The 113,456-nt window shown below is 36.5% G+C and overlaps 3 protein-coding genes across 4 annotated transcripts; 2 read left to right on the top strand and 1 right to left on the bottom strand.

Moving 5' to 3' along the window:
• The first annotated feature begins 11,292 nt into the window (after positions 1–11,292).
• hpxb (hemopexin b) lies at positions 11,293–18,224 on the top strand. Of its 2 annotated transcripts, XM_042716320.1 has the most exons (11): positions 11,293–11,440; positions 12,272–12,294; positions 12,550–12,675; positions 12,799–12,956; positions 13,176–13,329; positions 13,520–13,732; positions 13,843–13,935; positions 14,032–14,162; positions 14,332–14,479; positions 17,772–18,018; positions 18,049–18,224. In XM_042716320.1, the coding sequence occupies exons 1-10, from the start codon at positions 11,376–11,378 to the stop codon at positions 17,996–17,998; spliced, it is 1,338 nt and encodes a 445-aa protein (XP_042572254.1). In that variant the 5' UTR covers positions 11,293–11,375; the 3' UTR covers positions 17,999–18,018; positions 18,049–18,224. The 2 variants fall into 2 exon arrangements, with proteins under 2 accessions (XP_042572254.1, XP_018924890.1); XM_019069345.2 differs by having other exon boundaries at positions 17,772–18,224.
• Positions 18,225–20,981: 2,757 nt separating this feature from the next.
• LOC109051864 (radixin) lies at positions 20,982–93,769 on the top strand. The gene is made up of 15 exons (XM_042716319.1): positions 20,982–21,185; positions 28,028–28,115; positions 61,739–61,822; positions 65,993–66,088; positions 68,047–68,169; positions 71,775–71,926; positions 73,264–73,347; positions 73,479–73,625; positions 76,059–76,155; positions 78,348–78,511; positions 80,152–80,282; positions 83,141–83,301; positions 85,639–85,731; positions 90,112–90,333; positions 91,127–93,769. The coding sequence occupies exons 2-15, from the start codon at positions 28,104–28,106 to the stop codon at positions 91,289–91,291; spliced, it is 1,731 nt and encodes a 576-aa protein (XP_042572253.1). The 5' UTR covers positions 20,982–21,185; positions 28,028–28,103; the 3' UTR covers positions 91,292–93,769.
• A 4,032-nt stretch (positions 93,770–97,801) lies between these two features.
• Positions 97,802–108,516, bottom strand: LOC109076336 (probable ribonuclease ZC3H12C). The gene is given in 7 exon segments (XM_042716317.1): positions 97,802–101,609; positions 101,759–101,865; positions 102,022–102,256; positions 102,471–102,610; positions 104,340–105,000; positions 105,003–105,141; positions 108,035–108,516. Coding segments are annotated over 6 exon segments (2,547 nt in total). The 5' UTR covers positions 105,046–105,141; positions 108,035–108,516; the 3' UTR covers positions 97,802–100,248.
• Between the last annotated feature and the right edge of the window lie 4,940 nt (positions 108,517–113,456).

Here is a 113,456-nt window from a genome sequence, read left to right as displayed (position 1 = left end):
TAAATATTTTGTAATAACATTATACACCACTGGTCAGTAATTTGGGGTCAGTATTTTTTTTCTTTCTATTTTTTAATAAAATCAATACTTTTATTCAGCAAGGATGTGTTAAATTGATAAAAAGTGATAGTAAAGAAAATATATTATTAGAATATATATTATTAGAATTTTTTTTTATTTTGAATAAATGCAGTTCTTTTTAACCTTTTATTCATCAAATATATTAGACAGCAGAACTGTTTCCAACACTCATAATAAATCAGAATATTAGAATGATTTCTAAATGATCATGTGATAGACTGGATGTTACATGTGACACTGAAGGCTGGATTAATGATGCTGAAAATTCAGCTTTGCATCACAGGAATATTTTTTTTTTTTTTAAAGTATATTCAAATAGAAAACTATTATTTTAAGTTGTAATAATATTTCATAATATTACTGTTTTTTCTGTATTTTTGATCAAATAAATGCAGGCTTGATGAGCAGAAGAGACTTCTTTCAAAAACATATTAAAAATAGTAATGTTTCCAAACTTTTGACCTGTACTGTATATATATATATATATATATATTATATATTTTATGTATATGTATATATGTATGTGTGTATATGTGTGTATATGTATATACACACACACACTATATATATATATTTATATATATATATATATATATATATATATATATATATACACACACACACACACACACACACATATATACACACACACACTACATGATCACTTTATTAGGTATATATTGATAGTAACGGGTTGGACCCCCTTTTGCCTTCAGAACTACCTTAATTCTTTGTGGCATAGATTCAACAAGGTGTTGGAAACATTCCTCAGAGATTTTGGTCCATATTGACATGATAGCATCACGCAGTTCCTGCAGATTTGTCGGCTGCACATCCATGATGCAAATCTCCCGTTTAACCACATCCCAAAGATGCTCTATTAGATTAAGATCTGGTGACTGTGGAGGCCATTTGAGTAAAGTGAACTCATTGTCATGTTCAAGAAACCAGTCTGAGATGATTTGAGCTTTGTGGCATGGTGCATTATCCTGCTGGAAGTAGCCATCAGGAGATGGATACACTGTAGTCATAAAGGGATGGACATGGTCAGCAACAATAGTGAGGTAGGCTGTGGTGTTTAAACAATGATCAATTGGTACTAAGGGCCCCAAAGTGTGCCAAGAAAATATCCCCCAAGGAATTTATATTTCAGCCTGAACCATTGAGACAAGGCAGGATGGATCCATGCTTTCATGTTTTTTACGCCAAATTCTTACCCTACCATCTGAATGTCGCAGCAGTAATCGAGACTCATCAGACCAGGCAACGTTTTTCCAATCTTCTATTGTCCAATTTTGGTGAGCCTGTGTGAACTGAAGCCTCCATTTTCTGTTCTTAGCTGACAGGAGCGGCACCCTGTGTGGTCTTCTGCTGCTGTAGCCCATCTGCTTCAGAGTGCAACATGTTGTGCAGAGATGGTATTACCTTGGTTGTAATGAGTGGTTATTTGAGTTACTGTTGCCTTTTTATCATCTCTAACCAGTCTGCCCATTCTCACTTGACCTCTGACATCAACAAGGCATTTTCGTCCACACAACTGCCGCTCACTGGATATTTTCTCTTTTTCGGACCATTCTCTGTAAACCCTAGAGATGGTTGTGCATGAAAATCCCTGTAGATCATTAGTTTTTGAAATACTCAGACCAGCCCGTCTGGCACCAACAACCATTCCACATTCAAAGTCACTTAAATCCCTTTTCTACCCCATTCTGATGCTCGGTTTAACATCAGCAAGTCATCTTCACCACATCTAGATGCCTAACTTCATTAAGTTGCTGACATGTGATGATTAGCAATTTGTGTTACCAAGCAATTTAACAGGTGTACCTAATAAAGGGGCCAGTGAGTGATATACTGTATATATCAGTGTGTATATACACACACACACACCACTTTATTGGTATTTTAATATATGTTAAACTTTGTACTTTGTTCTTTTATATACAGGGGCTATATTAAGAAGTAAATTACTGAACAGAAAGTGTTTCTGGAACTCATTATTGATTTCTTTCATTTGACTTTCCCCTATTCATTCTCAATTATTAGATTGTGTCATCGGGTCAATTAGATTGGGTCTGTGTTAAAACTTAGTGGGTTTAGATTAGCAAGAGTTACTTTGGTGTCGCTTTTGTACAGTGTCACTCACTGTAGAAAATTATTTATACACTTTTTTTAAATGTCAAGTTTTCTAATATGTGTGTTATTTTTGTACTGTGGATTATTACATTTTTTGTGTAGGTGTTGGACATTTTCATTGTCTATGTTCATAATATGTGTATTATTTTTATTGTTTGTTTTTGGAGAGTGCATGAGCCAATGGAAAAAGGGAGATTGGAAAAAATGAAGGAGGGGCTCTCTGTGTAAACACAGAACATGAGACACCTGTACTCAGGTAGGATGTTGATCTCTCTTTCTTACTGCTTCTTTCAAAAAAAATAAAAAAAAAAAATAAATGAAGATGCTTTTGATAAAAACCATTGCATGTATTATTATATTATTGCCCAATTATTAATGAATTTATGTATTGAAAAATTAATTTATTTCTCTTTTTGGATTAAGAATGTTAAAACATACATGGTGTCTATGTACAATGATGTAAAGCCTTTTTCAATATAACAAAAAAAAATGTATAATACACAGCAGTTAGCATCTTGCCAACATAACCTATATTGTTTTCTCTAAACATTTATTCCTTTTAAATCCACTAGTCTCTTTTAAAAAACAGATTTTTAATTATAATTATACAAATAAATGTTTATTTCACATTTCTGATCACAATGCTCTGCAACAGCTTTAGTAGGTTAGCAACCTGAGCCCTCATTCATCTTTAATGTGAATGAACATGATAGAGCCCAAGTGACCACACACACAAAGGATTTGGATTTTTAGATCACTTTTGTCCTTTATTGCACTGGTCAATAACCAAGCAATTTTGTTCCTATGTGTTTTTGTTGTTGTTGATTGTTGTGACCTGTTGCAGAGTATGCCACTTTGATCGTTTCACTTGGTTATGTAATACATCTAATCTGTTTTAGATTACACATACATAAAACATAAAACAGTATTTAGTTCAGTTTATGAACTGCGGGATAGTCTTTCATTCATTTACTGGGGTCAGAAATTTCCAAAAAGGTTTTTTTTTTTTTTTTTACTAAAATGCCACTGTCAATTTGATACTTTTCACCTTTCATTGCTGTTTTACTCCTGTTTTTGCCAGACAGGGTAAATGCACCAGGCTGATAATGTGTGAGATTCCATTAACATAAATTATATCTGGAAGTCCTGCATTCAAATTTCATAGACATTGCAGAGACAATAAAAGCACAAAATGTTACCATGTCAGTCAATGCCCGTAGTATCAGTTGTCAAACTCAGGAGGCTAAAGGCTTTTGTGAGACTGTCCTAGTTCTCAGTTGCCCCCAGTGGTTATCAGTAAAATGTGTGTGACTCAACAGAAGACTAGTGTTCTGCTTAAAAAAAGACACTACAAAGGACTGTATTACAAAGTGATGACCTCTCCAGCAAGGAACGAAGCAACCAAGGCATACAATAACTTATTTGTATTGCTATGAGAGGATTACAAAATTGCAAAATGTGCCTATAGAAAAATTTCAGTACAGTTTCCAGTTGAAATAAACACCAGTGGCAGTAAAAAAAAAAAAAAAAAAAAAAAAAAACGTTTTCTTTTTATTCTTTTATTTCTGTTTCCACAAATCGTGATTATGGGGCACATTATCAAAAAATAAAGTTATATTTTTGGACATTTCCTGGCACAGTACTACTACTTTTATGGGTTCAAAACACTCTTTACCATAGTGCATGATTTGTAAGCACATTTTGATTTCTGCATCACATTACACATTCCATATGCATAGCTTTTCTGATATAGTAAATTTGCATGTAAAAGATTACAAGCAATGCAGCATCATTTTGCAACAATTTTGTACTAACAGCCACATATTTTTTATGATGCTGTGCTGTATAATAAACCCACATCTGCAAAGGAGAATAAATTATATACAGTTGTGGTCAAAATTTTATATAGACTTTGCAGAATCTGCAAAATGTTAAGTAGTTCACAAAAATAAAAGGGATCCTACAAAATGCATTTTATTGTTTTATTTAGTACTGAACTGAATAACATTTCACATAAAATACATTTTGTAATAGTCCACAAGAGAAAATAATAGTTGCATTTTTAAAAAATTACTTTATTCAAAAGTTTAGATATGCTCAATTCTTAATGTTGTTACCTGGATCATCCACAATTTTTTTTTTTTTTTTTTTTTTGTTGTTGGTTTTTTTCTTCATGAGTCCCTTGTTTGTACTGAACAATTAAACTACCCTCTATTACTCAGAAAAATACTTCAGGTCCCACAAATTATTTGGTTTTCCATCATCTTTTGCGTATTTAGATCCTTTTCAACAATGACTGTAAGATTTTGAGATCCATCTTTTCAGGACAACTGAGGGACTCATAGGCAACTATTACAAAATAATCAAATGGTCACTGATGTTCTATAAGAAAAAATAATGCATTAAGAGCCAGGGGTGTAAACTTTCAAACAGAATTGTCATTGTTGGAAAATGTTTAAGTACAGGTTCAAAAGATGCTGGAAAACCAAAGAATTTCTTGGACCTGAAGGATTTTTCTGAAGAACAGCGGCCAGTTTAACAGTTCAGAACAAACAAGGGACTCATGAACAACTATCACAAAACAAAGCCAAAAACAGAAATCATCCAGGTAACAACACAGTTTTAACAATACACATTTGAACGGATCGTATTATAAATTCAACTATTGTTTTCTCTTGTGGACTATGTGTAAATGACTTTTATGTGAAATTTATTTAGGTCAGTACTAAATAAAAAACACCATGCATTTTGTATGATCCCTCTTATTTTGGTAAAATAATTAACATTTTGCAGATATGCGCTTAGACCAAAACTGTAGCTTATAGTGCCTCTTGTGGACATATCATGAAAACTGCAGTGAAATGTACCCAGAACAATATAATTCAGGTTTTGCAGACATATAAGCAGAGCCACATATTTCCAATAAATCTTGGTTGTATGTATTAACTGTAAACAGTATGTGTGTGGTATTTTGTAAAAATAATTGTACAATTTTCCTAACAGGTATCATCAGTGAAACTGAAGTTCAGGTTGCCCCCTGCTTTAGAATGATGCTGCTTGGGTCACACTTCCACAGGAGGCCCTTTCCAGCAACTATGTCCAGCAGCCCTGTGCGTCTTTCCAGTTCAGTCTTTGAGAAACCTGAGGTCTCCTCCCAGTCTCTCAGCTCCTTTCCTGCCTGGATGACACAAGCACTAGGTGACCTATCACAGAGTGAGCAGGAACTCCAGCAGCTAAGGGAATGGCAAACTGCAGAAGTAGACAAAGTAAACCAGGGTTTGGATTCTGCTATTCTTGGAGCTCAGAAAGAGGAACGCTACCTGCTGGAGAGAGTGGAACAAATACATAGGGATACCCAGCAACAGATGCAACAAATAAAAAGAGAGAATGCAGCTGCAATTCGGGTAGGACAGTCTCTGGTAGACAGGCAGCTGAGAAAGGTGAGCCAACTGAGAGAACAGATCCACATGTGGGGTAGATATCCTAGTGGGCCCAATAAAAGTCAGCTACTGAGAGGTGTTCGGGAGCTGATACAACCTTGGGAAATCTCTCTCTCTCTAAAAAACGTGCATTTCCAGCCTTGCCAACAGCCAAGTACCATACCTTTTGGGGAGGTTATTGTGCAAGAGAACAACCTGAGTTTTCCAGTTGGTGTGTGTGGACCACAGGGCCACAAGTGTGCTATCCATTCTGGAGATTTGCCACATGAGAACCATGTGGCTGTATCTGAACAAGTGCATACTCCATGTAAGCTGGGAGCTGTAGGTGGAATGGACAAAGAATCATCCAGGACAAATACTGGAACCTCACGTGTTGTCAGGAAGATTCGTATATCAACAGCTGAAGAGAATGCATTGGGGGAAGATGCAAAACTCCCAAGCCCAAAACCACAAAATTTTTTCGGTTGCAAACGGGATATTTCTGAGTCATCCCAGGATGAAGAGCTGGAATCACCCAGTTCTGACATCCGTGGAGATGACCTGTTTTTGGCTATCCATCCAGTGTCAAGCCAAGGAGAGTCAGAAGACAAGTGGCCAGTAACTGGACAAAATGGAGTCAGAAAACACTCCAAAGACTACAGAAATCAAAGGACCCTACTCCCAGTCTCTAGCAAAGAACCTTCCTTTCCCCCTGAGGATAATGGACTCAAACACTATAAAGGAAGTCAAGGATTCAGAGGAGGAATGTTACATTATGTTAATGATAATATGCCACCTACTAAGTCTGATTACAGGGGTGCTAAATCAAGCTACCACAGCTATTTAGATCTTTCATCTAAGGAAGCAGCACAGTTAAGTCAGTGCTCTGGTGAACTGAGACGACCTTCCTCTCCAGCAGATAGCATCGATTCAAACTACACATTCATTGTCAGGTCAGGAAGCAGTCGTAGTGAGTCTATGAAAGGAGAAAAAAAACGGTCTATCTCTACAGCCGACCTTTCTACCAGGGGCCGTCCTTTGATTAACGGAAAAGGAGAGGATGTAAAGAGAAAGATGAACCGCTGCCTGTCAGAGAGTCCTCCCTGTACTAATTCAGAGCAAGGCCCTAAAGTTTCTGAAAACTGGGAATCAAAAGACCATTCAATAGCAGGCTTCTCTGAGGCTTCCAGTAGAATTTGCAGATCTTTGTCTTTGTCTGCTATAGAGGGAAAAGCTACAAAGCAAAACAGATGTGAGCAGAAAAGATAAAAGAAGTGGAGAGAGACCAAACGTGGGGCTATTTATGGTTGAGGAGGAGAAGAGTACTTTAAAAGTTGGACATCTGGTCAAAAAAATTGGCAAGCAAGGATCAGGACGCACTGATTTCACCTTACCCAGTGGAGTTCATGTCACTCCTCAAGGGCAGCTGTTTGTGGTGGACTGTGGAAATGTCCGTGTGCAGATTACTGATCTACAAAGAAATGTTGTGCAACAAATCTCTCCTCCAACATGTGAGGGCACTTCCAGACATTGCCGTAACTTCTTTGATGTCGCTGGTAATAGTAAGGGCTTAATAGCCCTTACTTGTGTTGCTGAACGTGTACTCCTGGTGTTTAGCCGCCATGGCCGTCTTCTGCAGGCCTTCGGAGGATCAGGGTCAGCAGGTGCTCAGCAAGATCTGGAAGCTCCCAGAGGAGTCACTGTGACACAGCAAGATGAGTTTTTGGTGGCAGATATCCGCCGTGGAACCTTAACAGCCTTGAAGTTGGATCCTAAGACAGGAGCTAAAATGGAGCGCACAGTTGTTACAGGATTCCATAGGCCTTACCTGGTGGCAACTTGCTTGAAATCTGGTTTGATAGCTGTCTCTGAGAGGGGCAATGAAAATGGACGGGCACCTTGTATAAAGGTGCTAGAACCTGGGTGGAACACCATTCGTATCTTGGGAATCTGCTCTGGCATGGGTCCTGTCCTTTCAAATCCTTGGGGCATTTGTATTGATGCAGATGGAGATGTGCTGGTTGCAGACTGGGGAAAGCAGCACTGTATTGTGCTTTATCCTCCTGTAGGTGTTGGTCGGTCTATTGTGAGTCAAGGTCTAAGCAGCCCTAGAGGCCTTGCTGTGCTGCCTGATGGCCACCTTGTAGTATCAGACAGCATGAATCACTGCATTAAGATTATCACTACAAGTGAAATATACATGCTGTCAGTAACCTTCAAATATCAGTTCTTTACAGAAATGGGTGGATTGGGTTTGCTTGACCTCTACTTGATTAAAGGGATAGTTCACCCAAAAATCAAAATTATGTCATTAATGATTCACTCTCATGTCGTTCCAAACCCGTGAGACCTCCGTTCATCTTCGGAACACAGTATAAGATATTTTAGATTTAGTCCGAGAGCTTTCTGTCCCTCCATTGAGAATGTATGTACGGTATACTGTCCACGTCCAGAAAGGTAACAAAAACATCTTCAAAGTAGTCCATGTGACATCAGAGGGTCCGTTAGAATTTTTTGAAGCATCGAAAATACATTTTGGTCCAAAAATATCAAAAACTACGACTTTATTCAGCATTGACTTCTCTCCCGGGTCTGTTAGGAGCGCGTTCACAACACTGCAGTTTAGTTATATCCGGTTCGCGAACGAATCACTCGATGTAACCGGATCTTCTTGAACCAGTTCACCAAATCGAACTGAATCGTTTGAAACGGTTCGCGTCAACAATAAGCATTAATCCACAAATGACTTAAGCTGTTAACTTTTTTTTAACATGGCTGACACTCCCTCTGAGTTCAAATAAACCAATATCCCGGAGTAATTCATTTACTCAAACAGTACACTGACTGAACCGAGCCAGATAACGAACGAAACATTGACTCGTTCTCGAGTCAACAACCGGTTGCATCGGTTTTCGGATCACCGGTAGTGATGGGAAGTTCTGTTCTTCTCCGCGAACCGGTTCTTTCGGACAGTTTGATTCAATAAACCGGTTGCCGAAAACGGTTCACCAGTTCTTTTGCGCTCGACGTAATGACTTCATTGGCGATGATTGCCCTTGATTCAAGCCTTCGGTTTACCCGCGCTCATAACATTAGCACAGAATCGGTTCAGAATCAATCAACAAAAGAACCAGTTCGGTTCAGACGTGCTGTGTGTCAGTCTGAATCACGCATGCGCAGTATCATCAGCTCCTCGGTTCTCGAACCGGACGTGTCCGACAGAAACGGTTCTTGACTCGAGAACGAGTCAATGTTTCGTTCGTTATCTGGCTCGGTTCAGTCAGTGTACTGTTTGAGTAAATGAATTACTCCGGGATATTGGTTTATTTGAACTCAGAGGGAGTGTCAGCCATGTTAAAAAAGTTAACAGCTTAAGTCATTTGTGGATTAATGCTTATTGTTGACGCGAACCGTTTCAAACGATTCAGCTCGATTTGGTGAACTGGTTCAAGAAGATCCGGTTACATCGAGTGATTCGTTCGCGAACCGGATATCACTAAACTGCAGTGTTGTGAACGCGCTCCTAACAGACCCGGGAGAGAAGTCAATGCTGAATAAAGTCGTAGTTTTTGATATTTTTGGACCAAAATGTATTTTCGATGCTTCAAAAAATTCTAACGGACCCTCTGATGTCACATGGACTACCTTTGAAGATGTTTTTGTTACCTTTCTGGACGTGGACAGTATACCGTACATACATTCTCAATGGAGGGACAGAAAGCTCTCGGACTAAATCTAAAATATCTTATACTGTGTTCCGAAGATGAACGGAGGTCTCACGGGTTTGGAACGACATGAGGGTGAGTCATTAATGACATAATTTTGATTTTTGGGTGAACTATCCCTTTAATCTATTCTATTAAATACCTTATATGACGTAAGTAGTAGTATTAAGCAATGTTAAATCTTAGTTAGAAATTCACTCATTCATTGCGGAGATGTCAAAGTAATATATTATAATATATTATTTAGTTTGGAAAAAGGTATGGCTTTCTAGATTTCTAGATCTATCTGTTTGACTTTTAGATGTAGTAAAAGCATATTTTATATATAAAAAAACTATATGTTTGATCATTTTAATTACTACAGATGCGTCCCATTTTGCGTATTTACTGTATGCACTATTCTATGGCATTTTTTAAGTATAAATAGTGTGATTAGTGTGTTCACAATTCAAATTCCAAAGAGAAAAATGTGCACTTTAAATACCCAGAAGATGCACTTTATTTACCGAAAATCGAAGTGTGGAAATGTTGGACACTTCATGCATTCAGCTGTGGCTGCTTTATTTACGTAGCGGAGGGGATATCAGACTCTGATGTTGAATGGTAAAATAAAAAAAATAAAAAAAGTATACAAAATAATCTAAAAGTGCATAGGTAGAGTGCGTCATTTGGGACACAACTTGAATGTTTAAGAATAATCACCAGTTATTATTCAGAATGTTGTGCATTACCTTTAAGATCTCTATTTAGTCATGTGTTGGAAGATTTTGTTTTTGTTTTTATCTTGATTTGTTTGTGCTTAGCAGTAAAAATATTTTAGCTTAAAATAAAATAAACACCATGCTCAAAACCATTGTCTTCATATTATGTAAGACACTGAGTCAAACCTCTTCCTCATGCAGAACAACAAACAACAAACTGAACAACCGTACAGTGTTTCTCAATACTTATCTTTAGTAGTTGATAGTGGCGTGATAGTGGAATGAAGGATGAAAGATTTGATTCCAAACTGTTGCAATCAAAATTTTTGCTGACAAGAACATAATTTTATAAAAAGAGTTCAACAAAATCAGTAAAGTGTAATAGAAAGTTTACACGTTCAAGTATTTCTGAGAACATAAAGTTGATGAAAAAACAATTTGACTCTAAACATTCATGTACAAAATTATTTAACAACCAAAAGTCAAATTTTGTGCAGAATCTTTATAACCTCCAAATGTATGTGTAAGAGCTCAAGCTAATTCAGTTTTCTTATAGAGTTTCCAAAGGCTTCATTATGTTCTAGCAAATAAATGACTTAAAAACAGGAGTGTTGAATAGAGGTTGAATGATTGACAGCTATATTAAACATTATATATTGACATTATCACTTTTATTTTGCCACTAAACTGGTGTAGTAAGATGGATCTTACAGAAAAGCTTACATTTGTAAATTACTTTAGTCTCCAGGGGACTGAGCAGTTTTGATTGCAGTTGTATGTGTGTGAGAGGGAATTATAAAGAAATACAAAAACCAAAGACATGAAAATTTTTATGGGACCATTTGCGACAGAAATACTCAAAGGATTTTTATTGGCAGACAAGGGGTCAAGTTTCTTATTCAAAAGCTTTATATATTTTAGGATTATATTACATAATAATTTGGGCTGCTAGTGCAAAGACTAAAGGTTTAGTTGTAGGGTTGTTGCAAAAACAAAAAGTTACTTGGAAAATTTTACCATTAATGGTATAAAATTCTTGGTTCTGGGTTGCATGCATGTTTGTATTTTTTTATTTATTACTTAATACGGTTAATGATTAATTATCTAAAGTAAGGATTTTGTAATAATGGAATCTTCTCCCTTTTCTGGACAGCTCTGTCAGTAAATTGTGTAATGTTTACAGAAAGATTGCTACACACTCAAACATTTATTGCATTCACCCACCAAGAGCACCAGTATAAAGGGCCGCTGCAGTCCCTGCTTCAGTGACTTTGGCTTAGTTCAGCTAACCTGGATCAAGTGAACAGATCATTATGACTGCGGTGTTACTTTCCCTGTATGCATGCTTGGCTCTAGCTCTGAGCAATGCGGCTCAAATGTGAGTATCTGATACAATATCATTTTCCATCTAGAAAGAACTGCAAAGTGTTCCAAAACAGCTTTCCTTCATAGCTTTTTCAAGATCCTTAAATGCAATGATGCAAATATAGCAAGCAGTAATTTAATCACAGCACTCTTGTACTGTAGCCTAAGGGGTTTATATTTTTATGCATGGTTTACATGTAGTGTTTTATCCATGATGTAGTACATGTAGTACAACATTTGCATATACTTTGCTTTCTGTGGAATAAATGTGATTATGAAAAATACTTAAATTCTTATTTGACCAGTGTGTTTGCATAATCCTCTGTTTACTTGTGCTTAAATTTGGTCTATCAATGTTTGTGATGTTGCCGAACACTACAGAGAACAATCAATAATATAGATACTGACTGGTTAAAGTCCACATCAGCATTTTTTTTTAAATTCATGTTGCTGCCTTCAGTTCACAGCCTATGCACAAAAATTTAAATAATGTTTGATCAGTAGGCAGCAATTTACTAAAGCATGTAATTAAGTTACATGTTGTATGGGTTAGTTTTTTTGTGTAATGCAGTCATTTAACCGAAAATTTATCTTTAAAGGGGTCACCAGACTTGGTCCTGGAGGGCCAGTGTCCTGCAGAATTTAGCTCCAACGGTAATCAAACACACATGAACCAGCTAAACAAGGTCTTACTAGGTATACTTGAAACTTCCAAGCAGGTGTGTTGAGGCAAGTTGGTGCTAAACTCTACAGGACACTAGCCCCCCAAAACCAAGTTTGGTGACCCCAGGTCACCAAAGCATTGAAATTTACATTTACATTTTAATTGTTTTCTTTATTTCAGTCAACATGATGTCATGACAAAAGGTAGGTTTGAAAATCTATCATTGTAGTTTTTTAGAGATTCTGGCATTCTTGGTGTGTTAAAAACTCGTCAAATTCTTCTTGCCACAATTCTTAAGGCTTTTACTAATACCATATTGTTATGTTGATGGTATTTTAAGCGTTAAATTTGTTTTGTTTGACTATCAACTGGATGTTAAGTGGCACTATATTCACTCTTGATCTACTGCATGCTCTAGATTTCATGAATGATAAATTCAAGTAATGATATCATCATAGATGCCGCTGAGGGCCATTCACATCCTAATGGAGAGGACCACCATGATGCCAAACCTGATCGGTGTAAAGACATTGAGTTTGATGCTATAACTCCAGATGAAAAAGGAAACACTTTCTTTTTCAAAGGTCTACTATAATAATTCTTTCTTTTGATTTTTTCTCAGTAAATTTTACATGGCAATGCCTGGTCAAGTGGAGATTCAAAGTTAAGCTATAGCTATTTCTGCATTCTGTATTCATTTTTTTCAGGTGACCATTTATGGAAAGGTTTCTCTGGACCAGCTGAGCTCTCAAACAACATATTCAAAGAACTGGATGACTATCATCTCCTGGGTCATGTTGATGCAGCCTTCCGCATGCACCATCAAGATGATCCCAGTGTTCATGACCACATCTACTTTTTTCTGGTGCTTTTTTACAAGATACATCTAGTCTGCTTCTGTACAGAGAGTATCAAAATAATTTCAGCAAATCAACAATTTTTCTTTGCTTAAAACCAAGAACCTATCAAATATTTGTTTATATTTTGCAAACCCAAGCCTACAGTCTATAATATTACAACCACAGACATGCAATTCAGTGCTGATGAGTAGTTTTGATTTTTTTTTTGTTTTTTTTTTATTAAGGATGACAAAGTCTTTAGCTATTACAATTACACCCTTGAGAAAGGCTACCCTGTGGAAATCCAGCAGGAGTTTCCTGACGTCCCCAGCCATCTAGACGCAGCTGTTGAGTGTCCCAAAGGAGAATGCATCACAGATTCAGTGTTGTTCTTCAAAGGTTATTGAATCATATTTACTCCACATTCACATCACTAATGAAAATTAAAATCTTTAGAGATTGGGCAGCTTTATACAGCTATTATACACATATCATGGATATTCCTTGGCATTATGTGCTCGGAATTTGTTACTTTGTATAGTATGTAGTGTGATTTGCATATTAATATATCACAATAAACCTTTTTTAGGAAATGAAATTTATAGCTTTGACATCAAGACAAAGTCGGTTAAGAAGAAGGTGTGGGCACACTTGCCTAACTGCACATCTGCCTTCCGCTGGCTAGAGCATTATTACTGTTTCCATGGTTACAGCTTCACTAGATTCCATCCTGTTTCTGGGGATGTGACAGGAGCATACCCAAAAGCTGCTCGAAACTACTTTATGAGGTGTGAAGGATTTGGTGAGTCACTTAATGTTACTCACAAAGTACACCTATCTCCAGCTTTTAAAAAATTTAATTTTATCTTGAATTTATTTTCTACCTAATGTCTAGTTTAAATTATTCCTTAGGTCATGGAGGTGGTGAAAAAAGACAACGCTGCAGTGAGGTCAAGCTGAATGCTATCACCACAGATGATACAGGGAGATCATATGCATTCCAGGGTAATTTAACATTTATTAATTAATTGTTATTAGTATGTAAAACTTAACTGACAAAACTTACATTATTATACAACTTAAATTTTACTATACTTACAGATGAAATGTACATACGTTTGGACACACACCGTGATGGCAGCCACCATTTCCCTATTTCGAGGTTATGGAGGGAAATTTCTGGTGTGGTGGATGCTGTTTTTAATTATGGAGATAATATGTACATTATCCAGGTAAAATCAATTGATAGATAGATAGATAGATAGATAGATAGATAGATAGATAGATAGATAGATAGATAGATAGATAGATAGATTGATTGATTCACGGTTGATGTCTGTAATTTCTAAAGAATCTCTTCTCTCATTTCTAATTTATTTATTTATTTTATTGCATGAATAGGGTGATCAAGTCTATATCTACAAGTCAGCAGTACATTATACGCTCATAGAGGGCTATCCTAAACCTCTGAAGGAAGAGCTGGGCATCGATGGTCCTGTGGATGCAGCATTTTTGTGTCCAAATCAGCACATAGTAAACGTTATTCAAGGTAGGAACAATATGTGAGATATATATATGTGTGTGTGTATGTGTTTTCATTGATGACATTCCAGGGCATTAATTAAGAACTGCTGCTCTAGAGCAGTGGTTCCCAACCAACCAAAAATTCAAATCATCAGCTCATTAGTAGAGACTCCAAGACCTAAAACTGGTGTGTCAGACAAAGGAGAGATGCGAAATGTGCAATGTTGGGGGGTCTTCCAGGAACGTGGTTGGGAACCACTGCTCTAGAGGATTAAAGGGAGTTTTACCCTAAATTAAGTCACAGAAGGAGTAGCAAATGTGTGTTAGCAAAAGCAGGGTGCTAGCTTTAGTTCTTCTTTGCCATGTCTGCAAATGGACTAATTCACAGAATACTGAACGATACACTCAATAGGGTTCAAGGGTTCATGAGACATCTTGATTGGAATGGGATTTACTGTATAATTTGACTTTGTTTGGACTGCCCTTACTTCTGGGATCTATGGTCTTTATGGACTACTGCGGATTATAATAGAGGATTTGTGGCTGTTCAAATTTAACTGGACCACAAAGATATGGCAGGGACTGTTAACTCTGGCCTTAATGGTCCACTTTTCAGCAGAGTTTACCTCCAACCCTGATCAAACTCACCTGCCAGTAACTATTAATTAATGAAGACCTTGATTAGCTTGTTCAGGTGAGATTGATTAGGTTTGAAGCTTACCTGTGCAGGTAAGGCTGGCCGCACACTAGACGATTTTAAGCCCGATTTGCATCCTTGAACAATTTGACCCGATTCGCGGCTTGATGCAAACATTTTTTTTGTTCAAAAAATCCTTTATTGTGTGGTGCCATTACAATTATTTATCTGCTCTCGGTCGAGATGGAGCGTCGTGTTTGATATTTACGACTCTTGATTGGGCTGCCTCTGTTGTGATCACCGCGATAGCCAAGGAGAGCGAGTAAGCGTCACCTACTGGATGTTGCATGCTTCTATAGCTAAGCCTTGGCAGCCACAAACATGCCACGAAAGCAGAGAACATCACCCATATTCTTTTATATACTTTGTTTTTTACTGTGAAACAGAACGTGTGCCAGGAGAGTCAGCTGACAATGTTGATTGTCCTCTTTGTTTTTCCTCTCTAGTCACGTTTGATCTCGCGAGTGTCCATGAGATCAAGTGTCACTGTGAAATCGTTCCTACAGTCATCAAGTGTGTGGTCTGGTCGAATCATCTAGTGTGTGTCCTCAGAGGATTATAAGGCTAAAAATCGGTTGAACTGTCTTATTGTCTGTGGTTTTAAAATCGGTTAAGATTTGAAAATCGTCTAGTGTGCAGCCACCTTAAGTGGACCTTGAGGGCCAGAGTTAAGAACCCCCATTTTAAGGTCAGTGGTTCCCAAGCACATTCTTTAAGCTCCCCCACATTGCACATTTTGCATCTCTCCTTTGTCGGACACACTTATTTCAGGTCTTGGAGTCTCTACTAATGAGCTGATGATCTGAATCAGGTGTGTTTGATTTAAGGAGACATGGAAAACATGCAGTGTTGAAGGGGCTCCAGTAATGTGGTTGGGAACCCCTGTTTTAAGATCTGGTGTACTGATCTGTCAAAAGAAGAGTGACCGTTGTTGGGTACATGTGATAAAAGTATCCAGTATGTATGCTGTTCATAGTATGCAGTATGCAAATTTTCCATATGACTGGAATACTTGAATGACCTACTATACTTGCCAGAATATTTGGGATACTGTTTCCCAGAACGCAACGTGCTCCATGTGACGTTTTGTCTTCAAACATGTGAGTGAACTGGAGTCAGGGAATAGCAATTATAAATGTAACGCTTGTATATGTACGTATGTACATATACATGTAAACTACAAAATATTGCTGTTTATCTAAAAACAATATCGATAGTAGAACATAAATTGTACTTTAATCTCTGCAGATCATCTCCAATCAAGTCAAATTACGTCACCTTTATCTCTATAGAGACAGAGCGCATTTAGGCCACGCTCACACCGGGGGAAACAATCCAATGCTCTCCGTTGATTTTTGTTTTGCTGGAAGCTGCCTCCTTGTCATTTCTGACTTATAACAAAAAAACAAAACCAATGCCTAAAAGCTGCTGTGTGACAAACAAGGTGTGCAGCAAACAAGCTAAAAAAAAAAAAAATACAGAACTACAGAACTCCTCTCAGGTTCACACAGGGTGGTGAAATCTTTTTTTTTTTTTTTTTTTTTAATAATGAATGTTTCCTGTCGCCGATTACATTTACCTCCAGTGGGCGCAGTTCTACATTTGAGTTCCTAAACACTCATTTCTTGGGGTAGACCGCATATAAAAATATAGTTCAGGGTTTTTAACTTGTTTGCTGTACACCTTGTCACATAACAGCTTTTAGGCAATGTTCTGTTTTTTCGTCGTGTCTTGTGGGAGTTGTCAGGAAGACATAAGTCAACACCCACTCATATGCAGGTTTATGAGAGGTGCGCGGCATTTAAACAGAGTTTCCTAGCCTCTGATTCTGCCATGGGATCTGTCCATGGTCCTTAATACGCTATCTCAAGCTCCTTTTAAACCTGTAGATGGTACTGATTTGAAGCTCCTTTCATCACAGGCGGCTTTATTATTGGCTGTTTTAGTGAGCTTCACGCTCTGTCAGTTAATAGCTCCTGTATGCAGTTCACTGTGGATTACTCAAGGGTAACTCTCAGAACTAATCTGCCGTTTGTGCCTAAAGTGAGCGAATCAGCCTGGCTACAGCCATGTGAGTAAAAAATATATAATTGTTCAGTTAAAGACAGCCCAGTGTTGATTCAGTTCTGTCTAATATGTAGAGTTAATCAATTATAAAATTAGTTAAATTGGGCAACATAGCATTTTTCACTACTATGAAGCCTTATTAACAAGCATTTGTAAAAAGTACGGTTAGCACATTTGTTTGTAAGGTAACAACCTTGACAGCTGTGTGGAATTAATGTTCAGTGTTTGTCATGTGACAACACTTAAGCATATTACTCTGACACATCTGTGGCTTATTTTATACTCAGTTCTGTCTACCCTGTTTACTTGCACCTGATATTTTTGTAATTAACAAATGAAGAGTCCTATTTGCAAAAACATAACTATTTTTTTTATTGTGTTACATATATACTTTTTTTTTTACCTAATCAAAATAACCCAACTGCAGTTTGATTGAAATAATTGGAATACACAATGAAAAAACATGGTTTTTGAAAATTGTTAAAAATTGAGTTATCTGTTATCCTGTGTCTCTCAGTTCCTGACATGACGATTGCCTCTTTCTCCTCCTCAGGTCAAAAGATGTATGACATTGATCTTGCAGCCACCCCTCGAGCTGTTAACATGACAAGACCTATTCCCTATTCCCAAATTGACGCTGGCTTCTGTGATGGTGATGGTGTAAAGGTGTTTATTGGTCCAGAATACTATTCATATCAAAGCCCACTGATTTTAGCTGTGGGCAAGATCAAACCTCCACCTCAAAAGATCTCTCCAAAAAAATTTGGCTGTGAAGAATAAAATCAAGGCAAGGAAAGAGCTTCAATTCAATTCAATTCAATTCAATTCAATTCAATTCAATTCAATTCAATTCAATTCAATTCAACTCAATTCAAGTCAACACTTTATTTATCCATTAGGGGCAATACAAGGTCATCTGGAGTAACATAAGCAATATATAAAAAATAAAAAATGAATGAATGTATGTGTAAAGAACCATTTGCAAATAAAATAAAGAAAAAAGTCACTGTGTAGTAAACGGGGATCCAAGATGGTTGGAGTTTTAAAAGCTGCACCATTTAGGGGACAAAGGTTGCCTTCCTCCTTAGGATTTTGATATAAGCCAAGAGGAGACTGGCTTTCCATTGCTAAAGTAAGGAAACTTTGCTTCCTTAAACAAACCTGTGAGACTAGCATATCTCAGTGGTGCGTGACACATATGTCTTACGCCATCCGAGGGAACACTTTCTGCATACGGATGAATATATGAATTTAAATTTAAAATGTAGAAATTTAAATTTAGAATTTAAAATTCATATAAAAATTTTGAACCAAACTTTGCAGGTTTAATTAAAAACAGGTTATTTGCAGGTCAAGCAGATGTCAGATGTTACATGATCAAACATACAGTAAATAAGATCTTAGTAAGAGACACATCTAAAAGAAATGGATTTAGAGCAAATAAATAACAATAAAACTAATAAACAAACAAATAAATAAACTAAAAAAAGCATACATACTAACAAAACAACCTTTAAACCAGAGCTGAAGTGAAGAACCCAATTTATTATAAGGAATATAAAATGTACAGTAAACATCATGTTGACTTGACTAATTAAATTTGCACTTGACTAGAAAGTAAACACACATGAACACAGAAGATTCACCAAAAGTGGTGCAGAAACTAAATACACAACAAGGAACCATGGCAAACTTGAGGGCTTAAAATACACAGAGACTGGATAATCACTGGAATTGCTAGAGAATCACAAGACACACCAGGAGCTATACTGTGAACATGACATTTATGCATTTAGCAGATACTTTTATCCAAAGCTACTTAGTGCATTCAGGCTAACATTTTTTTTTACCTAACATGTGTTCCCCTGGGAATTGACCCCACAAACTTTGCTCTACCACTGAACCACAGGAACACCTGAATACAAAATAAAAGACAAACACATGAACAAAACCTACACCAACATTAAAAGTTCTTGAAAAGTTAGAGAATTTTAGATATGCTATTTTCACAATGCAGCAATATTACATTTGCAGCATAACAGTATATCCCTTTAATAATGCACTTAGAGTGGTGTAGACTTCTGGTGTAGGCAAACTGAAGAAAAGTAATGAAAATAAAAAAGAGAATTCCAACTGGACATTTTAACAAAGATATATCAGGGTTAATCTAAAAATATCTATGCATGGTGTGTATTTAATTCAGTTCTGTGATTTTGTGTCATTCCTGCTTTACTGTTGTGTATTCATAGATCTTGTGAATAGATACTCAGTTAAGAATTGTACCGTTTTCTTTGAAATGTGCACAAAACATAAAGGTGTTCTGCATTAAAAGCTTCCTCAGTTTGGAACCAGTGAATATAACAGACAAAGGTACATATTCTGACATTTTTTTTGTGTTATACAGAAGATAAATAATGAAGATGTCTCCCAGCTGTCCAACCTTAAAATTCTATGTACAGTAATATACAAGTGTAGAATTGGCCGTCAGTGGTTTGGTGGCTTTGCAGAAGTTAAATCTGGCCTACAACAAACTGACAAATATTTTTAGGAGGCATCTTTCATTTTTAAGAACCTAGTAAACCTCACTGAGGTGCAATGTGTAAATAAAACTTTCCCCAGAGGTTTTTCATGGATTACAGGATGACAGTGCTACATATTTAAACATATATAAACAGAAACATATATGAAACAAAACAATATAAACATATAGACATACAGTATAAACGTACACTAGCTAACCTATTGAAAGAATAGACTGAGATTGATCTCTCTATTATCAGGCTATACAATGTCCCTGTTGCCATAATCAACCTACCGGAAAAAAAATTAGAACAGTATCTCAGGAAACCTTAGTATAAACTTAGTTAAGCAGTTCCAGCATCACAGTGACACTTTAGGACAAATTGACACTAAATAGACAAAAGACAAAGATGTGGAAACATTCAACAGATGTTACAAACAAATATACACAAACAGGCCTATATACAGAATATATACTACATGACTACATGATACTACAAAAATTTAAAGTGTCTTAAATTAATCTTATCATGAGTAGCCTACTTATCGCTGTATAAAATTCGCTTCAATGTACATTTTAGTGATATGTATGTGCATACTTAAGGATAGCATTCCAGTTAAGGGTAATCATACTTCATTCAGTAAAACGTTTAGCTTACCAAAAGTAAATAACACAGAAGAGAAACGACCCTCAGCTGACTTCTTTAGTGCACAATAATTATTTTTCACTAGATGGCATCACATAGGAACTTTTGTAATAGACTACTGTTTTAGTAAGGTCACATTTTACTCGCTTTTCAAACATAAGATATATCAACAAGGTCACTAGTCTGTGTATAGAGAGAGAGAGAGAGAGAGAGAGAGAGAGAGAGAGAGAGCTATTAACCACAGCTAATAATGTCAATTAAAATAAAGCACGTTTCCAGTGAACTGTGAATTGGACATGGCTTAGACTGTTGTTTCCTAAGCACTCAAACTTTACAGCAATCAACTCTTCGTGCATTTACCCCGATATGCTAATACGTTGAAAATTTTAAAACAAGTTTTTATGTGTAAATTTGACTAGGAATTTAACAGAGTGGATATTTGGAGGTTAAATAAAATAATAGAATAGTCACAGAGCGTTACGTGTGTTGTAAATGTTTCTGGGTTTCCGCTTGTGACCCCTCCAAACTAACACTAACCTAACATGGAGGGGCGCACGTCTCCCCTTCTCCTCTTTCAGCGAACCACGCCCCATGCTGCCTTCTGACGCCGGCCATATTGACTATTTTAGCTAATCTCCTTGCGGTAGCTTGTAGAGCTTCTGTAATCGTCACCGTTATAACAGCGTGCCATTGGATATACGGTGATCGCGACTTGGAAATAACAGTTCGCATTTATCTGGAGAGTGACTACATCTTGGGGGACATTTTCATTATTTTAGAAAACGCAGTGCATTCCTGAGGTGAGTTTTTGGGTTATTTTTGAATGACTTGTCTTGAGCACCTTCTGCGTAATGTTACGCTTTCTTTTAAGGGGTCTCTTGTCTTTAAAGCCTCCTGCTGTCACCACCTCCGCAGAAAGCAAAACAGCATTTGCTGGTTTGTATGGACCACTAATAAGCCATTTTAAAAAGCAAAGCTTGTGTGCACAAGTCCAATAGATACTAATAACATTTCAAATGATAGTGTAAATCAAGCCTTTAATACGAATGGCATAGTCAGCGCTTGACAAGTTTGGAGTGAAAGGAAAACCAGTTATTATGAAATTGTCGGTGACCCCTATTTAAATCTTAATGCGACAAGTGTCATGGACACACATTTTCGCAACGTAATTTTAATGTATTAAAAACATTATTGACAACAGTCAGGCTGCCTTGAATATAACTGGCAGTTTGTTGGGTATCAGGCTATGTCTCAACGGAATTTTCCCCTTCACAGCCGTGTCTGATAAAGGTTAATATCTCAAGCTTACTATATGCTTTTGATGTGCTATTTTAGAGGCCTCAGAACGTTAAGAAAAGCGCTGGCATTCCTTCAAAGTAGGCGAAATACTACCAGCTAATTTACATAGAGCCTAATCTCGTAATAGTGTTACTAGATTGCCTTTGGAAATGTCAATAATTAAGGTTAAGTAAAAGGCCTGAGACAATGCTTCTGACTTGTTTTACATGACTCACGATGCCTTAATTAATTATAATAGGGACACATAGCCCACTATTTATGAGACATTCTAAAACGCCTTATTAAAACCTGTCGTTGTCAGCAGGGACTGCAATTGGTATAAATTTAGCAAGGAAGAGCGTTCATGTATCAGTCTCAGACGTCGTCGCTACGCAAATTCCTCAGCGTATGGAGCAAACGAAAGACTGGGGTCAGTAATGTTGCGTAAATTTGTTCATGCATTCAGATTTCAGTAGACTGAAGACGTAACCTAGTTCATACAACAAAGCGAGAAAAAGGAGCGTGTGCTGCATTGGGCAGTGATGATTTTAAGCTTGATACCCAATGGTTAAATTCTGGTAGATCTTAAAACCTCCTCTACCTAATCTCATATCTACTGTATGTGAACTAATCATTCTAGGCTACAGTTTATGCTAGATTATACTTATTTTAAAGGCTGAATAATATTTATTCATACATTCATTCAAAATGGGTTTAACAATTGAATGTTTTTCACAGAGACTGTAAACTTTTGTAAAGATCAGAAGATGTAGTATTTAGAAGTGTGATTCCACTGTAGGTCACAACAGATGTGATTGAAGTGTTGCTGTACAAATACATGCTATTTGTTTGAGACTAGCTGACTTTAAAAAATTAAGTAATTCTCTTATAGGCTATATATTTTTTAGGAAATTAATTGCATGCTTTTGTTCCCCTGCCATCAATTTGTCTAAAGCCCTAAACACACTGCACAATTTTTATAAGTCTTACAAGATCATTCCATGTCACACTGTGTGACATGGATCTAATAAACTTGGCTAAGACATGTGTGTAGGCTGTATAATGATGATACCTGTTGACTCATACGCTACAACGCACATTCCTAATAAAATGTCATCAGCATGCACTAGTAGTAAACAAAAAGCATGATAAATCACACTTTAGCAGTTGTATTTTTTATGCGTGCTGAAAAAAACTGGAAGCGGTGAAAGAGGAAGGCATAAGAGCTTGAGGTAAGCAGTTTTATGTTTAAGCGCCACATCGTGTTGATTTCATGTCACATTTTTATTGGTTGGTCAGTAAATGTGGATTGTACCAGCAAACACACTGTGCAATGAAAATGTTGTATTGTAGGTTATCTTTGGTCGCAAGATCATGACAACAGCCATCTTTAAACCTCTCTCACTGTACGACACGGGACCACCGATTAGGAGCCACGATCACAGAAATTGCCACAGTTGTTTCACGATGCCAGTCTTTCATCTGGGAGAGCTGAAAATCGTGCAGTGTCTTTAGGGCTTAAGTTAAATGCCGTTTTTTTTTTTTTTTTTAAGAAAAATATGTAACTACTAAAAAAAGGGCAACATTCTCAGTCTGTGTTTTAGTGTAGAGAAGAAAATTCAGATTAACATGACTTAGACCTACATCTGTCAGATGGAATCTGTGGGTCATTCTAATATTCCATTTATGTGTTTTTGTTTTACTCTTTGATGAACATTTGATGCTATAATATTAGTCCCAGGACCTGTGAGAGACCACTGAACTCATATTCAGTTGCCTGCAGTATAGTTGTAGCCCTGCTTCTGATGACAGCGGTGTCAAATGACTACTTGCCACCATTTGTTAATGACACAATTAAACACCCATGTTCAGTGTGACGATAGCCAAGTGGTTACCCAGTCAACCTTTTGTTTCTCTTCAGGTTTATATATCTAAAAGTATTTTAATCATGGGTCAGAAAAAGATTCAGAGTCAACATAATAAAAACTATATTCACTTTCCCGGCAGTATTTTACACCTGTACAATAGGGCTGGGTTTTGACACAAATTTCACTATTCGATTCGATTATCCTTCACAAGCTTACGATTTGATTAGATTCCGATTTAGATCCGATACAATATCGATTATTTTCAGTATACTCTATATCACGTCCATTACTGTGGAGATGGCCAGCAGCGTCGCCATATGGCAACTTCATCTTTGCAGCTGACATTGACTGAGAAAGCACTAGTTTAGTAATAAATAATTACAATGTCATATTTTTCCCCAATGCATTTATAATCAGTATTTTGCCAGTGCTTTGCGGCAATCTTTATGCGCGCTCTTGAGCTTGGGATAGGCTATGCCTAAATGCTGATATATTAAAGAATGGTTTAGTAGGTTATTATATTAATATATTTAATATAAACGTGCAACTAGTTGACTAGAAGAAAATCTTTAGTCGGGCAGGAACCGATCCATTTATAAAATAAAATGTTATGACATTACAAAATGTGCGACTGCAAATCACTTCATGTTGTATTGCATTACAGCGCTTCTCATTATAACCAATCACAGAGGAATCTGTTGAGCTTATGAATGCAATGACCAATCAGAGGCGTTCAGATGAGTCATCACTACAGTTTTTTAGTTCAGTGCGCTCGCTGGCTGAATTCTGCTCTGGCGAATTCTCTCATCAGAGAAAACAAAGTGTAGATGTGTGTACGAATGGGGGTTTCAGAGCTTGAACTGAAGTCAATGATAATATTATTCTATGAAAATGCAAATCTTTTTTGCTCTCTTTATGTACAATGAAAGTGTTATAATTAGTAACTTACAATGTTTTTACTAAATTTACATTATATACAAAGTCAGTCATATTAAAAAAATATTTATGACACACATGACACACATATCTAGTACAAGTTGAAAGATGGGTTTTAGGCTAGTTAATAGATTACACTAATATTAGGCTACTTTTCCCATAGCCCATTAAAGATCAACTAACATGATCTATAAAGGTGCAAAATGTATACTTCTATTTGATAATAGTGATATTTTATGATAGAGTTAACACATTTGGGAAAATTTCAAATAAAAAAGGAATGCAATTTCAACCGAGGGGGCCTTTAATTGGTCCGTGCCCAGGGCAACACTGTGTCATAATCCGTCTCTGGGCACACATGCTAGCAAATGTGTTCATATGGACAGAGTAGTGTAGGACAGAGTATACAGGTGCATCTCAATAAATTAGAATGTCGTGGAAAATTTAATTTATTTCAGTAATTCAACTCAAATTGTGAAACTTGTGCATTAAATAAATTCAGTGCACACAGACTGAAGTAGTTTAAGTCTTTGGTTCTTTTAATTGTGATGATTTTGGCTCACATTTAACAAAAACCCACCAATTCACTCTCAATCTCAACAAATTAGAATACCTCATAAGACCAATAAAAAAAAAAAAAAAAAAAAAAAATGAAAAAAAAAAAAAACTTTTAGTGAGTTGTTGGCCTTCTGGAAAGTATGTTAATTTACTGTAGATGTACTGAATACTTGGTAGGGGCTCCTTTTGCTTTAATTACTGCCTCAATTAGGCGTGGCATGGAGGTGTTCAGTTTTGTGGTATGGAAGCCCAGGTTTCCCTTCAGCTCATCTGCATTTTTTGGTCTCTTGTTTTTCATTTTCCTCTTGACAATACCCCATAGGTTCTCTATGGGGTTCAGGTCTGGTGAGTTTGCTGGCCAGTCAAGCACACCAACACCATAGTCATTTAACCAACTTTTGCTGCTTTTGGCAGCAACTTGGACTATGAGCTTCTCCACCCTTCCTCCAGACTCTAGGACCTTGGTTTCCAAATGAAATACAAAACTTGCTCTCATCTGAAAAGAGGACTTTGGACCACTGGGCAACAGTCCAGTACTTCTTCTCCTTAGCCCAGGTAAGACGCCTCTGACGTTGTCTGTGGTTCAGGAGTGGCTTAACAAGAGGAATACGACAACTGTAGCCAAATTCCTTGACACGTCTGTGTGTGGTGGCTCTTGATGCCTTTACCCCAGCCTCAGTCCATTCCTTGTGAAGTTTACTCAAATTCTTGAATCGATTTTGCTAGACAATCCTCATAACATTGCGATTCTCTCGGTGGGTTGTGGATCTTTTTCTTCCACACCTTTTCCTTCCACTCAACTTTCTGTTAACATTCTTGGATACAGCACTCTGTGAACAGCCAGCTTCTTTGGCAATGAATGTTTGTGGCTTACCCTCCTTGTGAAGGGTGTCAATAATTGTGTTCTGGACAACTGTCAGGTCAACAGTCTTCCCCATGATTGTGTAGCCTAGTGAACCAAACTGAGAGACCATTTTGAAGGCTCAGGAAACCTTTGCAGGTGTTTTGAGTTGATTAGCTGATTGGCATGACACCATATTCTAATTTGTTGAGATGAATTGGTAGGTTTTTGTTAAATGTGAGCCAAAATCATCACAATTAAAAGAACCAAATACTTAAACTACTTCAGTCTGTGTGCATTGAATTTATTTAATACACGATTTTCACAATTTGAGTTGAATTACTGAAGTTAACTTTTCCACAACGTTCTAATTTATTGAGATGCACCTGTATGTTGTTCAAATCTGTGTGCACTGAAAAAACCTGTGCAATTTTACGAAGCCTTTATTATAATAAGAGAATTAATTATATGAATGTACCTTTGAAGGTTCTGATTGGTTTCAGAAAAGATTTGATGGCATTTTGTTTTCATCGTCACTCCATATAATACCTTATAAAGTAATGCTGCTTTGTCCACGAGGGTTATGTTCCAAAAATGCCACTCAGTAGCGGCTTTCGCACCGCGTAGTTCTACGAACTAGCCAGCAGGGTGGTTCCTAGAGAACCAACATCCCTCGGGCTGTTAATGTCAGAGAATGGATTTAAAGGGACTGTAAAACTGTGTGCAGTTTTTGTTTGGCCAAAAAAAAAAAAACGGACTCAATTTGCATGCCCTGCTGTAAATTTTGACTGTTGATGAAATACAATGTATGTGGATTCTACACATTCAAACAATTTGGTACATAATTACAGATAACAATGAATGGTTCAATTGTGAATTCAACTACTCCAGAACGTTAAACTTGCTGCAGTTAATAAGCGAGAATTGAACAGTGAACAGTGGACACCTGAATTGGTCTTGACCCGCACAAATTAGCCAAGATCCGGGAGTAATATGATATTCTCCAATCAAGTGTGCTCCTAATTATTCATAAAAATGTCAGACGGAGCTCTAAACTATTTGTCACATTAGAAACTTATCTTTTATTGGAGTAATATTTATTCTCGTTTCTTTACCACCACAAACAAACATTTCATAATTAATTTCTCTTGTTATTGCAGGATGTAGGCTAATGTTGAATTTTCTGTTCATTATAGTTAAGACAACTCCAAACACATTTCTTATCATGTATGCCTGTAAAAGATGACCGAGCCAATCAGAGTAAGGGCAGGGCTACTTTTCGCTTTGCCCCATTCTTCAGATTGCACTGCAGCCATGAGTCCATCTGATTTTTTCTGTGCTCTATGCTTTGAATTAAAGTGACAGCACATTTTTCACAGTAAAAATTAACTTGGATTGACACAAAAATGTAGTAATTTCACATTAAATGCACACTCTAATTAAATTTTAATTAAAGTCTACTGTTTCAAAATCAATACATGACTTCTTGGCTATGGGTAAAGCAAGGAAAAGTACATTTTGAATAAACATTGTGACATAATTGAGGTAGAAAAACAGTTCTTTAAAAAATGTTTTAATTCTGTGGGATTTCTGTCTATATAGTATAGTAAAATGCATTGAATAATACATTGTTAGTATTTATTGACTTGAAATGAATTACAATGCTTAAAAAAGCATTTTCAATAACAATGTTTGGATTTGAAATCAAAATAATACATTTTGTGTTTGTTGTACATAGCTGCAAACATGAATTCACAATGAGCTTGTGCTGCTGCATCACATGCATACTACTCACACAGACTGCATACACATTGCAAGCGGATTATGTTTGTCAGTCAGCACAAGCACAAAACTGAGTCCTTTTTTGACTGCATATTGCGCTTAACTCATCACGCATGGCATGTCCTACTCTTTATTTTCTCATTCATGCATGTTTCTTTATCATTCTAAAGTTTCATTAACATAGTACAGATAGTGTGCAGATATATTTACACGAATACTGCTGCTCTCTACTGAGACAAATATATGTCCAAATATTTTATTACTTGTTCTCATAGAGAACTTTTGTGAATGAAGCTTAATCAAGATGTCATCTTTTGTCTGGTGGAAATATAGAAGAATTTAGGAGTGTTCTTATTTGGTTTATCCCCTCCTTTTTTAGGGGCCTACAATCCTGTGATAGAGGACAAGATTTTCTTCTTTTCTTGATTACGTGGGAAGGGAGGAGAGGAGTCGAGATGCCGAAACCAGTAAGTACATACTTTTTTTTTTTTAACACTTAAGTGTCTGTTAGCTTACTTTCATAGCTGCCAATTTTTGTTTCTGCTGGTGGGTGCCCGTCCTGCAAAACAAGTGTTTGGACATTCGTTGGACAACAGTCGTTGGACATTCGATAGTCAGAAATATTGACATTAACACATAGAAAAAATTTGTAACGGATGCAAAAAGGGGTAAATAAGGTGGATTTCTTATAATAAAGTGAACATTTGCTGCATATCGTTATTTATTACTTGTTTTATGTGTGCAGTCTTTTTATTTAATGTTGAAAATGTCACAGGAGCATGAAGTGAATGAAGGCCAGTATAATAAATGATGACAAGTCTGGGGACATTAAGAAAATAGTATGGCTGGTCCGAATACCATTTTTTGAGCTTCGAAGCTTCAGTAGGGAGGGGGCTGAACATATTCTTCTCTTAACGTGTCTACACTGGATGCGCCGCGACCAAATACAATAGAACCTATTATGCTGTTTACACTGGATGGGGCGAGGCGTGGTGCGACAAATTCCCAACAGTAAACTAAGCGTTCTGTTATGACGTACTGACTAGACATGGGCCGGTATGAGATTTTGACGGTATGATAACCTTAAGCAAAAATATCTATTATTATAGATAGGTAGATAGATACTATAGATAGAAATATTTCACTGTATCATGGTATTGTTGTTACAGCTCTGAAGTGTGTTCTTTTTAAATGACTGGGTTTTTCACTGGACAAAATATATTTTGTTTTTGAGAAACCTACAGAATATTAGAAACAGTATAATTAGTTTTTTTTCTTTGATTTGTTTCCTAAAAAGAAAAAATAAAGACTGACCTCTTTATTTAATCTAAATCTGTAATTACAGTTATTTAATTTTAGTTATATAATTCATATACATATTGTCACGGAGCAACCCCGTGATCATAAATGGACTGTATGCACGTACACCATATCTAGCACACACACATACACTGCATGCATCATTAACATGGTCTGTTTGCCGGCACTGACATCATGTATACACGGACCTGTATAATGCCTGTGGGTATTCGAATGTATTGTGTATTATGTGTTTAAGATAAGTGAGGGTACGATGTGTATTTTGTTCATTACGTATAGTTGATGTATGCACAAAGTGTTGGGTAACATTAGCATCGACATTTTTCATTCATTTTCATTATAAATAACCACAATACACATGTCTTTGTTAAAGTCTTTATTTAAGATTAGGTCGCACAGTATAATAAATATAACTTACCTCCTTGTAATATACTAGTGGTCAAACCTGAATTGTTTTAAACCTGAAGTATTTAAGCATGGTGGACACACCGTCTGATTGGGAGAAACCATGTTGGGTATGACATCACTTGGGGGGGTTCAATGTACCTGTAAAACAAGGGTTATATTTGTTCATTCATATGTTGTATTTCTATATTGTGATTTGTGGAATTTATATTTGAATAGATGCTGTTTTTTATATTCATAATGTGATCAGAAGTGCATATGTAAAGAAAGTAAACTTACCTGTAGATTGGTACATCCTGGGGTGTGGTCTAGACTATAAAATGGCTGCCAGAGATGTACATGTGGCTCATCACTTGCCATGGGTTAGGTTCAGGTTGTTTGGTTTTGAGGGAACAAGCAATAGACGCTTGTGTAAAAGTACCTAACTGTTGTTGATCCAACAAAGAGACTTCCAGATAGTGTACTCGTTTTGTTTTGTTTTGTTTTTTGTTTTGTTTTGCTGTGGGATTTACACTATCCACACAATAAATTCACCTCCACTGGATTTTCCTGTCGCCGTGGTCTTATTATGCCTACGATCGCAAGTGCCATCCCTAACACATATCATTTATATAATTTCATATCATTTAGTTATATAATAATAATCATACACAATTTGATTTATTAATAACCCAATTTGAAGCAAAAACAGAATGTTCTGAAAAGCTTTGTGAAATTACAGGTCCTTCTCAAAAAATTAGCATATTGTGAAAAAGTTCATTATTTTCCATAATGTAATGATAAAAATTAAACTTTCATATATTTTAGATTCATTGCACACCAACTGAGATATTTCAGGTCTTTTATTGTTTTAATACTGATGATTTTGGCATACCGTTTCAAACGATTCAGTTCGATTTGGTGAACTGGTTCAAGAAGATCCGGTTACATCGATTGATTCGTTCGTGAACCGGATATCACTAAACTGCAGTGCTGTGAACGTGCTCACAACAGACCCGGGAGAGAAGACAATGTTGAATAAAGTCATAGTTTTTGCTATTTTTGGACCAAAAATGTATTTTCGATCCTTCAAAAAATTCTAACGGGCCCTCTGATGTCACATGGACTACTTTGAAGATGTTTTTATTACCTTTCTGGACGTGGACAGTATACCGTACATACATTTTCAATGGAGGGACAGAAAGCTCTCGGACTAAATCTAAAATATCTTAAACTGTGTTCCGAAGATGAACGGAGGTCTTACGGGTTTGGAACGACATGAGGGTGAGTTATTAATGACATAATTTTCATTTCTGGGTGAACTAACCCTTTAATGCACTGTAACATTACCAAACAATGAACAGCTGTGTTTTTATAAACTAAGATAAACAAAGATTAATAAATATAGTAACAAAAGTATTGCTCGTGGTAAGTTCATGTTAGTTAATATGTTAACAATTCAAACCATATCCTAAAGTTACAAACAAATAATTTACTCTAATTTAAATAATACTCTGATGTTTAAATCATTTAAAATGAGAATATATATACACTGACTCCCAGCTTTTAAATGGTATAGTGTATATTGTTACACTTGGAGTAAGACTGGAGTGATAATGCTGAAAATTTAGCTTTGATTACATGAATAAATACAATTTTTAAATATATTCAAATAGAAAGCAGTTATTTTAAATAGTAAAAATATTTCACAATATTACTGTTTTAGCAAATGCAACTTTCTGTATTTTGGATCAAATAAATGCAGATTCATGTGTCATGTTGAAATATATAAATGAACGTCACATACCTGGCATTTCCAAAATGTATATTGTTTATGTGCTCTGAAGGACATACTTTTTTGAAGAGACATTGAAGAGATGGGGATGTGTGCCTCGCTTGGTCTTAGCTGTGTTCCAGGTCCCTGAGTGGGCTGCTTATTTGCATTGGCTCGCTTTGCAACAGGTTATTATTTATCTGAAATAAAAAAGTAAGCATGCTGTTTACACAAATAAACTGCATTATTAACATAATTTATAGGGGAAAAAAGAACACAATTACCACATAGCACATTTATTGTCAGTGATTTTTACAGCTTACTTGATACAATATATATATATTTTTATTTTATTTATTATTTTTTTTTTTTTTACCTCAGACGCTTGCAAACACCAATGACGGGTATAACACATTAAAAATATTTACACCAGAGCAGATATTGATAAACAGAAGCTTAGTTACATCCTGGAAAACACAAGCATGCTTTGTATGAAGGCCTATACAAAATATATAGTTATAAACATATATGGCTATATTTGTGAACAGAGAATAGCCTATCACAGTAAAGTTTTGTCTAATCATTCTTACTGACATTGAGCTAGCAACATTATAACTCATCTTACTTTTATATCGTATTGCTGTCTATGTAATAGAACATAAAAAAAACATCCTGGCATGGTGAAACATTGAGGTGATGTAAATGAAACTTCATAATGCTTCACCTGAGGTAATCCAAATCTTATTCCTCTCAGCGGTCTTATTGAGGTGAATTATGTCTTCTTCCTCTCAGCGCGAAGCGAACAGTAACATTTAAAAAACATGAAGTACAGTCTCACTGCTTTGTTTGCTCTGATGAGGGCGGTTACCCGCTGCAAGCTTCAAGTGGATGATTATAATCTCAATAGCACGCTTGGCGCGTGGGCATGGTCACATTAGATATAATGAAGGGAGACGTGTTAGATTGTCATTGTGTTTTTTTAATTTTTTTTTCTTTATCACAGAATATTTGTTTTTGGAAGCACTTGCTTAGTTTAAAAGTAGACATGTCAAGCTTTCTATAGATTTCTCTTTCATGTCTCTGTGTTGAGTATTCACTGAGTTACAGTTCATTTTAATGACGCGTTTCTAAATGAAGATCACCGCAGACCAAGGCTGCAGACAGCTCACCATGTTTGTTTTCTTTATTTTATAAATGCACAAAGTTTTGTTGTTATTATGTGTGGATACAAATAAAAGTATAGCCTTTACAGATTCGATTTATGTATTGCTCTTATCTGTACCATCAAAACTGAAAGTGTAATTTAAGTTCTTTTCAGGGTTATCAGGAGAAAATGCCTCAACACACGTATACGCGGGCATCAACTCCAGAGGGTTAATTACAATTTTTTGTAAATGCTATTACACTAAATACACTAAATTTTTTTTTTTTTTTTTTTTTTTTTTTTTGGGCAAATAGCATTTACACTTCCGTCCAGTGCTGTGACAGTTCCCTTATGTGACAAGTGCAGGGCTATACCACTGTAAACATGTTCATAGCAAAGGACACTGTTTATTTATTCAAATGACAAGACTTTTGTTTTTCAAAAGGTGTGTGCTGTATCATTTGAAAGTCTCTGCAAGTATTTTATTGTTTACTGTAAAAAGAAAAAAAAATTATTAACTTTCACAGTAGTACAAGAGCAGTCAAACAAGTGGACTGCCTCCCTCAGTCTTCTGGTTATGTAACCCTGACATTCTTGCCTAGTCTCCTAGTGAATCCACCGCTGTGACTAGAGCAGTGGGAGTGTGTGAGGGTGAAATGTATTATTCATGTGAGCAACAGGTAAGGTCCCGTCACTCTTTTAAATCTACAATCCTGCCCTGCATGGGGTGATTATGACCTAATAGACCTCCTAGAATGAGGCCCCACAAGCAGCCTTGTGTTTTTGTTTCCTCTGGTGGAATGGTGCAATGGTGAAATAAATCCCCAGGAATTTTGGGAATGTCTTCTTTGTTGTGTGTTTCGTTGTTGGTGTGTGTGTGTGTGTGTGTGTGTGTGTGTGTGTGTGTGTGTGTGGTTTTGTGTGTGTGTGTGTGTGTGTGTGTGTGTGTGTGTGTGTGTGTGTGTGTGTCTTGTTTTAATAACACTTATGTTCATACTGGTGTGATAACGTATCACAACTGAGCAGTGTTTTCAACCACAATTTAATGTTTCAGACAGAATCAGAATGAGCTTAATTGCCAGGTATGTTTACACATACAAGGAATTTGTTTTCGTGACAGAAGCTTCCGCAGTGCAACAGAATGACAGAACAAAAAACACATAATAAATACAAATTTTAAAAAGATACACATACACACATACAAAACATGTATAGTTTGTAAAAATACACAGATGTTAAAAAAAATAAAAAAAAAGCTTTCATACATTTGTTTTTCTCATCCAACATGTATTATGTATGTAAGTATAAAGTTATCTTTTTCAAATTACTATATACTTTTCCCAGTCCACCAGCTTATCGGTTTCACATATTTTGGTAGAAGTGGATAAATTTGCATGTTGTAAATCTGAGAGATTCCCTGTTTGTGATGCATTGATTAACGGCACTAACGGTGCTTATAACTCAATTAAATAACATTATCATTATAAATGCTTCAAAAACACAAAATTTTACTTGCCCCATCAAATTTTACATTGGCCCCACCACAAAGTGCTTATATTATTGTTGTATAAAATTATTATTGCTTTTGACCCATTACATTAGGCCTATATTCTAATAAAGCTTATTTTGACACAAAAATTTTAGTTACCAGTTAAATTTCACAATTCTCAACAATTTCAATATCACAACAAAAACTACTAGCCTAACAAACCCATCAGAGGTTATATTTTATTGACTGGTCTGAGGAAGTTCAGTCTGCCACAGGTGCTGCTTCTGCAGTTCTACTCTGCAGTCAGAAACTGTCCTTTGCACTTCTGTAACTGTCTGATTTGGCTCGGCTACCAAATCAGGCCTCAGAATACTGCAGCAGATAGTCCAGACTGCTGGGAGAATCATTGGTACACCCCTTCCCACTCTCCAGGAAATATAAAGTGCCCTCCATAAGTATTGGAACAGTAAAGACAAAATTGTTCTGTTTGCTGTGGAGTCAAGAAATCTGTAAATATGATTAAAAGATAAATATGAGACAAAACTACAGAATGTCACATTTTATTATTGGGTGATTCAACACAAAGATGTTTTACCAGCTAAGAAGATCAGCACTTTTAAAGTTTCATCTCCCTATCTGATGTGAGCATAAGTATTGGAACAGTTGCCTCACAGGTCAGCTGTGTCCTGTTGCATTAATTCTTCAGATATTAAAAGCAGGGAATGTGTCTTATAAGTTATATCCATTGCTTCTGTATTCTAAGTCTTGCATTCGATGATGACACACACAAACCAGGATGAAGATGAGGAAGCCGACTATGAAAGAAAAGCAAACAATTTGGATTCTAAAAGAAAAGAGGAAGTCAATTAGAACTAGAGGAAAAACAAAGGGGATGGAGAAATCAAGAGTTTGGAAACTACCGGCGACATCAGCAACCAACGACGACCTGATCGGCTGAGAAAAACAACAGTAGTTGATGACAGACAAATCATAAAAGCTGTGAAAATGAACCCTTTTTTTTAAAAATTAAAAATAGGGCTGGGCGATTTATCATGCAATTGTCAGTAGAGTTTGTTCAGTGATTATGGTTAAATGGTTATCGCCTGCTTTCAAATGGAGTGGTATTTAATAGACAGAGCCGTAGTTCACTAACGAGCTACGCAATATCGCGTTCATTATCGAAGGCGATTCATCTGCGATAATGAATGCAATATTGCGTAGCTTCTCAGTGATCTACTGCTCTATCTATTAAATACCACTCCATTTGAAAGCAGGTGATGACGATTTAGCGGTAATCAGGGAACCGGCTTTACTGACTAAATGCGTGTGACAATTGCATGCAATATATCGCCCAGCCCTACCTAAAATACATGTCTGTAAAATCACCAACAACCTCCAGAAAGCTGGGGTGATGCTCTGTCAATCTACAGTCAGCTGGAGAATTTGACACAGAATTACAGAAGCTACACAGCAAGATGCAAACCTCTGATCAGCACCAAAAATAGAAAGGCAAGATTCTTCTCAAATGTGAGCCAGTAGAGTTTTGGGACTGAGTTGATGGACCGATGAGACAAAGATTAACCCTTATCTAAGGGTTTGGAAAGCAAAAGTGTGGAGAAAAAAAGTGAACTGCAAACGATCCTAAGCATACAACCTCATCTGTAAAGCTTGGTGGAGGTTGTGTCTTGGCATGGGCATGCATGGCTGTCTCTAGAACAGCACCTCTTAATTTTAATGATGACTTAATGTATGATGGCAGTAGCAGAATGAATTTGGAAGGGTACAAAATCATCTTGGCCACCAATATTCAAGAAAATGCCACCAAACTCATTGGAAAGCACATATTGGATCAGGACAATGACCCAAAACACCCTGCCAGTTCAGTCAAGGGCTTTATCAGGGCAAAGAAATGTAAAGTTTAAGATTGCCCAAATCAATCTCCAGATTTAAATCCGATTGAACATTAATTTCCCCAGCTGAAGAGGAGACTAAATACAGAAACTCCCCAAAATAAGCAACAGTTGGAATTGGCTGCATTAAAGGCTGAGGAAAAGCATTTCAAAGCATAAGACCGAGAGTCTGGTGATGTCTATGGGTTGCAGACTCACTGCTCTGATTGCATGCAAGGGATCTGCAACTAAATAGTAGCTTTTCATCTTTTACCTCTGCCTTAAATTCAACTGTTCCAATACTTATGCTCACATCAAATAGTGTGATGAACTCTAAAAGTGCTGTCCTTTTTATTTGAAAGACCTAATAATAAAATGTGACATTCTGTAGTTTTGTCACATATTCATCTTTTAATCATATTTGCAAATATCTTGACTGAGAAAGCAATTTTGTCTTTACTGTTCCAATACTTATGAAGAGCACTGTATGTGTCCAGGGTGAGTAAAAAGGCTGGTAAAATCACTCTGGACCCCTCATATCCAGGTCACTTTCTCTTTGAACTGTTGCCATCTGGTTGACGATACAGAGCACTGAGGTACCAGAACAGCCGAGCACAAGCACAAAGATTCTTTTCTTCAGGCCATCTACTTAATGAACAGTTAAATGTCCCCATTTTGCAATATTCATGTGCAATAGACAACAGTATTTGTACTTCTGTTTATTTGGCATACCTTACCTCTTATTCACATTCCCTTGCAATTGTGTATATAATGAACCTGTATATACATACATTGTCAATTTTATTTTGAAGACCTGATTTTCTCTTTGTCCTTTTGTGGGATTAACTTTAAAGACAGACAGCAGCTGGTAAATGTGGCTGCGGTCTCTTTAAGGCATGATGCATGAATCCAGTATGATACGCATCTGATTTCTTGTTCACTGAAGACATAACAGACTGTTTTTGAGGATTCTTTTCAAGATGGTATTTTGACCCATTTAAGCGCAAGAAGATGCAATTCTGGGCTTGCATGCTGTCTGAGAAGCGGTTTTGTGTTCTCACTGCATGCACAGAAAGTGTTGCACAAGTACTGAGTTGAATTCTTTCTCATCTTCTTGCACTGGAATGGTTTACAATCACTTTAAATGTAGCATATAGCTTAAAAACACATGCAGATGAAAACTTTCATGTCAGTGCAGCAGTGGCCTGATCAGGGATGAGTTTCCCAAAAGCAACTATGGTCTCAAGTTCTGTCATTACCAATAGAGTTCAATGGAACTAACAACCATAGATAGCTAAGAATGTTTTTGGGAAGTGTACCCCTGTCTGGTGACAAATCCATGAACTGTCCTGAGGATCTTTTATGGTTACACTGACTCATTGAGCAGTCCTTATTGTCAAACCCTTGTATTTCAGAATTGGAATATCATATTTCACTATTTAGTAAAGAAATTAGTTATATAAATATGAGTGTGTGTGTGTAAAGACAATAATTGTATAATTTTCAACCCTCATTCTGACCCTCTGTCTGAAATTATAAATTTTTAATGGTGGGTCCTTTAAAGGATTACTCCACCCCAAAATGAAAATTTTGTCATTATTCACTTATCCCCATGTCGTTCCAAACCCGTAAAAGCTTTGTTCGTCTTCGGAACACAATTTAAGATATTTTGGATTAAAACCAGTAGGCTTGAGACTGTCCCATAGACTGCCATATAAATAACAGTGTCAAGGTCCAGGAAAGTATGAAAAGCATCATCAGAATAGTCCATCTGCCAACAGTGGTTCAACCGTAACGTTATGAAGCGATGAGAATACTTTTTTGTACACAAAGAAAACAAAAATAACGACTTCAACAATTCCTCTCCTCTGTGTCTCTCCAAATCAGCGTAGGGCTTAAGGCCGCCTCACGTACAGCTAACAAAATCAGAATTGTGCTGTGTGAAAGCTATTTGGCACCAGTATAATAATTATAGTAAAATAATAATTTTTGAAAAATATAACACAAAAGTCACAAAGTGCTTATGCTCAACCTGTGTGCAGAGCGCTTGAAGCAACACGCTTGCGTATAAAAGGAAAGAGATATTGATGCGTAGGGATGTTGAGTGCATTAAATCTGTGCAACAGTTTGAGCCTTTTCTTTTAACTGTTTTAAATTTAAATTACTGTGCACTCTTGAAGAGAGTCTCATCGTCTTGACTGTTGTAACCGAATGCAACATGCAGCTTGAATGCAGTATGGAGGATGACAAACAGCAGCAGTGGAGAAAAGAGTTTACGTGAACTTGAATTTAATAACTTAAACATTCATCTGTAAATCACAAACTATGGAACGGCTTCAGAACACTTGAAATATAGTGCATTGAAACTTTGGCCCCATTTACACTGCATGGTTCAAGTGACCCAATTCCGATTTTTTTCCTCTCATGTGGCACAGATCAGATATGACCGCTGAACGTGTAAGCAGGAAAAAACCGCATGGATTCCGATTTTCTCAGATCGGATTCAGGCCTCATTCATATGTGGTAATAAATTGGATATGAATCGGATACGTGCATTTGCGTGTGCCATGTAAGCAGACAAATCGGATATTCCCCAGTAAATGCGAGTCGTACGTCATTAAAAAAGTGACGTCAACTCAGGTGGACACCACCAACTGAGATCACATGACTTATAGGCGCGATGGAGGACGAAGGATACATACAGTTGAGCATTGCGGAGGTTTCATGTCTTTTAAGGGGTTAGTTCACCCAAATATTAAAATTATGTCATTAATGACTCACCCTCATGTCGTTCCAAACCCGTAAGACCTCCGTTCATCTTCGGAACACAGTTTAAGATATTTTAGATTTAGTCCGAGAGCTTTCTGTCCCTCCATTGAGAATTTATTTACGGTATACTGTCCACGTCCAGAAAGGTAATAAAAAAATCTTCAAAGTAGTCCATGTGACATCAGAGGGTCCGTTAGAATTTTTTGAAGCATCGAAAATACATTTTGTTCCAAAAATAACAAAAATTACGACTTTATTCCGCTTTTTCTTCTCTTCCGGGTCTGTTGTGAACGCGACTGCTGTGACTGTTGACGTACGACGCTGCTGACGTGTTCTCTGGTGCGCCCAATAACAAAGAAAACACGTCAGCAGCGTCGTACGTCAACAGTCACATCAGTTGCGTTCACAACAGACCCGGAAGAGAAGAAAAAGCGGAATAAAGTCGTAATTTTTGTTATTTTTGGACCGAAATGTATTTTCGATGCTTCTATAAATTCTAACGGACCCTCTGATGTCACATGGACTACTTTGAAGATGTTTTTATTACCTTTCTGGACGTGGACAGTTTACCGTACATACATTTTCAATGGAGGGACAGAAAGCTCTCGGACTAAATCTAAAATATCTTAAACTGTGTTCCGAAGATGAATGGAGGTCTTACAGGTTTGGAACGACATGAGGGTGAGTCATTAATGACATAATTTTAATTTTTGGCTGAACTAACCCTTTAAGTCTTTGGGGTGAAGAGACAGTGCAGGCAAAGATGCAGGGTTGTTACAGAAATAAATCTGTTTGAAGACATTTCACGAGATATGGGGAGGCACGGTTTAAGCGCTTTTTTTCTCCGCCGTACGAGACCAATGTTTTGTTGATTTTTTTTTGGGGTGAATTTTCAAAATATTGTGGAAAGCAAAACACTGTATAATTTTATTTGCATCTGCATCCATTGTATTTCGTGCTGGTTTACTTCCTTTTCCGGGTCAGAACGTCTACGTTTGGTAGTTTCAGCAGTGTATAGTGTAAATGCAAAAATTGGATACGGGTCACTTTTAAAAGATGATGTAAGCAGGTCGTCAAAAAAATCGGATATAGTCAGAAAATCGGATTTGGGTATCAAGACCTGCAGTGTAAATGCAGCCTTTATGGTGCTTTATAAGGTTTTTGTGCCTTTCGCGGGGCTTAACAATAACACAATAGTATACGCACAATATCGGATTTGGATTGGTCTCGTCTGACCGATACCCGATCTGCCAGAAAATGCCAGTATCAGAGCCGATACCGATACCGAGCATTGGATCGATGCATCCCTATTGAAGACAGTAAGTACATGTGGCGCATCATTCAATGCACTTTACAGACTGTTCTACATGTTTGTGAAGCTTTTTATTATAACTATCAATGTGTAAGCATGATGTAAATAAGGTATTTAATGTGCAGTGTAGACAACTTAAGAGCAGTGTTCACACTTATTAAAATGAACCGCATTAGCAAAGCAGTTGCTTTCCCTTTTTACTTGCAGACTGTGTGTTTGTGAACTGAACTGAAACATCATTGTCCAGCCCCTGCTCTTAGCTCACAGTGACATTGTTGTCTTCAGGTGCAGCAGGGGGATTTGGAGTTCAGAATGGGGGAGGGAGTATGTCGCCAGTTGAAGCTTCTTTCAGCAAAGCCTCTATAATCGGCTTACTGTCCAACAGCTGCACATTCAATTAAGAGGGAGCATTTTAGAAAGGGGATAAACACACATACTCTTTTAATGTGGTCTCTGTGGAGTTGCATGCACCTGTTTACACTGTTGTGAATGTGTCTTTCCCACTGTCTCATACTGCTGCTTTCCACCATAACTGTAAATAAAAAGTAACATGCATTAATGCCCTAACTGTATACCACAGATGGAAAACAAATGCAGGTTAAAAAGGTAATTCTAGGAAACTGATGGGAATTTACCAAAATGATTAAAAATAAGAAATGAATGTAAAATTTCCAATTTTAAAAACAGTGGATAACTTGTTTTACAAAAACTGGCATATATTGACAATTTTTTTTAAAAAAAATCCCAGTGCTGCACAAATGCACACAAGCTCACATTCTCTCTCGTCATTAGACAGAACTGTTAAACAAAGACAGTAAACTATAAATTATTAGACAGAAATATTCAAGTAAATATGAAATATGTGAATAAAATATAAATATGTATATGAAAATAAAAAAATGTAAATATCTGTATATGAAAAAATGTTATAAACATTATAACACTTTTTCAAATATTTTTGACATTCAGCAAATACACATTTAAATCACTTTAGAACAAGTCTTTGAATATTGAAGTTTTCCAAAACTTTGCAAACTTGCCAAATCCAACCTTTGTGGTGTTAATTTGTATCCTGCATAAAAATGTGCATAAAACTGTATGCAAAGTAACACAACTTTATTTTATTTCAGAAATATTTTTTTTTCCTACTCATTTTGTTGAACGTGCAAGTTCAGGGTTTTGGTAGTTTCATGGTTCAAGGAATTTAAAATGTGCACTATGTCTGTGTATGCTCCTGTAATAAAAGTTCAGAAAGATGTGATGCATTGTTTTTGTTAATATGACTCATTTACAGTATCTTTAAGGCTGTGATCAAGTATATTCCATTGTCTAGTTTTTAATAAGCAAACAATAAATTGTAATATCGAACCACAATAGTTATATAATTGCAATACTCAATTATTGCAATATATCTAATCGGCACACAAGTATCGGGATAGTATTGAATGGGCAGATAAGTGTATCGTCCCACCCCTACTGCATAGTGTACGTGAACTCGCTGATGATTTATCCTGTCTGCACAAACAGGGTGCGCAGAGGTATGCAAATACATATGTTGACAGGCAGGTAGGAAGGCCTCTCATAATGTTCGGATCGAACATTTAGTTTGGACGAACATTTCTTGGTCCTACACCTTCCACAAAATATATAAATACATTTAGACATTTGTCATTCATCATTTAGCCCCATGTCGTTCCAAACCCGTAAAAGCTTTGTTCGTCTTCAGAACACAATTTAAGATATTTTGGATGAAAAATGGGAGGCTTGTGACTGTCCCATTGACTGCCAAGTAAATTACACTGTCAAGGTCCAGAAAAGTATGAAAGACATCGTCAGAATAGTCCATCTGCCATCATTGGTTCAACCGTAATGTTATGAAGTGACAAGAATACTTTTTGTACACGAAGAAAACAAAAATAACGACTTTATTCAACAATTTGTCTCCTCTGTGTCTCTCTGCATCACCATAGCACCATTTTGAAGAACATCCACTGAACGGAAACTGCGTATGCTATTCTGTGTCCGCTGTGACACAAGGATACGTTTTCTATGTGTACTTACGCTTTGATTTGAACGAAAACCGTGCATCCATGCAGCATGGCTGACATACGCTCAGTAGCAATTTACAGATACTAGGGCTGCCCTCGACTAAGGATTTTTCTGGTCGAATAGTAGTCGTTCATTTTAAGCATTAGTCGACTAATCGCACGTTTATTAATAAACCATTTAAATTATAATGATCCTTTAATTGCCTACATAGCCTAATAAGTGCATGCATAAAGCTTGCCACAGCTCACTGCAGAAGCTATGATTATGAATGTGCTAGGGAAAAACAATAAGGAGGCTGCATTAACATTTTAATAATTCACTGATAAATGTGATTTCTTGTCATCTCCACAGTAGTGGATGCACCGGTATGAATGTTTCACACGGGTTATTACATAATCTGAGAATATTTGTTTTACATTCATTTTAAAGTAGACATTTCACTCTATAGATAAATTTTTAATGTCTGTAAGGCAAAGAAATATTCGGAGTTTTGCGCTCAAGTTTACAGACCGAGACGGCAGAAAGCACATCCTGTTTGCTTTCATTATTTTACAAAAGCATGTTTTGTTGTTATTGTGAGTGCACACAAATAGAGTCTTTACAGATTAACGTAGAGTCATTACAGATTTAAAAGATGTATTACTCTTATCTGTATGACCAAAAATTGCGGAGTATTTTAAGAGCAAGCGATTGCACTGGTGACTTAATCTGTCCCGCACACACACTTAAACACAAACATTTCTCTAGGTTAACATTAGATTGAGTGGCCATGTAATGTTGCTGCTACTTACATATTTCAGGTGATAAGCCATATTTGTGGTGGATGAATGGTAGGCGAGCGTTTGGAAGTCCTGCAGGATGTACAGTATTACCATAGATCAGCCATTAACAATCTGCGTGACTTCGCCAATGTGGATTTTTTTTTTTTTTTCTGCGACAACGCTCGACCAAGCCTCTTCTGGTCAACTAATGAGTAGTCCACTATTAGGGGGCAGCCCTAACAGATACCATAGGAATGAATGAGAAGTGCTGTAAGCTGAATCCCACCTGTCGCAAAAAATCTGATTTCTCTTATAAAACTTTTTTTTTTTCGTGGTAAACTTTAAAAATAATTAAATCCAAAAGTATTGCTTAGTATAAAGCATGTTGATGATTAGCAGATAGGCTGTCGATTCATTAAATAATAACCTGTAATGATAAGAGAGAAAGAGTGAAGGGAGACTGCTAAAGGCAGTTCAGCATTGCAAACATGGATTCAAAGCTCCAGCAAGCCAGCAGGTAAACCATCATATAGAATATTTAGCAGTTTGTCACACTTTAATTCTTCTAATTAAGTATATTTGCCATTATAATCACTTGTTACTATTAGATTATTAGTAGGCTATCATAGGCAATTTATATTTTATTAAAATCATATTAATAGAAGGCTGAATAAGGTAATGTAGCCTAAATGTTCTAAATAATTTTTGTTTTTGTTGTTGTTGTTTTTAGTATACAATATAGATTTATGGTGTATAATATTTAATTAAATGTCTAATACTTCCATTGAAGATGAGGAAGCAGGCTCAGAGAGTGAGGGAGAGCCGCTCTATCAAAACATCTACAATACAGTCTGAAATTATGTGTGCTGTCTTCTCTTTTAATTGTATATTTGTAACAACTGGGTTATTTGTATTAAAGGGGTCATATGATGCTGCTAAAAATAACAGTATTTTGTGTATTTGGTGTAATGAAATGTGTTTATGTGGTTTAAGGTTCAAAAAACACATTATTTTCCATATAATGTACATTATTGTTTCTCCTCTATGCCCTGCCTTTCTGAAACACGTAGATTTTTACAAAGCTCATCAATATGAAAAAGTGTGGTGTGCCCTGATTGGCCAGCAATCCAGTGCGTTGTGATTGGCCGAATGCCTCAAGCGTGTGACGGAAATGTTACACCCCTTAACATACTATGGCGTCTCCCAGGCCAGCAGCATGAGGCTCAGTCCAGCTACTCTGCTTTTAGCAGTTCAGTCAATGTACTGTTAGGAGTAACTGAATAACTCGGTATATTGGTTTATTTTGCGTCAGAGGGAGTATAAGGCATGTTTATAAACCAAATAACTTAAGTAATTTGTGGATTAGTGCGTACTTGAGACGCGAAACGTTTCAAACAATTCAGTTTGATTTGGTGAACTGGTTCGACCGGTTAACTAAGAAGATCTGGTTAAATAGAAAGATTCATTCACGATCCGGACATCACTAGACGAGACAAAAACAATAAAACCCATTGCAAAAGAGGCATTTGTTGCATCCAGTGGGGACATAATTACTGATTATAATGACTTATACTGTGTTTTTACGCGTTGTGTTGCGTATCGCACTGCTTAAACATAAAACCATGTCTGCATTTGTGATCTGAGAAACAACAAACAACAAGCCTACTCTACTGCTCAAAACTCATGTTTGAATCATCATTGGCAAATTATTTAAATATTAAAAAACATACTTACAGGCTGTGAGTCAGAGGCACCAGACTGTCCTTGCAAATTTTAACTGCCCAACTTTATAGAAACAGCTGTTGTGCCACAGATGCATTGCAGGCTACTGGTTCAGGAAACCTCAATCCTCCATAAAATGCACAGCACACATCTGAATATTTGGGTTGGACTGTTCTGGAACAGTGCTGAAATACAACTTAACCACTGATTTATTTGTGTCCTCTTTTGGAAGGCCAAACGAAGTAGTTTCGCTTTCACAACAAAACACAAAAACTCCACAACATGGCAGCAGCGGCAACAGACAGAAAGTTACGCCTTCTTTCTTTGCGCAAATCTTTCCACATAGTGACGTAGTCGTGGGGGCATGTTAAAACGAGCCATTTTAGGGGGGTGTGGTTGGCTCTTAACTTTCATAAAGAATATCTCTTTGGATTTGAGACTTTAGTCTTTGCAACTTTACAGATCTTCTTTATGCACCAAGAGCACACTTTATGCACACTCCAAAGAGAAAGGAAAAATTTAAATCGCATCATAAGACCCCTTTAACAAGCTCCCACCCCCTTATGCCCCCCCCCCTTTTTTTTTGGTTTGGGCCACTGCCCCTCGAAATGTCTTTGCACGGCCCTGCTGAATCTAAATGTGTAACAAGACCCCAGGCGCCATCTATCACATGTTCTGGTCTTGCCCAGATATACTATGTCCGCTTGTTGCTATTTCTGTCACTCCAAGCCTCGCTGCCTGTTTTTAAAAGGTTATTGCTTTTTGTTCTTTGTGGTCAAAAACTCTTCTATCACAAAGCCATAGAATCAAAGATGGCAAAAAATGATATGCATTTTTCATAGGTTCATTTAAAAAAATTATTTAAAACTTGGGAATCATTTATAAATCATATGTGACCTGTGCTGGCAAAGTGAGTCGGAATGTGCACATTCTAATTTTGAGCTACAGGCAAAAGAAGAAAAATGTAGATAAAAGTTAGATATAGTAAAAACAAAAATATATAGATTATATTCTAAAATCCTTTATTTAGTGCAGGAATCTCCAACCCTGGTTCTGGAGAGCTACAATTTTGCAGACCTGCTTCAACACACCTGCTTGTAATTATCAAGTAACCCTGAACACCTCGATTAGCTGGTTCACATGTGTTTGAATTAGGGTTCCAAAGGGGCAGAGAATTTACAACTTTTTTGGGAACTTCTCAGGTTTTTTTTTAAAGTATAGGAAACTTTTGGAAAGTTTCTTGGATATTTACCAGATATTTTCCATTCTTCTGCAACCCTAGTTTGAATTAGATTGGAGAAAGAAAATCTGCTGGGTGGTAAATCTCCAGGAGCAGGGATTGAGACCCCTTGTTTAGAGGGATTCGGCCATGTCAGCCTGTCAGATGCTGTGTATCATAACTGTTCATATCCGATAATTTTATAGAATATCTGCATTAATTTCTATGGCAACAGCATTGTGTTGGTTTTCCTATGCCGAAAACCACAACAGCCACAGAGTTTGCAATACAGATGTTATCTTACAACAAAACAATATATTGCTGCTGCACTGAATTTTGTAAAGGAGGCAGTGGCAGAAACATAGAAAGCTGGAGTGCGTGGAATTATTCCGTGCTGCTGTTCTCAAAATTCAAAGTAGTGCATGTATATTGTAATTTTCCGTTCAACTCAAACTTTGCATTAACACAGCATTCAGCATGTTTTCTACAAGCACTATCAGATATGCAAAAGTAGCAAAAAAGGCAAAATCTATGCAAAATCATATATATATATATATATATATATATATTTATTTATTTATTTATTTATTTATTTATTTATTTATTTTCAGAAATTTGATTTGAATAGGAATTTGAACCATGTATGAATAGGCTATAGCTTGAAATGGATTTATTCAATCATTTATTGCTGTTCACACTTGCTAAATATGACCAGATTCTAACTGACCATTCGCAAAGAGCTTGAATGACAGGCGATCTGACCTATCAGAATGCGGATATTATGTGCCGCCGCTGCTATCCGCCTTCTTGCCTGACATCTACTGCCGGTCTCCATAGAAATTCATGTTAAAATGGGGTAAAAAAGATTGACTGAATAGAAACTTTTTCAATATAACTAAATATATATATGTACGGAGGGCTATAGTAATGGCAATAAGCTAAGGAATTACTTTAAGTAGGGCTGTCAGTTTAACGCGTTAGCTTAAAGGGGTCATATGATGCTGCTAAAAAGAACATTATTTTGTATATTTGGTGTAATGAAACGTGTTTATGCAGTTTAAGGTTAAAAAAACACATTATTTTCCACATACTGTACATTATTGTTTCTCCTCTATGCCCCGCCTTCTGAAACGCGTCGATTTTCACAAGGCTCATCTCTCTGAAAAGCGAGGTGTGCTGTGATTGGCCAGCTATCCAGCGCATTGGGATTGGCCGAATGCCTCAAGCGTGAGACGGAAATGTTACGCCTCTTAACATATTGTGAAGCCTTGTCCGGATGGAGCGACGAGACAAAAACATAAAACCCATTATAAATGTGATATAAACATGATTTCTAGTCGTGTTTTCTTTTGGAAGGCAAAAACTAAGTAGTTTCGCTTTTTCAACGAAACAACGTCACACAACAATGCTTTGAGTGAGCAGCGGTCTAGAGTGAGCCGCGGCCGGCTTGAATGAGCAGGCTTGAGAACGGTGCTGCAGGTGGATTCTACGAAGGAGCATACCTTGGTCTTGCAGCAATCAGATGTGACAACCCCAGGCTGGACGCCGCTTCGTCCGCGGTGAAAGACGATTTGGCGATCCACAGTGCAAAGTTGATGTATTTCCTCAGCAACCAGCAGGGATCAGCTCCAGGCATGACGAAGCGGATATCGTCTTCTTTTGGAAGGCCAAACAAAGCAGTTTCGCTTTTACAGTGAAACACACGGCGTCTATACGACATGGCGGTGGCGGCGGCAACAACAATACTACCATGATAATAAAAGGTACGCCTTCTTTCTTTGTGTGAATATCTGGGCGGTGTTATGCAAATCTTCCCACATACTGAGGTACATATGTGGGGGCATGTTAGAATGAGCCATTTCAGGGGGGCGTGGACGAGTCTCAACTTTTATAAAGAATATCTCTTTGGACTAGAGATTTAATCTTTGCAACTTCACAGATCTTCTTTATTCACCAAGAGCTTGTAACACTCCAAAGAGAAAGGAAAATTTCAAATCGCATCATATGACCCCTTAAATTAGTTATGAAAAAAATAATGTAATTAAAATATTTTAATGCAGTTAACACACTGGCAACGCCTCCAGACCCGCACGTCATCTTACATTTCATACAGTTGACCGTTGACAAATATGATGCAGGGCGACAACTCCATAAACTAAGTTATGCCCTAAAATTCAAGATATTGGGGCAAAAATGCCCCTTCATGAGTTTTTGTCTCTTATTTATATCATGATAAGCAATATCACACCAGCAGCAAGAGCAATATCACACGAGTGCTGTTTTTGCCACGAAGAACACGAGTGCAAATGTGATTTTTATACAACAGTCCAGTGAACAAGAAGTTTATATTGTGTTATATTTTAAACACAATATTGTGTTTTGTTCAATATTGCCAACTAAAATATTACCTATAAATCCACAGCAGAACTGTTGTGTGTTGTGTTCCTGTAGCTAATTTTACATAATGATTACAAAATTTTTGTAATTTTTAACCCTCTGAAGTCGATTAACGCGTATACGCGTTTTGGGGTATTTTCTCCTGATAACCCCGAAAAGAACTTAAATTACACTTTCAGTTTTGATCGTACAGATAAGAGCAATACATCAATCGAATCTGTAAAGGGTATACTTTTTTTGTATACAGACATAACAACAACAAAACTTTGTGCACTTATAAAATAAAGATAACAAACAAGGAGTGCTGTCTGCAGCCTTTGTCTGCGCTGATCTTGATTTACAAACGCGTCATTAAAATGAACTGTAACTCAGTGAATACTCAACACAGAGACATGAGAGAGATATCTATAGAAAGCCTGACATGTCTACTTTTAAACTAAACAAGTGCTGCCGAAAACAAATATTCTGTGATAAAGTAATCCATATGAAAACAACGCGATGTCCGTTTTTCACGTCTCCCTTCATTATCTTCTAATGCGCCCACGCGCCGAGCGCGCTATTCAAATTCTAATGTTTCACTGAAGCGCGCGGCTTGAATATGCCCACACAACAGAAGACAACCCAGCGAGATTGTTCTTCAAGTTTTTTTTATTTTACTGTTTGCTTCGCGATGAGAGGAATAAGACATAATTCACCCCAAAAAGATGTGATGTGGTTGAGGATTTGAGATTTGGATTTCCTCAGAAAAAAAAGAATGAAGCACTTTATTCAGCAGAGATCATAACATGAGTAAGTCTCTTTCTATTTATTTATATACTTCTACTAGTTTTCACATAACGTGTAAACATTTTACTAGTTAGACTTTTTCCAAACTATAATTCCTGACTAAATGTATAATCACGTGAAATATTATGAAGTTTCAATAACAATATATACTACTATACCATTCAAAAGCTTGATGTAAATAATGTAAATGTACCAATAAATGTAACTGTAACAAATGTAATAAACATTGCTGTTCTTTCAATTTATCCCCCCTAAAAAACCTGAAAAAAAATATTCTCAGCTCTTTTCAACATTAATAATAATAATAATAATGATAATAATAACAATAAATGTTTTTTTTTCTAGAAAATAAGATTGTTAAAAGGATTTTTGAAGGATTGTGTGACTGGAGTAATGATGCAAAAAATTCAGTTTGAAAGTCAGCTTTGATTGTTCCTAATAAACTGATTTAACTGCACTCACAAGTGAATATTAAATTATGTTGTGGGATAATTAAATATATTCTAAATAAACTACAAACATAAAATTATATAGATTTATTTTGTCCTCACATTCTTTCTTGTAACTCACCCCTCTCAGTGACACAGCTGGCTGAATGGCTCATTATGCAGCTCATTATGCAGGCCTTTGTCTTCTCAGGTGTGAATTCATGATAGTTGACGCCTACTCGCATATGACTTTTACCAACAAAAAGTGTCTTAGAAAATTTAAATCAATATATTGTTTTCTGTAAGTGAGTAAACAAGATGATTTTCACATCATTTAGAAAAAAAATTCTAGGCTACAAGCTCCAGTTCTCAAAAGTCCCGGGAACCAATTTTCTGTATGTGTTTTATTGCCTTATTCAAGTGATTTAACATTTTTAGTTTTTCACTAACTACGCATAACATTTTTTTTCTCAAAAACACAATCATGTACATACATGCTGCTCACATATTATTATTATAGCCCAGTTTGTGCTGATTACAGTGAGATTAGACTTTAGCCATTTAGATATTTATAAGAAACTGAAAAAAGCACAAATGTCAGGGCATGACACAACTTCTCCAGGCCCCAAAAATACCCTTAGACTCCAGAGGGTTAAAAAGGTTTTTATTTAATGAAAAATTGGCCTTATTAAATTAACTTTTATTTATAAGCTTTTTTCCTTCTGGTGCCTGAAATGGATGAATTTTGGTCAATATTTTGCTAAATGTGGTTTTGTGCTGGTAGTGCTGGCACCTTGTCTGATTTGACAATAAAACTGCCAGTGGCAGCAAGTCCATGTTTTAGTAAATTATTTATTGAATCATTCAAATCAAACGATTCGTTCAAAACGGCTGATCCAATTAGAAAAGTGTCCATCTGAATGAACTGTTGAATCACTGGCTCACTCGATTCGTTCAAAATCTGATTCATTCAAGGATGAAACACTGTGTTGCTATGCATTGTTATTTAAAATGAATAGCACATTTCTGCTCGCACACATGCTGATATTCAGAAAAGTGGTCAGTAGGGTTGAGTCTGTTGCTGGATCTCCAGGTATAGTTAAACCAACATGCATTACAAGTCACATCATCCTTGTAAGGCTCAACATGCATATCCTAAATTCAGTTTCGATGCTTATTTTCCAGTTGAAGCAATGACCAAATCATTTGTGACTAATCAAACAATGTGAAGGTCAGACATCTGTCTGTGACATCTGTCTGTTTTTGAAAGTCGGTGACTCGATTATGTCAGCTCTACTATCGTCTCTCAACCCCTCACAGTCACACATACTGCACAATAACATAATGTTGGGGAATGTCTTTAAATTATAATCAAGGAAAAATCATACTTTTTCTGTTGTTGTCTTTTTAAAGAACTGTAAAAGTTGTGCTGTTCTGATTGGCCAGTCGCCGCAATTTAGTTGGAGAATTATCATAAGTAGAGAATTTTAACATTTCATTTGCATGATAAGTTTTGCATAATAGCCTACACATTATTAATCTAAAGGGGATGGTAAGCAGAGATGGTGGGAATGTTTTTTGTCATTTTTTTCAACCAGGGGGATGCCCTCCACCTGCATCCCCCCTCAATTTGAGCCCTGTATATCACTTATCTAATCTCCCCTCTTTCTGCTATGTTTTGTTTCAGGCAGGCACACACAGATGAATGGACATCTAAAGCTTATCTCTTAAATAGCCAATTAAATTCTCTACCTTTCTTGCTAATTGTCTCATGCTTTTACTATGAGTGTATGCACATGTTTGTGCTGGTGGACAGTAGAGTAGACATTTCAGTTTTAGGTGAGTAGGTTTTAGTAGCAGAAGATTCTGTTGTCCTCTGAGACAGCAGTCCATTGTGCTACAGGGCCCTGGAGTTCTGTGTTTCTTTGAGGACCGCTCCGGAATCAGCCAAATGGTTATTTTGAATAGTCTGTCTTGTAAGGCAGCACATTTTCCATTTTTAAACCTGAGCATTATCAAAGACTATAGAATATCCAAGACATGTCACTTGTATAGTTTTGAATGGGGGAAAATTCAGTGCTCAATATAGCCACTCAATCGCATGAAGCCCCACCTTCTGAATGAAAGAGCCAATCGTGTCAGCGCATCACTGCAGTTGCTGTTAGAAGTCCCGGTTGCTATAGAAATAGTCAGCGTTCTGAGACTTGCGCTTAGGACTGCACATGTGCACTGACTGATCTGGCCTGAGAAATAAGCTTTTTATAACGTTAATCGAGCAATATATACAACGTTTATGACACAGTTGTTGTCAGATTTCTTTGGTGATTTCAAATATGAAATTTAAATGTAAGCTTAGTGAACAGTTTTGGAGAATTTGATGTTTCCCCATTCAAAGAGATAGGAGTTGCACTTGCATGCACAAGAGGCATTTCAAAGATGGCCACTGAGTGACATGACTTGCCTTAAAGGGTCTTTGGTATTACTTAACTGAAAATCTGAATTCAACAGCCTCTGCAGCATCAGATACAAGTAATTCATATGGTCTGTAATAATGGCCCTGTTTTCCACCCATCATGTCCATTTTATTTTTCTTTAGCTGTTGCATGACCGTCAACAAGAGAGTGAAATAGCTGGTGTAAATAGTGTGAGTGGGAGATCAGCTCTTGTTCCTGCTGTGAATTATTCAGCTCCATTCAGCTGAACATGCAGTTCACCTCCTAAACTCTCACAGCCTGCTAAATGCTTCCGTGTGCTCAGGCCAGTGTGAGCCTGCTATTGTAACTCCATTTTGATTTTCAGAATTTAAGGAAATTTAAAAGATTATTTCTGCAGTTTACATGCTTATATAAATTTACATATACATATTTGCCTTTTGTGATAGTTGAAACTTGATTTGTTCTGACATGGAACCTTTCAATAGATGTTTAGAAACAATGCATAGTGTAATACAGGGTGACTGTGGGGTCTTAAAAAGTATTAAAAAGTCTTAAATGCCATTTTCCAAGGTATTACATTTTGTATCATCTTTTCATTATGTATATTTTACCGAATACTGAGGTTTATGGAATCCCACAAGATTTTACTTCATCTGTTAAGGCGCTCACTGACTGACTGGTGCTGCTGTGTGATAGCGCGAGGCTTGTTGATACCACTCTAACTGAATTTCTGACCATTACCGCATGCTGCCATCCACTCCCGCGATTTTTGTGTCTGCTTCCTCAAACATTCTAATATTGTTTGGGCTTGGGCATGCACAGTTAAAATGGTGTAATAGTTGTGATCATTATTTTACCTACCATGATCATTCAGACACATCATCAGATCAAGCACTCTGTAATCACAGGTTAACTTCAGATCAGATGTTTGTCATGAGAAGTGTTCCATAAAAAAGCTATGGTTTGCAGACAGTTATAATGTGGCATTGATGTGGCAAATGCATCTTTTGAACTGTGTGAACTCATTGCCCCGTTAGCTCGGAGAGCTTTATTTTCCCTCCTAAATAAGTTTTGTCAGTTATTTTTTTTTATAGGTCTTATTCTTGTTTCTTGATTTGCATTAGTAAGTCTCTCAATTCTCTTGTGCTTCGTTCCCCTCTTCTGAATTATGTTGTATTCATAAGGAGTTATCACAAAGTCTGTTTAGTTGTGCTATCTTACCATCAATATAAAGTAAATGTAAGTTGTGTTGCCGATGTAACCGGTATGGCGATGAGGTCTTAAAATGTATGGAAAGAGTCTTAAAAAAGGTCTTAAAAGGTATTAAATTTAACTCCATGATTCCTGTATATAGTATACCCTGTAATAATTAGGTCTGGGTTTCGACCACTGATCTATAATATAGAACTGGATTGCTTATGACGTCATGAAAGTGAAGGCGCCGCACCGCCATATTGGTAATCCCTTGTGTGAATAAACGTTCTATTGAATTAATAGGAAATTGTATGTTTTTAACGAGAAAACATCCCCTAACAAGTCAGCATTTTTAAATCTGAAGTATCCCTGTACATTCTTAAAATGCAAACACCCTAGGCATGTAAACGGTATTTTTTTTTAATGTTGGGAATTTCCCCTACTTAAAAAGCTATGTTCATTACAGCAGCGAACATCATGAACATGATAAACATCAGACAGACACGATCTCAACATATATATAACAAATAAAGTGCTCATTCTGAAATCTGAAGAAAGATTTATGCTTTGTATACACGTATACCTTTAGTCAGGTACAGTTATTCATTGTTTATATAATTTTGTTAGTGTTTTTATTTGCAGTAGGCTCTAACTGCATAAGTTTCAACAATGATTTTGTTAACAGCATTAATTTTGAAGCATATAATGATTTAAATGGTGGTTAAAATAATTATTAATTTAGCATACAACATTTAACATGGAAACGGTTGCTAGTAATGCTAGTAAATATTTGCGCGATCTTGAAGAGTCTGAAATTGGTGTTGCTCAATCAGGACATAAAAAATATACACACAATTTATTTAGAGAAATAACTGACTAGTACATAAAGTACGGACATGAAGCTTTATTTCAAAATGGTAAATTAAGCTTTTCATTTCAGTATAGAGCAATATAGTAACAGAAGCTATTGTATTATTCACTGTATATTCAAATCATTCTCTGATACTAATATGTTCACTTTTAATGATTCCTGAATAATTACGTACATAAAGAAATAGGCTATATTTTGTGTTGGATCAGTTAACTGTGTCGTCAGTGCGCAGCAGACACACCCACCTAAACGGTTTAAATATATTGCTTATCCTGCCCAAAAAGACCATAAACATTGCAGATAATATGTGAAGTAAAAATGAATTTACATGCACATAACACAAAAACTAATCCTGTTTGACTGATTTGCTTCAAATTGGGTGATTTTAGGTCAGCAGTTTGAATGTGACTCAATGGTGCTCTCTGCCGGTAGGGATTATTAAGATGGCGGATCGAACACTTCCGGTGGCTTCACTGCCTGTTGGCAGTTTAGAACGCAATAGGCGATCCAGTCATAAATAGATCAGTGGTTTCGACACAAATTTCACGATTTGATTCAATTCTCATTCACAAGCTTGTGATTCGATTCAATTTGATTACTGATTCGACTCAATTCAGTATCGATTATTTTGGATATATATCAGGTACAGTACTTGCCAAATTTTCTCAAGAGATTTTTTTTGTATATATCTCTTATACATGAGTCATTTGGTACTACATTACTATAATATTGAAGGTTAAAATTGACTGATTTGAAAGCTATACAACTGTTAAAATTACACTTAATAAAGTTTTTAAAATAATAAAGTTACAATTATATAATAATATTTTTACTTCAATTAATTTTTAAAAAAAATATAAACATTTAAATTGTGGCTATCATAAAAAAATTCATGGAATTATTAAAACAAATAAAAAATTGAAGAACAGTAAAAATTATAGTGAATATGTTATATGGTGCATATATTTAGCAAAATTACCCTCTCTACAGTTTATTTTTCTAGCTGACTAATGAGTTTATGGTTACCGAATGTGTTTTTTCTGAGGTAAATGTGACGTTACATGACATATTGTTTACATGCCATTATATTGACGTCTTTGCACAGCTGAAACACTGATTGAGCGATTACATGAGAAAGGAAACGGACTGTAGCATGTCCTGCAAAACTAAACAAAGCATCTGACAAGTCTTTGTTTGAACTCTTCAATCATTGAAATAATGTTTGATAATTATTAAACTTATGACAAAAAAATACTACAGTGATGTTAAAATGACAACATGCTATACATCTACATGTTTCTATAGTGTTAATGTCTAGTCTATAAAGATTTAAAGGGGTCATATGATGTTGCGAAAAAGCACATTATTTTCCACATACTGTACATTATTGTTTCTCCTCTATGCCCCGCCTTTCTGAAACGTATCGATTTTTACAAAGCTCATCGGTCTGAAAAGCGAGGTGTGGTCTGATTGGCCAGCTATCCAGTGCATTGTGATTGGCCGAATACCTCAAGCGTGTGACGGAAGTGTTACGCCCCTCACCATACTGTGATGCCGTCTCCCAGCACGACCAGACAAAAACATTAAAACCCATTACAAACGAGGCATTTGTTGCATCCAGTGGGGACATAATTACTGATTATAATGACTTATACTGTCTTTTTACGCATTGCATAATGCGCCGCATAAACTTAAAACCATGTCTACATTTGTGATCAGAGAAACAACAAAAAACAAGCCTACTCTACACTCCTTAAAACTTGCTTTTGGAATCATCAGTGGCAAATTATTGAAATATGTAAATGTACTTGCAGTCTGTGAGTCAGAACAGCCAGGTCTACTATCCCAGGATCAGGAAACAGTCATCCATAAAATGCGTTGCACACATCTGAATATTTGGGTCGAACTATTCTGGAACAGTGTTGAAATACAACTTAACCACTGATTTCTAGTTGTGTCCTGCTTTGGAAGGCCAAACAAAGTAGTTTCGCTTTCACAACGAAACACACAGCTTCTCCACAACATGGCGGCAGTGGCAACAGTGAGAATAAAAGTTATGCCTTCTTTCTTTGCGTGAACATTTGGGCAGCATTATGCAAATCTTCCCACATCATAACGTAGACGTGGGGTCGTGTTAGAATGAGGCGTTTTGGGGTGTTTGGTTGACTCTTAACTTTTATAAAAAAATATCTCTTTGGATTTGAGACTTTAGTCTTTGCAACTTTACAGATATTCTTTATGCACCAAGAGCTTGTAACACTCCAAAGAGAAAGGAAAAATTGAAACCGCTGAATTATTCATATTTTTAGTAGTCAGCCTCAGAGTTAGGGAGACAGAGATTTTTTTTTTTTTTTTGTGATTCAGTGTCTGATTCTTTTTGAATATTTTAACACTAAAAAGTGATGGCCCCTTATCCAATAACTAGCTTAAACACCATTATTAGAAATAACTGCAACTGCACTCCCTATATTTATTTATATACGTTTCACACTAATGTGTGAAAATTGTCACACTACCATTATGGTACTTGGCGGTTGGTGTGAGGTTCTTATGAAACATAGCATTGGCTTTGGATTTATCTGTCCATAAGAGCATCATACAGTATGTTCTTGACTCAGCTTGGGAATCCCATTGTCTCTGGCAGACACACATAGTTAAATAAAGATATGTATGGCAATGTTATTTTGTTTTATACAATGTGTAATGGTGCCTATTGTAAGAAAGCTGGAGAGATTCACACATGTTCTTTCTGGTGTAGCTGGCAGTAGGCGTGATGTACTTAATAAATACTGTGATAAAGGCAGTTTTATTTTGTGCATGAAATGCATAGCAAGGGAGTTAAGGAACGATGTCTGTATTCAGGGTATAGTATGTGATGCATCCTAGAGCTTTCATTAGAAATTAATGACAGTGGGGATGAGAGGGGAGAAAGCAAGGCCAAGCTGCGGTATATGGCAGACAGAGCCACTGAAAACTCTGCTGTAACTCAATCCCAGCAGGACGGCTCATTGGATCACCTTTCTCTTTTGTGCATGTTTGTATGAGGTGGAGAGAATGATAGATACTAACATTTATTGTCAGCACAATTAATCAGGAAAAAAAAAAAGATATTTAAAAAAAAAAAATACTGTTGCTACAATATAACAAACCATGAGAAGTATGAATTAGGACTGTTAATTAAACAAAATAAAAGCATACTAGTGACATGGCTTATTGTGTTGATAGTAAATGTGTGTATACAGTAGGTAGACAACCTAAATGGGTAATACCGCCGCGCGTACCGCCGCCGCAGGGCCGCGGCGTTAACTGCAAGTCAGTCGCGTGTTAAATTCATTCGCGAAACTACCGCAAGGTGGCGCAAAGGGACGGATTGCGAACTGAATGTAATTGTAAAATGAGATAAAAGGAGGAAGTAAAATAACAATAACATTATGATATAACATTGTAACATCTTTAAAAACCATTAAAAAATGTATAGTGAGTTAATTTCAAAACGTAGGATAGTCTTAGGCTACAGTCTACTCATCAAAAATTAAAAGAAAGACCTTTACACAAAGGATCTTATGCATGCTATTGTTATTATACTATTCTGTTATTATTCTTGATTTTTCAAACTGCTAACACTTTGCATTTTTGAATAATGCCTTTACTGTGTGACCAAAAATTTAGTATTTTCTGTTTCAGCTGTTTGATCGCGCTGGTGCCTCGCGCACATTCATTGGAAACAGTAGCCGTTCATCGTGCCATTCGGCGTGAGCAGCGGTCCACCCTGGCATGTTTTTGCTAATTATGATTTTTTTTTTTTCGTCGATACTGAAACACGCGTGAACTACAAAGCCTATTTTACCTAATGAATAATATTTAAGCTTGACATAGGCAACATCACGAATATGGAAACGTTTGGATTTGTCCCGAATGAGAGAGCCCAACCTTACCTTATGGTTCGCTTTAAATTATTATTCATTTATTTTTGTTTATAACGAAGCCTATATTATTATATACTGCAATTTTATTTATCCATTAGAATTATATATTTGTAATTATTGTTCTGTTCTGATAAATTTGTTAAATTTAAAGGATTTGTTGTAAAGTGAAGAGAACTAAAAATATCCTGTTGGCACATTATAACATTATTAGGCCAGCCGTTATTATTTCTGAATGTAATAAAATGCAACTTATACATGACTTATATATTTTTTTCCTTTCAGAAAATTATTTTATTTTTTAGCCTGTTTTTTTTAAATAATAATAATAATAATAATAATAATAATAAAAAAACATGCAGCAAACGAAAATAGGCGATTAATCGGTTAAAATTTGTAATTATAATTATTATATACTTAGGAACAGAGTCTGGGCCTAATCTAGGCTCTCCAGGGTATTTTTTTTATTTTTAATTTTTTTTCATTGCATCTGAAAATGACTTTGTGCAGCACATTTACTTCGCACTCTCAACCTGCCTCCCGTGTTGCTAAGCTGTGGACGATTTCAAAATGTTTGATATAAAGGTTGACTAATGTATAGCGCAATATAGTTTATTGGTTATTATAACTTAATTTTAGAGGTAGTTGCCTTAACTAAAAATAAATAAATAAATAAATAAATAAATAAATAAATAAAATAAATTCGCAAACTGTTGCGTTAACTTTATTTTGTTTCGTCTAAACAATATTTTTTAGACTAAGAAATATAAATTCTCACAGAATGTAGCCTTTTCATAACCAATATATTGAACCATCTCTTTATGTTTTTCTAAATCCCAAACAGAGTCCAGACATCAGTATGATCCGTCTATGATGTTTTATAGGCTTTTTTAGATTTGGGAATACACATGCGTTACAGACATGACTAAAAACATTTTGGCATTTTTGGAGACATTATTATTATTATTATTATTATTATTATTTTTTTTTTTTTTTAGCCTACTTACAATGCACAAACCAGAAGCAACAATATCTGCAGAGAAGTGTTGGCCATTCTCAAAACATAAAATATCAATTTTATTTCAATTTTCGTTTTTGTGTTTCAGAGGAAAAATCATTGTTAAAGCATCTTTCCATTACAGACCGTTCTGAAAGAAGAATTTATGCAAACGCGTATAAAATGCTTTAAAAAACATTAACAGAGATGTGTAGAGGGTATTTAATAGGTCTGCCTCCCACGTAAGATTTTTCTAGTTACTAGTCGTTCATTTGTCATTATTCAACTAATCAGAGGTTTATATTAAATTAACATCTATAATCCATAATAAGCCTTAATATATTCCGCACTCAAGCACATGCATTAAGTTTGCCACAAAGCACAGGCAGAAGTAGCCAAATAATTGTAAAAAAGGAGACATTTTAATTATTTATTAATAATCAAATGTTTTCTTGTCGGCTGCAAGATGAAATTCACAGTGCTGGCTCTCTCCACATGGACGCGCCTTTAGAGAGAAATACAACCTTCACAGATTACATAATGCTTTCATTCTGAATTGATTCGTTTAAAAGACATTTCGAGCTTTCTGTAGATATATTTCTCATGTATGTGAGGCACCCCAATTTTACGTTAATTCATTATCAGGAAAAAATTCAAGTGATCTAGAGGGCGCCTGCCTGTCATGCATGCGCATTAATAATTTTCGCACAAACACTTGAATATGAATAATAATTCACATTTTGCATATGCATTACAACGTAAATTATTTTTTACATGCAATTATCCAAAATAAAACCAAACAAGATTTGTAATGGTGATAAAACAAATAAGAATAAATGCTGTGCGTGCACTCAGCATCACTCGCGCCGCGCAAATCTTGCACGCAGACATTTTACACACCTGCATTTAAATGCGGCTGCAATTTTTTATTTTTTTTTTTAACTTAAATTATATGAAAGCAAGTAAAGAAGGCTCCCTTTAAAATCACTGAAGTTGTCTATTAATGAAGCTCTCTTTTTTTTTTTTTTTTTTACATCATTTGCACTTTGGTGATTATAATGAGAGAACTTGAGTTCTCTCTAAATCGTGCATTGAGTTCTCTCTTAATTTATTCGTTTCTTGTTTTAATTAGGCCTAAATAATGGGAACGAAATTATACAGTGCCTCACGTTTTACTAAAATAAAGAAAATAATTTATAAAACACGCAACAATTTCTTAGTGTACAGACAAACATATTTGTCTGTCAAAATAACGGACAGGTAACGAATAACAAAAATGCATGTTGTTTTATTAAAGGAATTTTAAAATATAAATTAAAATATAGGCCTAATATATGAGAATTGACATTTTGCATAATAATCCATCTAGCCTAGCTCACTAAAATAGGCTACCACTTTTAATGCTCCGATGCAAAGTAAACCACAATTTCTTTTGAATAATATAACACACAATTCATATTATATAAATAATACTGCGCACCTATTAAATGTGTCAAATCTAAAATATGGTGTAATACTGTGTACCTTAGAGAAAATATAAAGCACAGGCTCAGGCACAGGCTTGACATTTATCCTGCTTGAATTCGTTCTAAGAAATGCACATAACTTCATAAGTACCAAACTTTCATCTGTGAATATTAAATATTTTAACTACAATGTTTTTCTTTCATTTTCGCTGACTGCAGCCGTCAAAATGTAACACATCAGCGAGGCAAAACTGACGTCTATTTGCGAAAATGTGCTTTGATGCGCTTGTTTGATAACTTGTGATTAAAGCGCCACTCAGTGGTCAAAAGCTGCAAATGCACTTTGCAGATGCCACGGCGGCGGTACGAGCGGCGGTAGAAGCAACGTTTTGGATGGCCACCTACTGTATATACACTCACTGGCCACTTTATTAGGTACACCTTCAGAACTGCCATAATTCTTTTTGGCATAGATTCAACAAGGTGTTGGAAACATTTCTCAGAGATTTTGGTCCATATTGACATGATAGCATCATGCAGTTCCTGCAGATTTGTCGGCTGCACATCCATGATGCGAATCTCCCGTTCCACCACATTCCAAAGATGCTCTATTGGATTGAGATCTGGTGACTGTGGAGGCCATTTGAGTAAAGTGAACTCATTGTCATGTTCAAGAAACCAGTCTGAGATGATTTGAGCTTTGTGGCATGGTGCATTATCCTGCTGGAAGTAGCCATCAGAAGATGGGTACACTGTAGTCATAAAGGGATGGACATGGTCAGCAACAATAGTGAGGTAGGCTGTGGAGTTTAAATGATGCTCAATTGGTACTAAGGGGCCCAAAGTGTGCCAAGAAAATATCCCCCACACCATTACACCACCAGCCTGAACCATTGAGACAAGGCAGGATGGATCCATGCTTTCATGTTCTTTACGCCAAATTCTGACCCTACCATCTGAATGTCGCAGCAGTAATCGAGACTCATCAGACCAGGAAATGTTTTTCCAATCTTCTGTTGTCCAATTTTGGTGAGCCTGTGCGAATTGTAGCCTCTGTTTTCTGTTCTTAGCTGACTGGAGCGGCACCCTGTGTGGTCTTCTGCTGCTGTAGCCCATTTGCTTCAGAGTGCGACATGTTGTGCAGAGATGGTATTCTGCATACCTTGGTTGTAATGAGTGGTTATTTGATTTACTGTTGCCTTTCTATCATCTCTGACCAGTCTGCCCATTCTCCTCTGGCCTCTGACATCTACAAGGCATTTTCGTCCACAGAACTGCCGCTCACTGGATATTTTCTCTTTTTCGGACCGTTCTCTGTAAACCCTAGAGATGGTTGTGCATGAAAATCCCAATAGATCAGCACTTTTTGAAATACTCAGACCAGCCCGTCTGGCACCAATAACCATTCCACGTTCAAAGTCACTTAAATCCCCTTTCTTCCCCATTCTGATGCTCGTTTTGAACTTCAGCAAGTCTAGATGCCTAAATGCATTGAGTTGCTGCCATGTGATTGGCTGATTAGCAATTTGTGTTACCAAGCAATTGAATAGGTGTACTTAATAAAGTGGCCGGTGAGTTTATATATTTAATTCTTTTAAGATCCTGGAATCTGAATGGCTGAGAGAGTCTTCCAGGAGTGTGATATTTCATGAGTGACAGTATACTAATCAGTCTTAATTGGTCAGTAATAAGTGTAAAATTAAAATGAACAATCAGGATAATTTATGTATGATATTTTATTGTTTTTATTTTTGTGTACAGATTAATGTGCGTGTGACTACTATGGATGCGGAGCTGGAATTTGCCATCCAACCCAACACCACTGGCAAACAGCTCTTTGATCAGGTAAGTTTTGAGTTTAATACTAATTTACCAGCCAGGACAGTATATTTGTTAATATCTGTTTAATGCAGGGATCAACGCTAAGGATTTAAAATAAAAAAATAAAATAGTTGCTGTTATCATTGTTTTTGATCTGTTATCTTGTATTCTAATAAATAAGCTTATATGACACCAGTATTTTAAATACCAATTAAATTTTACAATTCTCTATTTCAAATTCGATACCACAGCAAAAATCAGTAGCCAAAAATAAACATAAATATATGTTTAAACTTTATTAAAGACAAGTGAGAGCCAGTAAGTAAGAACAAATGAACAAATTACAAGTAATAGCACAATTAAATATAGGCCTAATCACAAAAATAGAAATTAAATGATGCTTTAGGTCTTATATTTGTAAAATACATATAAAACAACATTTGTATATTCTTCACTCTGTGTTGCACCTTGATTTTTCATAGTCAATTGAAATTGGAGGCAACCACTGCATTTTAATCATAAATTGAAAAAAAAGTGCAATGTTTGATTTATATTCAACTGTATAATAGGGTTGGGCGATATAGCAAAAAAAAAATTTCAACAATATAATGTTTCATAACGTTCAGTATCGAAAATTATTGACATTTTTATAACCTTTTTTAAAACAAAAAGCAATAGAAAAAAATGTTTAAAATTTAACCATTGTATATTTCTAATTAACACAATTTATTGAGACGAAAAACAAACAGTTTTTGTTTTAACAATCAAACACACACACACAAAAAATGTCATCTCATTTGTAATGATTTATATGCAGATTAAATGTGTCTTTATTGTATGGGTCTAATTGTCTCCCGAGGCCACAGGAGGGCGCAAGGAGCCAAATAATGCAGCGCATTTAAATTGTCAACGCAAGGAAGTAACTCTATAAAAACGTGCATTACGTCTAAATTAACTCATAAAACTCAAATATAATTTTGTAAATTGCATAAACAATCATGAACAAAACAGCATCATGTATTTATGCATTGCTTAATCCGAAGAGCCAAAGTGCCATTCATACAGATTGCATTTAAAAACATATGAGACGCAGTGAAAAGGAATAAACCTCCACAAATTCGTGACGTGTTTTCTAAAAGTTTTAACTGTTTTAAGTTTGCATGGCTTTCTATACATCTCTTGTGTGAGACGCAAGCGCAGCAGTCATATTTGTCCATCTAAAAAATGCCCTGAATATGTATCTGTGTGAATGGCTTGGTCCCGGTTTTAACCTTCATAAAGATCTTCTCGGCATTGAGCTTCACTTTTCTCTAATATTTTGAATGAATAACGCAGCAGCGGCACGCCTCGTGGGTTAGAGTAGACTAACAAAACATTAATGCAACAATGTTACTTACATTATCACCGCATCTCGCGCGCCACTGATGACACTCCCTGATGCACACCTAACATTCAAATGCAATTTTAAATTCAACTAATATTCATTCTTTATTCACAGTATCCTCATCACAGGCAGGAACAGCATTCATTTCAGCATGTGTTCGTGTTTGTGTGTGCTGTCTGCGTCACTTACAGCACGTGCCTTTATCGTCCACTATATCAAAAAATGTTATATCGATATTGAAGAAGGTGTACCATCGATAAATATTGATACCGTTTTATCGCCCAGGCCTACTGTGTTGCGTCAAAATATGTAGCAAAAACAGAATTACCTGACTTTAGCTTTCTGAAATTGTGCTACATAAAACATGTGTATGAAACAGAAACAGCAGGTGGGCTGAATGAGATGAAGATGCACTCTCTTGACAGCAGGCGGTGCTTATGGTACAGTAATACAGCGTTTCCTTGTTTACCGCTGTAAACACAGCAGTACTGCGCGTATTAACACTAATTTAAATGCATTATACGGAGACAAAATGAAAATAAAACACCATTTCCGAAAACAGTCATTTCCGTTCCCCTCAGAAACACATTCATATAAAATTCAAGGTGGCTCGCACGTGTCAGACGCGGCAGTCTGTGCGCGCGCTGTTCACACAGAACACAGCGCGCTAGTACTGAAAGGAGTTGTCTTTCACGCCCAAATGCTTTTTAATCACTTGAATTTTTAAATTAACAACTCTTAAAAACACATGCAAATGATAAAATGTTGTGACGATGCTGCAGTGGCCCGATCGGGTAAGTCTACTGTCGCAAACGTCTTTCACGCTGGCCCCAGGCCATCAGGCAATCCTTATTGTCGAGCCCTGATTTGTTTAATGGAATATTTTGACTGTAGGTCAGGATTGATACCAATACTACTGATGTCTCTATGAAATTGTTTTTCCCCCTAATATTTAACCATTGACTATAGTCATTCAACATTACAGTATAATTGAGGGCTGTCAATTTGAACATTTATTAAATTAATAAAATTTAAGTGAACTTAAAATAATCTTCACATAAACCCAACAGAAATATACAGAAATGTAATAAAGTTATCAAACACTAAACTCTAAATGAAATATAGAGGAATCCTTAAAGCTATAAAAGTTATTGATTTCCTATTTTTTCTTTTTGTATTTGATGAACAGACGTCACAGCAGCTGGTTATTAGGTTGTTTTGACTGCTGTTTCTTTATGAGTCGTCGCTCAACGTGACACGGCTCTGACATACATCATCAACTCAATCTCTCAACTCTCTTTTCATTTTCTGACCCACTTTAGAGTCTATTAATGAGCTGACGAGTTAGGGCTGGGTGGTATATCGGGTTTGTATGATATATCGATATATTTTTATTATAAGCAATACGGTATGAGGCAATAACGTTTATATACATACACAGTAGTTTGATACGAGCGCATCTAGACAGTGCTGGGCTGCTCCAGAACCGTTTCGAAAACCATTTCAGAGACATGTTCTTAATGTGACTTATGCACAGTTTTAAGGCAGTTTTAAATGCCTTTTTGGTAGCTTCATGACTTAACTGACCACGATATTGCATGCTCGTAGTTTCAATCCCGATTTGATTTGAAATTATACAGGCTACAGCACGTGGCGGCACCTTTGTGTGTGCAATTGAAGAGCACACGCTCCGAGCACAGTACGGTTTCCACACTTGTTTGACTCGTGCCTGATGCTGAAGTGAAGTGGAGAGCACGTCTGAAACTTCTCCCATTTGATGTGGTCGTAAAGACGTTCTGCGTCTAAATAAATGCACTTCGTCAAAAGTGACAGAAGCAGCAGTTGTGAGTGGGGTGGCCAACCCTAGCTCCGCCCCTGCGTTAATTGCGTTAAATATTTTTAACGAGTTAAATAATGAATAATGACTTTATGCAACACCACATTAATCCAAACCACACGGATACATTGTTTTCGTTCAAATCCAAACGTAAATAAACATAGAAAATGTATCCGTGTGGTGTGGCTAACACAGAACAGCATACACTGTTTGCATTCAGTGGATACTCTCCAAAATCAACGCTACGGTGACGCGGAGGAGAAAAATTTTTGAATAAAGTCGTTATTTTTGTTTTCTTTGTGTACAAAAAGTATTCTCGTAGCTTCGTAAAATTACGATTGAACCAATGATGTCACATGGATTATTTAACAGATCTCCTTGCTATGTTTCTGGACGTTGATCGTGTTACTTACATTGCTGTCTATGGGAGGGTCAGAGAGCTCACCGAATGCATCAAAAATATCTTAATTTGTGTTCCGAGGATGAACGGAGGTCTTACAGGTTTGGAATGATATGATGTTGAGTATTTAATGACAACATTTTTATTTTGGGGTGGAGTAACCCTTTCACCTGACTGAGGGTCTTCTTGCGTATTGTGCACTTCAGCCTCCCAGAGGGGAGTTTCTTTAACTTGTGCTTTGAATGGATTTTGACGGGGAAGAAATGACCTCACCTCAAAAAGCTTTCTGACCTTATTGACTGATGTGAACAGGGCTTTCTGAATAGACCTTTCCCACTATAATTGTGTTGAATGATTGTTGCCTGTTTAGAGCAGCATTTGGTTCTCACATGTTCATTCTTTTATTCTTATTTATCTTCATTTTGAAGAACTTATATATAATTTAGCATATCTTTAATACTGTGTAGTTTAATTCAGAAATGGTAACTTCGATGTTAAAAAAAAGTCTATTTCAGCTCTTTCACATTTATGTTAATTTGTTGAAAGATTCATTCGTTCATGGTCATTCTGCAGGTGGTGAAGACGGTAGGTCTGCGAGAGGTCTGGTTTTTCGGTCTGCAGTACGTGGACAGTAAAGGCTACACAACATGGCTGAAGCTGAATAAAAAGGTAAGGCTTTCCCTTCCACTTTTCCATGTCTCTTGCTAGTAAGGATGTGCGATATTGACAAAAAATATATCTGTTTTCTGGGATTTTATCGATAACGATAATTAGATGATATTTTGCTGTATGTTATTGTGCCAGGACCTTAAGGACTGCTGTGGACTCTGCCGTGGAGTTTTTGATATTCTTCATATTCTGTGTGGTGGTCAGTTCACACTGATAGAAATTAGTCTTTTCCAATAAGTTTAAACTGTTTTTTACATTTTATGGGCATTTATACTTTTATAAAACCATTTTTTCTAATAGTGTCCATTATCTTTTGAGTCAAATTCTTACATTTAATCATGAATTAGAATAATAAGACTTTTGGGCTGTTACCAAGCAAATTAAATCAGTATCAACAAAATTCATCTTTGCAATGCAGAGGAAACAGAAGCTGCATCTGAAGTGGCATTTAGATGCATATATACACACTGCTTAATCCAAGACATGAATGCATTTAACTTACAATTACAAATGCATAAATCATGTTTTGATATATTAAATATAAAACGTTGAATACCGATATTTGAAATTATTTAAATAATGAAAGATACTTTGAATGTGAAATTAAAACCGCCAGCAGGTGGCAGCAAGTAACTGTTAGTAAGTGAGTCATTACAATTGAACCAAATCATTCAAATGGTTTATCCATTCAGGAACGAAACACCGTCATGTTGCTCACACACGCAAAATGTTGAAGTGGTATAAATAGCCTATATAAATTTTCTGCCCCCATGTTTTTATTTTTATGATCATTCTAAATGTAGTGAAACTGCAGTGAAAGAACACACTCTACGCACACACACTAGTCTAGACTTCATGTAATGAATGCATGCACTCTTTAGGTGTGTTTTGAATGGTTTTTGCAAAATACTTGATAATGTCAAATCGCACATCGTTAAAACAACAATTACGATATTATCATAGACGATATATATCGCACACCCCTACTTGCTAGTACTGCCGTTCTCATTAAGAGACAATTCCACTACACCTCAGATGTGCAGTTTTAACTGGCTTCCTGTTCAACAGCAGCAAAAAAAAAAAAAAAAAAAAGGTAAATTAGCCTGATGTTAAATATGTCCTGCTGTAAAAGCCTGTACTTTTCTATAAAAAGCTCTATGGAAAGTTGCAAAAACAGCCTTAAATGTTTAGTTTACCCAAAAATGAAAATTCTATTAATTACCCTTGTGTCATCATAAACCTGTTAGACCTTCAATCATCATTGGAACACAAATTAAAAAAAGCTTTCTGACCTTCCATAGACAGCAGTGCAACTACCACGTTCAAGACCCAGAGAGGCAGTAATGAAGTAGTTGAAGCAGTAGCTTGGATACTTGATTTATTCTTAAAAAAAAAAACTTGTCCCTTTTAGATTTGCACTCTATTCATTTACTGCTTGTTTTCTAAAAAAAAAAAAAAAATTAATTTAGTGTCTTTTTGTATTCTATCCATTTGTTTTCTTTTCATTTATTATACAATTAACAAAAGCAAAAAAGACCTAACACTAGCTTGCTCTATTCTTTTTCTATTCTATCTGTTTTCTTTTCATTTATTATATTATTTAAAAGTCCTTGCTACATGTACAGCGTTAAACTAACTGAGACTTGTTATAGCACCTGTATATCATTGCTCTTTTGTTGATTTTGATTGCTTCTGTTGTCCTCATTTTTAAGTCGCTTTGAATAAAAGCGTCTGCTAAATGACTAAATGTAAATATGGCATTCCAGTAGCTCAAACAGTAGAGTGTGGTGCTAGCAATGCCAAGGACATGGGTTCAAATCTAATTTCTCAGCAAATGCACGAACTGAAATGTATTCCTTGCATGCAGTATCAGTGTTTTGGATAAAAGTGTTTGCCAAATTTCCTAAATCAACAGGACAAGTAGAGTTCTTTAATGTGTTTCTGTGAAAACTTGGCAGGTGACTCAGCAGGATGTTAGAAAGGAAAACCCTCTGCAGTTCAAGTTTCGGGCAAAGTTTTTTCCTGAAGATGTTTCTGAAGAGCTGATCCAAGAGATAACACAACGTCTCTTCTTCTTACAGGTATTGGGAAACCTAGTCTCCACACACTTGCCGTCAAATTGCATTTATTTAATTTAGAAAATGACTATAATATATTGTGTTAGGATGGGTGTGGAGTAATTTCAGTGGTGCTAAACCCAAAACAATGTGATTGTAATTTTTAAGAATTTTACCATTTAGCATGCTTGATTTTAAGGAAGGGCCATCTGTATATTGAGAATCTTTTTTTCTTACAGAACAGTGCCAAATGATTATTATTACCACAATTTCAGTGATCATTTATATAAGTAAAATAATTATATGTTTTTTGAACAAAAATGCATTGCATTGACAGTGCTTGCATAGACAATACATAGGGCCCTAGCCCCTAGGGATTATTCTAGGGATTAGGATTATTCTTATTATTTTTCGTCCATGTATTGTATGTATTAGCTTCACATCCATGCTGAAGCTAAGACATGGGTGTGGCTCTACAGTACCTCCTAGAATGTGGTGATGCATATACCATATACCTTGTAGGGCTGCCCTTTTAATAGCTGACTAATCCTTGGTTAGCGAGAAGAGGATGACCTAAATTTTTTTAATTGGTTCAAGGCTCACAGAATTTCAAAATCCATTCACTGTTACAAATCAGCATGATTAAAAGCAATGAACACTGTGTAGGGACCATGTCAATGAGAACACAGTTCGTGCACGGAGCTCACTTCTAATGAGCTGATTATCTTAATAAGGTGTGTTCACTAAGAGAGACGTTCAAAATATCCAGAGCTGGGGGGCACGAGGATTGTAACTGAGAACCGCTGGTGTAGAGTAGAGTAGAGCTTGTTGTTTGTCGTTTCTCTGATCAAAAATGCAGACATGGTTTTATGTTTATGCGGCCCGATGCAATGCAACGTGTAAAAAAACTGTATAAGTCATTATAATCAGTAATTATGTCCCCACTGGGTGCAACAAATAGCTCGTTTGTAATGGGTTTTAGTATTTTTGTCTTGTCTCTTGTCATACTGTGATGCGTGTTCTGACCGGGACACGCATCACAGTATGACAAGGGGCGTAATATTTCCCTCACACACTTGAGGCATTCGGCCAATCACAAAGCACTGGATAGCTGGCCAATCAGAGCAATGTTTTTTGAGCAAAAATTTTCAGACCGATGAGCTTTGTAAAAAACGACGTGTTTCAGAAAGGCAGGGCATAGAGGAGAAACAGTAATGTACAGTATGTGGAAAATAATGTGTTTTTTGAACCAGTTCATTACACCAAATAAACAAAATAATGTTATTTTTAGCAACATCATATTAACCCTTTAAGTACTTCAGAACAAAACAAACATCCTCCAAATGGAGACTGGAATAACAATTATGATTTGCATTGATCAGGTAGAGTTTTGGGGACAGATGGTAATTTTTGGGGACAGATGGTAATTTGTATGAAAGATCCTGGGAAATGGCACGCCCTCTACAGTAAACAACGTTATCTCTAAACTTTTAGGATCTGTATTACCTTTTAGCCTACTTCTTGTGAGATTGAGACCATTGTACCAGTTGCCCTGATACAGTTTAAATGATACCAAACATGACTGTGAATATCACTTGCATTCATGTACACTGTGTGTATTGTCTATATCTCAGATCAAAGTGTCTGAGGTTCTGTAAATCTTACAGGATTGACTCCAATGACTGACATATAATCCAGTGTATTATTTCTAAGTACTTAAGTAAGGGAATGCTTAACCAAGTCAAAAAAAAATCAGGTAACTGAGGGAAGCTAGCAAATATGCCATTTACTGTGCATCAAGATCACCAATTATTTTAATTCCTTTCTTAATCCAGATTTGTATAGTTAGAGGTATCCAGGAGAACAGAGTTTTTTGTAATCACAGAAAGCTTCTTCCCTGTGCCCAGAGATAACTGTTACTGGGGTAATTTTCATTTCATGCTGGTCTATTGAGACCCATCTCATGTCACTGTTCTTCGAATGCAGCCAAAGCCACAGTGGGCAAAACTGTGATGCTAGATAATGAAGTCTAAAATTTGGGAGATTCAGCCCTCCTTTAGCATATGGGGACTGAAGCATGGTTAAATCAACTCTTGTTTTTTTCTTATGCCATAAACATGGATACAGCTTTAAGATCCTTAAAAAAATATTTAGGAATTTTAAAAGGGATGCAATGAAATAAGTAAATGATTTTGGGCAGTATATTCATTTTTATTGTATTGATTTTGACCAATTAATGATGGGGAAAATTCATCCACTGCTAAAGATCAGTTTTAGTTTGGTTCAGATATTTTACATAATTTTTATGATCCACTTTATCAAAGGAGCCACTGATATTGATACCCGACTACTTCAAATCACTGGGTTAAGAGATCCAGAGATATTTCCAATATCATTGTCTAGTGTACTAATTGGAAAGGCCTTATTTTTTGAGTAATTTAACTTATAAAACCAGATACTGCACTACCAGTTTATACCAGTAATTGATGGGTCAGAGCGAATGGCTGTAGCTAGTGTTCCTATAGCTAAATTGAGAAACCGTCCAACAAAACTCTATTAGTCAAAATTTGAGCCTTAGGGGCATTAAAGAGCATTTTGATATAGCCTATTGAATAAACGTATCCCCTGAAATTCCTAGCTCTCAATGTGCAATGTGCTTCATGGGATGTTCTCGTTTCCAAACAGTATTAATTACATAGAACAATCTTCGAACATTGTCTGCTCCCTGTCTGTTTTTGATAAATCCGGTTTGGTCTGAATGGACAATTTTGGGGATGACATTCTCTAGTCACAAAGCAATTAATTTGGATAAGACCTTATAGTCAGAATTCAGCAGACTGAAAGGCCTATAGGAGCCACATTTTTGTTGATATTTTCCTGGTTTAAGTAGCAGTGTTATTGCTGCAACCTTAAGTGAATACAGTAATGCTTGACTGTCTAGTGTCTCTCTGATAATGTTGGTTAAAGTGTTCAGTAGCTTTTTAGAGAAAGTATTCGATTGGAAGTCCGTCCGACCCAGGTGCTTTATTATACTGTAAAGATTTGATAGCACCTCCCCCTCAGATATTCCAACATCAAGAAGATCTTTATCTACTGTATTAGTTTGGGGGAAAGATAGACTATCAAAGCCACTTCATGCCAAGCCATCTTTATGTGATTATGATCTGAAAGAATAGTGGCTAGACAGGAGCAAGCTTTGAATCTTGACATTTATCTGTGGTGTCAGAAAAATATAAAATCACACATCACATACGTAATGTGTTTACTTGCCTATATTTATATCATGTAAATTAATATAGATCAAAGTGATTATACCGAAAACCCTTTACAGTTGAATTGAAAGAATGAGCACAATTCTTAACATGGCAAACAAGCAGTAAGTATGGAGCAATGGCAGGACTCAGATTTTTGTTATCAGCCCCACTGCTGATCTAATCCTGTTTACAGTAAATACTCCAGAGTAGGTTTGAGGTTATTGAACTGTTGCTATGACAACAGTTCCAAGATGAGTTTCGAGGAATGGAACAATCCAGGGTCATGTTGAATCATCAGTTCTAGATGATAAATTCTCAAAAGAGGAAACAGGCCCAGATTAAATATGGCATAATTAAACTGTTTGTGCTGTCTAGGTGAAGGAAGCCATTTTAAATGATGAGATTTACTGCCCTCCGGAGACAGCAGTCCTACTGGCATCTTACTCTGTTCAGGCCAAGTACACCGACTACAACAGAGACATCCACAAGCCTGGTTACCTCACCAATGACAGGCTACTACCACAGAGGTGAGCCTGTCTCCTCAACACAGTAATACAAAAGTTGGATGTAAGCTTCTCTGCTATGATTTATTACAGATTTGTAGTTCAATACTACATATTTATTATTTGTATTTATACATTAATATAAGCTACTTTCAGATTCAGAAGATGAGGTTATCAGGGTGGACTTTTTTTTTTTTTTACTTCTGATACTCATGCTTCAGTACACAGGGTAAAACAGAACCCAGTGCGTCATTGCAGGCTATAATTAAATGTGCCTGTGCCTTGGCAAGCCTTTAATGACCTCTTGTTGAATCACCTTGCAAAGCACTGTGATTTACAGACAGTTGAAACAGTGGAATATGATAAGGATTGGTCAAGATACTTGACTAAGTCATTATTGAGGTTAACTAGTTTCTGCAGTTTTTTTCTAATTTGTTTTAATCAAGATTTCTTATAAAGAGGCTTATCTGAGATGCTTTGCATGCTCTTAGGCCATGTGTCAACCAAAGGTTTTTTAGCAGCTGAAAATGCAGCAACAATTCGGACAATATCAATCAAGTTTAAAGTATTATAATATTAAAGTCTCTTAAACAGAGTGGCGCAAATCGCTTATGCATATCACATGCTCAGAATGAAGCATTTAAAGCAACATTGAGTCACACCTCTTCACAATGAAAGGTTCATAGCATAAATGGAAGTAATATTGATGCGTTGTGTATTATATCTATGCGACAGTTTATTAAGCCTTTTACCAGTTTTAAATTTCAGTTACTCTGAGTGTGAACAACAATTCATAGACTTTTCTACTCCCGTGTTGTGAACAGACATCCATTAGCAAGTAACATGGTTGAAAAACAGCAATAAACTTTAGCAAGATAAAGTCCTTTTATGCAAAACCAAAGATTTTAATCTACAAATCAAGTATAACAGTAGGAACATTGAATGATCTTGGAGAGTGTTTAACCATGCTGACTGTCGTAACTGAATGTGACCGAGATTTGAATGCTAAATGGAGAATTACTGACAGCTGTAGCGGAAAGAAGAGTTTGCGTGAACTGTAGTTTAACAGCTTAAATATCTGCATGAAAACTTTATGGTGCTTTATTTTATTTTATGCCTTTTGTGGGGTTTAACTATAACACAGAGTAGCATGCACAATATTGGATTTGGATCGGGGATTAAGGGATGCACTGATCATGTACTCAGTATCTCAGCTCTAATACTACTTCGAGGCGATACTGAGTATAGGATCGGCGCACCCCTAATGATAGGCGCAGTAGCGGACCTAGTTGAAATTCTTAATATCCACTGTAAGTGTGTTATTAAGACTGATTTATCGTGTTGTGAATATTATTATGTAGAGTTTTGGAGCAACATAAACTGACTAAAGAACAGTGGGAGGACAGAATACAGACGTGGCACGAGGAACACAGGGGGATGCTGAGGTAAGGCTTGACACACAAACACATGCACAGAGTACACATAGATTATAATTCAGTCCCCAACTACACACACTGTGAACTTCACGATGCTTAATAGCAGTATTTCTATTCCCAGCATGATTGTATGTTTACAGAGAGGATTCTATGATGGAGTATCTGAAGATCGCTCAGGATCTGGAGATGTATGGAGTGAATTACTTTGAGATCAAAAATAAGAAGGGAACGGAGCTCTGGCTGGGAGTGGATGCTCTTGGTCTCAACATTTATGAACACGAAGACAAGTAAGTCTTACACTGAAATGTCTCACATTTCATGTATAAACATTATGTATAAACTTTACTGTAACTGTACCAAGGTTTGGGGTCTGTAAGATTTTTTAAAAATGTTTTTGAAATACATTTTTTTCTGCTCATCAAGGCAAAGAATATTGTAAAGTTTTTTTTCCCAATTCCAAAACGACAGTTTTAAAAAAAAAATAATAATAATAATGTGAATATAGTTTAAAATGTAATTTATTATTGTGAGGCAAAGCTGAATCGGCAGCTGATTTGCTGCTAATGAAACATTTCTTATAGTTATCAATGTTAGAAACATATGCTGCGTCATATTTCTATGGAAATCGTGATGCATTTTATTCAGGGTTTCTTCGATGGTTTTAAAAGAATAGCATTTAATAATAGTAGATTTTTAGTTTTGGTTGCAATATCTTACACTGTCAATTTGGATCAGTTTTATTCCTAAAATATTTTTTTTCAATTATTACTTTTTTAAAAATGGTTTAATAGATGAAACATGAGCTTTATTTATTGTTTGTTTGATTGCTTGTTTGTTTGAACTGTAGTTTAAATCATCATTTCTATGGCCATGTTATGGTTTAGGATGTTAGCATAGACATTGGAGTTTCAGAAACATTGCTAATTCGTTGAAATTTAAATCGTCATAATTTACTCACTGAGGGTTTGTTTGTTTGTTACAAACCCTTAAGATACTAATTAATAGATTTTTTTATGAATCCTGAGAGGTTTCCCAACCCAACCAAAACTTAAAAGATCTAAAAAGGGTTATATAAGTTTAGGCTTTTATTTACATCCAAGCAATAATTGACACACAGTGCATGACATATGGTAAATACGTTGTCTTGTAAGTATTATTAGATTTAACCTCTCCCTCCTGCTTCAGCACCCATCCATTCCCTGCCTTATAGGGCAAACATTAGAACTGGGTGAGTCACAGCATGTGTTGTTTTGGCCTTTTGCCCCTGGGTAAAGGGAAATATAGCCTTGATTCCTGTTGACAGTGTGGGACCATTTCATAATTGGGATATTATGTAGTTGTGGGGTCATAGTGCCCCTGCCCAGGTCAATGCATGTCAGATAACTCCACAAAAATTACTTTCATATTAGATTCTAATAGGTCAGCTGGTTTGATTGTCTCTCTGCAGATGGATTAAGTGTTTTCCTCTGCTGCCCACTGCTGGCTGTTTTTGACATGATTTTCTGAATAATGTTAAAGGGGTGGTTGACTTTTTTTGTCTAGGCTTGATTGTGTTTATGGGGTGCAGTCTAACATGTGTCCATGCTTCGTTTTAAAAAAAAAACGCACAAGTTTTGACATAATTTACCTTTAATCCACATCGACCTGTCCCTTCTCTAACAAACGCCTCGATAATTTCCTGTTTTTATAAAGCCCCTCCCTCAGAAATACAAGATGGGCTGAGATTGGTCAAGTGGCTCAGTGTGTTGTGATTTGCTAAACCGCCTCAAGAGCACGTCTGAACATCCCGCCCCTCAAGCTCAGAATGTGCTCCGGTTGTATTATAAACAATGACGTCCTCTATGTTACTTATCAATTTGAGCCTGATTGAGACGCAGAGAATATTAATGAAGAGGATCGCGCAGAACCTGTGCAAGCACGGCTCTTAATGGTATGTTTGTTTGTTGTTGTCTCATACTGATATGCTGTTTTTTGTAAATGCTACTGCTTCTGTTAGCTTTTAATATACGGTTGTATTCCGATTAAAGCTTTAATACAGCACAGCAACCGTACGCGCGTCCATGTATAACGCTTCTCATTGCTATGTAAAAATAAGTGTATAAATGGAACAGTTTGTTGGAGCTGATCTTGCGATCTGAATGGGAGAGGGAGTGAGATACATTTACATACACTCATTCATTTTGCACTACATGCTTAATACTGAGAGAAAGAGAGAGAGAGAGAGAGAGAGAGAGAGAGAGAGAGAACCAGAGCAGGGCGACATGAGGAACAGGATTGAGAACCGCTGCTTTGGAACATTGGTTTTGAAACTTGTGAATCCATTAGAATCATTAGAAAACAGAATCGCGATTCATATATGAATGGATTTTTATGTGCACCCCTAGTTTTCTCTTCCTCTTCTCTAAAGCAGCACAACATGGCCTCGCCCCCTTTGTTGCATGTTCCCGGGGGCGGGGTTTATCTGGGTTTGTGATATAACAGACCTGGGAAGAAGCTCGTTGTAGTCCCTTTTCCAGCCATTTTTGTAGGCATTAAACTGCCAGAATTTTAAAAGACGATATTTGAACTTTCAGCGCTGCAGCTTTGCAGATATGGTTTATGCTCAGACAGCAACATTACACACTAACTAACGTTAAAAAAGTGAAATCGCAATCAACCACCCCTTTAATAAAATGTACATACATTCTCAAACTTGTTCACCTCTCTCGTTTTTCTTTAAGGCTCACACCAAAGATTGGGTTCCCATGGAGTGAGATCCGAAACATTTCTTTCAATGATAAGAAGTTTGTCATCAAGCCCATTGATAAAAAAGCACCCGTAAGTATTTTGATTAGTATTTATCATTATTCTGTCAGTTTAAACTACAGAAGTTAAGCACAATTTGGATCGTGTTTACAGACACATCATTTTGTGGTCCATATTCTGGTTAAGCCTTATTTGCACAAAGATGTTTATGTAATGTTTGCGAATGAAAATCTATAAAAATGCTGTAACCATACAGTTGTAAATTGGTACGAGTCATCTTTGTTGGATGTCCTGACATATCCTCTAATATGACTCAGCAGCAAATCAAAACTCAGAGTGACTAAGAATGTCAAATCTAAATAGCAAACTATTATAATTATTGACACATTCGTACATTGTGTGAAAACAAGTACAAAATTTTGTGTAGGGGTCATTCCACTAAATCGGCCTTTTACGTTCCTAAGAAATAAGCAAACATAGATTTAATATAACAGCAAATACATTTGCAATTTAAAAACATAATAATACTATGTATTCTTTCATCAATATTACATAAAGTCAATTAAATATTATTTTTAAGTAATTTAAATAGCATTTATGCTGATAAGGGTAAGGTTTTTGGCATGTCCCTCACTATGATTTTTCTTTTTCAGCAGAACTTTTAAATTGCAATATAAAGGCAAAATGATATAAAAAATCACATTTGCATATTGTTCTAAATATAGTCTTATTGTTAAGCAATGTTTTTGGCATAAGCATGAATTTATTCTATAAAATACAAATAATTTTATTGGTGTCCTCTGATTTCATGTCAGCCCTGTTACTTTTATCAAAAAACCCTTTGTAAAATAATGTACATTCAAGTGACATCGCTTCTAGGAGGTTACATCTTCTCTCAACCAGGATTCCAACACTTTAAACACAAGTTTCTTTCACTCCTCTATAATGTTCTATTTTTGATGATTTATGAAGCTTGACTGAGGAGGGGACATCATGCAGTGTCAATACTGTTAACATTTTTAAAATGTAAATTTAAACAATTATTTATTATATTTAATATAATCAATATCTACAAGAAAAATCATTTCAAAGTTTACAACATGCTTTTCTGAACTTGACTATTAGCTGCTGTAGCAATTAGCAAATTAGTTTGAAATTGTCAAACATATAATCGTCAGTCCTGTTACTTTTAAGGGTATCAGGTTTTGACGTGGGTAACAGGGATGGCAGATTAGTTGTCACCCTGTTTAAAGATTGTCTGTCAACAATTCAAACATTTTAAAGGTCACCCTCTGTGTATTATTGAGATAATGCCTATATCATCCAGTGGCATATGAGCATCAGTTACATTTTTAGTTAGAATTGTTGTTATTGTTACTATTACTGTTGTTGTTAATGACAGGATAGGATGAACATTCTCAATAAAACTTTTTTTTTTCCATAACTCATTGTCAATAATGCATCCATGTAAATTAAACTACAGACAAGAGCAGCAAGGTGACAGCAAACCCTCACCCCACTCTTGCAGTGTTCTAGAAAGTGAAACCAAATTTCAGCATCAAGGTCTGGTTTCAGATGATCACAGAAAGACCAAGATCTGATCATCCATGCTTAATAATTAAACCAGATCCGTATATTTTAAGTTCTGTGAAGGGATAAAGACTGTTCTGTGAGGGGGCACAGACAAACAGGTGGAACACATTATCTAATTACAATACCCTTACAACATTAACTACATTCTATATCTCCTTGAAATGTAATGTGCTAAATCAACAATGAACTGACTTTAACTGAAAAATTGACTGTTTACTGTTGTCATGCATCTATGCCAAGTAAGTGCAAAACAATATAATGCAATTTAAAATTTTAAAACTTTATAGTATTATGTAAACAAATATGTGCAATGTGCTGAGGAATGTGTGCCCTGTCATCCCTGTTACTCTGGTCAGTCCTGTGACTATGACATCAATCATGTTACTGTCATTAATAAAAAAAAAAAAAAAAAATTATCTTTGTTACAGCCTTCCAGGTAAAGAAAAAAAAAAGAAAGAAAAAAACTTATCAAAAGAATTTTGATCCATTAAATTGAACAAATTACCCATTATGACTAAAATGCCTATGTCATTTGTGGGCATAAACTTCTCAAAACTTTATACATTTGGAAAACAATTATAAGTCATATCCGTGAGATCAGTCATATCAATCATAGCATGCAGAGGTCAAATATGAACATGTTCACTGAATCTTTTCAATTGTGATGGCAGGACTTTGTGTTCTATGCACCACGACTGCGAATCAACAAGCGCATTCTGGCTCTGTGTATGGGCAACCATGAGCTGTACATGAGGAGGAGGAAGCCTGACACCATTGAGGTGCAGCAGATGAAGGCTCAGGCCAGAGAAGAAAAACACCAGAAACAGATAGAGAGGTGACAATGAACAATTTACATGACATAATTTACACAACTTTCTTTTCTTTACATTTTTATCTTTTATGTGTTTTTATTTATACTTACTTTACTTAGTATAAATAATTATTCTCAAAATTCATATGATATTCAAAAAATTCTAAATTCCTAAAGCTGTTGTCACCAAAAGGAAGCTTTTAGGTCTCCCTGTGGTTTTCTGCCCAAAAAAAGGTTTTGAGATTGTCATGAATATTAGTATTGTATTTTTACTGTTTTAAAAAAATCATTATTATTAAATTGTTACTATTATTAAATGTGCTTAATCATTTAATTATGATTAATCACTGTTTAAACAAGTTATGGACTATTCATTTTCACCTACTGGAGCTTGCTGATTAAAATGTTTCAGATGTTGACTTGATGACAGATGAAGATGCTCTTAAAATAATTATTGCCCAAAAAGTTGGATGAACTTAAATTTCTGAAAGTTGCAATGGTTGCTATGCCTCTGTGTATTGGTATTAAAGGGATAGTTCACCTAAAAATTTAAAGTGCCATCATTTACTCAGTCTCATGTTGTTCCAGAACCAAAAGACCTTGGTTTAAAATAGGAAAACAAATAAACATATTTTCAGTATTCTCTCAACATTTTTGTCTAGCCATTGAAAGTCCATGCAGCCAAAGTTTTCAAGCTTCAAGAAGTTCATAAGGACATCGTAAAAAATAAACTATATGAATTGAGCATTATAATTTTAGTCTACTTGAGTTTTTTGAAGTTTGATCATTTTACAGGGCATTAAAAAGCATTAAAAGTCATTAAATGGATTTTGTAAATATTAAGGCCTTAAATAGCATTAAAAGTCATTAAATTTTTTTCTACAGGCATTAAACTTTTTTAGATGGTTTTGAATAAAAATATTACCAGTTTATTTTGAATATAGTGCCTTCATAATTAATAACTTTTTAATTTGCTGTCACAAAATATGTACATTGGTGTGATACAAATGCGGAACAGTTTGGTAATCGCCTCCGGTAAAACTAAGAGCAGAGAATGTTAATTTTGTAAAGTCCAAAATAAATTGTGAAGTGCAATTGAGCAATTTCGGCAAGAATGATTCTAATTTTATTACATTGTGTAACTGTCAATTGATAATGTAATTGTGTGTAATTGATAATATCAAGTTTTTATATTTATATCATATGATGTAGCCTAGTTAAGCAACATGAGACAACCAAGAGAGTGCTGATTCCCAAATATCAGCACGATTGCAGATTTGATATTGATTTCATTCATTAAATAAACAAGTAATAATCATTCACTAATCTCCGAGCAGCACACAGCGGTTTCGTTGCTGAATGACTCAGCGCTTTTGAATTAATAATTTGAATCAATGATTCAGTGATCCGTTCGTAAAGACAGCATTTGCTTGATAGTTAAAAGAATCAGTCGTCTGAATGAAAAAAACTTTTAATGAAAAAAAAAGTGTTAAATTAGATTTGATGATACCTGCAGAAACCCTGATTTTAGTTATGTGGACTTTAGTTGCTTGCAAGTTTTTTTGTTTTTTTTTCTCTCTGTTTTCTCGAAAGTGAGGCATCAGACAAAGTAACTTTGAAGTTTTGCTGCATAAATCAAATTTGCTGTATCCTCCTGTCTCCAGAGCTCAGCTTGAGAACGAGAAGAAGAAACGAGAGCATGCAGAAAAGGAGAAGGAGAGAATAGAGCGAGAAAAGGATGAGTTAATCGAGAGACTGAGACAGATTGAGGAACAGACGATAAAAGCACAGAAAGGTACAAACATATCTGGACTTCACTGTGTGAGTTGATCCCTCCCTCTAATGCCATGAAAAAGAACACTTTACATCACTAGTTCTTAAAAAGTTTTGCTTCAGGACTCAAATTTTACACAATACCAAAATTGTTATTGCACAATAATAAACCACATCTTTTTTAATAACAATAAACTGCATGGACTTGACAAAATGAGAAAATTAAAAAAAATTACAGGAAACTTTTATAAATGCATATTGAGCATTTACAGGGAAAAAAAGTTATTTGCAAGCCTAAAAAGTGGAACAAACACATTGTACTAGCCATATTGCCAAGCTGAATTAGTACCAAAGTATTAAATTTTTGACAACCTTGATGTCAACATAATATTTTTTTTTTTTTAATCCTATTTATTTTCCAATATATTTTCCCATTATTTTGTTGGCTGTTAGTTATTATTTGTGTCTTGTAGAGGTTCAGAAATTAGGATTTTGTTAGAAATGTGTTATATTCCAAGCTGAGAGCTATAAAAAAAAAAAAAAGTAATATCAGAGGCTAACTGACTTTCTCCACATTAGTGGGGTTGTCATACTAACTAAACCTAAATCTTTCGCCTCTTGTAGGGCTGTCTTCTGAGAAGGTAATTTTCTTAAACCAGAAAAAAACACTTTGAAGTCCCTTAAAAAAAAATGATTTGTTTCCTTTCGCATCCTCCTCCTGAGTCCCCATGTTTCCCATTAGCTAGATTTGTTGCGGTTTTTGGGGTGGTTGCTGATTTGTGTTTGACATAGGAAAGATCTCAGGGATCTAAAAAACAAATCTCCAGCTACACAGGCATTTTGTAGTATCATGCCAGTGTTTATGATGTCTCATGTGGTTGCCTGTTGAAGTTGTCCTCATAGAATTTGCCTTCCTGATCAGTGTACTGATGTAGAGGTTAAAGAGTTAATGGCACCTCCTTTAACCCTCTGGAGTCGATTAACGCGTATATGCATTTTGGGGTATTTTCTCCTGATAACCCCGAAAATAACTTAAATTACACTTTCAGTTTTGATCATACAGATAAGAGCAATACATCAATCGAATCTGTAAAGGGTATACTTTTTTTTGTATACAGACATAATAACAACAAAACTTTGTGCACTTATAAAATAAAGATAACAAACAAGGAGTGCTGTCCTGCATCCTTTGTCTGCGCTGATCTTGATTTACAAACGCGTCATTAAAATGAACTGTAACTCCGTGAATACTCAACACAGAGACATGAGAGTGATATCTATAGAAATCCTGACATGTCTACTTTTAAACTAAACAAATGCTGCCGAAAACAAATATTCTGTGATAAAGTAATCCATATGAAAACAATGCGATGTCCGTTTTTCACGTCTCTCTTCATTATCTTCTAATGCGACCACGCCCCCACACTGAACGCGCTTTTGAGATGATAATGTTTCACTGAAGCGCGTGGCTTGAATATGCCCACACAACAGAAGACAACGCAGCAAGACTGTTCTTCAAGTTTTTTTTATTTTACTGTTTGCTTCGTGATGAGAGGAATAAGACATAATTCACCCCAAAAAGATGTGATGTGGTTGAGGATTTGAGATTTGGATTTCCTCAGAAAAAAAAGAATGAAGCACTTTATCCAGCAGAGATCATAAACATGAGTAAGTCTCTTATTTATTTATATACTTGTACTAGTTTTCACATAACGTGTAAACATTTTTACTAGTTAGACTTTTTCCAAAGACTTTTTCCAAACTATAATTCCTGACTAAATGTATAATCAAGTGAAATATTATGAAGTTTCAATAACAATATACACCACTATACCATTCAAAAGCTTGATGTAAATAATATAAATGTACCAATAAATGTAACTGTAACAAATGTAATAAACAATGCTGTTCTTTCAATTTATCCCCCCCCCAAAAAACCTGAAAAAAAATATTCTCAGCTCTTTTCAACATTAATAATAATAATAATAATAATAATGATGATAACAATAAATGTTTTTTTTTTTTTTTTTTTTTGTAGAAAATAAGATTGTTAAAAGGATTTCTGAAGGATTGTGTGACTGGAGTAATGATGCAAAAAATTCAGTTTAAAGTCAGCTTTGATTGTTCCTAATAAACTGTTTAACTGCACTCACAAGTGAATATTAAATTATGTTGTGGGATAATTAAATATATTCTAAATAAACTACAAACATAAAATTATATACATTTATTTTGTCCTCACATTCTTTCTTGTAACTCATCCCTCTCAGTGATACAGCTGGCTGAATGGCTCATTATGCAGCTCATTATGCAGGCCTTTGTCTTCTCAGGTGTGAATTCATGATAGTTGACGCCTACTCGCATATGACTTTTACCAACAAAAAGTGTCTTAGAAAATTTAAATCAATATGTTGTTTTCTGTAAGTGAGTAAACAAGATGATTTTCACATCATTTAGAAAAAAAAAATTCTAGGTTACAAGCTCCAGTTCTCAAAAGTCCCGGGAACCAATTTTCTGTGTGTGTTTTATTGCCTTATTCAAGTGATTTAACATTTTTAGTTTTTTTTAGTATTACACGCATAACATTTTTTTTTTCTCAAAAACACAATCATGTACATACATGCTGCTTACATATTATTACAGCCCAGTTTGTGCTGATTACAGTGAGATTAGACTTTAGCCATTTAGATATTTATAAGAAACTGAAAAAAGCTGAAATGTCAGAGCATGACAAAACTTCTCCAGGCCCCAAAAATACCCTTAGACTCCAGAGGGTTTAATTTTAGGGCATGTAAATAATTATGGTTAAAAAATGCTACTTTCTGCTACATTCTGATTAATATAACCAATACGTGTTATACTCCATGTGTGTTTGTGTAGAGCTGGAGGAGCAAACACGCAAAGCTCTAGAGCTTGAACAAGAGCGAAAAAGAGCAAAGGAGGAGGCAGAGAGGCTGGAGAAAGAGAAACAGGCAGCCGAGGAGGCCAAGGCTGCACTGGCCAAACAAGCAGCTGACCAGATGAAGAACCAGGAACAATTGGTAAGTCTCCTTGGCCTTTTTTTGTATGAACAATCAAGAACCTTTTGAGAACGTCCCTGTTAGGTATTGGTTGAATAGGGAAGGAATATGGTGCGTTAGTAGCTGATGCTGTTGAAACACCCACCAGGTGTAATGATTGTGTGAAGCCAATACAGAAACATGATAATTTATTGACTGATGCTGCACTAAAACTAGCTTGGTTTGATCTACACATAACGTCTTGCAGCTTCCATGTTTGATTCATTCAGTGTTTCTGCGCTTATATCTAAATAAATGCTTAAAGGGGTGATTGATTGTGATTTAACTTTGAAGTTTCAATTTTTTTTTTTTTAATTTTTTTTGTGTTAATACTAAAATAATTTTCACATTACTTTAAAAAAGTAAACATTACAAAACTAAAACTAAAGCATAAATCAAGAAATATAAAACTAATTTTCACATTACTTTAAAAAGGTAAACAGTACAAACTAAGGCATAAATAAAATTAATAGTAATAAAAATAACAACAAGACCTAAACATTCCTTTTGTTTTTGATATCATTCATATTTTATATATCCTTCAGCAGTTATAGAAATTAATCTGTTGCAATAAATTTAAATGGATTTTTACATTTATGGGCATTTTTACCTTTATAAATACTTTTTTTTTCTAATAGTGTGCATCATCTTTTGAGTCAAAATCTTACATTTAATCAGTCAATTAGAATAATAAGACATTTGGGCTGTTACCAAACAAATCAGTATCAAAATTCATCTTTGCAATGCAGAGGAAACAGAAGCTGCATCTGAAGAGGCATTTAAATGTAGGCCTATTTACATTTAATTCAGCTCAGAGGGAAATTAATGCATTTAACCTGTGGAAATTGTGGCCTAGTGGTTAGAGAGTTTGACTCCTAACCCTAGGGTTGTTGGTTCGAGTCACGGGCCGGCAATTCCACGACTGAGGTGCCCTTGAGCAAGGCACCGAACCCCCAACTGCTCCCCGGGCGATGCAGCATAAATGGCTGCCCACTGCTCCGGGTCTGTGTTCATGGTTTGTGTGTGTTCACTGCTGTGTGTGTGCACTTTGGATGGGTTAAATGCAGAGCACGAATTCTGAGTATGGGTCACCATACTTGGCTGTATGTCACTTCACTTTCACTTTCAGTTACAAATGCATAAATAATATTTTGTTATTTTAAACATAAAACATTGAATACTGATATTTACAGTTATTCTAAAAATGAAAAGATGCTTTAAATTTAAACTGCCAGTAGGTGGCAGCAAGTAACTGTTAATAAGTTAGACATTACGATTGAACAGAATCATTTAAAGGGTTGATTCATTTAGGAACGAAACACTGTCATGTTGCTTACACACGCAAAACAATGCTGTGGCTTTGTTTGGAATCATTTTTTGTTGGCGAAATAGAGCAAAAACAAGCAATATGGTGTCTAAAATGCAAGTCTCTTAATATGAACTTCTCGTTTGTTGAACTGTTGCATAAAATAAGTATCACATTTGTAATCATGCTGATTTAACAGGTGAAAACTGGCACTCTTCGTGTTATATTGACTAAATTTCTTTCTGTGGTATTTTTATGCATAACTGTTGTAACGGTCTCCCCAAGAACACCCTAGAGAGGGGTGCTACAAGATAATTAGACGGAGCGACCCACTGACCTAACTTGCATTTAAACAAACAAATTAAACACAAAATTTGAACGATCAGGAAAAATATATTTACATAAACAAAACCCATCCAAAGAAATCAAAATAGCAAACAAAAGGAAAGATACACTTAAACACAATACTGGCACTGACATTTAGCAGTGCAGTTGAAAGGAAAATAAAAACCTTATATAACCATTGTCATGTTGTTCATAGAGTTGTAGTGTGTTGTATGTTTTGTAGTTTAGAGTCAGTTGTCCTGTGCAGTGATGAAGTGTCCAGTAAGTGATGTAATCCAACTAAACGGTTAACCCAAAAGAAATCAAATAGCCAAACGATGAAGTGAGACAGATGATTTCTTGTGTTCAAGTTACTCAAGGTATTCGAGGAATCGTTTCAGCCCTAATTTATATATACGTAACTAAATATACACAGCACACATACTGTACATATATTATGCAAACAAAAACTTTTATTTTGGATGCGATTAATCGTGATTAATCGTTTGACAGCATTAATTAAGATGATGTTTTATTTAATGTCTGAGATTGTATGTACCACACATAGAGGCAGACACATGTGGTTGATACTGGAGGTACATGGAGCTTGTACTGAAATGGTCAGCAATTGTGGGTGTACTGTACATGCCATGTGGGTGCTGTAACGGTACTTTGCTTGGTTTTTGCAGGCTGCTGAGTTGGGAGAATTTACTGCCAAAATCGCCCTGCTGGAGGATGCCAAGAGGAAAAAGGAAGAGGAGGCAACAGAATGGCAACATAAAGTAAGATACATATACTCTTTTTATACATACTTCATATACTTGATGCAAATTGTCCACGTGATGAAATATTTTTTCATGAAGTGCTGCTGTCAAACTATTGCAAAGGTCACCAATGTAGGTGATTTATGATCCAGATCAGACCAGCAAATTGATTCTTGGGGGTGCAAGATTTAATATGAAATATTTTTCATAGGTTAGACCTCAGGGTCTGCACTCAGTTTGTGATATTCCTGTTATACAGTATTTTAGAATAAACCGTAGGGATGCAACAATACAGTTACCCCACGGTTAAATAAATACTAGTGGTCGACCGATATTGTTTTTTTGACAGCCGATGCTAATATCTGGGGGGGGAGGGGCTTTATAGCCAATATAAAGCCGATATTTTTTTTTTTTATTATTATTATTAATATTTAAGAAATTAGAAATCATTTGTCAATGGATTAAAAAATAAATGTGTAAAATAAACATACTTATACTTTAGATGACAAAATATTTTTCACAAATAAATAAATATTTAATAAAAATATAATTCAAATGGAAGTAAACACTGCAATTAACAAGACACTAAGTAATCTGGGAAATTTGTGTGCATTGGGAATCATATTTTGAAAATGACAGAGAAAATGACATGAATATGACAGTGGGCAAATGCATAAAGTGCAGCATGATTTGAAATCATGAGTTTAAAGTTTAAAGCATTCAATTAACACAGACCGACTGTCACACAGAAGACGCGATCATGTTGTATAAAATCTCACAAGATCTCACAGCTGGATTCGACTTAGTTTGCAAGGTTTGTGAAATTAAATGTTCATTAGCCATTCAAAGATTTCCCAGCGGAGATAAAATAAAAGTCTGTCGTGCCGTCAAAATAAAAGTCCCGCCTTGAACACATCGGACAAGCAGAAAAACTTGTCGGACCGATGCCGTTATTTCAAAAATGCCAAATATCGGGGCGATATATCGGTCGACCACTAATAAATACCTTGTTTTTTTACAAACAAAAACAAACAAAACGTTAAATATATTAGGGGTGTTGCAATATTGACAAAAAATATATCTCAATATTTTCTGGGATTTTATCAATAACGATAATTAGATGATATTTTGCTGAGTTTGCTGACTCCTAAAGTTTTTGATATTCTGCATATTCTGTGTGGTGGTCAGTTCACAGCAGTGATAGAAAGTAATATTTTCCAATAAGTTTAAATGGATTTTTACCTTTTATGGGCATTTTAACCTTTTTAAGCCTTTTTTGTTTGTTTGTTTGTTTTTTAATTGTGCATCATCTTTTCAGTCAGATTCTTAAATTGAATGAGTCAATTAGAATAATAAGTCATTTGGGCAGTTACCAAGCAAATGAAATCAGTAGTGACAAAATGAATCTTTGCAATGCAGAGAAAATACAGAAGCTGCATTAGAAGGGGCATTTAGATGCGTTTACACACTGTTTAATGCAGGAAATTAATGTTTTAACCTGCAGTTACGAATGCAATAATACTGTTTTGATATTTTAAACATAAAACGTTGGATACTGATATTTGAAATTATAAATAAAAAGAAAGGGAAAAAAATGAAAAGAATGTGAAATTAAATCCGCCAGTAGGTGACAGCAATTCATTAATGAACAAAACAGCTTTATATTGCGTCAACAATGTAAGCGTCTTAATATTAAATTCTTGTTTATTGAACTGCTGTCTAAAATCAATATTACATTTGCGTGATACAGATTAACTATATGAAATTAAATAAATATATACATTTCTGGCCCCATATCTTGAATTTTCTGATCATTCAAATGCATTTTAATAAACTGAATCATGCAGTAAAAGAATGCGCACTGCTGTAACATACTAGACTTCCTATATTGCCTTAGCTAAATTTAGCTAACTTGCATGTTAACTTGGCTCTCTCGTGAGTCATGGATGTTAGCCAGACAAATTAACTATAGGCCTATTTGCCTTTTGGATAATTAGCTGTAAATTCGAGGCACAGGTAGCTTAGTCTGTTGTTCATCCAAACTCACCTCCAGAGCCAGACAAACACTAACATACTGGAGGGGGAGGGAGAGAGGGAGGGCTTCACTTCTGCGGCTCTCTGTCTGTCTGATGTGCCTATCAATGTGTGCCACACTGCTGTCCTACAGAGACGTGGAGAAAGGCATCGGAACTCGTTAATAAACCCAACCTGATATTTTGATTTTTTATTTGTTTGACTGGGAAAGCTGTGCACAAATAGAAACACACACACACACACACACACACACACACACACACATACACACACACACACACACACACACATACACACACACACACACACACACACATATATATACATATTCATTTATTTTAAAAAAGAAAGGAAAAAAAAAGGAAAAAGGGCACTTTCACTTGAGGAAGAAAAAGGGCAGGTGCTCAAGCCCCTTTTGATGTCTGTGTGAGCATGCCTGCCTACATCTGGAGAGTGTGTGTGTTCAAAGGGCAGATGTGAGCTCATATTTTTAAACTGCACAGGTTTAGCGCATGCTGCACTCGCGTGAAAGGGCTTTAACAGCGCGTGTTCTGGAGACTCCGTCGCTATGAAAACAAAGATGCCAAAATTCAATCACGCACAAATGAGCTTCTCTTATACTTCTTATACAATTGATTTCATTATAATTGCTATTAGTATTATAAACAGTGCAAAATACTTACTTGTTTATTCAAATTTGTGTTGGCCTTTGTAAAATATGGGACAAATCGCGTCCCATATTGATTTAATAGAGGATGCATCATTTTACCTTTAAATACGTGACGATTCCATATTTTAAGGGATGGTTGGCAACCCTAATCATTTCTTTTATCTAAACATGAGAGGTCTTTGTACAATTAAAACATCTTGCCAGTTTAATAGCTTAGAAAAAAAAAAATACATATATATATAGTTTGAACCTTGTGGGATATTTGATATCACATAGCCAAATACTTGTAATACTTGCACTGTATATGACTGCCTCAGTCTGGAGAAAGATTTGTATATTTTTTATTTTACTTTTCATCTTTCATTTTACTTGCCCAATATTAAAAACCTGTTAACAGGGTTTTATGTGATACCCTCAACCAGTTAGAAGTAACTGTTGCCTGATAACTTTATTAAGCCCTACATCACTTTCTTACCAATGGATTCTCTGCAGTCAATAGGGATGGGCGATATGGGCTTAAAAATGTATCACGATAATTTCTGATATTTACTGCGATAACGATATCAATGACAATAATTTAGGGAATCTTGTTTTTTTAGAGAAAAGTATTATCTTTCCTAGTTTTACCCAAAATAGGGTGTTGTGAGAAGTACACACGACTATTTATTTCATACTGGAAGCCGGAGGACGCTCTCGCGCAGAAACTCCACATATGCATAGTAGAAGTAATGCTCCAGGAAATCACTAATATGGACAGAGGTGTCCAGTGATTGCTGTAGCTGAATAAAACGCAGATAGAGAAATCTTGACTGAAGAAACCTGAAGACAATAAACATGCAATTGCACAAAATATATGGTCTGTGTTCTTCAAGCAATCTTGGGTATTTTTATAAGGATAAAGTATATTTATAATGCAATGGTGATCGACATGGCCTTTATGACTGTATATAATGCTATAAAATAGTATGATTTCTGCCTTATTCTGTGATACGAAACCACATCTGATCTCAAAAATAAGTTATTTGAAACCTGTTATGAAGTTATATGGAGAAAAAGCACGTCAATAAATATCTTTGTTGGACAACAGGTTTGTAACCGACTCATACACATTTAAAACTGTATTGCATACGTGTTACTGTAGTACATTTACTCAAGGCTCAGACCGATTTTTGTCGCACTGTACAGCGTTATCCAAACCTGTTCCAGATTGTAGGAGGAGTTGCTCAATTTCACGTCCGCATTCCTTCACATCACTCCACACAGTCGCACACAGAAATGTGTCATCAACAAGACTTTATCGTTATTATCGTGGGAAGACTAATTTTTATCGTGGGGATTATTTTTACCGGTATATCGCAAAATTAAGTACTAAATTTCTAAATTTCTCCAAATATTTTCTAATGAAGAAAAAAAAAATCTAAAACTTGGAAGTCCATTTTTAGCACATTTAAATTTTTTGCTGAACTCTTCTTTTAGTGTTGTATTTTGTCTGGTAAAAACTGTCATGAAGTCTGTCTGCCTCTTAGGTGACGAGCCATTATTACTAACATGTCAAAAAGCTGTTACATAGGCTGCCTCCATTTCTCATTCTCTGACTCTCTGTCAAGTTTACCACTTGCTTACCACCATGTCTGGCTAGTTGAAGCTGTATGTTTGCTTATTGATGCATTTTTCATCACTTATCCTTGTTGTAGGCATTGTCTGCTCAAGAAGATTTGGAAAAAACTAAAGAGGAGCTGAAGTCTGTGATGTCAGCTACAGCAGGTGGTGCGTCAGAGAACGAACATGACGAGCATGATGAGAGCAGTGCAGAAGCCAGTGCTGAGCTCTCTAATGATGGAGTTGCTCACCAGCGAAGTGAGGAAGAACGGCTAACAGAGACCCAGAAGAACGAACGTGTCAAAAAACAGCTACAGGTTAGACCATCTGCTAGCACAGAGGTCCCCAACCACCTGGTCATGACCTAAAACCTGTCGTGGAATAGTTGCTACCGTGTCGCAAGAACATTCCAGGAAAAATTTATACAGATATAACACACTGTTATTCTGTTTTTTCATTGTATGGGATTGATATGGAGTAGCAATTTGACTATTTCATGTAAATTAAATGTTCAGTTAGTATTAGCAATCATGAAAGATTGGTCTGATCTGACATATATTTATTAGTGGTTAAACGGATGACACAGATGTTAATCTGTGATACATATGGACCAAACCCCACAGTTCAGCACGCATGTGATGATTTGCAGATTAATTTGACAATTTACACGTTCAAGAGATTTTAAACAACAAGAATAAGAATGAAAGGGAACTCAATTCATTACTCACACGCTGTTCTCACACACACCCAAAACCTATAAATGATAAATATATAATTGTGTGTGTGTGTGTGTGTATATATATATATATATATATATATATATATATATATAATAAAAAAAAATTTAGTTTTGCTTTTCTGAAAAATAATCCGATCCCTGACTCAAAAACCACAATATGATCTGTTGAACCATTATATATTTATATATATATAGAGAGAGAGAGAGAGGGAGAGAGAGAGAACATAACCGTAACCGGTCTGTGGTGTAAAAAAGGTTGGAGAACCCTGTGCTAACAGACATGTTTTTGGAGAGGTATGCTGTTGTGATGTGAATAAATATCAGTAAAAATATTATATACCTGCATAGCTTACATTTCGTCTTTATTGCAGGCCTTGAGCTCAGAACTGGCCCAGGCCCGTGACGATTCCAAGAAGACTCAAAATGATGTTTTGCATGCAGAGAATGTGAAGGCCGGCCGGGATAAATACAAGACCCTACGCCAGATCCGCCAGGGCAACACCAAGCAGCGTATTGATGAATTTGAATCCATGTGATGGCTCTACATCCTCTTTGATCGTCCCACTTTCCACCCTGTAACCCTAATGCCTTCATGGCTGGCTTACAAGCACAGCTTTTACCTGCCCGTACTTCTCCTCTAGACCAATTATCCTTGACCTTTGACCCCCTTCAGAGAGCTTGAGGAACATGGCTGCCCCTCCCTCAAGCTTTGCCAAAGCTCTTTCTGCCTGTGAACAGCCCATCAGGCTGTTTCCATGTATTGAGCTCCTCATAGCCCTACTCCAGAATCGTCCAATTAGGAGCAAGTGGTGCATCACACTGAACTCTTGAATGATGATTTTGATTTACTAAATGCTTGGAAATATGTATTTTAGAAGAGCCTAAGATGAGTTTAAGCAAAATTTGTTTTATGGAATAGCCATTTGTTTGGGTTTTTTTGTTTGTTTGTTTTTTGGCTACAGCTATATGCTTACAATATGGAAAACAGCATTTTTCTTCTTTCATCCATTTTATTTACTCCGTTGTGGTTAAGTGGGTTAACAAGTCAAGGTTTTTTCAGGGTCACGTGAAAGTTGTGTGCAACTTAAGAGTCACAGTTCCACATCCACATACCCTGAAGAGCACAAATAGCACCTCCCCACACCAAAACCCTGACATCAAATCAAATTCAGAGCCACCAAAGTCAGATGAAGAATGTAGAAATAGAGGCACCTATCTTTTGAATAAATGTGAACCATAACCAAAACTACGGATAACCAAAGGGAGGCTTTCACTCTTTCTTGTCACTTGCAAACCGTGCATACATCTGTAATTACTATGGATTTAGACTGGACAAGACCTTCGGTACTAGTTTTATTTCTTCAGTGCAAGACGTTGTTTGATTCAGGTTCAGAAGATGCAGCTATGAGCTGACAGAATGTGATAGAGGCCCTGTGACGGAGCGCTTGTGTTGGGTCCGTTGATCTTGACAGTAGAATTCTCTCAAACACCCAGTGTTTCTTGTCCAGTCTCCATATCGATGGTTTTCCCTGCCTGCCGGCTCACAAGGGCCAGGGCTGACAGATGGACAGACAGACAAACTGCTTGTTTTTAGTTTAATTAGTTTTGATTTAATTGCGATATTTTGGGGAAACTACTTGAGGAAATGAATTTGCTGAATTGATGGTAAGTTATGTGCATGTGTGCGCTTTGTCTCTCTGTTCATCTCTCTGTTTTTTTCCCCTTCATTTTTGTGTGAATGTATTAGTACACCTGCATGCACATGATTGTTTTGCAATACCTGTGGCCTTTCTGGCTGGGGAGCATATGAAAACATCAGTCCTGTTTTCAGGACGAATTGCTACCTCATTACTGTCAAACATGGTGACTGGTTAGTCAAACACTTGGTGTACGGCAGAGAGAGGCAAATGTTGTAATTTTCTTCATTTTAATTTCGTGTCACCCAGGTCATATTATTGCCGTCTGTGTTTGTTTCTGAGCATCTCTTGAGAGGTTTACTGTAGGTAGATGTACTCTTATAATGATTTTTTGGCTGGTTAGGGTCATAAGAAATTGTTTTATTTAGCAGCACTAAGATAGAGAAGTGGCTGATAATTTATCCTCAAGAAAAACTGCAATTTAATACCAAAGCTATCTTGTCAGTATTTTATTCTTATTCAGCATGTGGAGTTATGACAACAGTTATGACAAATTGTGTCGTATCTGATCCTACTGCAGTGTGTTGACTGTTCCATAATGAAGCCTTTTAAGAATGTCCTGCGTTTTTCCCCATTCTTGTTCTTGATGAGCCTTCTCTCAACATTTTACCCACCCAGAACCTTTTCAAAATTGTTAACAGGTCTTCGACCTATGGACTCCTCCAGGCTTTTTCACCATGCAATATTTTCTCTGCTCAGCTGGTATGTGTGGAATCCTCAGTATTCATGGCCTGTATGTCTTATTTAAGAGTTTGCATGGTAAAATATCTTTAGCATATACTGATATGTAGGCCAATGAAATAGTTTCCTTTTTTTTTTTTTTTATTAATACCTGGACTTTAATTTTGCACTAATGTGCAAAGATGTCACTATTTAGTGTTTTTATGCTAATAAAGACAGCTGGGGAGATGTTTGAAACTTACCTTCATACCAGAATGTTCAGGAAAGTTCAAAAGCACTTGTTTTGTCCTGCTTTTTTCAAGGCAGGTGTCCATGAGCAGATGTATTTGCCATAGCAAGATAAATGTTGTGCTTCCATTTTTTTTTTTCCCCAAAAGATTTCTGAAACAAAACCACCAGCATTTGCATCTACTAAAAGGGAGAGAAAAACACTCAAGGTCACAATGTGTATTTGTTTGCTTTTTCATTTTAATATTTGTTTTTGTTGTATGTTGTTTTTTGAGGGAAGGGGAGCTGTATTACAGTTTTTTTTTCCTCTCTTTTTGTTCATATAGCTCTCTGTTACATAGAAATAACAATGTTGCCTGTGACAAATATTTGGTTGAAAATAAAGATTGAGTATTTATTTTCTGCTTATATTCGTGCCATTCATTTTTTGTTTTTCTTCCCCTTAGTACAAATACAGGGTTCAGACGGTTGCTTGAAATCCTTGAAAATGCTTCAGTTTTAATGTAGTGTTTTCAAGGTTTGAAAAGTGCTTGGATTTTGGATAAAGTGCTTGAATTTGCAGTTGCATTGGTTTTGCAGTAATTTACTTTAATACTGAATAATGCTAGTTCAATTTTTAGACAAAATGCCTTTGGCATAAAAGGAAACGGCACCGCTCGAGTTGCATGTGACTGTAGTGTGATCCGCAGGACTTTATTGACATGCACCCTCGGATGAACAGAGTGGGACATAAAAACATGTCGGGAGGTTGCCGCTTCAGTCAGCGTTGGCATGAAAATGACAAATACAAAAATTATGGTTAAAAGAATGTAAAGTCTCCTGTAAAATCTGCTTTTTCATGGGAAAGTCTGTGCTTTCAAGTCATGTAAAAGGTAAGCAAAAATGCCCATGCTCAGTTAAACTAAATATTTATGACTATTTATGTTGCAATTAAGGTGAAATGATAAAATAAACATTTCAAAGTCAAAATGCAGCGCGGGTGTTTTTTATATTAATGCATCTCTAAAGTGAGCCGACTGCTTCAGAGAGGTTTTAATAGCATTTTCGTTTCATCTCACCGACGTATAATGACTGATTTTGTTTGGCCAACGGGGCCCCATTTGTGTTTCCCCATTCAGAACCCATATAGAGGTTGCCTATGTGGGTACTACCTTGGGCCAGTGTAGGTAGCCTATATGGTAATGATGATTGTGTTTGCCCATGTTTTACCCATATGGTTTGACCAAGTGGGCCCCATATGTGTTTCCCCATTCTGAACCCATATAGAGGTTGCCTATGTGGGTACTACTCTGGGTCAGTGTAGGCAGCCTATATGGGACTGATTGTATTCGCCCATGTCTAACCCATTTTTTAAACCCATATGGGCTGTGACTGCAGCTTTTTTTGATGGTTTATTATCATCAGTATTATTTATTGCCAATAAATGAGCCTGCAACATATTAAAATGAAACCACTCTTTTATCTGAAAGCAAAAACAGAAGCTATTTTACAAAAATCAGCAAACTGCAACAAAGTAGGAACAAAGCTCTTTTCCAATCACCTGTGAGCAGAATAAGATTGGAGAGATGTAAAATGAGAAAAACACAAGAGCTTCAAAGCAGAGCTGTAACAGCCACATACTTATAGCCTACTAAAAGGCTATTCAAACCAAATGTATATACTCTTAGTATTAGTATAGAAATACTAGTTTTTTATTACAGCCAGTGATAATTAATATATTACAGAACCATTGTAAAAATAAAAAATTTGGCTAAAAGAAAGTCATCCCACTCCTCTACGTCTACTTGTATCATCGCTTGGATTAAAGCATCACACGCCTTCTTTTTGAACGTGATTTTCTCCAATGAGGGGAAGGAGGGGCATAATGTTTGGCAAATTATGCTGCAGCACTTATATTATTGTACTGCTTGGCTATTAACTGTGAGCAGACAGTGTGTCAATCAGTGCATTGGAGAATACTGTGAATCTAAATAAAGAAACAAAGTTGCCTTTAAGATTTCCCTAACAAGCAACCATGTTTGTTAAAATAAGCCCAAAAAAAACGCAACCCAGGATTTTTTTTACGCAACTTTACAAAAAAAGAAGCCCAAAGTCGCATATAATATGCCGGACTTGGCAACTCTGGTTACCTGGGAAACAACTGCATTCATGCAGTTCCACAAGTGCCAGCTAGTGGCAGACAGAACCTCATAGTTTAAGAAATAAAGGAAAGGGATGAGTCGAAAGTATAAAGAATTGTTTTAATTTAAAGCAAACAAACATCTTACGGTTTAATTTTTTTGAATTTCTTTCATTAGCTTTTTGTTCTGAACAAAAACAGCAGACAGGCTTATTGGAAATGGAAACAAAATAATTCTTTATACTTCTGACTCATCCCTTTTCTTTATTTCTTAAAAATATTTTAAAGGGTGAAATGTGAGGTTTGTCACTTTATAAAACTCTTTCTATTTGTGAAAACCTGTATTTGAACGCAAATCATGTTTTTCGCAGTCATTTTATGGTTTAATATGTTACCACAGACGTTGCCCTAACCCACTTATACAGTATTTATTTTATTTGTGCATGTCTTAAAAAGCCTTTAAATTTATTTTAAAAATCCTTCAGATACCTTGTTAAATATTTTTTCTGTATTTTTTATTTTATAATTTTATATACTCTATGTTGGCTGTTTACATTATGCAATGCTATATGCAATCCAGATCGGAAACTCAAGTGTGTGTGTTGTAAACATGCTATTCACCACAGTTTAAAGTGCTGGAAAAGTGCTTGAATTTGAATTTTGGAAAAGGTGTAAGATCCCTAAAATAGTACAATATTTCTATGACCCAAATATTCACTGTAGTTTCGATGCATACTTTACATAATGTATCTTAGATTTTAAACCATAGTAAACAATGAAAGTTTGACTCCTATAGATCAAATGTTTCTTGCTTTCAGCTACTTTAAACAAATTATGCATCAAATAAAATGACAATATGGTTTATAAGAAAAGGGCAAATTAAGTTTTTCCTTTGTAGCTTTAATTTTGCTAAAAACATACACATTTAGAGATGGCAGCAAATACAAAATCCATAACATATTGAACAAGTCACATATTTACCACACATTTATTACTCTTTGTAATACAATGCTTTGAACAAGTAAAGCATCATTGGCAGTGGCCATTAAAAATGTTACTAAACTCACTGCTTCCTTTGGTCCTTAAGCAATAAAGCCCACTGACACATCAAATATTTCTGAGACCTTAATACACAACACCTAAGCATCTCAGTCAGCAGGAAACACTACTTTCCATTATTTTGTGCGCATCACAAGCTCACAGACTGCAGTGATTTCTACAGAGGGACCCTGGCATTCTTAGGCGATTGAAGGATGATTAATTGTTGATATAGTTAAAGGTAGTAGCATAACAATATTGCAGAAAACAATTATCAGTGATGAATGCACATCCAACAACTCGTCATGAACACTTGTCCAGCTTTATAAAGCATCCCTGCCAAATGTGTTTTTCTATGATAAAGACCAAAAATACAATCAGTCTTTTGCTGTTATAGATACTGTTATAGAACGTTATCCACACTTAAACATATAGGTCAATACTAAAGGTAGCATAACATGTACTCAGAAGCATTTGTGATACAAAGTACATTGATAGTAAACAAAAAACAAAAACTGTTAACATCTTATCTAATTGAAAACTGTTGTCTGAACATGGTTCAGATTATTCAGATGTGTCTTAAGCACAATGCCATGTAGAGGCAAATACTCTATGCCCACACCACCGCCAAGAATGGCACACAGTGCCACAAGGCCAAAGGGAAGGCTCTTCTTGTTTCAAAATAAAAGGTGTTCCCATAACAAACATATTTCAGGCAGTATTTTTACCACCACAGCTTAACAGGTCATTCCTTGCCCTTAAACTAAGCCCTCTTAAATGCATCAAAAATGACATCTGTCTTCATAGTTTTTGGAAAAGTCTATTTGAAGTTAGATTTCAGATGCCCAGAGTTAATAGTATGTAACTAATCAAAAACTCCTGTTGTGTTCAAGAACTAGATACAACTTCTGTGTTGGGGGTCAAAATTTACCCACTTATTTTTGTCCAAAATTACCTGTAAAAAATATGTATGTATGTATGTTTTGGTCATGGCTACTTTAAATGACCATTTGTGCAGTGAGGTGCAATTAACCAATATAAATAGTATCTAGCATTATTTGTACCTTGTATTTATTGCATTGTTTTCCTCCACTGCTTTTTTGTCGTCTTTTTCTTAAGGGTAAAATGGGTTTGTTCTGCATCTATTCAGTCTAGTAACTGAGGTCAAAACTTAACCAGAAAGATAATTTGATTTGTTTGTTTTGTTTTGCTGTGTATATATATTAAGTGTGAGTGAGTAAGTGAGTGTGTATTTATTTTAAATATTTGTTTGTTTATTGTTTCTTAAACTTTGAGTCAGATTTTTGGTAAAGGTTTGCATGGAAACCAGTGGGGGTCAGTTTGCCAATCAGGGGCACAAAAGGTTTTTACTTTCTTTCTTTTTTCTTTTCTTTTCTTTTTTCTTTTTTTTTTTTTTTTTACAGCCTTTCCAACATATCTGTGTCGAAACTTTGCAATCACATTCATGACCCTAAATAATCGCAAAAATTTTAAGAAGTAAATAGTTTAACCAGTATTTCAAGCTGTGGGTTAATTTGACCCCAATGCAACAGAAGGGTTAAAACGATCACTGTTTAAGTTTCACAAATCCTGTCCCCATTTACTCCAATAACCCTACTTTTTTTTTTTTTTTTTAAGAAATAAGATCGTAAATACTTTTGCTTTAAAATAAATTAACTTGTTAATTACTGTTCCTTCTTCATTTTAGAAGCATTTAATGCTCTTCTTCTCCCTCAAAAACCTGAACCAATTATCTTCATAAAATGTTGCCCAAAACATTTCTTAATTTATACATGTACTACCTATTGTACATATCTTTGTGAGTGAATATACTTTTCATAGATCATATGTATATAAACATCTCTGAATTTAAGTTAAAAAGATACAATTTGTATCAACAAGGACAGGTATTCTCTGGCTACCTTGAGTCACATGTTATGAAAACAATTCTGGAATAATTCATTTCTGATAAAGACGTCTCCAAAACATTACAGAAATCTGCACCTAATCAGGTCCCAAACTTAGTTGCTTTCAACAAGAGCAGGATACAGTATCATGCACCCATAAGCTTAGCCAGAGATGTCCCTTACTAAAACTAAGGTACACAGACAGAGCTGTCTTCACTACACTACACCTGTGGCTACATTCAGACCATTTATCCTATGATAACACTTACAGAACTACAGAATACCTAAGCCAATTCCCAAATTACAAGCAAGCACACCCTGACACATTTATCTCTATATATAAAAGAATAAAACATCACAAAAACAATTAAAATGGCAATATAAGCAGTCAGTGATAGGCAAGTTACTCCACTTTTGCATATAAAGAACCAAATTTAAATGTAACTAGATTATGAAGAATGTGATTTGGAAGAAACAAGCAAAAAAAAAAAAAGAAGAAAAAAGAAAATGCAAACAAATAATTCAAGTGAGAGTTGGCATTACATCACAAAGAGGAGGAAAGCCAAAGATGTGCAGGATTATGGCTATATAAAAATAAAGCTATTTTCATGATAGCACCTCTGAATTTGAAAGCGATTATCTTTCAGAAATTAACAAAAGTGTATAAAAATATTCCTCAAATAATTTTTTTTCAGCCAAAAAGGTTAGTCATATTCTAGCAAAGTGAAGAGGGACCTGCCCTTTATACTCATTTCATATAAGTGATCTGTTGACACGGATGAATGCAATGCTTTAAACATCTGTTTTCTCAAGTCAAATATATTTGTATAGCGCTTTGTTTCAAAACAGCTTTACAGATATAATAGCCAAGCTGTACTAATACATTCTATTGTAGACCATCTACACCTACAAATACTCTGGCTTCCACCTCCTCTTACTGATTGCCATAAGTTACCAAACTGCATTGAATTTGATAAACAGCAATAGAAAGTGCCTTGTGATTCCTTGCATGCTCACCTGAACATAATCATGAACATAAAGTAAAACATTTCAGAAAATAAATAGCAAAAAATAAATATCACACACATCACAACATTCACACTTCTAGTCTATAAAATGTCTTTTATAGCTATATTCTCCTCTTAGGTCAGCCAACAAGAAATCGAAAATTCTTAATAGTATGAGAATTTAAATCTGATACTTTTAATGCAATGTTTTACATAAATAGACTGGGTCATCTTCACCAGATGCCTCAATTTCATTAGGGTGCAAGAAGCTGCCAAAGAGAGTCAGTGTTTACAGAGAGTGGGTCACTGTTAAAGGGATACTCCAATTCAAAAAGTCTCACATTATTTACTCACCACAATGCCATCCCACAAAGTATATAGTGTAACATTCTTTCTTCAGATGAACACAAGATTTGTGAGATTTGTGTTCTTAAGTGACAAGCCTCTGTGCTTCACAAACTTCACAATGCACTTACATCACATTTCACAACATGCTGACGTTTACATCAGGTGAACACACCTTTGACACTTGGCCAGAAGATGGTTTATATTTTTTAAAAAAAAGTTCATTTAATAGTATTTTTCTCACAAACACTTATCATTTCACCTCAGAAAACACTGATTCATCAACTGGAGCAGTATGGATTACATTGTGTTTTGTGTGGCTTTTGAAGCATCATCTTTGGGGGTCCCATATATTTATGGTCTCCCCAGAGTTTTTTTTTTTTTATTCTGTTTGTGTTCATCTGCAGAAAGAAATTCACACATTTGTGAAAATGTGAGTGAGTAAATGATGAGAGTATTTTACCTCAGCGCTTAGTATCCAGCATTGTTCTTTTCTGCCAAGATGGCTGCTGCCAGCTGTTGGGCGTCAGTCACATGAGGGTACCGCCCCATGATCAACTGCACTAGCTCTGTGGGAAAAATGTTGCACAGGTTGGTAAACACTTTCTCTCGTGCTTCCTGGTAACGACTTAAGGCAAGTGGCTCCTGGTGCTGGTGTGATAAAGCATGGGGCAGATGGGGTGGAGGAGGAGCAGAAGGACAGCCCCAGGGCATCCTCCACATCTGTTCACGGTTCTTTGAAAGATCCTGGAAACTGATGGGCTCATAGCATTGCTGTGGGTGCTCTCTGTAATATGGATCCCAGCTGGTCTTTCGCTCTTGGGATACATAAGGTTTTCTAGGAAGCAATGGAGAGTGTTCATAAAGCCTGGAGTCTGACATGCTGTCCACACGTGTTGAGGCAAGGCCACGACCCAGTGGAGAGTTCTGGGAGTGAGTGTTGCTCTGGCAGAGAGGAGGATAGTCTCCAGGATAGCTTGAGCGGGAGCCTGCCACTTGATGCTGGCGTTGTGGAGACATGTAGGAGACAGAGTGCTGGAAATGGGGGTCTTGCTGATCTTCTGGAGCAAAACTATAAGCACGAGGTATGCTGTGGTGGAATCCTGGGTGATTAGATGTAGCAGGAGAGAGAATGAACCCTGGAGGAATAACAGAGGGTAAATGATAATTTCTACGATGATGATGGTGGTGATGACACTTGATTCCTTCATCCAGTAACAAATCAGAAGAACTCATGCAAGAATGCTCATTGTGGGTTGCCATGCCATAAGAATCAGAGCTCATGCTGCCATCGCTGCTGCAATCTGATGCCACTGAGCTGGTCCGTGGATCAGCATCAGACAGGAAGTGACGCTCTGGACTGCTCTGAGAGGGAAGGCTTAGGCCAGAATATGCCCTAACCATGGAGTAATAAAGATCGGGAGATTCACAGTTTGTGTGTGGTTCTGCTTGAGTCTGCTTGTGATCTTTCAGGTCCTGGCTATACCCATGACAGGAAGGAGGACCTCCTGGAGCTGGAGGAAGAGCTAGGTTGCTCTTATACAGGTCTGCTTTAGTTTTGGAACACAGCTTATCCTCCACATCACTGTAAGACTGGGCACGGATACTGGGGTCCAATTGCCTCTTTGGTAGAGATCGTTTACCGTCACCAGCTTTATCATTACGGGAGCCTCCAGGCTCACTGTGGCTTTTCACGAGACCTGTCTCTCCCACACTTTTAACTGTGGAGTTCTTGGCACTGGCACGGAGCTCATCTGCTACCGCTCGCTGTGGCTGTGTCCCACGCTCTGGATGGTAAAACTTACACTTGTGCCCGTAGGTGCATTTCTTTCCTAGTGGAAATAAGTGGGGGGGGGGGGTTGTAAATTAGAATGTGCAGGAACGCAAAGGCAGTGAGAAAATAATTTAATAAACATTTCATGATGAAATGTTTAGCTACTTGCATCTTAGGCAACTGTACAACAGCATTAAAAACACTTACCATATGGACAGGGCTGTTTCTTATGCTCTGGAATGATGGGTCTTTTTCTAAGAAAATTCTCAAGACTTGGCCCATGTCGACCCAATGGATCATCAGGAGGCATAAACCTAAGAGATTTTTTTCCCCAGATTATTATTATTTTTTTATTTTATTTTATTTTTTCACAAAGAGGAAAAAGAGCAATTGAAATATACTGAAAACACTTAAATTAAGATTTCTGTTCAACATTAATATACCTCATAATACCAATTCAATAGACTTACTTATCATTTACAAAGGAGTACATCAGAAGGCGTTCATCAATGAATTTTTTCCATTCCGGTTTCTCAACAGCCAAGTCTCTGTAGTTGTCATTGGAGACAATAATGCCATCTGATTCATAAGCTAGCTTAACAATAAACCTATCATCATAGCAGACTACTCTGCGGCCCTGGACACGACGTGACGGTGTAAATACAAGAATCTTATCCTTTTCCAGACGTCTCAAAATCTCCTGATCTGTAAAGGGGGGGGGGGGGGTATGGTTTGATTAGTAGATATAGTTAATCACAGGCTGTGATAAATTTTTTTCAATTAACTGCGATAAAAAAAAAAAAGAAAAAAAAACAGATACCATTAAAAGTATTTACCTAATATAACCTATTATGGAAAAGATTCAGACAAGTTTAAATAACATTTGTTCAGTTGATGGCTTGATGGCAAATCTTTTCACCTGTGATAAGAGCATCAGGACGGGACTGTTCTTTCCTCCAGGCTGGAACAAAAACTGTAATGTCTCGATGGCCGCGTTCAAGAAACCAGTCAACTGCAAGCTGAATGCCTTGACAGGAGAACATCTCCTTATTGCCATGGCTGTAAAAATTAGAAAGTTCTAATTAAAAATAAACAAATGTAACTGTAAATACATAATAACCTTTAAATAAAGTGTATTCACTGTGTTGTTTTTTTTTATTTGAAATTTGGCAAAGCAAATCGTCAGTTTGTACACATTTACACACACAAAAACACACACACAATTTTCACATACTGTATGTGTGTATGTAAGTAATTGTAAATAAATTAATACTCAGTATAAATGAGTATACCCCCTTTGAAGCTTTTTTCACAACTGAGCAATATTTTTATTACGTAAAAGAATTTCTTATTATTACACAAAGCAATTTCTTTTTACATTAGGGCTAGCAAGTCTGTATTAGTATTTCACACTAAGTGCTGTTGTATGAAGAATAAAACAAACACGTATATTCTAAACTGCAACATATACTGCAAGAACTCATACAGATGGCACACTCTCGTATACCTTGACACCAACTCAGAAGGACATGCAGACCTGTAAAGTAGTATTTTTATATTGCAGTATTACAATATTATAATCTAAAAAAAAAAAAACTTGCCCCTTTTAGAGTAGATCATTTACTGACTGCTTGTTTTCTTAAAAAAAAAAAACTAACACTATTTTCTCTATTCTTTCTGTATTTTATCTTTTTCTTCATTATACAATTAACAAAAGCAAAAAAAGGCCTCTAACACTAGCTTGCTCTATTCTTTTTCTATTCTATCAATTTTCTTTTTATTTCCTATATATTAAAAAAAAAAAATTACTACGCATACTGCGTTAAACTGAGACTTTTTATAGCACTTGCGTATCATTGCTCATTTGTTGATTTTGATTGCTTCCATTGTCCTCATTTGTACAGTAAGTCGCTTTGGATGAAAGCGTCTGCTAAATGACTTAATGTAAATGTAATATATACATATTATATATGTAATAAAAATCATTGTGGAAGGGGTGTACTAATCAACATCTGTCTGTTTTACCCAATTTATCCTTTTGGGGTATTAGACATTTTGAAATTTTTCGTTAAATGTTTCATGAACGCACTGGTGTTTCGTTAAAAAGTCAGTCATCATATTGCCACCATGTCCTGAAGGTACTCAAAATTTTTAGAGTCAGACCACATATTTTTTTCAGTCCTAATGGAATGTAAAAAAAAATAAAATACTAATAGCTATTGATTAGTATTGATTAGCAAATTAAATGAGACTATTGTTCATAGATATCTTGGGTCATACAGACTAGACTAATTATTTTTTTTGTTTACCACAGTAACAAAGTTGATGCGAAACTGGATCTGATGGTGTATTTTTGCAATGGTTTTGCAAACTTGCACTAAATCTGTTATTATTACCCCACACTGATCACACCACATCATTTGTTGACACTACCACCTTATAAATATATACCACGTTATAAATAATTAAATCATATTACAATTAATGGTATTTATGGGTTTTCACAAATGTTGTCTAAAATCATCAACAAATGTGATCTAATTACTCCTTTTTGTAGTTGGTCTGATGCTCTGTAGTTGGTCTGATGCTCTCTGCCATGCTTGCTTCTGTCATGCCTGGCCCCTTAATTGCCACTTGCAGCAATCTATGTGATCATTACAATTACCACATGCATAACCCCTGCTACTTCAGGTCATGTCATATAAATGGATTGTTTAATGATTTATCAAGGATAAACATTATATTAAACCACACAATTGTATGTGCTTTTTAGCTTTTGGATTCTCACCTCATGGCCACATTGCTGCCATCAATAACAATTGGGCGGAGGTTATCCTTATCTTCCACAGAAGGAGACTCTGACCGGCGAGAATCAAGTGAGTCAGAGAAACTGCAGAAAGAAGATGTGCCAGAGGATGATGATGATGATGTGGAAGTGGATTGGGAGAGAGTCTGTGTCCCACCCTCATTCTCTGGCTTACTGCCCAGTTTTACCAGCTCCCCAAGAACATCATTGATCAGTGCATCTGACCCGAGCTTGTTCAGAACCAGCCGAACTAAGTCTTCTGCATAGCCGAGTTTAAGGGCAAACTCCATCTTCGTCTTGTATTCCCTGAGAGTATCCACAGGGCCTGGCTCTTGGTGCACCATATCCAGAACCAGTGAATCCATACCCAGACTTGGAGACTTACAGTGTGTTGGGTGGACTCCATGGATGGACCCATCACCAAGCATATTGACAAGAGGATGACTGTGTCTATGTGCAGGCTCACTGTCTGACCCTGCACTTTCCTCTGAGTCATCTTGTGGAGAAGAACCGCAGCTCCTAGTGCAGGGGGCCACAACGTCACCTGTGTCAGATAAACCACTGTCCATGATAAGTCCAGCGTCAGCGCCAGTCTGCTGGTCTGTAGCCTTCACATGAAGGTAGTCTAGATCCAGCCCCAGTTTAGGATGTGGCCTGTTCCATCATCCAGATGGTCTTTCAGGCCCATGAATCTGCGACAAACATCCAATGCTGTTCTGACTGAGAGTCTTCCTGACCCCTGCAACCTGTTATTCAGCCCTCAGATCGCCTTTCAGAGATAAACCTGGAGAAGGAGAGAGTGATACTTTAAGAGACTCCATAGTAATCCATGGAACAATGAGAGGTGTCAAAGTTGCTGAACTGCTAAACCATGCTTGAAGAAGATGGGTTTAAAAGCTCCACTAAATGACATGACATCAGTAGTGAGAGAAATGAGAGAGACAAAAAGTTCTATTGTCTTCACTCTTCACCTGTTCACACTTTAATCCCATAAACGAAACAGCAAAGTGTCCCCAGCCCTTTTGGCTTTGTCTCTACTCAAATTTTAATATTCGCTCATCTCTGTAGGAGTTGTGATATTGTTGCTATTGGCCTCCCACTTCCCTTTTACTTTCCTCTACCCTCCCACCACCCTATTTATTTATTTACTTTTTTCTATCCTTTATCCTTTATATGGACAAATATATATATATATATATATATATATATATATATATATATATATATATATATATATATATATATATATATATGTTTCACAGGATAAAATCTAATAGGTTTGGAACAACATGATGGTGAGTAAACAAAGACCATTTTTAAAGGACAGATAAACTACCACTTTAATATATTTAATATGCGTGCAGTATGGAACTCGATGTGAGAAGAAAGCTCAATCTTACAGCCCTGAATGTCAGCAGAGACCATGTCAACTAGATGAGCCCAATAGACAGATCCCCTCTGAAGACCTTGTCACCTAGACAGCCATCGGGACAAGACCATGGGAACCAGATGAGTCCTCTGCACTATTTCTGACTTTGTTGCAGCCTAGAATTGAACTGCTTGTTTCATCTGGCCAGGGGAGAACGGCACACTATTTGACACACTATTTCCCTGTTTAATACTGTAAAGCTTCATTGTAAAAAGCACTATATAAATAATGGTGAAAAAAAAGAAACATACGAACACTGATAATGGTTAAAATACAAGATAAAACAAGATAAATATTCCAGAATAAAGCATTTTGCACACAATATAATCTTAGCACTAAAGAATTTTCAGATGGTAGAGAATAATGTTCATTCTGAAGTTCCATTTTTACTCTATCTTGCATACTAATGTAGCTACTATAGGCTTGTCATTGTACACTATATTGCTGGCTCTCTTGACAATTTGCTCAAAATGTTCCTTTGGATAAAAACATCTGCTAAATGAATAAGTCTAATTATGCACTTCTTAAATTATATATGATTTTGCAATTGTTAAAAGGGTCCTGTTGCATTTCAACAAGACTTCAGTATGATTTGTTTTAGGATGTTGAAATGCAAGCAGGCTATGTGATAACTGGCCCCAACAGACACTGCATTCTTAGAAACTCCACAATTTAGACCACTTTCTCAGTCAGCAAGTAACCCCTCAATGTTGTGGCCTCACCCGTCATCCAGAGTCAGAATAATAATTCCAAAGCTCACCTTTCTTTGTTTTACTTTAGAAAAATCCAGTTTAACTTTCACCTTCTTTTTGGAGCTTCAAAGTTCTGGACCTTGTTGACTTTCACTGTATGGTCAGCTGAAACATTCTTTAAAATATCTTCTTTTGTGCTCCACAGATGAAAAGCTATTGAAACTGTCAAGTATCCAATTGTTGCTAGGCTGCAGCTGCTGTACAAAGGTCCCCCATGTGTCTGACTTGTCTACCAAAAAAAAAAGAGTTCACCAGACCAGTCTGTGCATTACTCGCTCTCAGAGGGTGGGAATGGGGGAGGGAAGGGGGAGAAAAATATAAAAAATGATTCCCTTATGACAATGATCATCTGATGGATTAAAGTTTTTGAAAATCAAAACTGACCAATGCCTGAGTTTGCCAGTAGTATTACTTTTGATTTGTTGGCATTTTTCAAATCTTGCCAGTGAGCAAGCCAGGCCTGGACCATTTGTCATTAATGAGTAATGATTATGTTACACATGCTGTTTGATTTAACGGAATGTGTATGCATGAGTGTGTGAGAGAGAGTGTGTATGAAGTTTAAGAGAATGAGTAGGGTTCCTAAAAGACTGTGTGTGTTAGTGTGTGTGTGTTGGAGGGCCTTGGTAGTTATTGAGGTTGTGAGGAACGTCGTCTATGCCGTCTACTCAGCCCTGTGCAAACAAAAGAGTGGGCCGTCGCCAAGTGAGGACGGGGTGGGGGGCTGGGGCTGCCAGCCAGCCAGCCAGCAGGGCAACAGATGTCTACTGAGGCCACTGGGGAACAAAAAGTGGTATTCTCCTTTTTCAGCAACCAAAGGAGTAAGCCATCACATTTTCTTAACTGTCTGTGGTCACGTGATACAAATGGAAAGCTTGTCTTAGTTCTGAAGTGCAAACACCCTCCTTCTGGGATTCTTGATGGCCACTTCATATTCACACATAAAAAACACTTTCTGAAATGGCTTCTGCTATCCTTTAGCCCCACATAACCTGAAGCACATCATACATCAACCAACCCAGTTATTTAAAAAGGGATGGTAAAGGGAGAGGGCCTCCAGTTCCTTTTTTCAAAACTCTAAAGAGTGGCAAAGCAAGCCAAAACTCCATTCTCTAAAAGATCTCTGCATTGATGTCCTTCTAATTTTCCTTTTAAAATAAAGTGAAAATCAGCATGAATATGCAGCAGAATCTCTATGACACCTGTCCTTAAGATATTCTGACACCTGTTCTTACAAGAGTCTCCGTATCCCACAAACCAAGCAAAGGCAATTGACTTGAAACAGTTACTACTAACAGCTAGTGAGCAAAAAACATGAAATGAAATATTCATTCAACATGGAAGAAATATGTGCATTCAATAAATGTTACATAAGAAAAATAAAAGATGTTACATAGACACTTAATGCACAAAAGTATATATATATATATATATATATATATATATATATATATATATATATATATATATATATATATATATATAAACAGACTTACCATAAGTCCTGGAATATACAACCCAAAAGTTATTGCGGTTAATTAAAATACCTCTTCTCAGTTCAGCACTGGCTAACTGCCATGCACAAAATATATATTTTCCTTGTTGCACTCCAACTCAAAACCAAGAAGCAGAAACCAAGTAGGGATGCACAAATCCAGTCAAGCAGATGAAGGGAGCCAAAACCCAAAAAGCTTGAAGAAGTAACACTCTGTGCTGTAGATTGTGTTCCGTCAGAAGACAATGAGAGCTTGAGCAGATGGAGCTACAATGTCTACCATTCCCCGATAGGCCAGTCACTGTGCATGGACCAATAAGAGTGCAAAGTGCTCACAATTGAGTGTAAATACTGACACACACTCTCACTCGCTTTCTCTGATGCACACACACATTTGATATTCTAAGGGAGTGTGGGGATAAGCTAGTGGCTGTCCAAAAGGTCTTCCCCCACGCGGTTCATGAATAAACGAGGGGTGCGCGGTCAACAATGGAGCCACACAAAAGAGGCCTTAGCAGGCAGCTGCAGCACGAGGCCTTAGTCATTAGGGAGCAGGCTGGCAGTGGAAAACACCTGGCTCGCTTAGGGAATACAGCAGCTCTCGCTTCTTTGTTTATTTGACTGGGGGGATGGGGGTCTGGTTCAGATACAAACAATGGTCTGAATTATGTTAAAAGCATTGCGTGTGTCTTTAAAAAAAGGGCCGGGTGAAAGGGAGGATGAGGGTGCTAGTGTGTGAGAGAGAGGGCAAAGGGTTAGATGGGTAGTTGTGTGTCAAAGGGGGGCCAGATCTAGAAATCTACACACAGTAAGTTTGTAGGAAAAAAAGATGTCTTCATTGTTGTGCCACACTTCCACAAAATGGCTTTTTAGAGAGGACAGATAAAACAAGAGGCCAAGCCTTTAGATCTAGGTTGTTGTCATTTTAGGTTATGAAAGTCTTGAAAAAAAGAAGGCAAGGAAAGCATGTGATTCCATAAAATCAGTAGTCCAAACCTAAAGAACCTAACCTTTTTCAAAGCATACTTATCCAAACAAACTCAATCTTCATGCAAGAGAAGTCAAACTGGCTTTTAGGCCGAATTAACAGCTCTTCAAATATAGATCCTAGGATAAATGTTTTAGCATAAGCCTAACCATTCACAAGCATAAAAACAGCTAAGACAGACTAAAAACTCAGTTACTATGGAGATGTTTGTGGGGTAAAACATCACGTATGACATAAGCACTCTTTTAGAAGCACTGGAGAAAAAAAAAAAGACAGAACAAAATAAATTTGATAAAATGAATATTTGTTGTTTGACATCAACTGCAAACAAAACAAACAAGCAAACAAAATAATTGAACATTTGAACTTATTTTAAACAATTTACTTTAAAAGTTTTTTTTTTTTTTAATTCAGATTAAACTTAATATTACCTCTATTGCTTTTTCTTTCTAAGCAAAACCTCTCAATTTGGCAGACAGTTCACTTACCTGAGCAAAAACATCCTTTATACAGTACAAGACCTGTCCCAGATAGCATGTAGTAATCGGCCCGAGCTCGGCTGCCCTGCGGCGCCATTGGCTCAGACTCGGCATCGGCGAGTGTTAACCGGGCCGAGTGTGGCTCGCAGCTCGCTCTCGTGCATGTGTTTGTGATGCGGCTGTAAATCACTGGCCCGATTCCTCTTCACTGTAACGGGTCCGACTCTGGGTGTAGAGTCCTGGCCACTTCTGGCAATGACTCGGCTCGGTTCAGTAGATGGTTACATTAATATAGCAATAATTAAAATAAAACTGTTTTGCAGTTGGTTGCAAAACAAAACAATGGATTATTTACCAAGAGATATGGATGTATGGACTCATTTCGATAAAACTTCGTAAGCATCCTTGAGCATTTATTTTTTGTATTTTACTAGCGCAGGCTCATTTCACCGTTATTTTCTGCAGTAACTGCGGGGAATATTTACTGAAGATACCTTATCAACAGCAAGCTTTGGATCTACTGAATGTGTATTTTTCAAGCATTTTATTGCAGGGTTCACTGTTATATTCTGCATAGCGATGAGTGGTGAAAAGTGTTTATTAATTTACTTCAAAGTATAGTTAACCAGAATTCTGTCTTTTATGTTTTACCAAACCTCTGACTTTTGACTCAAAAGAAGATACTTTGAAGAATGCTGGTAACCAAAACCAACAAGTTTGTCAGGTATGGACAGTATGAAGGGGACTAAATGATTTTCATTTTTTGGTGAACTCTTTTTAATTGGCATGCTACACACTAAATATTAATCATGCTGGGCACAGCCACTTATTGTGCTGTCATTGCAGTTAGTGCTGTAAATAGTCTGTAAAACAACAGGTACATTGCTACAACATAAATGTAATGTAGGTTACATTGACACATTACGTTAGATCTTTACTAATAGATACTTGTATATTATTTGCTCTTTACAGGTGCAGAAATGAAAGCTCCCAAATAAAGATAACCGGATTAACAAGTGGAAAGACATGTTACACCACCGCAACCATGAATCCTGCAGCAATTTGAAAATGGGCAACAACCAAGAAAAAGTACTCATTGTTTCACTCAGAAATGATCCATGGTAATAGTTGTAAATGATTAGATAACTAAATAAAAGTAATGTTTTTAATTTTAAAACTTTGCTATTTACTAATGTGTTGTTCAAAACACTAAGTTTTGGTGTCTCTTTACAATTAAGGTATTAGCTAACATTAGTAAATGTTGAAATTAACATTAAATAACAATGAGCAATACATTTTTACAATATACATTAATCTTTGATACTGTTAAAAAACAACAACTGTTCTTTGTTAGTTCATGTTAGCTCTGATCCATTAAATAATATCAACAGGCACAACTTTTGATCTTAAAAATGTATTAGTAAATGTTGAAATTAACTAGGTTAATATTAACTACATTTAACTAAGGTTAATATTAAGTATTTGGCATGTTAGTTCATGTTGGGTAGGTAACTAATGGTAACAAATGAAATTTTACTGTAAAGTGTCACCTGAGTGTTTGTTTATACGTGTTAAATTTTAGTTTCCAAGTATAAATAAAATATAGGTTAATTTAAGTGTATTTTATGTATTTTTTATATATTGTAACGGGGTGAAGAATCACACGACTGCGAGGAGTGCAATATAAGGCCCCGGAGGGTGGATTTATTGGTACAGGGTAAACTTTAGTGGTCTGGTGCGCTGATCGTGGTGGTGTTCCAGGTGCGGCGTGTCCGTGCGTGGGGTGCTGATCGGTCACAAGCTCTCTGTAGGGGAACACGAAGAACGGGGGTCTGCCATCAGCCGGGACATGAAGGGGGTCCCCTGGTCAGTCAGAATCTCAGCTGGGATGCTGACTCAGCTGCAGAGGAGGAACAGATCCTGGGCGATGGCCTTGGCGGTGGCCTTCCGCAGGGGAATAGCCTCAGGGTACCGGGTGGCATAGTCGACAATCACCAGGATGTGCTCGTGTCCCCGGGCGGACTTCGGCAGCGGCCCCACTAGATCCGTCCCGATCCGCTCGAAGGGCACCTCAATGATGGGTAGTGGAATCAGCGGGCTGGGGGGAGGGGTCCGTGGTGACGTCCGCTGGCAGGTCGGGCATGCCTGGCAGAACTGCTTCACCTCGCCGTCCAGGCCGGGCCAGTGAAAGCGATCCCGGATCCGTTGAACGGTATTCTGGACCCCGAGGTGGCGGGCATGGGATGTGAGTGGGCCAGCTCCATTACCGTCTCTGTCTTCGTCCGGGGCACCACCAACAAGGTTTTTTCCTCCCCCCTTCGCGGTGCGACACAGTAGAGCAGGCCTTTCCTGATGATGAAGTGTGGGACCGGGTGGGTACTCCCAGTGTAACGGGGTGAAGAATCACACGACAGCGAGGAGTGCAATATAAGGCCCCGGAGGGTGGATTTATTGTTACAGAGTAAACTTTAGTGGTCAGAAGTGGGAAGTGCTGGTGCGCTGATCGTGGTGGTGTTCCAGGTGCGGTGCATGGGGTGCTGATCGGTCACGAGCTCTCTGTAGGGGAACACGAAGAACAGCATTAGCATCCAGTCTTCTGGAGTGATTACTCACTTGTGTGTCAGTGGCGGTGGCCGCTTGATTGCTGGCAGCCGTGACCGATCAGCCGGTGATGAGGTTTCCAGGTGTTCCTCGTGCGTTTCCAGGGCGACGCTGATGAGGCTTCGGGACACGCGTCACAATATATACACAATCGGTATAACTTTTTTTTTGCTGTAGTTGCATAGTTTTATACACTCACCTAAAGGATTTTTAGGAACACCATACTAATACTGTGTTTGACCCCCTTTCGCCTTCAGAACTGCTTTAATTCTACGTGGCATTGATTCAACAAGGTGCTGAAAGCATTCTTTAGAAATGTTTGCCCATATTGATAGGATAGCATCTTGCAGTTGATGGAGATTTGTGGGATGCACATCCAGGGCACGAAGCTCCCGTTCCACCACATCCCAAAGATGCTCTATTGGGTTGAGATCTGGTGACTGTGGGGGCCATTTTAGTACAGTGAACTCATTGTCATGTTCAAGAAACCAATTTTAAATGATTTTAGCTTTGTGACATGGTGCATTATCTTGCTGGAAGTTGCCATCAGAGGATGGGTACATGGTGGTCATAAAGGGATGGACATGGTCAGAAACAATGCTCAGGTAGGCCGTGGCATTTAAACGATGCCCAATTGGAACTAAGGGGCCCAAAGTGTGCCAAGAAAACATCCCCCACACCATTACACCACCACCACCAGCCTGCACAGTGGTAACAAGGCATGATGGATCCATGTTCTCATTCTGTTTACGCCAAATTCTGACTCTACCATCTGAATGTCTCAACAGAAATCGAGACTCATCAGACCAGGGCAACATTTTCCAGTCTTCAACTGTCCAATTTTGGTGAGCTCGTGCAAATTGTAGCCTCTTTTTCCTATTTGTAGTGGAGATGAGTGGTACCCGGTGGGGTCTTCTGCTGTTGTAGCCCATCCGCCTCAAGGCTGTGCATGTTGTGGCTACACAAATGCTTTGCTGCATACCTCGGTTGTAACGAGTAGTTATTTCAGTCAAAGTTGCTCTTCTATCAGCTTGAATCAGTCGGCCAATTCTCCTCTGACCTCTAGCATCAACAAGGCATTTTCGCCCACAGAACTGCCGCATACTGGATGTTTTTCCCTTTTCACACCATTCTTTGTAAACCTTAGAAATGGTTGTGTGTGTGAAAATCCCAGTAACTGAGCAGATTGTGAAATACTCAGACCGGCCGGTCTGGCACCAACAACCATGCCACGCTCAAAATTGCTTAAATCACCTTTCTTTCCCATTCTGACATTCAGTTTGGAGTTCAGGAGATTGTCTTGTCCAGGACCACACCCCTAAATGCATTGAAGCAACTGCCATGTGATTGGTTGA

Source organism: Cyprinus carpio, chromosome B1, assembly GCF_018340385.1.
Source record: "Cyprinus carpio isolate SPL01 chromosome B1, ASM1834038v1, whole genome shotgun sequence".
Taxonomy (NCBI): domain Eukaryota; kingdom Metazoa; phylum Chordata; class Actinopteri; order Cypriniformes; family Cyprinidae; genus Cyprinus; species Cyprinus carpio.
Note: the sequence above shows the minus strand (reverse complement) of the source record. Positions and strands in the feature narration are given on the sequence as shown.

Excerpts from the sequence above, each read along its gene's own strand:
- hpxb (XM_042716320.1), top strand. The coding sequence starts at position 11,376 with ATGACTGCGGTGTTACTTTCCCTGTATGCATGCTTGGCTCTAGCTCTG. Across the intron at positions 12,957-13,175 it reads ACCACATCTACTTTTTTCTG|GATGACAAAGTCTTTAGCTA; the intron begins GTGCTTTTTTAC and ends TTTTTTATTAAG. Across the intron at positions 14,480-17,771 it reads CATAGTAAACGTTATTCAAG|GTCAAAAGATGTATGACATT; the intron begins GTAGGAACAATA and ends TCTCCTCCTCAG.
- LOC109051864 (XM_042716319.1), top strand. Across the intron at positions 66,089-68,046 it reads GGCTGAAGCTGAATAAAAAG|GTGACTCAGCAGGATGTTAG; the intron begins GTAAGGCTTTCC and ends AAAACTTGGCAG. Across the intron at positions 78,512-80,151 it reads CACCAGAAACAGATAGAGAG|AGCTCAGCTTGAGAACGAGA; the intron begins GTGACAATGAAC and ends TCCTGTCTCCAG.